The sequence below is a fragment of the Elephas maximus genome, chromosome 14 (genome assembly GCF_024166365.1).
Source record: "Elephas maximus indicus isolate mEleMax1 chromosome 14, mEleMax1 primary haplotype, whole genome shotgun sequence".
Classification (NCBI taxonomy): domain Eukaryota; kingdom Metazoa; phylum Chordata; class Mammalia; order Proboscidea; family Elephantidae; genus Elephas; species Elephas maximus.
Window position 1 is genome coordinate 4,566,471 of NC_064832.1, and position 144,179 is coordinate 4,710,649.

The 144,179-nt window shown below is 37.9% G+C and overlaps 1 protein-coding gene, 1 long non-coding RNA gene and 2 pseudogenes across 5 annotated transcripts; 1 reads left to right on the forward strand and 3 right to left on the reverse strand.

Annotated features, from left to right (window-relative positions):
• Positions 1 to 10,920: 10,920 nt before the first annotated feature.
• LOC126058048 (uncharacterized) lies at positions 10,921 to 82,521 on the forward strand. 4 transcript variants are annotated; one of them, XR_007513066.1, is made up of 6 exons: positions 10,921 to 11,160; positions 13,796 to 13,943; positions 20,964 to 21,138; positions 25,218 to 25,336; positions 37,332 to 37,479; positions 82,381 to 82,521. It is a non-coding gene; the product is annotated as an uncharacterized LOC126058048 (long non-coding RNA). The 4 variants fall into 4 exon arrangements; XR_007513067.1 differs by lacking the exon at positions 37,332 to 37,479 and having other exon boundaries at positions 10,923 to 11,160; XR_007513065.1 differs by lacking the exon at positions 82,381 to 82,521 and having other exon boundaries at positions 10,923 to 11,160; positions 37,332 to 37,819.
• Positions 82,522 to 83,799: 1,278 nt separating this feature from the next.
• Positions 83,800 to 84,732, reverse strand: LOC126058405 (olfactory receptor 2T33-like). Its single transcript, XM_049853482.1, has one exon. It carries the CDS (start codon positions 84,730 to 84,732, stop codon positions 83,800 to 83,802), a length of 933 nt encoding a protein of 310 aa, XP_049709439.1.
• Positions 84,733 to 112,069: 27,337 nt separating this feature from the next.
• LOC126058406 (olfactory receptor 2AK2-like) lies at positions 112,070 to 113,012 on the reverse strand (annotated as a pseudogene).
• Positions 113,013 to 121,638: 8,626 nt separating this feature from the next.
• On the reverse strand, positions 121,639 to 122,562 carry LOC126058408 (olfactory receptor 2AK2-like; annotated as a pseudogene).
• Between the last annotated feature and the right edge of the window lie 21,617 nt (positions 122,563 to 144,179).

A 144,179-nucleotide genomic window follows, 5' to 3' on the forward strand; every position in this document is an offset into this window, starting at 1 on the left:
TTCAAGTTTACATTTTCCTGCTTTCTTGCTCAAATCTGCTGTTGAGCTCCTCTAATGAAATTTTTATTTCAGCTATTCTACTTTTCAGCTCTATAATTTCTACTTGGTTCTTTTGTATAATATTTCTTTATTAATATTTTCTACTTGTTCATACATTCTTCTCTTGGTTTCCTTTTTTTTCTGTCTGTGGTTTCTTTAGCTCTTTCAGGAAATTTAAGACAATTGTTTTAAAATCTTTGTCTAGTAATCCCCATATCTGTGTTTCCTTAGGGGTGCTTTCTGTTCATTTCTCTTCTTTCTTTCTTCTTAACAAATGAACCATCCTTTTCTTTTTCTTTTTATGACTTAAAATAGTGTGTTGAAAACTGGATATCTTAAATATTATAATGTAACTCTGGAAATCAGATTCCCTCCAGGCATTAGGGTTTGCTTTTTTTTTTTTTAATTGTTGAGGGCCAGTCATCCATTTGCTTAGTGATGTTTCCAAACTATTTCTGCAAAGATTGTATGTCTTCTCATGTGTGAACACTGAAGTTCTGTTCTGTTATCTCAGCAGTCAGTTCATGACCTGACAGTGCTTTCTTTAAATGCTTGTAGCCAAAAAGGAAAAGTAACATTATCCCAGTCTTTGCAGATTGGCTCTGAACTGGCGCGTTCTTTCAATGCTAAGCAAGAGGGCCTAAAACTCTGCCTTAGCCTTCACTTCCTGCCCCCATGGAGCCCAAAGATCAGCCAGAGGTGCAAGCCTAAAGCTTTGTCAGGATCTTTATGAGCATGTCTTCATCCTTAGGCAAGAACATTGCACTCCAGATTCCTCAGTATATGTGGTAGCCCTTCAAAGCCCTTAAACCACCAACCATTGTCCTCTCAGCCTCCTTTTTTCCAAGCTTTTGGATGTCTCTGCTGTTTTCTCTGTCCTTCATCCTTTGACCCTGGAGTTAGGACCAATTCTTTGAGCTTCGTACTCCTCAGTTTCCATCACATCATACATTTTTTCTTGTGTGCTGTTGAGTCAATTCTGACTCATAGTGACTATAGGATGGAGTAGAACTTCTCCAAAGGGTTTCTAAGGCTGTAATCTTTATGGAAGGAAACGGTCATATCTTTCTCCTGTGGAGTAGTTGGTGGATCAAATCAAACCGTTTAACAGCTGAGTGCTTAACCACTGCACTACTGGGGCTCCTTTTGACATCATGCATCGTAATAGATTTTTAACACACCCCTCAGAAACATAGAAGTCCATAAATTATCAAGGATACAGAAGATTTAACATGTATAAAAATAATACCAAATTGATATATGTATACGTGCGTGCATTATCCAACCACTAAAGAATGTACATTCATCTCATGCACATAAAAACATAGTGTTTATAAAAATTGACTATATACTGTGTTATAAAGCAAGTCTCAACAAATTTCAAGAGTCTGCAATAATATAGAGGATACTATGTAAGTACACCATAATTAAAATAAAAACCATCTTAGAAAAAGAAAATACAAAATCTCCATGTCCTTGGGTATTTTAAAATAGTATGAATCAAAAAAGACATCATGATGAAAATTAGAATACATTTTGAAGTGAACAATTATGAACATAGTGCACGTAAAAATTTGTGCAATACAGACAATATAATACAGGAAACTTATAGCCTTAAAAATATAATTGGAAAGAACAAATCTTGAAAAATAAGTGAGTTAAACATCCATTCAAAATGTTGGGAAAAAAACAGAAACAAACATAGGAATTTTTGTTTCTATTAATGATTGAATACATGCAACGGACGATCAACAAAGACTAAAGTTGATTCTTAGAAAATGCTAGTAAAATTGACAAACTTTAGGCAAGACTGATGAAGTGAAAAAGAATGAAGGTATAAATAACGAATATCAGGAATTAGAAAGAAAATGACTACAGATCTTGCAGAACATAAAGATAATGTGAGAATGTTATGAACCATATTAGCCAATAAAATTGCAAATTTAGGTAAAGTAGGCAAACGTATCATACCATGTAAGTTAATAACAACGATTCAGGAAGAAACAGGAAGCAAAAGTAATTCCACAACTGTTAATAGAATTGAATTAGAGCTCAAACTATTCTCAAAAAGGAAACTTCATGTCAGATGGCTTTTCCTGCAAATTCTGCCAAATATTCAAGAAATATTTCACAAATTCTTCAATATAAAATGAAATATATACCCAAACTCATTTTATAAAGCTTGTAGAATGAATATTGATACCAAAACCTTACAAGAGCAGCACAAGATGGGAAAATTACAGGCCAATGTCACTGATGAACATAGATGCAAAATATGAAAATAAATAGGCAAAACAAATCCAGCAATACTGTAAAGAAGATTATATTATGACCAAGTTGGGTCTATCCCAAGAATTCAAGGTTAGTTTAACATTCAAAAATGAATCAGTACAATTTGCCATAGGTACAGGAAAAATAAATGTGGTTATATTAATAGGTGTAATAAAATAAGTATTTGATAACCTTCAGCATCCACTCATGTTTTTTAAAAGAACATGTAGCATGCCACGAGACCAGAAGAACCAGAAGGTTCCCGGCTACTGTCGCTGAACATTTTGATCAAAGAGTCCATAGCAAAGCCCTGATCAAAAGGGGGAAAATGCAGAACAGAATTTCAAATTCTCATGAACCCTAGACTTTTTGGAGCCCTTGAGGGTGAATGAACTCCTGAAACTATTGCCGTGAGATAATCTTTAAACGTTACACCAAAAGCATTCCCTTGAATTATCTTAAAACCGAAGTATAAAAAAGAAAAAACCAAACTGTTGCTGTTGAGTTGATTCTGACTCAGAGACCCTGTAGGACAGAATAGCACTGCCGCATAGGGTTTCCAAGGTGCAGGTGGTGGATTCAAACTGCTCTTCTTTTGCTTGGCTACCGTATCACTTAACCGCTGTGCCACGAGGGCTCCAGAACATTAGCTTACTTAACTAATAAAAATGGTCTACCTTGAGCATATGCTCTTTTAAGAACTGTCTACATGGCATCAGATTGACAACAGCTACTGAAAAGATTAGATAGGAACCTTAAGGAGCAGTGGGTTTATGTTAATGATGGAGGAACAACTGAGAAAAGGAGGATAAGAATGGTTGCACAACTGGAATGTAACCGATGTCATTAAATTGTACAGGTAGAAACTGTTGAGTTGGTGTATGTTTTGCTGCATACATTCTCCACCACAAAAAATAAATTTACAGGTAATAATTAACAAAAAATGTCAAGGAGAGCTAAATATTTTGAAAATAAGACAGAGTTGCATGTGAGGGAATGAGTAGGGTGAGCTGTTTTAGATGAATAGTCAGTAAAGGCTTTTTTTTTTTTTTAAAGGCTTATGGGAGCAGGATATTTGAGAAATAACTGACCTATATCCAAGGAGAGAATAGCTGTATGAAGTTCTGGAGGGAGGATATTGCCAATAAAGGAAAGAGTTGTTTCTGAGGCCCTTAAATAACCAAGTGTTTTGGCATGTTTGAGGAAGCTCAGGAAATAAGTCATGGCTAGTGTGGAGTGAACCGAGGGAAGACTGTTAGTATGGTGGGCAAGCCCCGCATCATGGAAGACCACGGGAAGCGTTTGGGAATTTTTCCTAATCGCCATGAGAAGCCACTGAAATGATGCTGTTATGTAGACTGTAAGAGGGAAGATCAGTGGCATGGAGTGCAGTTTTAACCAAGAGATGATGGTGGCTGTAAGGTGGAGGTAGTGAGAAGTGGATAGAGTCAGGATTTATTTTAAGGTAGAGCCAAGAGTCCAGAATATGTGTCAATGGATTGGATGCATGATTTGAATAAAGGAGAGAAATCAAGGATGATTCCTAGGTTTTTGTCCTGAACAACCCAGAGGATAGTGAGAACATTTGCTGAGATAAGGAAGACTGGGAGGTAAATAAGGCACTTGGACCAAGAATTTTATTTGAACCACATTAAGTCTGAGATGCCTAGTAGACATTCAAGGGGAGATGTGAGGTCAGCCATTGGTGAAGGAATAACAGGGCAGAGTATGTAAATGAGGGTATCCTAGGGCTCAGGTGGAATTGACTGCCCTGAATTAGCTCAAATAACCTAGACAGTGAGAAGTGATGAGTGATGTTACTTAAACAGGGCATGGAAATCAATGAAAAAGGTGTGGGAGTGGCAGGAAGGCTAAGGTAGAGAAGTTTCTCTCTTCCTAAACCTGATTGGCTGGATTTGAAGACATCATAAGTTCCTGTATGAGAAATATCCAGCAAATTACCCATTGATTTAATAAATTGATAACAAAGTCCACCTTTCAGCCAAAGATTGAAAAACAAACAAACCAATTGCCATCCAGTGGATTCTGACTCTTAGCAACCCTATAGGATGGAGTAGAACTACCCCACAGGGTTTCTAAGGAGCGGCTGGTGGATTCAAACAGCAGACCTTTTGGTTAGTAGCTGAACTCTTAACCACTGCGCCACCAGGGCTCAGACCAAGAATAACACACGTGAGGAACTTACTCCTTAGTTCAATCAAGTATGTAGAAATTCAAATTTGTAATTTTGGAGATTTCTCCTCTTTTTTTTCAAAATGGGGGGCATTGAGATGGAGGATTTTCCCATGCCCACCATCCTAAGGGATTTAATTAACCCATAGTTGAGACATTGTAAACATCTCAAGAAATTATTACCTTTGAGAAACTTGAGGGTGAGTAGGCATATCACCTGATTCCTCTTAAATTCCTTTTAAAAACCTGACTTAAAGACTCACCTGCCTTTTTGAATAAGTGCCAGCTTGAATAGGCAGGGTTCAGGGAATTGCCAAGCAAAGGTATGGTTTCTCCAGAGGCCTCCAAGGGGTGTAAAAGAAGAGGGGAGCCAGACCCCGTGCTTGGGACATACCCTTGGTAGGAAACATTTGAGTGTGTGTGTGGTGGGGGAGCACTGGGTGTGGGAGAGTGGGGTGGGTGGGTAATAGGGAAATGCCTGTTTTGTTTTGTTTGAAGAAACAGTTTTTTACAATTTATTATTATTACAATAAACAGTTCAGTGGAGACATGTTCCTTATCTGCAGGGGCTAGTGGAAGTGCTGATAGCTGAGAATGTAGCCTGCTCCCCAAGTGCCAGTTGGCATTTTGGAGAGAAAACTTGATGTTTGGAGCACTGACTGGCCCTGCCTTTTCTAAATAATTAAGGGTGGTGGGGTGGTGGTAAGAGAAAGAGGATGGTCTATGAATGCTGACCCTGGAAAATTAACTCCCGAGTGTGTGGGTTGTGGATAGCAGGAAAAGAACATCACCCACAAATGACAGCAGTGCCTTTATTTATTTATTTATGCTTCTTTTTAGTTCTGAGTTGTTTTTAAGCCACAAATTAATGGGGCCACCATGAGTTTTCAGAGAATGAGTTTTACAAAAATCTAAGTGTTTTAAATATTGCAAGGATTTACTTATATATGCTGTATATGAGAAAAGTCCTTCCAGTTATAGGGAGGGGAAAGAAAGTATATTCAGGAATTAAATTTTCACAGTTCTCTGAATTCTTATATTTCTCCTGTTGTCCGTTTTTCTTTTTTTGTCCTTCATCCACCCCTTCCACCTTGACCCACTGTCTTCATCATCTAGTGCTGCCATAACAGAAATACCATGAGTGGATGGCTTTAACCGAGAGAAATTTAATACCTCACATTAAAGTAGGCTAATAGTCCAAATTCAAGGCATCAGCTCTAGGGGAGAGCTTTCTCTCTCTTTCGGCTCTGGAAGAAGGTCCTTGTCTTTAGCCTTCCCATGGTCAAGGAGCTTCTCAGGTGCAGGGACCCTGGGTCCAGAGGGCATGCTCTGCTCCTGGTGCTGCTTTCTTGATAGTCTGAGGCCCCCAACTCTCCGCTTGCTTCCCTTTCCTTTCATGTCTGGAGAGATAAAAGGTGGTGCAGGCCACACCACAGGGAAAGGTGACCTGAGTGAGGGTGGTGTTACAATCCCACCCTAATCCTCTTAAAGTAAAATTACAATCACAAAATGGAGGTCAACTACACAATAGTGGGAATCATGGCCTAACCAAGTTGAAACACACGTTTTTTAGGGTCATAATTCAATCCATGACACCCACCAAACCAAACTTGTCACCATCAAGTTGATTCCAACTCGTAGAGACCCTAGTTGATTTGAACTCAGAGAGACCCTATAGCATAGAGTAGAACTACCCCATAGAGTTTCCAAGGACTAGTTGGTGGATTCGAACTGCTGACCTTTTGATTAGCAGCTGAGCTCTTAACCACTATGCCACCAGGCCTCCTCTTGATCCACAGTCCACCCTAATTCACCACTGTGTTAGAAAAAGGTTTTGCTATTCTTAAATAAGAACTTTTACTATACTTTGTGTTAGTGGTTGCTTTTGGTATGTCTTTAAGCACTGAACAGTTAACTCATACCCATTAAAAACCCATTGCCACTGAGTCTATTCCAACTCGTAGCGGCCCTATAGGGCAGAGCAGAACTGTGCCATAGACTTTCCAAGGAGTGCCTGGTGGATTTGAACTGATAACCTTTTGGTTAGCAGCCATAGCTTTTAAACAGTACACCACCAGTGTGGGAGGGGTTTAATTGATAACATGATGTCTGGGCTCCAAGGGAGATGGAATGGATGTGCAGGAGAAGGGCATGCAGAGTCAGCCTGTATAGTCCCCAGAACTCTGTTCAAGATCATAACATACCTCAGTAATCACTTGAATCTAAACATACAACTTTAACAGTTGATGTAAATGACTTCACACATGAATTTTGGAACTCAACTCTTTCTCAATGGAAGTTTCTTCAACTAAGCTGTTTGTTTGTATTCCCTTAATAATTATGAAAGCTAACATTTATTGTGTTCATTCTGTGTGTAAGGCCTTTTCCTAAGTGCCTTGTGTGTTTTATTTAACCTGCGTAACAACCTTTTGAATAAGATCCATTTTAGAAATGGGAAACTGAGGCAGTGAGAGGTAAAGTAACGTGCCCAGATCACCCAGCTGATAAACTGAGTTAGGATTTAAACCCAGGCAGTTTGTTTCAGAATTTGCTTATGTAATCACTGTACATGACAGCAGTGAGCCCTAGTGGCTCTGTGGTTAAAGCACTTGGCTGCTAACTGAAAGGTCAGTGGTTCGAACCCACCAGCCTCTCTGCAGGAGACAGATGTGGCAGTCTGCTTCAGTGAAGACTTACAGCCTTGGAAACCCTATGGGGCAGTTTTACTCTGTCCTTTGGGGTCACTATGAGTTAGAATCGACTTGATGACAGTGGGTTTTGGCACATGATACTAAATGTACAGTGTATTCTATATGCCGTGTATATGTTCAGAAACTAATTTTCTGAACATTTATGCCATATATAGATTACCAATCCAGTTGCCATTGAGTAGATTTTCACTCATGACGACCCCATGAGTTTTCAGAGTAGGACTGCCCTCCATACGTTTTTCAATAGCTGTGACCATTTGGAGCTGGATTGCCAGGCCTTTCTTCCAAGGCAACTCTGAGTGGATTTAAACTGCCAACCTTTCAGTTAGTAGCTGAGCACTTAACTCTTTGTGCCACCTAATACATATATATACTAGGAGGCTTTCCTCCTTATTTGTACTTTAATGTTTTTTAGACTCTTTGAATACTTGTTCCTGGCAGTGAACTAGATGCTAAAGAACAGAATAGGCACATGTAACCCTCTCTCACCTTCTCCCTCCCCTCTTTCACAGAGATGAAATGAAAAGGAATTAATGAGGACAGATTATTGGATTAGGGCCCATACTCAGGGCTATAACAGCATGAGGAGTTTCTCCTGTCACTTCAGTTCTTGTTCAGGAATTGGTACCTGCTTTTTGTGAATCACAAAGACCAGTGCTTTATATCAAGCCATTTAGATTTGGGGTATGGAGCAGTGACTTAAAAAAATTAAATTTTATGTTCAGAGATTTTTTCTAATAATTATTTACATTTATTTTAATTGTATATTCTAAAGCTGCTACAAAAAGGCATGAAATAATTGTTTAAATTTTAATTCATATGGGTCAAATTGTATGTTAAACTACCTATTGTCACCTTCAGGGTCGTTGTTATGTTTGAGCCAATTGTTGTGGCCACTTGTTACCAAGTATGACCTGCTTCTCCAGGGACTGATCTCTCCTGACAACATGTCCAAAACATGTGAGATGAAGCCTTGCCATTCTTGCTTCTCAGGAATATTCTGGCTGTACTTCTTTCAAGACAGATTTGTTCATTCTTTTGGCAGTCCGTGGTATATTCAATATTCTTTGCCAACCCCTTAATTCAATGCCTTCAGTTTTTCTTTAGTCTTCCTTATTCATTGCCCACCTTTCATGCGTGTATGAGGCGACTGAAAACACCATGGCTTGAGTCAGGCGCACATTAGTTTTCAAGGTGACATCTGTGCTTTTGAACACTTTAAAGAGGTCTCTTGCAGCAGATTTGTCCAGTGCAGTGTGTCGTTTGATTTCTTGACTGCTGCTTCCGTGGGTGTTTATTGCGGATCAAAGTAAAATGAGGCCCTTAATGACGTCAACATTTTCTCTGTTTATCATGATGTTGCTTATTGGTCCAGTTGTTAGGCTGTTGGTCTGTAGTCTTTGATCTTCATCAGTAAATGCTTTAAGGCCTCTTCACTCTCAGCAAGCAAGATTGTATCATCTGCATATCTGAGGTTATTAATGAGTCTTCCTCCAATCCTGATGCCTTATTCTTCTCATACAGTCCAGCTTCTCGGATTATTTGCTCAGCATACAGATTGAATACATATGGTGAAAGGATACAACGCTGATGTACACCTTTCTTGACTTTAAACCATGCTATTTTCCTTGCTCCGTTTAGATGACTGCCTCTTGTTCTATGTATAGGTTTCTCATGAGAACAGTTAAGTGTCCTGCAATTCTCATTCTTCCCCATGTTATGCATAATTTGTTATGAGCTAGAGTAGGTCTCAGAAATAATGTGCCATTTCTTCCAGTTGGTCGTGCACAGCTGGTAGTGCACCCTAGGTGGTAGCAGCTAAGGCCTGTCTCAGAAACACTCCCCTCCTCACTTAGCATGAGTCTTCACACTGCTCCATCTTCTTTCCCATATGTGTCTCCTGCCCTCCTCGGTAAAAAAAATCAGTGGCCGGGGAAAATGATAGTAGTCCACTGATGAGATTTATTCTTTTATTATACTTTATTTTATCATTTGTTTTTATAACATAGTTCCGTTAAAATCAAGGGTAATAAAAATGTTTGTATGATGGAAGTGGATAATCCCACCCACTGTGTCCATCTAAAGTTTCATGAGAAAACAGTGCCCACAACAGAGGGCTCCCACTCCTCTGGCTCACTGTATTTTCTCCTTGTTTATTTGCTCTTCCCTCTTTCCTGATGGATGCATGGGACCACTGAGCTACAGGACTCCACAATTCTCCTTTTCATACCAGTGTTACTATAATCTTGGGTTCATGGGCTGCTTTGCCACAGATTTACTCATTCTGTTTCTGTTAATTATTTCATTACTTAAAAATCTCTCATGAATTTTTCCAGAAGTACATTCTATTCCTCAAAAACTTGGAAGCAATGGGAAAGTATGCAATAAATAACAAGAAAACATACGTAATGCATAGAATAAATTATTAACGTTCCGATATGTCTGTTATCTTACTTATATTGGCATGTACGTGTATTAGAGTCTCTGGTTGGTGCAAAATGGTTAATATCTTGAGCTGCTGACAGAAAGTTGGAGTTCAGGTCCACCCAGAATTGCTATGAAAGAGAGGTCTGGCAGTCTACTTCCGAAAACTCAGCCACTGAAACCCCTATGGAGTACTGTTCTACTCTGGCACACTGGTGTCATCATGAATCAGAACTGACTCAATGGTAACTGGTTTTATGTGTGTATTAGCACACACATTTATGTATATTAACACGGATATTATATCCTGATATTTTCATTCAACATTAGTCTTTGCTCATAAAATTTTTTTTTAATGAGGGCATTAAATTCATAATATTCTGTGTGCATGTAGTATATGTTTTTTTAACGATTTGACCATAGTTGCAATAATAAATGTGCATGTTTCTAGTAACTTCAACCTATACTTAAACATCTTTTTAACATACATCTCTACCATTAAATCTGTTTGTTTAATTATTGTTTAACACTCTTTACGCCTAAGAGATGGTCTCAGAAGCAGCCCTGATCAATTTTTCTCCCTCTTACTCATGAAGCCCCTTAATGTATTCCAAGGTATCAACTACGAAGGATTTTACGTACTTATTGTTTGTTTATTTTTCATTCAGTCAGTATATTCCATGGGCCAGAAATAGTCCATGTTATGCAGATACAGTGGTGAAAGGTACACACTGTCCCTGTCCTCATGAAGGGGACAACCCAGTGCAGGTGGGAGGAGCACTGGGGAAATGCAGCTGAGAGCAAGGACAGACAACCCTCCAGGAACCACACTGGACTTCAGAGAGGCTTGTTGGCTGCTGTTCACCTGGCAGGCTTCTAGATACCAGAGTACCCTTGGGCTTGGTGCCTGCTCCTCTCTCTACTGACACCCTCCCTCTAGGATGCCTCAGGGAGTTTACTGCTGTCTATTTGTAGCTAAGGACGTGAGGTTTATACCTCCATCCATTCAAACTCCTCCTGGGTCCAGACTCATATATTCAAATGTCAGCTTAACTCTCGGTATTGACCTCTTTATGTATTATAATGATACATTCCTCATATGGCCATCATGAAAGCAAACATGAAAAAAAAAAGCACGGGAGTGCCTGGCACCAGTGTAGGTACTCAATGAACATTAGCTGTTGGTATTATTCTTGACATCCCCATGTGGGGTGAAGTTTTATTACCTGACATCTCCATGTGAATATCTAACAGCTACACCATGTTATCTAGGCTATGAAACAATGCTTGGTTCCAACCACCATTCTGTTCTTATCGATGAATTCCTCAAGGCTTCAGTGATGGGAGTGTGTGTTTTTCCACACAATGAACGTGATTAGGAATGGTTGTCTAGGTCCTACACAATAAATTGCTCCAGCATTCCTTTGGGTGACCATTGAGACAAGTTTCAGCCAACGAATGTAGCAAAGAATTGGAACCACTCTCAGCTGTTCATGCGAGTACTCTCAATCCAGAATATCTGGTAAGTCGACTGTTAGGGATTGAATTGTGTCCCTCCAAAATGTATGTGGAAATCCTAACCCGTGTAGCTGTAAATCTGACCTTGTTTGGAAATAGGGGGCCTCCTTTAATTATGTGAATGAGGTCATACCAATGTAGGGTGGGTCCTAAGCCTAACTCTTCTTAGTTATAAAAGGAGCAGAATACACACAGGCACAAACAGGGGAAGAGGAAGACAGACAAAGAAGACAGATGCATCCACAAGGCCAGGAACACAAATGATTGCTGGTGTCTACTAGAAGCTGAGGTAGACAAGGAAGGACCTCCCACTACAGCCATGCCCTGAATTCGAACTACTGCCTGCTAAACTGTGAGAAAATAAATTTCTGTTCTTTAAAGCCATCCAGTTGTGTTATTTTTTGTTATGGAGGGACTAGGTAACTAACACACATACCCGTTCTTATAAGTTCAGCCCAGTGCAGAATAATTTTCTTCCCTCCTTGGTCTAGACCACCTGAACCTGCTCTTTCCCTATCAGTGTCCTTTGCTTTCACCTAAGAGCTATGACAGAGTCAGCTTGATGCTGATGCATTGAAATTTCAATTTATTTTTTATTTATGATTATTAATTCCAGTATTTTCTACAGTTTTCAATGGAGACAGTCCTATAATTTATGAATAGCATTTATACTTTTTCTCTTTTTGTACTAGCTTATACTTCCAGTGTTCAATGTTTAATAAAAGTAATGATAGAAGCACCCTTATTTTATTGTTTATTAATTTTAAAGAGAATGTCCCACACGTCACCATGAACTATCATGCTAGTTGTAGTTTTCCACGTTCGGGAACTCCTTTTCTGTTCCATATTTGCTCCTAGTCCTTATCTCTTGGTGTGATTGGATTTTATCAACCTGCTTTGCCCCCATCTCTTGAGGTGAGCATATGTCTTCTCTTCTTTCACCTATGCATGTGGTGAATGAAATTACTAAATCTTTAACGTTCACTCAAATTTGTATGCCTACAATAAACCGCCTTGATCATGGCATGTTACGTGGTTTATCCTTTGCTGGATTTCCTTTGCTGGCATCTTATGTAGGGTTTTGCATCTCAGTTACTGAGTGTGCTTGTCCTCTAACTCTTCTTCTACCTTCCTTCTCTAATTTGTTATCATTTTTAAACTAGCCTTAAGGATCAAGTTAGGGGAGTATCTTATGGTTTTCTAATCTCTGTTGACTATGTACAAGATTAAAATGACTGTTTCTCGCATGTTTGCTGGAACCTGACTGGAAACGATCTAGGTCTGCCGTTTTCTTTGTAGGGAGATCTTGAACTACTGACCCATTTTATTTAGTGGTTAAAGGCATCTTCTGGTGCTAATTTACTAAGAAAAAATTCTGATGCATGTTCTAGGTTGCTCGAATCTCATCTTCAAATATTGATTATCAGGGCTTGTAGCCTCATGCAAGGCAATTCATCAATCCCAGATTTCCCCAAAGTCAGGCTCTGCAACTCTTCCCGGTACCAAATTCCCTCATTTAAGACTTATTTGCAAAGAGACAACAGTATGCTATCTACGCAGTTGTTTATCCGCAACCTTCTTGAGTCCATAATGTGAGGATACAGTCTTCTAATACTTTTTTTGTAATTGTTCTCTTTCTTATTTTTTTTTTCCTTTTTTCACTGCCAATACCCCCGCCCCCCGCCAGTCTAGTAGTTTTAAAGTTGTGCGTTTCAGGTTCAAGTCTGTAATCCAACTGAGCTTCTGTGTGTGCTGCATGTGTGCATCAAAAGAACACGCTTCTAGGAGCAGAAAGCAGGCAGTGCGACTGTTGGGTGGTTGGCGGGGGAGGAGGAGGGGAGCTGCTGCTCAGAGAGGGCGCCCGAGGGAGGCACGAGATGCCGGGCTGCCCACCACAAGCCCACAGGCTCCAAGGAGGAGGAACCTGCGTGCGCCATGAGCCTTTTGAGACAGGCCCAAGCCCACCCAGCCGGGTGCTAACCTCGCATCCGCCAGGCTTGCAGGTTCCACCAGGACTAGCGGAAGCCTAAGGCCAAGGAGGGCAAGGTCTAGGGTCTGGACCTGAGAACTGGTTCTGCCACTTGTGATCGCAGCGCTTATGCTGGAAAGGAGGGCAGGAAGCATATCGCAACGTGTGTCTGGACGATGACCCAGAACGGGGGAGTTGTGGTCACCCACGGACTCTGGGTCTGCATATGGAGGCCCCCAGGGTGCAATTCCAGGAGCAGAAGGCAAAGCCACAGAGGCCAAAGTGCACCTCGCCGATGCTTCCCAGGGGCATTTTCCCAAATATGGGGAGCAGTCCCTCCTCTGGGCTAGGGACTTTGTTTCCTCCATTGTCATCACTGACTGTGAGCAGACTCTAGTCTATGCAGACTAATGAGGAGTTATCAAAATGAGCTCCAAACTCCGGATTTGAGTTAAGGATCATAAATTAACACAGAGAAATACCACTTTAGCAGTAAGTGACTGTTTGAAGCCCAAGTTGCCTTAAAACACGGAATTTCAGTCTTTCAGCTCCTCTGCTAATCTAGTGACTAAGAACAGGATCTCACTGGAGCTCAGAGATGTGGGGCACTGGGAATACTCTGGGTCTGTCTGCTCACGGCTGATTGCCTGATCCCAGTTTTATTATACAGCTTAAATACAGACCAGAAGAGGAGTTTGGGGCTTGACACCTGACATCTTAACACCAGTTCCTGTTTCTTGAGGAAGGAAGAGGTAAAATAAATCAGCGTTTACTGTGTCCTTCTCCATCCCCGGAAGTCTTCATAAAGACCCTCTCAGGTAAGGATTGACAGGGAGTGGCTTGGTTTACTATTTGACTTTGTCCTTCAGTCACTTTGTTTATGTCCTGCATGTAAACTATTGTGCATTGAGAAGCATTCTAATTCTTATGCAGAATGACTAGACCTCCTGCAGAATGACTATATTGTGCCTCCCTTGGGCACACCTGTCTGCGCAGCACCCCCCACCCCCAACTGCCCAACCGCCTCTCTCCTGGCATTCTGCTTCTAGAAGCATGTTCTTTTGATGCAGAGATGCAGCACACACAGAATCCCAGCTGGATTACAGACTTGAACCTGAAGACCTTATGCAGAATGACTATTTATGAACCAAGCTGAGTACTAAAGCAGGTACTTACCCCTCAGAGAAGGCCCTGGGGGAGGTTGATACATGCATTCCCCAGTGCTCCTGCTGCTCTAGAAGTGCCTGAAATGCCTCTCTGGGAAAGGCCTTCAGATTAGGCTCATGGCCCACGTGGGAATTCAGGCCTATTTTTCTGTTAGAACATCTCATTTCGCTCTGAAAATTTTATTATCCAGTTTATTCACCAGACATGAGTACAGACATCTCATATTTTCAAAATAATCCCATTCTCTAATACTAATTTGCCACCAAGAGTGTATTCCAAAGTGTTTGCAATAGGCTAGAAAGTCTTTCCAAAGAGGGGAGTCCTGCACCATGTTGTGCAGTGACATCAGGGTTGGCATAATATGTTTACCCAGATACCTACCACTTTTTAAAAATTTTTTATTGTGCTTTATTTGAAACTTTACAGAGCAAATTACTTTCTTGTTCAGCCATTTATACACAATTGTTTTGTGACATTGGTGGCAATATTCATGATGTGTCAATATTCTCTTCTATGCTCCAGTTCCCCGTTTCCATCCGCCATGATTCCTGTTCCATCCTGCCCTCTTTTCTGTGCTTTTGGGCAAGTTTTGCACTTTTGGTCTCATACACACGATTGAACTAAGAAACACTTTCTTCACGTGTGTTATTGTTTGTTTTATAGACCTGTCTAATCTTTGGCTGAACGGCAAACTTCAGAAGGTACTTTCGACTTTGTTGCTTTCCATAATTCCTGAAATTCCAAGTCTACCACCTGAAGAACTTCCTTAGTGTTTCATTTAGAACAAGTCTGGTGGCGATGAATTCTCTTAAGCGTCCTTCACCTGAGAATGTCAATATTTTTCCTTTACTTATGAAGGAAATAACAGCCTATAGAACACTGGGTTAATGTTTCTTTTCTTTCAGTGTTGAAAAAATGTTGTTTCCACAGCCTTTTGGCCTCCATGGCTTCTGATGATGAATACAGAGTCATTCCAATTGTTTCTCCTGTGTGAAATGAGTTGTTTTCTCTCTAGCTTCTTTGAAGATATTTTCTTGGTCCTTGTTATTCCACAATTGACAGTGAGGCATTTGGGCGTAAAATTATGTGAGTTTAACTTGTTGGAGTTTGCATAGCTTCTTGAATCTGTAAGTTTATGTCTTTCAACAAATTTGGAAAGTGTTGAGCCAGTATTTCTTCAGATACTTTTTTCTACACCACATATTTTCTCTACACCTTATGGAATTCCAGTAAATAAATGTTAGATATTTTTGGATTTTTTTGAGGCTCTATTAATTTTTTTTTCAATATTTGTCCTCTGTTTTCAGATTGGATATTTTCAATTGAACTATTTTCATCTCATTGATCCTTTTGTCTGTCAACAGCATTCCGCTGATCAAGTGAATTTTTTATCTCTATTTTTCCTGTCTGAAATTTTCATTTGTGAATGGTTTCTATGTATTTTTCTATTTTTCTAAGGTGTGCCTGTTACTTCTTTGAGCGTGGTTAAAGTAGCTTTTTAAAGTTTTTGTCTATGATTCCAAGACTATGTCTTACTTCAATCTTACAGAAAATGTTGATGTTGTTTGTTTTAGCAATCACTTGACCCAGTTATGTTCAGGCTGCAGGTTCTTTCCCAACTTCTGGATGCTGTGGCTCAGATGTCAGTTCAGATTTTGAAGACTTTGCGATGATATTTGGATGTAAGCTATGGGAGTGTCACTCAGTCTGGGACCTTGTTGGTGTTCTAACCCATAATGCAGTTCTCAAAGGATTGATCTACTTCTTGGGGTCAGAGCAAAGCATATGCAACTATGGGAGTGGAGGGGGGTATGAAAAACAACTTTATGGTATCCCTCTCTTGAGCCACCTGGTCTCTGTCTCTCTGAGGCTCTCTGATGTCTGAGCAGCTACCTTCCTGGTCCACTGGCAAGAATGTTGGGGCTTTAATCTCTTCATTCTGCCGTGCAATTAAGTGACTGGGTCTGCCTATGAGGCCAAATAACGGTAAGATGGAGAAAATGTAACAGAGATTCCTCTATATTATTTGGTCCTTATATACTTAGGTCAGAGAGAAGGCACACTGTTTCTGGTGATACTTCCAAACAGGTATGGAGAAAAAGGCATTAACAGGTCGATAGCTGCATACTAGGTGTTACGGATTAAACTCTGTCTTCCCAAAATGTATATATCAGCTTGACTAGGCCATGCTTCCCAGTATTGTGCGATTATCCACCATTTTGTCAGCTGGTGTGATTTTCCAATGTATTGTAAATCCTACCTCTATGATGTTAATGAGCGAAGATTTGATGCAGTTATGTTAAGGAGGCAGGGCTCAATCTACAAGATTAAGTTGTGTTTTAAGTCAGTCTCTTTTGAGATATAAAAGAGAAAAGAGCAGAGAGACAGGGGGACCTCAGTACCACCAAGAAAGAAGTGTCAGGAGCAGTGCATCCTTTGGACCTAGGATCCCTGTGCTGAGAACCTTCTTGTCCAGGGGAAGATTGGTAACAAAGACCTTCCCCTAGGAGTGACAGAGAGAAAAAGTCTTCCCCTGGAATTGGCACCCTGAATTTGGACTTATAGAGCCTCCTGGACTGTGAGGGAATAATTTTCTTTGTTTAAGTCATCCGTTTGTGGTATTTCTGTTACAGGAGCACTAGATATCTAAGACACTAGGTACCAGGAGATGTACATTTCCCAGCTCTTTCACTCCCAGGGCCACTATGACTAAGTAGCCATTGCCATAAATCCATGTGAGCAGACTATTCTGATTACTGCTTTGACTCTACTGTCTGTTATGGTAACCACACCCACCTTGTCTTTGTTGATTGAGTGCCACCACTTGGCTGCTACCACCGCGGAGTCCAGTCAACTGCATTGTAGTTAGGTGTCTTAATTCAGTTAGGGCAGTTCTCACTGTGGACTCTTACTTACATAAAATAGCAACCACAGAAGACTTCAATAATGCTGGGGCTTGCTGCACGAATTTGTACCTCACTGCTATGGTACAAAGAGAGCCCTCTGGGCACTCCGTGTGTGGGTCTGTGGGTCCAGCCTAATAAATCCATTCTAACCTGCCAGTTTCCCTGAGCCTTTGGTTACCTTCTCCTACAGTATACAATGGCAGATCTGCCATTTCCACTTGATTTATTGTAGGCCACCACTTAATCCATGCTTCAGTAAACCAACCAAATAAACTATGAGATCCTTTTCTAACCTCTCAAGCTGAAACACTGAATGAAGAATCTATGCTTCCTGGGTCTATATCAATAAACTCAGACTAATCCACCTTTATGTTGCTTGCACCATTATCCCACACCCATAATAGCCATTCCCACACATATTCACCAGGTTTCTGTATGTATGTATGTATTAGAAAAATCAAGCAGTTCTTTTGGAGTTTAGCATACCTTCTCCTGGGTCACACTTCATAGTTCACCTTTTGGGGCTTGTTGGGACTGAAGTCTAGGTATAGGTCTAGAAGCAAAAATGGGCAGTGGCAGTGGGATGTTCAGCCGTGTCTTATAAGACATCTGCCTAAGGTGATGCCCCAGGCAATGCCCCAGATACCACCCCAGGAGATAACTCAAACAAGACACTTCAGGCACAGCTGAGGGTAATCTCATTAGATGGAGGTGGAAGGGATAATTGTTTTACTGGGAAGGGTGCCTTAGCCGGCAAAGTTAGAGAATCTCTTCAGGTGGGAGTAAGAGGTCTGGTTCTGTTAGGAAGAGCGATTCAACAGAAATTGGAGGTTCATTGTCCCCCGCTTCCTGACTGTCTGCCCATATGTCCTCATCCCGAGTTTCAGGATCCCATTTCTTCCCAATCAGTGCCCTCACTCTAACTTCAGACACCATTTGAGGCTGGATATTCAACTGGCGCTTTAATTCAGTCACTCTTATGATAAGAATCTGAGTTTATTTTTGGCAGCATTAGCCTTGTTACTATAAGAAATATGGTTTTCTTTCTGGGCACAAGTGGCAGCTTTCAGATCTTGTATGTGGTGCTTCAGCTTTGAGCCCATTTCTTTCATTCACCAGTCTGACTAGCAAAAGCAGGACTAACCAAGCAGCTTCCTTATTATTCTTATTCTGACAAAATTATAGAAAAGTATCAAATATGTAATCAGGCAGAGCCTTGTCTCTCACAAATATTTGATCCAGTGGTAGTAGTATTTTGCGTATTTCTATTGTCACCTCCCACCATGGATTAGCAATAGCCTGTTTACTACTGGAGACAGTCATCAGTGCCTTTAACACTAGCCAGACTTGAGAATCAATTCAGAAAACTCATCCTTAAGATTTGGTTCCTCTAGAACCACAGTAGGTACCAAATGTCTTAGCCTGGGATCTCTAGAGATGCAAAACTAGTGAAGAGAATATATATATATATATGTATGGAAAACCTAGTCGCATAATGGTTAATAGCTATAGCTGCTAACCAAAAGGTTAGCAGTTCGAATCCACCAGGCGCTCCTTGGGAACTCTGTGGGGCAGTTCTCCTTTGTCCTGTAGGGTCACTATGAGTTGGAACCGACTCGATGGCAATGGGTATATATATATACACACACACACATACACACATACATATATATATGCATACATATGTTAGTTGTGGCTGTTAGATGCCATCGATCCTGTGTAAAACAGAATGAAACACCACCTGATCCTGAACCATCCGCACAATCATTGCTATGTTTGAGCCCATTCTTGCAGCCATTGTGTCAGTTCATGTTGTTGAGCGCCTTCCTCTTTTTTTCTGACCCTCAGCTTTTCCAAGCATGATGAGCCTCTCCTGGGACAGGTCCCTCCTGAAAATATGTCCAAGGCATGTGAGACGAAGTCTCGCCATCCTTGCTTCTAAGGTGCATTCTTGGTGTACTTCTTCCAAGATGGTTTTGTTTATTCTTCTGGCAGTCCATGGTATATTCAGTATTCTTTGCCAACACCATATTTTAAATGAATCAGTTCTTCGGTTTTCCGTATTCATTGTCTAACTTGCTCAAGCATGTGAGGTGATAGAAAATATCATGGCTTTGCTCAGGCACACCTTAGTCCTCAAAGTGACATCTTTCTTTCTCAACACTTCAAGGAGGTCTTTTGCAACAGATTTGCCCAATGCAATACATTGTTTGAATTCTTGACTGCTGCTTCTGTGGGCATTGATTATGGATTCAAGTTAAATGAAATGCTTGATGACTTCAGTATTTTCTCTGTTTATCATGGTGTTGCTTACTGGTCCAGTTGTGAGAATTTTTGTTTTCTTTATGTTGAGGTGTAATCCATACTGAAGGCTGTAGTGGTTGCTCTTCATCAGTAACTGCTTCAAGTCCTCTTTACTTTCAGCAAGCAAGGTCGTATCAGCTGCATATCATAGGTTGTTAGTGAATCTTTCTCCAAAACTAATGCCATGTTCTTGTTCTTCGAGACCAGCTTCTCAGAATGTTTGCTCAGCATACAGATTGAGTAAGTATGGTGAAAGGATACCACCATGACACATAACTTTCTGATTTTAAACCACACGGTATCCCCTTGCCCTACTCAAATGACTGCCTCTTGGTCTACGTAGATATTCCGCATGAATACAGTTAAGTGTTCTGGAATTCCCATTCTTTGCTAAGCTATCCATAATTTGTCATGAGCCACACAGTTGAGTGTGCTTGTATAGGAAACAAAAATAGGTAAACATCTTACTGATATTCTCTACTTTCAGCCAAGATCCATCAGACATCAGAAATGATATCCCACATTCCATATCTTCCTCTGAATCCAGCTTGAATTTTTGGTAGTTGCCTGTCTGTGTACTGCTGCAACTGTTTTTAAATTATATTCAGCAAAATTTTTCTTGCGTGGGATGTTAATGACATTGCTCGGTAATTTCCGCATTGCGTTGGACCACCTCTCTTTGAAATGGGTACACATATAGATCTCTTTCAGTCATTTGGTCAGGTAGCTGTCTTCCAAATATATTGGAATAGTCAAGTGAGCGCCTCCAGCACTGCGTCCCTGTGTTGAAACATCTCATTTGGTACTCCATCAGTTCCTGGAGCCGTGTTTTTTGCCAGTGCCTTCAGTGCAGCTTGGAGTTCTTCCTTCAGTACCATCAGCTCTTGATCCAATGCTACCTCCTGAAATGGTTGAACGTCGACCAATTCTTTTTGGTGTATTGAGTCTGTGTATTCCTTCCGTCTTCTTTTGATGTTTCCTGTGTTGTTCGATATTTTGCCCATAGAATCCTTCCTTCAGTATTGCACCTAGAGGCTTGAATATTTCCTTCAGTTCTTTCAGCTTGACAAATGCCAGGTGTTTTCTTCCCTTTTGGTTTTCTAACTCCAGATCTGTTCACATTATTATTATCATACTTTGTCTTCTCCAGCTTCCCTTTCAGGTATTCTGTTGAGCTCTTTTACTTTATTTTTCCTTCCATTCTCTTTAGCTACTGTACATTCAAGAGCAAGATTCAGAGTCTCTTGTGACATCCTCTTTGGTCTTTGCTTTCTTTCCTGTCTTTCTAATGACTTTTTGTTTTTTTCATATATGATGTCCTTGCTATCATCCCACAACTAATCTGGTCTTCGATCATTAGTGTGCAGTGCATCAAATCTATTCTTGAGATGGTCTCTAAATTCAGGTTTGATATACTCAAGGGCATACTTTGACTCATGGACTTGTTTTAATTTTCTTCAGCTTCTACTTGAACGTGAATATGAGCAACTGATCATCTGTTCTGAAGTCAGCCCCTGGCCTGATTCTGACTCATGGTATTGACCTTCTCCATCATCACCTTCCACAAATTTGATTCCTATCTATTCTGCCTGGAATGGTTCACGAGTATAGTCACCATTTATGTTCCTGACGAAAGGTATGTGCAATGAATAAGTCATTGGTCTTGCCAAATTCTATCATGTAAGCTTCATTGTCATTTCTATCATCAATACGTTATTTTCCAACTGCTGATTTGTCTGCTTTGTTTTCAACTTCGCATTCTAATTACGTAATTATCAGTACATCTTGATTGATGAATGCATCACGTTTGATCAGTTTCAAACTGCGGAACTTGGTAAAAACCTTCAACTTCTTCATCTTTCACATTCATAATTTGTGTGTAAATTTGAATAATAGTCTTATTAACTGGTCTTCCTGGTAGGCCTGTGAATATTATCCTATTGTTCGTAGTGTTCTACTTCAGAAAAGATCTTGAAATGTTCTTTTTATCGATGAATATGATGCCGTTCTCTTCAGTATCTCAATCCTGGCATAGTAGAACATATCATTGTCTAGTTTAAAATGTCCAAAACCAAGCTATTTCAGCTCACTAATGCCTTGGATTACTGACCTTTATGCATTCCATTTCATTTTTGATGACTTCCAATTTCCCTAGATTCATACTTCCTTCATTCCACGTTCTGATTATTAAAGGATATTTGCATCAGTTTCTTCTCATTATGAGTTGTGCCCCATCAGGAAACGTCATTAAAGTGGGATCTACTTTGAGAAGGTAGCTCTTCCCCACTCGTATTTCGAGTGCCTTCCAACCTAAGGGGTTATCCTCTGTCATTCAATCAGACAGTGTTCCAGTACTATTTGTAAGATTTCACTGGCCAGTTGTTTTTAGAAATAGGTCACTAGGTCCTTTTTCCTAGTCTGTCTAAATCCAGAGCTCCACTCAAACCAGTCTACCATGGGTGAACCTGGTGGTATTTGAAATACCGGTGGCATAGCTTCTAACATCACAGCAACATGCATGCCACCACAGTACAACAAACTGACAGAAGAGTGGTGGGAGTTAAAAATAGGAAGAACCAAAAAGAGTGCTTCTTCCATGTCTGCTGATTTAGAGGAACCATGAAAAATTGTCAAGTGAAGAGTGATTCAGAGAAAAACATGGGTAGAAAAAAAAAAAAAGAGTGTGACCTAATTTCCATAAAAACAAACAAATGAATGTACTTACATGTGTCCCGGCAAAAAGAAGTGTGTAAAAGGGTACATATGTATCTTTGGACACTGGACACTTTGGGGGAGCAGGTACAATATACTTATGTGGGGATGGCTCTTATTATAACTTCTGTATACAAATCTCTGTTGTTAAATGTGTTATAAGAATGTAAAACCTTTTAAAGTTTAATAACATCATACGTGTATGTGTGTGTATTTGAAACTTTTTTTTTTTTGACTATTTTATATATGTGTTTTTTCGTTATCTAGTGTGGCTATAGCAGAGATTCCACAAGTGGATGCCTTTAACAAACAGAAACTTATTCTCTCACAGTTTAAGAAGCAAGAAGTTTGAAGTCAGGGCACCAGCTCTAGGAGAAAGCTTTCTCTCTTTGTGGCTCTGGGGGAAAGTCCTTGTCATCCATCTTCCCCTGGCCTAGGAAATTCTCAGCACCTGGACGCTGGGTCAAAAGGACATGCTCCACTCCATGCACTTCTTCCTTGGTGGTATGAGGTCCCTCTCATTTCTGCTCACTTTTCTCTTTGTATCTCAAAAGAGACTGACTCAAGACTCACCCTTATCCTGTAGATTGTGTCCTCCCTCATTAACCTAACTGCCTCTAATCCCCCCTCATTAACATCACAGAGGTTAGAATTTACAACACATAAGTAATCATATCAGATCACAAAATGCAGGACAACCACACAATACTGGGAATCATGGCCTGGCCAGGTTGACACACATTTTGGGGGACAGTATTCAATCCATAACAACAGAGAAAACACTGTCTTCAATGCCAGATTCAGAGACTTTTATCCATCTATGAAGGGCAAACACAGAAATTGAACAAAATTCAGACCAGCGAATTATTGCTTGCTCTTGTAACTAATGACTTCTTCTGGTCTCTATGCCTCGAAATGGCCAAAAAGAATTCTGTGAGGATTAATTCAGTTATTGCTAAAACATCTACTGAATTTGCATGTCTACAGGTAAGGAAGAATGCTTGACACCCTGTGTGATTCATTAAGTAACACAGGGACCCTTAGACTATTGTTCTCCTTCTCTGATATGCCACTATCACCTTCTCCCCTTGTTGCTCTCCTGAAAAACCCACACTTGTATATTCTAGGCTTTATTTCAGGATTGAATTTGCAGGAAGTTAAAGATATATCTTTGAAAGATAAAGAAGACTTTGGCCACATTGTCTTTAGACAGTCGAACTTCCCAGCCAACCTCTGTGCAGGATGGGAATTCACAATCCCTCCTACTCAGTACCTCTGAGCAGGACGGGATTTCTGTTTCATTATCAGGAGACTGTGGAATTCACCCCTCTTCAGAAAACTTACTTTCCTTTGCCTCAAACTGTCCCTCTCAGGATCTGTCACGGTCACTCTGAGAAATTCACATGGGCAGCCTGTATGGAAGTGCCCATCCTAGAGGCCCTGCCCTCCCTTCCTTGCTCCATAGGGCTTCCTCTGACACTTGGGGTCGCATCTCCCAGGGAGTACACACCTCTGGCACTTCCAGGGATTCCCAGGCCCTGGGATACTGTGGATGGGACTTGGAACTCAATCTGTTTCTTCCCATCCTCACCTTTGGTTATCTGTGTTCTGTCTTCACCAGATTTAGGAGGCCTTGTCTTCTCTTTGCTCGTTTCATCTCAGTCAGGCTTTTCTATTCCAACTCTCTGATCTCAGAACAGATCAGGTTAGACCACAGAAAAGAGAAAGACCAAGCAAACATCACTGATCTGTGCAGAAGCTGCTGGGAAGGGATTCGATTCTCATTGGTTTAGGGTTTTATGCCCACTGCTCACCGGCAGGCAGGTTCCCCCCAGAGTCTGGCTTCTGTCTAGTACCTTGTACTACAAAGAACTCAGTGACCAGCCCACCTTCACAATCACACCTCCCTTAGAGCTATCTTTGCAGAGGCTCTTTGTCAGACTTCCATGTCCCACTGAAATCCTATTTCTCTTTCCTTACAAACATTATGCTCATTCTCAGGGCCCTGAGACCTCATCTGCAGATGAGTCTTGTCCTCTTCTCTCCTTGGCGGGGGAAGCTTTTGAGTGGACCTCATGTCTTCAGACAGCTATCCTGGGGCTTCTTCCACCCTGGTGCCGTAGGGCTGCATCTCTCTTTGTACTAGAAGGGGCGTGGAAGGGACACAAGGCTAAAAGAGGATGGATTTTCCAGGTGAGGTGGGTTTAAGAAGCTTGAATGAACTTCTTCCCTGAAGGGTGCATATTTTGCAGTCCAGACATCCTGCTTCTCTCAGTCTAAGAGTCCTAGCATGTCTTCAGGTGCTTTCTCCTTTGACCTTGAGGCCATGCCTGCAATCTCTGCAGCCAGGTCTCCCACATGTGTAGCAGCACCAGTAGGTGTGGTAGATTCTTCAGCCCCTGTCTCCTCCTCCAGATGCTCCTGGAGGTGCCTGGCTCTTCTTGCCAGGACTCCAGGATGCTGACCAGGGACTCAGTGTTGGTTAAAGGATGTCGGCCAGTGACCACGTGTCCTCATTTCCTTTGAAGGCTTAGGCTAGTTGCCTGGGCAGAAGACAGCCAAGGTCAGTCTGAGCCTAGACACCTAGTGACCGACCTGTGACACTGCAGCGAGTGATAGATGTTAATTTCCATACTCAGGTATCCGCAGGTGGCCGACTCAGAGTGGTCAGAGGTGAAGTGTAACTAGAGATCACACACTCATGAGGGCACGGGCCAAAGGTCAGGGAAGATAGCTGAGGTCGTGGAGCTCTAGCGGAGCCAGTCTAGGGCACAGGCCTCCCTCCTGTATGTGGCAAAGAGGCGATCCATGTGCCGCCTTCTGCAGACTCTGGACTGCTGGGGCCCTGGATGCCCGGATTGCGGCCTTGTGTTTGGAGAAGTGACGTGCATGCAGTGTGCCACTGGGGGCTGTGGCCCAGCAGAAGCAAAATCTTGAAAATGGGGGCTTCAGTTGACTTTGCCTGTTCTCTCCCTTGGCTGAGTGCCATCCTGTGTTTCCTAGGAGGAGAAGGCATTCGTGGAGAGAGGCAGATTCCATGTGTGCAGGCAAAGTGTGTGCTGACGTGATGAGACCCTGGAGACCAGGGTGGACTCTTCAGACCCAGGATAGACCTCTGGCAGGTATGTGTCAATGTTTTCTGCCCATGGCACTCACCCGGGTATTTGCATACAATGTCATCAGCGGAATTAGTAGTCTCCGGAGAGGCTGCCACATGTCAACAAGCTTCGCCTGGCCAGAGTCCAGCCGTGGTGTAGCTCCGCAATCAGTCACTACTGTCTAGACCTTCCAGATAGACTAGCAGATCTTCTCTGCCCATGGGCAACCAGTAGAGCCAGAGGCCTTCCCCCTTTGCTCTTTCGTCTCTAGGCACTCTGTCAGGCACTCCAAGGTGTGAAGTGACAAGGGGGAGAAGGAAGAGATTTCAGAGAATGAACACATACAGAGAGAGAGGCAAGAGATGGTGAGTGGGGATGTCTTGCGTACTGATATCCTAAGGAAAGTGGGAAAACTGGACCCTGGCCTGCTCTGCCAATGCCGTGAAGCAGTCCGCACCAGGGGCTCCCTTGTGCCTGCGTAGCCTTTCCCAGGGTGTGCTCAAATCCTGTGGCCACTAGGTGTCCTAGGTCACAATGGAGGACCCTGTGTCATCTGCCTGGTGGACTGGATCTCTGCCATTGGCTAAGTCTTGTCACCAGGCCCATCATAAGCTCTGCCCACTCTTCCGGTGGGGAGACTCTCTCCATGGTGATGGCAAAGAAACCTTAGTCCCGCCCACCTGGCCTTGACTTCACCTACCTGGCCTGCTGACCCTCACCCAGACCTCTGTGTGGATGAAAATGAATGTCCACCAGTGGCCCGGTGTCAGCGTCTGGTATAAAGGATTCGGGACCTTTCCTGAGGCAGAAGGCAGCCTACGTCTGCGGGTACCTGGAAGTCTAGTGACTTGTGATGCTGCTGCCAGTGAGAAATGGTGACTCCCACACTCACATATCCCCTGGTGGCAGAATGATAGTGATGGGTGGAGAAACATGGCTCCGGAGCACACGTTCAGTGGGGCACCGGCCAAATGCCAGGGCCAGGAGTGGACGTCGTGGAGCTGCATGGCGTGCCAGTGAAGGGCCCAAGGATTTCTCCAATGAGGCAAAATGCAGATCAAGCCAAAGAACACAAAGATAAAGCAGCTGAAGAAATTAAAAAGGTTACTCAAGAACATAGTTAAAAATTTAATAAGCTGCAAGAAACCATAGAGAGACTGCAATCAGAGATTCAGAAGATTAACAATAAAATTACAGAGTCAGAAAACTCAATAGAAAGTAATAAGAGCACAATTGAGGAATTGGAAGGCAGAATTACTGAGATTGAAGATCAAACTCTTGGGACTAATATATTTGAAGAGAAAGCAGATAAAAGAATTTTAAATGAAGAAATCCAAAGAATCATGTGGGACTTTATCAAGAGAAATAAGTATGAGTGATTTCAGTACCAGAACAGGGAGGGCTAACAGAAAATACACAGGGAACTGTTGAAGATTTGTTGGCAGAAAACTTCCATGATATCATGAAAGATGCTCATCGAATTCCACATAAGGTAGATCTCAAAAGAAAGTGACCGAGACACATAATAATCAAACTTGCCAAAATCAAATATAAAGAGAATTTTAAGAGAGGCTAGGGATAAAGGAAGTCACCAACAAAGGAGAGTAAATAATAAAAAACTTGGACTACTCAGCAGAAATCATGCAGGCAAGAAGGCAAAGGGATGACTTACACAAAATATTGAAGGAAAAGAATTGCCAGCCAGGAATCAAACCATAACCCTGGCCATCTGGCCTTCGGGCCCTCTGGCCTTAGCCCTCTAACTCTAGCCCCTAAGCCCTGAGCCCCAAAGCCCCTAAGACCCTAAGCCCTTAGGTCCTAACCCCCAAGGCCCTAAACTCTAACCCTAACCCAAACCCTAACCCCTATTCCCTAAACTCTACAACCTAAACACCTACACCCCAAAACACTACACATCAAAACCCTACACACTAAACCCTATACTCTAAGCCTCAAACCCTAAACCCAAACCTCAAATCCCAAACCCCAAACCTAACCGTAAACCCTAAACCCTAACACCTAACCCTAACCCCTAACCACCCTAACCCTAATGACCCTAACCCTAACCCTCGAACCCTAACCCTCTAACGCTAACATGAAACCCTAATCCGAAACCCTAACCCTCTAACTCTAACCTCTAACCCTAACCCTCTAACCCTAGCCCTAATCCTAACCCCAACCTCCAAACCTAACCCCAAACCCTAAACCTCAAATCCCTAGCCCTAAACCTAAGAATGAGCCTAAGCCTAACCCTATCACTTAACTCTAAACCCTAAACCATAACACTTAAAACCCTAACACCCTTAGCCCTAACACATTTAACCCTAACACCCTAAACGCCAAAACCCTAAACACTAACACCCTTAACCCCAACCCCTAACCCCTAAACCCTAAACTTAAACACTAAACCGTCTAACCCTCTAACCCTAATACCCTAAACCCTAACCCCAGCCCCCAGCCTTAACGCTCACTCTAAGCCTTAAACCTTAAGCCCTAAACCCTATGCTCTAAGCCCTAAGCCCTAAACTCTAAATCCTAAAACCCTAAACTCTAAGCCCTAAGCCTAACCCTCTAATCCTAAACCCTAAAACCTTACCCCAAACCCATCCCAAACCCCTAAACCTTAAGCCCTAGCCCTAACCCCTAACCCTAATCCTCTAACCCTAACCCTCTAACCCTAACTCTCTAACCCTAACCACAACACCAACCCAAACCTCTGAACCCCAAAACCCTAACCCCCTAACCCCAAGCTTCTGAACCCTAAGCCTAAACCCTCTAACCCTAAACCCTAACCTTCACCCCCTCACCTTCTCACTCTCTCACTCTATAATCTTCTCAACCTCTAACCCCCTCACCCTCTAACCCCTCACCCTCTAACTCCCTCAATCTCTAACCCCCAACCCTCTAGACCCCAACCCTCTAACACCCACCCTCTAACCCCAAACCACATATCCCAAACAGACCCAACACCAACCCCAACCCTAAACCTAAACCCTAACCCCTAAAACCTAACCCAAACCCTAACGACTAAACCCCAAAACCCTAACCCCCAAACTGCAACCCCTAACACCTAACCTGTAACTCCAACCTCTAACCTCAAACCCTAAACCTAACCCTAACACCTAACCCCAACCAAAAAACCCTAACCCTAAACTCTAACCCCAAACCCTAACGACCCTAACTCTTAACAACCCTAACCCTAACATCCCTAACCCCGAACCCTAACCCTTTTTGTTAGCAGCCATAGCACTTAACCACTAGCCACCAGGGTTTCCATGAGCAGTCACAGGAATAGACACATGCACACCCGTGTTCACTGCAACATTATTCACAGTTGCAAAAAGATGGAAACAACCTAAGTGCTCGTCCACAGAGGAATGGGTAAACAAACTACGGTACATACACACAGTGGAACACTACATGACAATAAAGACCAATGATGAATCTCCGAAACATCTCACACCATGGATGAATCTGGGGCGCATCACACTAAGTCAATCACAAAACGACATATACAGTAAGAGACCACTATCATAAAAACTCATGAAAACATTTACGCACAGAAACAATCCTTGATGTTCACCAGGGAGACGAAGAGCGGGTAGAGAAAAGGCAACTAAACAATAACCAAAAAAACCAAACCCACTGCTGTCGAGTCAATTCCAGCTCATAGCGACCCTACAGGACAGATTAGAACTGCCCCATAGAGTTTCCAAGGAGTGCTTGGTGGATTCGAACTGCAGACCTTTGGTTAGCACCGGTGGCTCTTAACCACTACGCCACCAGGGTTTCCAACCAAACAACAGATCGGTGGTAACTCTGGCGAAGGAAAGACAGTACACAAGACTGGGGAATCAACCTCAGCCTCACTCTAACCCTAACCCTAAACCACTTGTGCCCGAGCCTAGTAACCCCAGCCCTAACCCCAACCCCCAACCACCTAAAACCTATACCCCTAAACCTAACTCCCAAACCTCTAACCCCCAAACCTGGACCCCTAACACCAAACCCTAACCCCTAACCCTAATCCTCTAACCCTTCTGCATCTCTGGGCCTCTCGACTCTCCGTCTATTTTCTTCCTCCAAATCCTACTAACACTCAGTGGAATTTTGAAGTTTGAGCTGTGCTTTGCTTCTTGGTGTCTCCACCGGTCCCATCAAGGCACTGCATCATTTGCTCTGCTTCACTATTCAGTTCCAAAACCATGGCTTAGAATCGCCTGACACTGAACTTCAGCGATTCGGTGCAAGGCCGCGAGAGGGCGCGCGCACCGCCGGTTCTGTTCTGCCCACCAGGCCCTCCGAGCATGGGAACCTCCTGGACCTAAGCCGGGACGACCTGGGTACCGCTCCAGTGGCGGCAGCAGAAGCTTTTCTTCCCGAGGGACCCAACGCCCCAGGGCGCTCTCTCAATACTCCCATTAATGCTATGATTATCCTAACACACTCCTTCTGTGCGACCTAGTGGGTCCTCGACCAGGCCCAGCCTTCACGACCCGCACCCCCCTGCCGTGGTCACGTACAGGAACCTGCAGGGCCGCGCCCTCCCCGCCCAAGCTCTGCCCCTCCATACCCTGATGCCCTGCAGGCCTCTACTAGGTTGCCGCCCAGGGGAGAGTTGTCGCCCCGCACGGGTCGGGGGACACAAGGGAACATTCGGAAACTACCCCCAGGCACGAAGCCGACTGCCCGATTGCCGGTATTGAGACCATGTGAGCAGGGCTGCCCCGCCAACTGGAGCCTGCAGGACATCACTCATGTTTGTCAGCTTCTCACCGCCCTCTGGGCTCCGGGTCCCAGAGCAGCCAATCCCCCGGGGGGGGGGGGGGGGGGCGGTCCGTCCGCAGGTGCTGGAAGATCGGGTTGGTGCCCATGGCCGGAGCGCTTAAAACCCTTAGAAACCCTCATAAACCGTCAGCTCCAGACTTTCAAATGTCAGCCTGAGAGACACCTAATCTCCAACCTAAAAAAAAAAAACAAAACACACCCGTTGCCATCGAGTCAATTCTGACTCATAGCGACCCTATAGGACAGAGTAGAACTGCCCCACAGTTTCCAAGGAGCGCCTGGTGGATTCAAACGGCCAACCTTTTGGCTAGCAGCCTTAGCACGTAACCACTACGCCACCAGGGTAACCCACTAAACCTACTGCCACCAGGGTAGAGGCTCCAAATCCCGCCAGTGTGAGGAACCCTCAAATCCCCTCAGCACCAGAGACCGCGTCCACAGCGACCGCTACACAGCGCCGCACAAACGTTTAAGTTAACAAACAACATGGTTGCTCAGGACCCCTTCCTGCTACCCCCACCTCCGCCACGCAGAGGGGGAGCGGGACCCAGCATCCACACTGTTAACAGACACTGAATCGCTGCATCCACAAGGAGTAGGATCCCCGCGCTGCTCCACAGATTCCCAGGACCCCTTCCTTTCCCGGTGGGGCCGCGCCGATGCCCCAGCCCCGAGAGTAGACCGGCTGGGCGCGGGCGCGGGCGCGGGCGCGGGCGCGGGCGCGGGCGCGGGCGCGGGCGCGGGCGCGGGCGCGGGCGCGGGCGCGGGCGCGGGCGCGGGCGCGGGCGCGGGCGCGGGCGCGGGCGCGGGCGCGGGCGCGGGCGCGGGCGCGGGCGCGGGCGCGGGCGCGGGCGCGGGCGCGGGCGCGGGCGCGGGCGCGGGCGCGGGCGCGGGCGCGGGGTGCCTCAGCCTCCCAGGCACAGCGCCCAAAACAGTAAGGGGCAGCAGGGCCTTGGGCGGGGGATCCCTCTCTCCCCTGTCCGTGGCACCCTACGGAGTCTGGTGGGGGTGGGAGGAGGAATGGGGGCAAGTGCCCCGCCCTCAGTCTGGAATCTCACTGCCCCGGGCGAACTCTGGGCCTTGGTTTCCCCCCTGGCACAGGGAGCAGGTGGGGGGCGGGGTGGGCAGGCCCCCATCCCCCAGCTTGGCCCGCAAACCCGCCCTGGGCAGAGTAGGGACCTGGGCGCAGCCCTGGACACGGCCTTTCTCCCCAAGCCCTTCAAGCCCCCAGGCCCGAGGGCACTCCGCAGCTGGATCCCGCGGCTGGACCCCCCCCCCCCCCCCCCGCCGCAAATCCATTGGGTTGCAAATTTCGCAGACCAGCTGCGTCTCCCGGGCCAGAGGCTCCCTCTCGCAGCCCCTAGAGTGGCTGCGTCCGCCGGCCCCCAGGCAGCGTCCGCCCCTGGGGATCACTCGGGATGGGGTACGCTGGAGGGGGCAACGCAAGCTGCTAACCCAACGTCAGGACGCTCCAACCTCTGGAGGCCACGGGGTGCTGGGACTGGGACCCGCCCTCCTGGCGCCTTCCCTCCACACCTTCGAGGGGCCGGGCTTGTTCAGTCTGGGAGCAGGTCCCTCCAGCCAGGTGTCGGAGTTTCATACCTTTCAGAGAACACGGCAGGGAAAGCAGCATGAACAGCATCCTCTCTAAGGCGCGCCATCCGGCCCGGGCCCCTCACCACCCATCCCAGCGCTTCCGGGAGTAACTGGCCGGAGGGCGTGGAACATGGCTGCTGGCCCACCCAGCGTCCCGGGTAGGGGGCCGGCGTGGGGGGGTTGGGCCTCCAGAGGGGAGGGTGGGGTCTAGAAGCAAGGACAGCGCCTAGGTGTGCGGGGTGAGGAGACAGGAGACTTCAGGAGAGGGCCCTCTCGCGTGCAGAGTTAAGTATTGGAGGTGCAACGGTTAAGTGCTTGGCTAACTGAAAGGTGGGCCGTTGGAACCCACCAGCTCAAGGGTTGAAAAGATCTGGAGATGGGCTCCCGTAAAGATTCTAACCAAACAAAATCCAAACCAGTTGCTGTTGAATCAATTCCGACTCATAGTGACCCTATAGGGCAGAGGTTTCTAAGACTATAAGTCTTTACAGAAGCAGACTGCCATGTCTTTCTGCAAAGAACCAACTGGTAGATTCGAACTGTCCACCCTTTGGTTAGCGGCCAAGCTCTTAACCACGGGGCCACCAGGGCTGTGCCATAAAGACTGCAACCTAGGAAACCTTGTGAGGCAGTTCTAAGTTGTCATACAGGGTTGATATGAGTCAGAATCTCTTGATGGCACACAACCATGATTGTACTAAGAAAAATTCCTCAAAGCATCTGTCTACATTACCCCTGAAGCAGGCATGCATGCACGCTATCAAAGCAGTGCGGCCAAAGACAGGAAATTGGAATAGAGACATTATAGAGTGGACAGTGAAAAGTGATTTCTGAGGGACATGCAGCTCAAGCAGAGGAGGTAGCATACAACTAAATGCCCTTCTCCTTCTATTGTTCAATGGTCTTGAGAAAGAATGTGTCCCAGGAATTAACTGTAGCCCAGGAGAACTCGAAGACAGCAAATACAGAGGACCGGTCAGGATGCTTCTGCAGTGGTCAGGGTGAGGAGTGATGGTGGTAGTGCAGGTGGGAACAGTGGGCAGGCTTGAGGTGGAATTTGGAGCTTGAGCTGCCAAGAATTGCTGGTGGATCAGATGTATGGGATGAGGGGAATGGAGAATCAAAGGTGACTTCTAGAATTCAGGCTACCATGAGCGCATGGTCACCAGAGCCATTCTCTACCATGTGGAAAACCATGGAGGAACAAACTTGAGAAAATGAGCAAAAGATTTTTTCTGGACATGTTAGATTTGGATGTCTGAGGTCATCCAAGTGTGGAGAACAGTTCCCAGCTGTGGATACCACTCAGAGGTAGAGTAGTTTTCTGGGTTCTAAGAATTTGGAGATCATCAGCCTATAGCTGATTTGAAAGCCACTGGTGGTGCGATGATTATGCATTTGGGTGCTACCAAAAGGTCTGCAGTTTGAATCTACCAGTCGCTCCTTGGAAACCCTGTGGGGAAGCTCTACTCTGTCCTGTAGGGTCCCTATGAGTCAGAATCCACTCGATAGCGACTTTGTTTTGTTTTGTTTTAATACTAAGCTCAGAAAAGTTGTGTGTCAGGGTTGTATTTTTTCACAATACTTATTCAAGCAGTTCGAATCTACCAGCCACTCCTTGGAAACCCTATGGGTCAATTCTACTCTGTCCTTTAGGGTCACTATGAGATAGAATCAACTCAACAGCAATGAACTTAGTCTTAGGGGAGCCCTTTGTCTGTCAAAGCTGAGAGTTTTGCTTCATACTTTTTAATACTGCCATGTCTCATGTTACGTGCCTACCCTTACAGGAGGCTAACTTCACTTGTTCTTGGTGAAGGGCTCTGTATTCATTTTCTAGGGCTGCCATAGTAAATTACCAAAAACTCAGTGTCTTTAAAAAAACATATAATCCATACAGTCCAAGAAGCTGTATTATATGAAGAAGAAGGGGCATTAGGATTGGAGGAAGACTCATTAACAGCCTAGACATGCAGATGACACAACCTTGCTTACTGAAAGTGAAGAGGACTTGAAGCACTTACTGATGAGGATCAAAGACTTCAGCCTTCAGTATGGATTACACTTCAACATAAAGAAAACAAAAATCCTCACAACTGGAGCAATAAAAAAATCACAGTAAACAGACAAAATACTGAAGTCGTCAAGGATTTCATTTTACTTGGATCCACAATCAACACCCATGGAAGCAGCCATCAAGAAATCAAACGACATATTTTATTGGGCAAATCTGCTACAAAAGACCTCTTTAAAGTGTTAAAAATCGAAGATGTCACTTTGAGGACTAAGGTGTGCCTGAACCAAGCCATGATATTTTCAGTCGCCTCATGTGCAGCTAAAGCTGGACAATGAATAAGGAAGACAAAAGAACTGAAACTTGAATTATGTTGTTGGTGAAGAATAATGAATATACCATGGACTGCTAGAAGAATGAACACACCTGTCTTGGAAGAAGTACAGCCAGAATGCTCCTTAGAAAGGTGGGTGGCAAGACTTGGTCTCACGTACTCTGGACATATTATCAGGAGGAATCAGTCCCTGGAAAAAGACATCGTGCTTGGTAAAGTAGAGGGTCAGTGAAAAAGACAAAGATCCTCAATGAGACAGATTGGGACGGTGGCCGCAACAGTGGGCTCAAACATTGCAATGAGAAAGGCCCAGGGCTGGGCACTGTTTCGTTCTGTTGTACATAGGGTCGCTATGAGTTGGAACTGCCCAACAGCACCTAACAACAACATCATAAACTCACTAGATCTCCTGGGGATAGAATGTCATATTCACTGTAGAGTAGATTGTTTGTTTGTTTGTTTTCCATATTTACTAATGCTATGATTTACATTTGATAACTTCCACATTCTGTTGGATCGCTTTTCTTTGGAATGGATAGAAACGTGCATCTCTTGCAGCCTGTTGGCCAGGTAGCTAGCTTCCAAATTTCTTTGCATAGTGGAGTGGGCATGAACAGTGCTGCATCTGTTTGTTGAAACAACTCAGTGGGTATTCTCTCAGCTCCTGGAGCCTTGTTTTTCGCCAGTGCCTTCAGTGTAGCTTGGACTTCTTGCTTCACTCCTACCAGTTCTTCATCATGTGCCACCTCATGAAACGACTGAAAGTTGACCATTTCTTTTGGTACTGTGACTCTGTGTATTCTTTCCATCTTTTGTGTGGGTGCTTTAAGTGAAACTTTACAAATCAAGTCAGTCTCTCATACAAAAATTTGTATACAGCTTGCTATGTACTCCTAGTTCCTCTCCCACTGAGACAGCACACTCCTTCTCTCAGCCCTGTATTCCCTGTGTCCATTCAGCCACTTTCTGTCCCCCTCTGCCTTCTCATCTCCCCTCCAAACGGGAGCTGCCCACATAGTCTCATGTGTCCACTTGAGACAAGAAGGTCACTCCTCACCACTATCATTTTCTATCCTATAATCCAGTCCAATCCCTGTCTGAAGAGTTGGCTTTGGGAATGGTTCCAGTCTTGGGCCAACAGAAGGTCTGGGGACCGTGACCTCCAGGGTTCCTCTAGTCTCAGTCAGATAATTAAGTCTGATTTTTTTATGGGACTTTGAGGTCTGCATCTCACTGCTCTCGTGCTCCGTCAGGGATGCTCTGTTTCGTTCCCTGTCGGGGCAGTCTTCAGTTGTAGACGGACACCATCTAGTTCTTCCAGTCTCAGGCTGATGTAGTCTTGGATTTACGTGGCCATTTCTGTCTTTTGGACTCATAATTACCTTGTATCTTTGGTGTTCTTCATTCTCCTTTGCTCCAGGTGGGTTGAGACCAATTGATGCATCTTAGATGGCTGCTTGATAGTGTTTTTAAGACTGCAGACGCCACTTCACCAAAGTGGAATGCAGAATGTTTTCTTAATAGATTTTATTATGCCAATTGACCTAGATGTCCCCTGAAAACATGGTCCCCCAACTGCTGCCCCTGCTACTCTGGCCTTTGGAGCTTTTGGTTTATTCAGGAAACTGCTTTTGGTTTATTCAGGAAACTGCTTTTGGTTTAGTCCAGTTATGCTGACCTCTCCTTTATTGTATGTTGTCTTTCCCTTCACCTAAAATAGTTCTTGTCTACTATATAATTTGCGAATATCCTTCTCCCTCCCTTTCTCCCCACCCTCATAACCATCAAAGAATATTTTCTTCTCTGTTTAAACTCTTTCTTGAGTTCTTATAATAGTGGTCTCATACAATATTCGTCCTTTTGCAACTGACTAATTTCACTCAGCATAATGCCCTCCAGATTCCTCCAAGCTATGAAATATTTCACGGATTCATCATTGTTCTTGATCTATGTGAAGTATTCCATCGTGTGAATGTACCAAAATTTATTTATCCATTCATCTGTTGATGGGCACCTTGGTTACTTCCATCTTTCTGCTATTGTAAACAGTGCTGCAATGAACATGGTTGTGCATATATCTGTTCATATAAAGGCTCTTATTTCTCTAAGATATATTCCAAGGAGTGGGATTGCCATATTCTATGGTAGTTCTATTGCTAGCTTTTTAAGGAAGTGCCAGATTGATTTCCAAAGTGGCTGCACCATTTTAAATTCCCACCAGCAGTGAATAAGTGTTCCAGTCTCTCCACAACCTCTCCAACATTTATTATTTTGTGATTTGGGATTAATGGCAGCCTTGTTGGAGTGAGATGGTATCTCATTGTAGTTTTGATTTACATTTCTCTAATGGCTAATGATTGTGAGCATTTCCTCATGTATCTGTTACCTGCCTGAATGTCTTCTTCGTTGAAGCATCTGTTCCTATCCTTTGCCCATTTTTAAAATGGATTATTTGTCTTTTTGTTATTGAGTTTTTGCAATATCATGTAGATTTTAGAGATCAGATGCTGATCAGAAATGTTATAGCTCAAAACTGTTTCCCAGTCTGTAGGCAATCAGTTTACTCTCCTGGTGAAGACTTTGGATGAGCATAAGTGTTTGATTTTTAGGAGTTATCTAATTTCTCTTTGGGTACTTGTACATTGTTAGTAATGTTTTTTGTTACAATCCCACCCTAATCCTCTTTAACATAAAATTACAATCACAAAATGGAGGACAGCTACAGAACACTGGGAATCATGGCCTCACCAACTTGATACACACATTTTGGGGGGTACATAATACAATCCATGACATCCACCTTTTAGTATATTTTGGGACTGGCTGTTTCAGTCAGAAATAGGTTGAATAAAAGTGCTTCCTTACCAGCAGTTTCCCAACAGTGTTGGTGACGGATCCCCAGTTGGATACACATAATCACACTGACTGCATTTGCGGTGCCTCAGCAAGTCGCACTTGCCTTCATAACACTGATCTCTAGAACAAAACACAGCTCTGTAAGCAAGTCAGTTAAAAATAAAGGCATTGGATATTGAACATCACTAAAGACATAAGTGCATATTGGTTCTGTGCTGGTTGCCAGAATCTAATTCTCTTAATTAATTCATATTTTTTGTAGATATTTTTCTTGCTCCATATACCCAGAGTTCTGTGTACATATAATGAACATTCTACACGTAGTTTTCTCACAAATATTACCCAATGTCATTCATTTTTTTGACCATTCACTCAATGTTCAAGAATAAATTGAAGTATAGGAAATATTCTTACGGTTATTTAACTCTAAGGATGAAGAAATTGCATAGTGGGTCTTGGCTCACTTTAGAAATTCTCTACCTGATGCAGTTCCACACAGCAACATGGACCTTCATCTCAGCACAGGAAGAAAGACAGCTTTGTCTCAATATTTGCCACTGCTCTTCACCTTCTATTAAGGTAAAAATTCTTCAGCCTGCCAAGAGCATTGTTGAAGAATTGGCTCCAAATCTCTCCTTGAAAAGTACAGTGAAAAATCTTATAAAAATGTTAAATTTTATTATTAGGCAAACCACTATTTTGTCAAATCATTGTCTCTATATAAATTTTTCACCACTATGTGGCTTAAGGCAACAATCAGGTGTGTAATAATGTGTATATCATTACATTTCAAATTATAAAGTGATGTTCCAATGGTTTAAAGAGTTGGAGGGACTATTGTGGCTAGAGAATATTGAATCAAAAAATATTTTGACATGAAAGTTTCAACAACAAATATGTTCCATAACTGTAGGTGTACTTGTAGGTAAATAATGTAATAATTCGGATGGTTAAAAAAGACAAAAACAAATAAAAACACATTAAACGGCAGAATAAGTCAATAGATGTCTATTATCATGACAGATACAAACAGAAAACAAAGAATAAAAAATAAGTGCAGCAGAGGTTACCAGCGTTATGTAAAAGAGAGGAGCATCTTGACACCGAAATAAAATAGCTAGATGCTTCAAAATGTGCATCCAGCAGCTTTTCCCTTTAGCAGGTGTTGCAATTTCTGATTTATTGGAATTAAACTAGTTGTCCATGTCATTCACGTATTATTTTAATGCAATAAATCATTTTACAAGTCTCATGCTGTAGAAAAAATGCTTAAATCATTACATAAACATAGCTTTGCTCACAACTCTTCCCATTCTGAATGCATTACTTTCCCTTTACAACTTCCTAAATAGCTTTGAAAATCTTCGCAAAGCTGTAAACCCAAGTTCTAGTCCCACCACCATTTTATGTGATACTGATCACTGTGTGTCCCTGTGAAGTCTTTTTTTTTTTACATCGTCACTATTGTCGACTCAACATGTTTACTGCCTTATTGCGCTCTTTACCTGTTGTTGAAGCCTTGTTATTTACTTTTAAATGTCTTTCTTATTTTTCTACCTTAACAGTTAAAACAGTGTTTCATTTTATTTGCTGTTGTTGTTTTCTTTTATTATATTTCTTCTTGTCCACTCAGAGTTCAGGCATGATTAAACATATGGGTAATTACATTTTTGTGGAGACAGAATGGGATTTAGAATCAAGTTTCAATTACCCGGGTTTTACTTCCTTCATTGACTAGCTGTATATCGGCAATACTTACTGACTATAAAACTTAATTTCAACATTTGTAAAACAGGTTACAATCTATGCTTTTTTTAGATATATACATTTTTTAAAATTTCAAAATATAAATTCACCAAAAATGATGTTAACATTTAGATTTTTCTTGTGATAAACAAACTAAACCAAACCTGTTGTCATCAAGTTGATTCCAACTCATACCGACTCTATAGGACAGAGGAGAGCTGCCCCATAAGGGTTTCCAAGGAGTGGCTGGTGGATTTGAACTGTCGGCCTTTTGGTTAGCAGCCAGGTTGGAATCCGCTACATCACCAGGACTCCTTTCTTGTAATAAGTCAGATAAATTGATAAGCTTATATTCCGGCTATGTATTTAGTGCATGAAATATGTCAAAGAGAATTATGTAATGTTTAAAATTTTAGAATGTAAATTGATCAAAAATTATAATAAATTCCAAATAAGTAAGATAAAATGATTACCTCCAAATCTCAGTAGGGGTTTAAATGCCTTTGAGACCAGTTGGTGCTCCTGTTTTCACCCATTCTCAATGGCACAAACTCAGCATCAGTCTCTGAATAGTGATTATGATGCTAACCCTGTAGACGGTCAGGAGTGGTTAGGCTACTATTTTCACATGTTTTGCTGGCTAATAGATTTAAATTATCTTTACTGTCTAATATTTTTTATCTTTTACTTTTGGAGAACGAAGTCAATTGTTCATGTCGTATTATGTATGGTACAGCCCAGAGTGTTTGTAGTGTTCAATACTTTAAATTTCTCACCACTTTCATCATTACTTTTTTGTATAGGAAACTCAGGAATCAAATATTTTATACTGTCCAGCAATGCTTACTTTGTAAGTATAAAGTGGAAGCCATTATAACGTTAAGGGAAATATCACTGATACAATGTTGGCTTTTTAATTAGGCAGATTTGTCTTTGTAATCCCACTCTGCCCTTTATTGGCTGATGACTTTAAGTATGCTTCTTTACTTTCCGTAGCCTTGATTTACTCACCCACAAAATGGGACGATGACCTTCATCTGGAAAGAATATACATATATACATATATATACATATATACAGACGTATGAAGCTTACTTCTGACAATACTAACAAATATTGCTATTTCTTTTTTTTTTTTTTTTTGCCTTCTTTACTCCAAGCTTCTAGACGGTTTACTCAGTTACATTTCCTTCCTTCCTTTCTTCTTTCTTTCTATGCTACCTCTTTTTGTTTCCCTTTCAGTTTCATTGTGAATTCATAAACGCTAGGTTGAATTTCAGTGTTTATATGCTATTGGGGGTATGCATATAAGTAAGCAAATTTAGCTTCCTGAAATTGAAATGTAGATAATTCCTGCACTGTCTGCCTCACATGACGTGCGAAAGTTATTTAAAATAGTAAGAAAATATAAATATGTTACTTATTATCTATTGAATCCATACATCAGGCTAGATAATTTAACTGTCATGTTGAAGTGATAAATTTATAAATATGTTAATATTTTGTTTTTAGTGTAAGAAGAGTAAGTTAGAAACCTAATATGAAGAGCAGGTCAGGATTTCAAAAGGATTGGTTCTCAGAAGAGTAGGACTAGAACAGTAATAAACAAAAGGTAAAATATGTTCATAGCAGGAACATACAGAAGGTTGCTTCTACAATGGTGTTTAAAATAGAATAATGCATATTTGATTAGACAATTATTTATGGGAATAAAAAGATTAAGGAAATTTATCCTTACCTGCAAAATCCTAGAACCGAAAAACCAAACCAAAGCCAGTGCCGTCGAGTCGACTCCACTCCTACTCATGGCGACCCTATAGGACAGAGTAGAACTGCCCCATAGAGTTTCCAAGGAGAGCCTGGAGGATTCAAACTGTTGACCATTTGGTTAGCAGCTGTAGCACTTAACCACTATGCCACCAGGGTTTCCACAAAATCTTAGAAGCAGCAACATATTCATCATATTTCATCCAGAACATTCCTGATGTCCTGCAGTCATGCATTTAAAGTCATTTTTGCAGAAACATTCATATTTCTAGCTACTTACCTTCCTGGTGGTTACATCATTGGCTCATAAAGACGAGAAAAAGAACCAAATGCAATTTGGCTGTCTTGACTGGGTCCCAAAGAAGACTATTAAGTTAAACAAATGAATAGAAACATCTTAAATAAGCAATATCTTCTATGTGCAACTGCTTGTGTGTGGCACCAGGAAAATAAACACTAATCAAGGTAATTTTAATTCCCAGTGAAATGAAACCTCATATGGAAACATGGGGATTTTACTCTCCCTTGATAATTACATCATCTAGAATCATCTCATGTGAGATTTTTATCATAAAGGAAGGGTTCATGGAAAGGAGATGCCTGACTGGAGCCAGCTGTGGATTATTCTTAATTGCCTCTCCACTCTCACATTCCCAAAAGGAAGGAGGATATCAGGGCTTAATATGACTCAAGTAAAGCATGAGAAAATGGAATATGTTTACAAATGTAGACACAACTATCTGCAAAATAATTCGATATTTATTAAAACATTTTGTGAGAAATGAAGTGGCTCTGATCAGACTTAAATAAATGGGTCGACTAATTTTTTTTTGTTGTTAATATTTGAATGTACCATGCAACTAGGTTGATGGAAGTTGTATATAAAAGTTATCCAAATCACTCAGTAGGATCATTTCAAAGAATCTGAAAAAAGTTAGGAAAATAAATTTGAAATACTGTGGCCCTATGAGTCAACCAGAATTACAGAGCGTTCAGTAAATTGGAGTAAAAAAGAACTGAAGGTATCATTTTCAAATCGATTGTTGTTAGGTGCCATCAAGTCTGTTCTGACTCATAGCCAACCTATGTATCACAGAACAAAACACTGCCTGGTCCTGTGCCATTCTTACAATCATTACTATGCTTGAGCCTATTGTCGCACCCACTGTGTCAATCTATCTCTTTGAGGGTCTTCCTTTTTTTCCGCTGATCCTGTACTTTACCAAGCGTGATGCCTTCTCCAGAAACTGATCTTTCCTGAAGACTTGTCCAAAGTATGTAAGACACAGTCTCGCCATCCTAGCTTCTAAGGAGCATTCTGGTTGTACTTCTTCCAAGACAGATTTGTTCCTTCTCTTGGCAGTGCATTCAATATTCTTTGCCAACGCCACAATTCAAAGGCATCAATTCTTCTTTGGTCTTCCTTATTCATTATCCAGCTTTCACATGCATATAAGGCGATTGAAAACACAATGGCTTGGGTCAGGTACATCTTAGTCTTCAAGGTGACATATTTGCTTTTCAACACTTTAAAGAAGTCCTTTGCAGCAGATTTACCCAATGCAATGTGTCTTTTGATTTGTTTAATTTTTTAAATTTTGTTGTGCTTTAAGTGAAAGTTTACAAATCAAGTCAGTCTCTCACACAAAAACTTATATACACCTTGTTACATACTCCCAATTGCTCTTCCCCTAATGAGACAGCCTACTCTCTCCCTCCACTCTCTCTTTTCATGTCCATTCCTCCAGCTTCTAACCCTCTCTACCCTCTCCTCTTCCCTCCAGACAGGAGATGCCAACATAGTCTCAAGTGTCCACCTGATCCAAGAAGCTCACTCCTCACCAGCATCCCTCTCCAACCTATTGTCCAGTCCAATCCCTGTCTGAAGAGTTGGTTCCTGTCCTAGGCCAACAGAAGGTCTGGGGGCCATGACCACCAGGGTCCTTCTAGTCTCAGTCAGACCATTAAGTCTGGTCTTTTTACGAGAATTTGGAGTCTGCATCCCACTGCTCTCCTGCTCCCTCAGGGGTTCTCTGTGTTCCCTGTCAGGGTAGTCATCAGTTGTAGCTGGGCACCATCTAGTTCTTCTGGTCTCAGGCTGATGTAGTCTCTGGATTATGTGGCCCTTTCTGTCTCTTGGGCTCGTAATGACCTTGCGTCCTTGGTGTTCTACATTCTCCTTTGATCCAGGTGGACTGAGACCAATTGATGCATCTTAGATGGCCGCTTGCTAAGGCCGAAGACCCCAGATGCCAATCTCCAAAGTGGGATGCAGAATGTTTTCTTAATAGATTTTATTGTGCCAGTTGACTTAGATGTCCCCTGAAACCATGGTCCCCAAACCCCTGCCCCTGCTACTCTGGCTTTCGAAGCGTTCAGTTTATTCAGGAAACTTCTTTGCTTTTGGTTTAGTCCAGTTGTGCTGACCTCCAGTTGTGTATTGTGTGTTGTCTTTCCCATCACCTAAAGTAGTTCTTATCTACTATCTAATTAGTGAATATCCCTCTCCTTCCCTCCCTCCCTCCCATCTCTCTTAACCATCAAAGAATATTTTCTTCTGTTTAAACTATTTCTCAGTTCTCATAGTAGTTTTTTTTTTTTTATAGTAGTGGTCTTATACAATACTTATTCTTTTGTAACTAATTTCACTCAGCATAATGCCTTCAAGGTTCCTCCATGTTATGAAATGTTTCACAGATTTATCACTGTTCTTTATCAATGTGTAGTATTCTGTCGTGTGAATATACCAAAGTTTATTTATTCATTCATCCGTTGATGGGCACCATGGTTGCTTCCATCTTTTTGCTATTTTAAACAGTGCTGCAATGAACATAAGGGTGCATATATCTGTTCCTGTAAAAGTTCTTATTTCTCTAGGATATATTCCAAGGAGTGGGATTGCTGGATCTTATGGTAATTCTATTTGTAGCTTTTTAAGGAAGCGCCAGATTGATTTCCAAAGTGGTTGTACCATTTTACATTCCCACCAACCGTGTATAAGTGTTCCAATCTCTCCACGACTTCCCCAACATTTCTTGTTTTGTGTTTTTTGGATTAATGCCAGCCTTGTTGGAGTGAGATGAAATGTCATTGTAGTTTTGATCTGCATTTCTCTAATGGCTAATGACCATGAACATTTCCTCATGTATCTGTTAGCTACCTGAATGTCTTCTTTAGTGAAGTGTCTGTTCATATATTTTACCAATTTTTTAATTGGGTTATTTGTCTTTTTGTAGTTGAATTTTTGCAGTATCATGTAGATTTTAGGGATCAGGCACTGATTGGAAATGTTATACCTAAAAACTTTTCCTCAGTCTGGGTAATCTTTTAACTCTTTTGGTGAAGTCTTTGGATGAGCATAGGTTTTTGATTTTTAGGAGCTCCCAGTTATCTAACTTTTCTTCTGCATTGTTAATAATGTTTTATATACTGTTTATGCCATGTATTAGGGCTCCAAACAGTGTCCCTATTTTTTCTTCCATGATCTTTATCATTTTAGATTTTATATTTAGGTCTTTGATCCATTTTGAGTTTGTTCTTGTGCATGGAGTGAGGTATGGGTCTTGTTTCATTTTTTTGCAGATGGATATCCAGTTATGCCAGCATCATTTGTTAAAAAAACTGTCTTTTCCCCATTTAACTGTTTTGGGGCCTTAGTCAAATATCAACTGCTCATATGTGGATGGATTTATGTCTGGATTCTCAAATCTGTTCCATTGGTCTATGTATCTGTTGTTGTAGGAGTACCAGGCTGTTTTGACTACTGTGGCAGTGTAATATGTTCTAAAATAAGGTAGAGTGAGGCCTCCCACTTTATTCTTCTTTTCCAGTAATGCTTTACTTATCTGGGGCCTCTTTCCCTTCCCTATGAAGATGGTGATTTTTTCTCCATCTCATTAAAAAATGTCATTGGACTCATTAGACATGGATTGGACTGGACAATGGATTGGAGAGAGAGATGATGAGGAGTGAGCTACTTGTATCAGGTGGACACTTGAGGCTATGTTGGCATCTCCTGTTTGGAGGGAAGATGGGAGGGTTAGAAGCTTACAAAATGGTCACGAAAAGAGAGACTAGAAGGAGGGAGCGGGCTGTCTCATTGTGTAGTAAGGTGTATATAAGTCTATATGTGAGAGACTGACTTGATTTGTAAACTTTCACTTAAAGCACAATACAAATTATTTTTAAAAAGTTGGAATTTGGCTTGGAATTGCATTAAATCTATTGATCGCTTTTGGTAGAATAGACATTTTTATAATGTTAAGTCTTCCTATCCATGAGCAACATATGTTTTTCCACATAGGTAGGTCTCTTTTGGTTTCTTGTAGTAGCGTCTTCTAGTTTTCTATGTTTAGGTATTTTACATCTCTGGTAAGATGTATTCCTAAGTATTTTATCTTCTTCGGGGTTATTGTAAGTGGTATTGATTTGGGGATTTCCTTTTCGATGTTCTTTTCGTTGGTGTAGAGGAATCCAACTGATTTTTGTATGTTTATCTTGTATCCCGATACTCTGCTGAACTCTTTTATTAGTTTCAGTAGTTTTCTGGAGGATTCCTTAGGGTTTTCTGTGTATAAGATCATGTCATCTGCAAATAGAGATACTTTTATTTTTCCTTGCCAATCTCGATGTCTTTATGTCTTTATCTAGCCTAATTGCTATGGGTAGGACCTCCAGCACAGTGTTCAATAAGAGTGGTGATAAAGGGCATCCTTGTCTGGTTCCCTATCTCAAGGGGAATACTTTCAGGCTCTCTCCATTTAGGATGATGTTGGCTATCGGTTTTGTATCAAAGCCCTTTATTATGTTGAGGAATTTTCCTTCTATTCCTATTTTGCTGAGAGTTTTTATCATGAATGGTGTCGAACTTTGTCAAATGCCTTTTCTGCATCAACTGATGAAATCATGTGATTCTTGTCTTTTGTTTTATTTATATGATAGATTACATTAATGGTTTTTCCAATGTTGAACCATTCCTGCATATGTGGTATGAATCCCATTTGGTCATGGTGAATTATTTTTTTGATATGTTGTTGAACTCTATTGGCTAGAGTTTTGTTGAGGATTTTGGCATCTAAGTTCATGAGGGATATAGGTCTGTAATTTTTGTGTGTGTGTGATGTCTTTATGTGATTTTGGTATCAGGGATATGGTGGCTTCACAGAATGAGTTTGGGAGTATTCTGTCCTTTTCTGTTCTCTGAAATACCTTTAGTAGTAGTGGTGTTAACCCTTCTCTGAAAGTTTGGTAGAACTCTTCAGTGAAACTGTCCGGGCCAGAGCTTTTTTTTTGGGGGGGGGGAGAGTTTTTTGATTACCTTTTTCACCTCGTCTTTTGTTATGGGTCTATTTAGTTGTTCTACCTCTGTTTGTGTCAGTTTAAGTAGGTAATGTGTTTCTAGGAATTCATCCATTTCTTCTAGGTTTTCAAATTGTTAGAGTACCATTTTTGAGAGTGATATGATAATTTATATGATCGATTACATTAATGGTTTTTCCAATGTTGAACCATTCCTGCATACGTTGGGTGTGTTGTGATATGGCCCATCTCATTTCTTATTCGGGTTATTTGGTTCCTCTCCTGTTTTTCTTTTGTCAGTTTGGCCAGTGGTTTATCAATTTTGTTCATTTTTTTCAAAAAAACTAGCTTTTGATCTTGTTAATTCTTTCAATTGTTTTTATGTTTTCTATTTCATTTAGTTCTGCTCTAATTTTTATTATTTGTTTTCTTCTAGTGCCTGTGAGTTTCTTTTGTTGCTCTCTTTCTATTTCTTCAAGTTGTAGAGATAATTCTTTCATTTTGGCCATTTTTTCTTTTTGTATGTGTGCATTTATTGATATAAATTGGCCTCTGAGCACCGCTTTTTCTGTGTCCCAAAGGTTCTGTTAGGAAGTGTTTTCATTCTTATTGGATTCTATCAATTTCTTTATTCCATCCTTATTTTTTTTTTTTTAATGTCTTCTATAATCCAGTCTTTTTGGAGCAGGGTATTGTTCAGTTTCCAAGTGTTTGATTTCTTTTTCCTGCTTTTCCTGTTATTGATTTCCATTTTTATGGCCTCTGGTCAGACAAAATGCTTTGTAATATTTCAATGTTTTGGATTCTGCTAAGGCTTGCTTTATGGCCTAATATGTGGTCTATTCTAGAGAATGTTCCATGTGCACTAGAAAAGAAAGTATAGTTGGTTGCTGTTGGGTGGAGTGTTCTGTATATGTCTATGAGGTCATGTTAGTTGATTGTGGCATTTAGATCTTCCGTGTCTTTATTGAGCTTCTTTCTGGATATCCTGTCCTTCAGCGAAAGTGGTGTGTTGAAATCTCCTAGTATTATTATGGAGCTATCTATCTCACTTTTCAATGCTGATAGAGTTTGTTTTATGTATCTTGCAGCCCTGTCATTGGGTGTGTAAATATTTAATATGGTTATAGCTTCTTGGTGTATTGTCCCTGTAATCATTATATAGTGTCCTTCCTTATCCTTTCTGATGTATTTAACTTTAAAGTCTATTTTGTCAGAAATTAATATTGCTACTCCTGCTTTTTTTGATTGTTGTTTGCTTGATTTTTTTTTTTTCCATCCTTTGAGTTTTAGTTTGTGTTTCTAATTCTAATGTATGTTTCTTGTAGGCAGCATATAGACGGATCTTGTTTTTTAATCCATTCTGCCACTCTCTGTCTCTTTATTGGTGCATTTAGTCCATTTACATTCAGAGTAATTATGGATAGGTGTGCATTTAGTGCTATCATTTTGATGTCTTTTTTTGTGTGTTGACAGTTTCTTTTTCCCACTTGATTTTATGTGCTGAGTAGATTTTCTTTATATATTGTCTTTTCTCCATATTTGTTGTTGTTGATTTTGTTTCTGCTGAGTCTGTATTTTTCCCTTGTATTTTATTTTGATGAGTAGGGTAGTTTGTCTCCTTTGTGGTTACCTTATTGTTTACCCCTATTTTTCCAAATTTAAATGTAACTTCTATTTCTTTGTATTGCCATATTTTCCTCTCCATATAGAAGGTGTATGATAACATTTCTTACTCCTTCTTTATTATTCTAATGTTGTCTTCTTTTATATGATAACATTGCTGTTACCCTGTTTTGAGCTTTTTTTTTTTTTTTTTAATAATTTTGCTTTGTTTTTTTTGGATTTCCCCATCTGGGTTGACTTCTGGTTGCTCTGCCCAGTGTTCTAGTCTTTGGTTCATACTGATATTTTCGATTTTCTAGCCAAAGAACTCCCTTTAGTATTTCTTGTAGTTTTGCTTTGGTTTTTATAAATTCTCTAAACTTCTGTTTATCTGGAAATGTCTTAATTTCACCTTTATATTTGAGAGACATTTTTGCTGGATATATGATTCTTGGCTGGCAATTTTTTCCTTCAACTTTTTATATGTCATCCCATTGCCTTCTTGCCTGTGTGGTTTCTGCCTAGTAGTCCAAGCTTATTCTTATTGGCTCTCCTTTCTAGGTGACTTTTCCTTTATCCCTAGCTGCTCTTAAAATTCTTTCTTTATCTTTGGTTTTGGCAAGTTCAAGTATAATCTGTCTTGGAGACTTTCTTTTGACATCGGCCTCATGTTCAGTTAGATGAGTATCTTGGATAGATATCTTCTCATCTTTCATGACATCAGGGAAGTTTTCTGCTAAAAAATCTTCAACAATTTTCTCTGTATTTAGTGTCATCCCTCCCTGTTCTGATACTCCAATTACTCGTAGGTTATTTCCCTTGATACAGTCTACCATGATTCTTAAGCTTTCTTCATTTTTTAAAAATTCTTTTATCTGATTTTTCTTCAAACATATGAGTGCCAAGTGCTTATCTTCAAGTTCAGAAATTATGCCTTCCATATGCTCAAATCTGCTTCTCTGGCTTTCTATTGGAGTTGTTTATTTCTTTAATTTTATTGTTAATTTTCTGAATTTCTGATTGCTGTCTGTCTATGGATTTTTTCAGCTTATGAAATTTTTCATTATGTTCCTGAATAATCTTTTTAATTTCTTCAATTGCTTTATCTGTATGTTCCTTGGCTTGTTCTGCGCATTGCCTTATTTCCTTCTTGATGTCTTGAAAGGTTCTGCATATTAATGTTTTGTTTTCTGCCTCTGGTAATTCCAGGAATGCACTTTCATCTAGAAGATCCCTTGATTCTTTGTTTTGAGAGTTTGTTGAGGTGATTATGGTCTGTTTCTTTATGTGACTTGAAATTGACTGTTTTCTTTGAGCCATCTCTAAGTTATTGTATTAGTTTATTTTATGTTTGCTTACTGTGTCATAGCTTCTTGCTTTGTTTTGTTTTGATATGCCCAGATGGGTTGCTTGAGTGAGCTAACTTGATTATTTTCACTTTTGGAGCTCTGATGTCCTCTCACCAGATGGTTAGAGCTGTTATCAGGTAGATCAGTCTAGGAGTGCATTCAGTTTTCTTGTATGAATTCAGCTCAGGTGTCTAGGTAGCTGATCATCAAGTGTGTGGTGCAGGCTGTGTCCCACACCCTTAGAGGGGCAGGGGTGATTGGTGCAGGTACCTGTATCTGGTTGTAGCAGGTGGTCATACTCTGAACAAGGCAGGGGGCTGAGAATCATCCCCCAAGTGTCTCTGAGGAAAGTGTGCCCCTATTCCCTAGAGTGTACAGTTGGGTGGGTTCTTTAGATGGACCATGAGCACCCAATATTTTTGGTTGTAAGGACTGAGAAGTACCAGTTATCCTCGGACCCCTTTTGTGGGTGGCTGGGTGACCTGAGTGGAGCCATCTGTCCTTAGGCCCCTGATATGGGTAGGTGAGGATGCTGTTTAATAGGCAAAGTAATGTCAAACATCAAACACCCACCTTTCCACCGCACAGCTGAAATAGTTGGTGTTTGCCAACAGGGGCCTATTCTCCTGAAATAGGCCCAGACAGGTCCATGCAGAGGGGAAAGGTTGTCAAAGTCCATGGACCGCTTATGTCTGATCAGGAGCTGCTTCTGTCCTGAGCTTCCCTGGTTAATGGAGCTGGTAAATTAAGTTTTTCCCCAGTTACAAATTTACTTCTTCTCAAAGCCCGTGAGGATAGGTCTAGGCTCTCAACAGGACCTATCTCAGGCCCAGGGAAGTCAGCCACTGAAGCCATCTTGGGAGTAGGGGGGTCGGGGGGCAGAGTGGGGGGTGCAGTGAAATATATGAAGGTAATTAGCTTTTGCTGAGAGCGCCATTCTTCTCTGGTTCCGGAGGTCTGAGTAGGCTGTATAGCTGGCTGCTTCTCCCTGAGGAAACTGCGGCCGAACGCTAGTACCAACCCACCACTGCAGCTCCTGGGAATGGTGCCTGAGGGTTCCCCATGATTCAGGTCTGGTAACTCCTCTCCACTTCTGAACCATCTCTTCCTCCTCCTGCCCCTCAGTTCTTTTCCTAAGCTTGCCTTTGATACTCAGGGCTCCTAGCTTGTCATAAATATACTTGTTTCACTTGTTTTTTTCAGGTGTTTGTTGTAAAGAGAGCTCGCTGGAAGCGCCTGTCTATTCTGCCACTTTGGCTCTGCCTCTGGAAATAACATCTTTTGATTTCTTGATTGCTGCTGCTATGGGTATTGATTGTGGATCCAAGTAAAATGAAATCCTTGACAACTTCAATCTTTTTTCTGTTTATCATGGTTTGGCTTATTGGTCCAGTAGTGAGGATTTTTGGTTTTTTATGTTGAAGTGTAATCCATAACGAAGGCTGTAGTCTTTGATTTTCCTCAGTAAATGCTTCAAATCCTCTTCACTTTCAGCAAGCAAAGTTGTGTCATCTGCATAATGCAGGCTGTAATGAGTCTTCCTCCAATTCTGATACCTCATTCTTCTTCATATAGTACAGTTCCTCAGATTATTTGCTCAGCATAGAGATTGAATAGGTATGGTGAAAGGACACAACCCTGACACTCACCTTTCTTGTCTGTAAACCACTCAGTCTCCCCATATTCTGTCTGAACAATTGCCTCTTGATCCATGTACAGGTTCCTGATAACACAATTATGTGTTCTGGAATTCCCATTCTTCACAATGTTATCCGTAATTTGTTATGATCCACACAGTCAAATGCCTTTGCATAGCCAGTAAAACACAAGTAAACATCCTTCTGGTATTCTCTGCTTTCAGCCAGGATCCATCTGACATCAGCAATGATATCCCTGGTTCCACTCCCTCTTCTGAATCTGGCATGAATTTCATGCAGTTCCCTGTTGTTATACTGATATTCAAATCTATTAATGTCCCGTTTATCTTACCATTAATAAGGACCAGTTATAAAAATATATAAATGGTCACCTAACGGTATTAAAAATATGATATTCAAGTCAGCTATTATAGAGACATCTTTGGTTTAGGGTCTGTCAAAACCAATATGCCTATTGTTCATAGGAGACATCCATGATATCTCACTGGTTTCTAGTCATGCTTGTAGAGCAAGTCAAAATTTCACCCACGCTCCTGTCAGTATTAATTATATAAAATACATATGGGTTGGGACGGGTGTATATCATCGCCATTATTATCAGCAACAGCACTTTTTTTTGCATTATCACTAAATCAGTTAAAATTTGTGTTAACTGGGTTAAAAAAAAAACCTGAGTTCAAACTTGTATAATAATTACAGGTGCATGAACCCCTTCTAGAATAAATAAACAATTGACTTAATTAGACAACATCTGGTTTAATTCATGCTCCAGACATAATCACGACAAATGGGATTACAGTTATTGGTGAAATGGTTAGATTATATCCTTGGAACTGGGCTTGAACTCTATCCTAGTTGATTGACAATCCACAAGCTTCATTGACTTAAAATGTGGGGATATTTCTCATTTATAATACCTCTTGGATGTGAGTCAAGTGCAAATCTGCTCTGTATTATCATCTTTCCTATTTCATTTGTGGTTAGCAGCTCTTATGTTAGCCACTATCATGGCAAATGCATAGGAATATGGATGGAACCAGATAAATGGCACTTAATTCTTCTGCTTGAATGTGGAATCCTTCACTTCACTCATATTCCATTTGCCGAGCAAGTCATATGGCAAATCCTGACGTGAAAGAGATGAGAAATACCCTACTACTCAGGATGCACCAAGGATAACGCTCTGCCTTGTTTCTAGGTATAGTGAATTAATCATATATTTCATATACCGTTAGGCCTGTATTTGGCTTCCATATCATGTTCTTATATTAGCCGTGGAATCGACTAGAAGGCACTGGGTTGGGATATTAGTCAGAATTTACTACAATAATGCATGAAAGACAACCACAGAATCTTACTGACATGTAATAAAAAGTATTTCATGTAACTCTACAGTTCAGCTAGGTTTTGAGTTCAGGTTGTTTCCATGCATCTATTTTCTTGGACAAGTTGAAGGGGTAGCAGACACTTGAGGCATGTTCATCTCATGGTAGAACTTCAAGCTTTCAGAGGAGAAGTCTCTTACAGACTAGGCTGGAAAACACCACACTCACACTCATATCCACATTCCATTATCCAAGTACCATGGCCAAGACTAGTGTCAGTGGGTCAGGAAATATACTCCTCCCATGGAGACAGTGTAGATCTATGTGTGGGGGGGCAAGCAGGGGAATAATGTCAATATTTGGTGACTAATAATCTAATCTACACAAGTTGCATTCACTCATCCAAGAAATACTTTCTGGACACAAATATTTTTTTCGGATACCAAGCAGGATGTCAAAGTATATGCATTCTAGTTGTTGTTAGCTGCCATCAAGTTGGTTCTGAGTTATGGTGACTTTATGCATAATAAAATGAAAGATTGCCATGTCCTGTAACATCTTCATGATCTTTGGTATTTTGAGTCCATTGTTGCAGCTATTGGGTTAATCCGTCTCACTGAGGGTTTCCCCCATTTTGGTTGGCTCTCTACTTTACCAAACATGGTACCTTTTTCTAGCAATTGGTTTTTCCTGATGACATGTCCAAAGCAAGCAATTTGAAGTCTCACCGTCTGTTATGGATTGAATTGTGTCCCCCCCAAAATATCTGTCAACTTGCCTAGGTCATGATTACCTTGTGTGATTCTATGATTGCCTATCATTTTACGATCTGATGTGGTTTCGCTAAGTGTTGTACACCCTATCACTATGATGTAATAAGATGGATTAGCAGAAGTTATGTTGATGAAATGTATAAGATCAGGTAGTGTCTTAAGTGAATCTCTTTTGAGATACAAAAGAGAGAAGTGAGAAGAGAGACATGGGGGCCTCATACCACCAAGAAAGGAGTGCTGGAGAAGAGCATGTCCTTTGGGTCTGAGATTCCTGCACTGAGATGCTCCCAGACCAAGGGAAGGTTGATGACAAGGACATTCCTCCAGAGCAGACAGAGAGAGAAAGCCTTCCCCTGGAGCTCACGACCTGAATTTGGACTTGTAGCCTACTAGACAGTGACAGAATAAATTTTTCTTTGTTAAAGCCATCCTCCTGTGGTATTTCTGATATAGCAGCATTAGATGACTAAGACACCATCCTAATTTCTAAGGTACATTTTGGTTGTATTTCTTCTAAGACTGAATGAGTAAACATTCATTCTATTGGGAGTCTATGGTATATTCAACATTCTTCATCAATACTGGAGTTTGCATGCATCGATTCTTTTTCTAGTAGTAGATAGACAGAAATAGATACACATAATTACATATATATAGTTAGATGGTGCCTTGCTATCTGAAGAAAAATTTAAAAAGTAGGGTAAAAGGACAAGATAGTAACTGGTTCAGGGATGAAGTCTCTCTATCATTTCTAGAAGCAGACTGCTCAAAGCAAATGAACTGGCCAAAGCCCTGAAATAAGAGATGAGTTATTATCCAAAGAAGAAACCTCAGCAAAATATAGCTGTAATACAATGAAAGAGCCCAGTGATGTAATAGGAATTGAGGAGCATACAATAATGGAGGCCAGGTGGAGTTGGGCCTTGAGTTTAATTTTAAAAGCTTTCCATTCAACTCAGGTTTTTGTAAAATTGAATAGAACCTTAATAAAATCTAACATACTTTAAATGGATTATTCCATGTGCTTTATGGTACAAAAATGGGCACAGTAAGACCGTTTAGGTAGATATTACAAAAGTACAGGTGAGTAAGTATGATGACTTGAACCATCAAGTATGGAAAATAGCAAAAGTAGCAAAATCCTGAAGACAATGAGGAAATGCTGAATAATGCATTCTTTGAGAGAACAGTGGAGTCAGGGATGCTACTAAAGCTTTGGTTGAATAAAGGCATCATTTAACGATAGGGTGAAGATTGAGCAGGAAAATATCCTGGAGAGCGTAATCAACCTTTAAACTTCAAATATGTCAATTTTGAATACTTAATATATATATATATTTTTTAATATATATCCTCATGGAGATATTAACTTGGAAGTTGATATTCAACCATGGATTTCAGGGAAGAGATTCTATTTGGAAACATAAATTTGGTTGTAGAAATTAAACAATGACATAAACTAAAAAAAAAAAAAAAACTAGATTTAGTCAAATGAGAAGTCTGTTTATTTAAATAAGGAGACAGCACTGTTCATTTATTACAAAATGTCAGGTATCTGGTAGGGGCTGTTACTTATTTTTTAGTACTACTCTGGCTACTATTGGGCCTTTACGTACCTACATAAGTTTTAGAATTAGTCTGTCATTTTCTTTACAAATTTTGTTGTGATTTTTATTAGATTTGCATAGAATATATAAACAGTATTGGTGGAATTTAGTCTTCTTAACCATTAGCTTTCTATATCTCAAGAATTATTGGGATCTACCTTCATGTCAATATTATAATTTTATCCGTGAAATCCTTGAGTGGATATGTGTGTTCATGAGTGTAGGAGTGTGTGCATGCATGTGTGCGTTCATATACATGCGTGTAAGTCTGTTCACAGATATACATTAACAAAATATAATCAATAAAATACCAAAAAAACACTGAATAGAAAATAGCTAAACTAGAAAGCTACTGAACCATTAAAATCCAAAGCAAATCGCTGTCATATAATTTTTATGTTACTTTTATCAAAATATCAAGAAACTTGCAATTCTTATACTTTGTAGTATATTTCAGACACAGGGCATAGTGAGGGTAAGGAGTTTCCAGGGGCAATCTCTAAGTTCAGCCTTTCCCTATCCCAAATTTCAAGATGAATAGATGTTGATGAGTCAGCAGAAATGTCTTCCCCCTCTTGTCTGGCTTTCATATATGTAGCGCCTAAAAGCATTCTGTACCTTGTCTGCTGCACCCTTGGACTTGGACCCTGGTGCATGTGCCCTCCTCTGCCCCCCTTTTGCTATGCTTCTGTTTAGATAATGGAGAATATAAAATAGAACAAAACCATGTGATTAATAATAATCATACAAATTCTAGTTGCATGACCAAGAACAAGTTACTTAACCTCTCTGAGCCTCAACTTTGTCATCTGTACAATGGCAGTAATAACAGTAACAGATTCAGTAGAAGTAATAGGTTTTGATGTTGTGAGGATTAACTAGTTGCCATCCAACTGATTTCATCTCATGGCAAACCCATACTCTGTAGGGCTTTCAATTGCTGTGAACTTTTGGAGGTAGATCACTAGGTCTTTCTTCTGAGGTGCCTCTGGGCAGATTGAAACCACAAATATTTTGATTAACAGCAAAGAGCTTAATAATTTGTGCAACTAGGGACTCCCTGTGAAAGTTAAGTGACTTATTATAAACAAAATGTGTAGAACACTGCTTGGTATATTGTAGTTGCTACTTAATTGTTATCAGAAATTGTTATCAATATATCATGAATATTTATGGCATTATTACTGAAACATTTGATAACAAAGAGAAGAAAAATATAAAGTTGGACAAGTCTCACATATCCATATTATTTAATACCATAAATAAAATCCCAGAAAATGAATGCTATCAGTAGATAAAAAAAAAATACTGTATTTTAAACATATATTTGTAATTACAAAACTCCTAAGATGGCCCTAAAATAGGACCAGTACAATAATCCATTCATTAAAAAATGTTAAGTAGAGGCGGCGCCAAGATGGTGGACTAGGTGGACGCTACTGCGGATCCCTCTTGCAACAAAGACTCGGAAAAACCAGTGAATCGATCATATACATAACAATCTACGAACCCTGAACAACAAATACAGATTTAGAGATGGAGAACGAACAAATACGGAGAGGCAGCGATTGTTTTCAGAGCCTGGAGCCAGCTTACCAGTCAGCAGATTTTCTGGAAAAACTAGTTTCCCAGTGATGGTCCGGAGATAGCAGTCCATATCAAACCACATAAAGAAGCAGACCATGACAGCTTCTCCAACCCCCCAAACAAAAGAATCAAAATCTTTCCCAAATGAAGATACAATCCTGGAATTATCAGATACAGAATATAAAAAACTAATTTACAGACTGCTTCAAGACATCACAAACGAAATAAGGCAAACTGCAGAAAAAGCCAAGGAACACACTGATAAAACTGTTGAAGAACTCAAAAAGATTATTCAAGAACATACTGGAAAAATTAATAATAAGTTGCAAGAATCCATAGAGAGACAGCATGTAGAAATCCAAAAGATTAACAATAAAATTACAGAATTAGACAACGCACTAGGAAGTCAGAGGAGCAGACTCGAGCAATTAGAAGGCAGACTGGGACATCTGGAGGACCAGGGAATCAACACCAACATAGCTGGAAAAAAATCAGATAAAAGAATTAAAAAAAATGAAGAAACCCTAAGAATCATGTGGGACTCTATCAAGAAGGATAACTTGCGAGTGATTGGAGTCCCAGAACAGGGAGGGAGGACAGAAAACACAGAGAAAATAGTTGAAGAACTCCTGACATAAAACTTCCCTGACATCATGAAAGACGAAAGGATATCTATCCAAGATGCTCATCGAACCCCATTTAAGATTGATCCAAAAAGAAAAACACCAAGACATATTATCATCAAACTCGCCAAAACCAAAGATAAACAGAAAATTTTAAAAGCAGCCAGGGAGAAAAGAAAGGTTTCCTTCAAGGGAGAATCAGTAAGAATAAGTTCAGACTACTCAGCAGAAACCATGCAAGGAAGAAGGGAATGGGACGACATATACAGAGCACTGAAGGAGAAAAACTGCCAGCCAAGGATCATATATCCAGCAAAACTCTCTCTGAAATATGAAGGCGAAATTAAGATATTTACAGATAAACACAAGTTTAGAGAATTTGCAAAAACCAAACCAAAGCTACAAGAAATACTAAAGGATATTGTTTGGTCAGAAAACCAATAATATCAGATACCAGCACAATACAAGGTCACAAAACAGAATGTCCTGATATCAACTCAAATAGGGAAATCACAAAAACAAACAAATTAAGATTAATTAAAAAAAATAACAATACACATAACAGGGAATCATGGAAGTCAATAGGTAAAAGATCACAATAATCAAAAAGAGTGACTAAATACAGGAGGCATTGAACTGCCAGATGGAGAGTGATACAAGGCGATATAGAATGATACAAGTTAGGTTTTTACTTAGAAAAATAGGGGTAAATAATAAGGTAACCACAAAAAGGTATAACAAAGCCATAACTCAAGATCAAAGCCAAGAAAAACGTAACGACTCAACCAACATAAAGTCAAACACTATGAAAATGAGGATCTCAGAATTTACTAAGAAAAACGTCTCAGCACAAAAAAGTATGTGGAAAAATGAAATTGCCAACAACACACATGAAAAGGCATCAAAATGACAACACTAAAAACTTATTTATCTATAATTACGCTGAATGTAAATGGACTAAATGCACCAATAAAGAGACAGAGAGTCACGGACTGGATAAAGAAACACGATCCATCTATATGCTGCCTACAAGAGACACACCTTAGACTTAGAGACACAAACAACTAAAACTCAAAGGATGGAAAAAAATATATCAAGCAAACAATAAGCAAAAAAGAAGAGGAGTAGCAATATTAATTTCTCACAAAATAGACTTTAGACTTAAATCCACCACAAAGGATAAAGAAGGACACTATATAATGATAAAAGGGACAATTGATCAGGAAGACATAACCATATTAAATATTTATGCACCCAATGACAGGGCTGCAAGATACATAAGTCAAATTTTAACAGAATTGAAAAGTGAGATCGACACCTCCACAATTATAGTAGGAGACTTCAACACACCACTTTTGGAGAAGGACAGGACATCCAGTAAGAAGCTCAATAGAGACACGGAAGACCTACTTACAACAATCAACTAACTTGACCTCATTGACTTATACAGAACTCTCCACCCAACTGCTGCAAAGTATACTTTTTTTTCTAGCACACATGGAACATTCTCTAGAATAGACCACGTATTAGGTCATAAAACAAACCTTTGCAGAGTCCAAAACATCGAAATATTACAAAGCATCTTCTCAGACCACAAGGCAATAAAACTAGAAATCAATAACAGAAAAACTAGGGAAAAGAAATCAAATACTTGGAAAATGAACAATACCCTCCTGAAAAAAGACTGGGTTATAGAAGACATCAAGGAGGGAATAAGGAAATTCATAGAATGCAACGAGAATGAAAATACTTCCTATCAAAATCTCTGGAACACAGCAAAAGCAGTTCTCAGAGGCCAATTTATATCGATAAATGCACACATACAAAAAGAAGAAAGCCAAAATCAGAGAACTGTCCCTACAACTTGAACAAATAGAAAGTGAGCAACAAAAGAATCCATCAGGCACCAGAAGAAAACAAATAATAAAAATTAGAGCTGAACTAAATGAATTAGAGAACAGAAAAACAATTGAAAGAATTAACAAAGCCAAAAGCTGGTTCTTTGAAAAAATTAACAAAATTGATAAACCATTGGCTAGACTGACTAAAGAAATACAGGAAAGGAAACAAATAACCCGAATAAGAAACGAGAAGGACCACATCACAACAGAACCAAATGAAATTAAAAGAATCATTTCAGATTATTATGAAAAATTGTACTCTAACAAATTTGAAAACCTAGAAGAAATGAATTCCTGGAAAAACACTACCTACCTAAACTAACACATTCAGAAGTAGAACAACTAAATAGACCCATAACAAAAAAAGAGATTGAAACGGTAATCAAAAAACTCCCAACAAAAAAAAGCCCTGGCCCGGACGGCTTCACTGCAGAGTTCTACCAAACTTTCAGAGAAGAGTTAACACCACTACTTCTGAAGGTATTCCAAAGCATAGAAAATGACGGAATACTACCCAACTCATTCTATGAAGCCACCATCTCCCTGATACCAAAACCAGGTAAAGACATTAGAAAAAAAGAAAATTATAGACCTATATCCCTCATGAACATAGATGCAAAAATCCTCAACAAAATTCTAGCCAATAGAATCCAACAACACATCAAAAAAATAATTCACCCTGATCAAGTGGGATTTATACCAGGTATGCAAGGCTGGTTTAATATCAGAAAAACCATTAATGTAATCCATCACATAAATAAAACAAAAGACAAAAACCACATGATCTTATCAATTGATGCAGAAAAGGCATTTGACAAAGTCCAACACCCATTTATGATAAAAACTCTTACCAAAATAGGAATTGAAGGAAAATTCCTCAACATTATAAAGGGCATCTATGCAAAGCCAACAGCCAATATCACTCTAAATGGAGAGAACCTGAAAGCATTTCCCTTGAGAACGGGAACCAGACAAGGATGCCCTTTATCACCGCTCTTATTCAACATCGTGCTGGAAGTCCTAGCCAGGGCAATTAGGCTAGACAAAGAAATAAAAGGTATCTGGATTGGCAAGGAGGAAGTAAAGTTATCACTATTTGCAGATGACATGATTATATACACAGAAAACCCTAAGGAAACCTCCAGAAAACTACTGAAACTAATAGAAGAGTTTGGCAGAGTCTCAGGTTATAAAATAAACATACAAAAATCACTTGGATTCCTTTACGTCAACAAAAAGAACACCGAAGAGGAGATACCCAAATCAATACCACTCACAGTAGCCCCCAAGAAGATAAGATACTTAGGAATAAATCTTACCAAGGATGTAAAAGACCTATACAAAGAAAACTACAAAGCTCTACTACAAGAAATTCAAAAGGACATACTTAAGTGGAAAAACATACCTTGCTCATGGATAGGAAGACTTAACGTAGTAAAAATGTCTATTCTACCAAAAGCCATCTATACATTTAATGCACTTCCAATCCAAATTCCAATGTCGTATTTTAAGGGGATAGAGAAACAAATCACCAATTTCTTATGGAAGGGAAAGAAGCCCCGGATAAGCAAAGCACTACTGAAAAAGAAGAAGAAAGTGGGAGGCCTCACTCTACCTGATTTCAGAACCTATTATACAGCCACAGTAGTCAAAACAGCCTGGTACTGGTACAACAACAGGCACATAGACCAATGGAACAGAATTGAGAATCCAGACATAGATCCATCCACGTATGAGCAGCTGATATTTGACAAAGGACCAGTGTCAATTAACTGGGAAAAAGATAGCCTTTTTAACTAATGGTGCTGGCATAACTGGATATCCATTTGCAAAAAAATGAAACAGGACCCATACCTTACACCATGCACAAAAACTAACTCCAAGTGGATCAAAGACCTAAACATGAAGACTAAAACGATAAAGATCATGGAAGAAAAAATTGGGACAACCCTAGGAGCCCTAATACAAGGTATAAACAGAATACAAAACATTACCAAAAATGATGAAGAGAAACCCGATAACTGAGAGCTCCTAAAAATCAAACACCTATGCTCATCTAAAGACTTCATCAAAAGAGTAAAAAGACCACCTACAGACTGGGAAAGAATTTTCGGCTATGACATCTCCGACCAGCACCTGATCTCTAAAATCTACATGATTCTGTCAAAACTCAACCACAAAAAGAGAAACAACCCAATGAAAAAGTGGGCAAAGGATATGAACACACATTTCACTAAAGAAGATATTCAGGCAGCCAACAAATACATGAGAAAATGCTCACGATCATTAGCCATTAGAGAAATGCAAATTAAAACTACGATGAGATTCCATCTCACACCAGCAAGGCTGGCATTAATCCAAAAAACACAAAATAATAAATGTTGGAGAGGCTGCGGAGAGATTGGAACTCTTATACACTGCTGGTGGGAATGTAAAATGGTACAACCACTTTGGAAATCTATCTGGCGTTATCTTAAACAGTTAGAAATAGAACTACCATACAACCCAGAAATCTCACTCCTCGGAATATACTCTAGAGATACAAGAGCCTTCACACAAACAGATATATGCACACCCATGTTTATTGCAGCTCTGTTTACAATAGCAAAAAGTTGGAAGCAACCAAGGTGTCCATCAGCGGATGAATGGGTAAATAAATTGTGGTATATTCACACAATGGAATACTACGCATCGATAAAGAACAGTGACGAATCTGTGAAACGTTTCATAACATGGAGGAACGTGGAAGGCATTATGCTGAGTGAAATTAGTCAGAGGCAAAAGGACAAATATTGTATAAGACCACTATTATAAGATCTTGAGAAATAGTAAACCTGAGAAGAACACATACTTTTGTGGTTACGAGGGGGGGAGGGAGGGAGGGTGGGAGAGGGTTTTTTATTTATTAATCAGTAGATAAGAACTGCTTTAGGTGAAGGGAAAGACAACACTCAATACATGGAAGGTCAGCTCAATTGGACTGGACCAAAAGCAAAGAAGTTTCCGGGATAAAATGAATGCTTCAAAGGTCAGTGGAGCAAGGGCGGGGGTCTGGGGAACATGGTTTGCGGGGACTTCTAAGTCAATTGGCAAAATAATTCTATTATGAAATCATTCTGCATCCCACTTTGAAATGTGGTGTCTGGGGTCTTAAATGCTAACAAGCGGCCATCTAAGATGCATTAATTGGTCTCAACCCACCTGGAGCAAAGGAAAATGAAGAACACCAAGGCCACACGACAACTAAAAGCCAAAGAGACAGAAAGGGCCACATGAACCAGAGACCTACATCATCCTGAGACCAGAAGAACTAGTTGGTGCCCGGCCACAATCGATGACTGCCCTGACAGGGAGCACAGCAGAGGACCCCTGAGGGAGCAGGAGATCAGTGGGATACAGACCCCAAATTCTCATAAAAAGACCAAACTTAATGGTCTGACTGAGACTAGAGGAATCCCGGCGGCCATGGTCCCCAGAACTTCTGTTGGCACAGGACAGGAACCATCCCCGAAGACAACTTATCAGACATGAAAGGAACTGGACAGTGAGGGGGAGAGAGATGCTGATGAAGAGTGAGCTAATTATATCAGGTGGACACTTTGAGATTCTGTTGGCAACTCTTGTCTGGAGGCGGGATGGGAGGATAGAGAGAGAGGGAAGCTGGCAAAATTGTCACAAAAGGAGAGACTGAAAGGGCTGACTCAAGAGGGGGAGAGCAAGTGGGAGTAGGGAGTGAGATGTATGTAAACTTATATGTGACAGGCTGATTGGATTTGTAAACGTTCACTTGAAGCTTAATAAAAGTTAATAAAAAATACAAAAAAAAATGTTAAGTAAGTGATTATTGTTTGTCAACTGCCGTTTCAGGTCCCATAGAAACATAAGTAAACCATCAGACAAATTCTCTGCCCATCAGAAACTTACAGTCCAATGTAGAAATACACAAAAAATGCATATACAAATAGAGATACAGTAAAAATCAAAGTGATGCTAATGCTTACAAAATGAGCAAGGCATTGAAGTAGAATGTTAATTTATAGGTTAAATTAGTTGGTGAGCAAAGTCCTTTCTTAACAGTGATATCTCAGCAGAGATCTGAATGAAAGGGGAGAGCCAAACAACAGGAAAATATGCAAAAAAAAAAAAAAAAAATACTAGGAGAGAGAACCAACCCCAGTCCAAAGGCCTGGAGAAAATGAAACAAAACAAGCAGGATGCACAGCAGAAATCAAGGGAGAGAGGGGTGCTCTGTAGTGAGGTGAGAGATATGTCCAAAAGATTATCATGGCAGCCTATAGGACTTGGATTTATTTAAAATCTTTGAAAAGATTTGATCAGAGAGACATGTCACCTGAGTAATGTTTTAAGAACTTCTCTCCGGTTGTTGTCTGATTAGACTCTAGAGGGAAAAATTGAAAGTTGGGAGAGCAGTTAGGAGGCCCTTACAGTGTCTGAGCAAGCTGTAGTGGCAGCCAGGCCCAGGGTGTTGGCAAGGGAGTAATTTAGAAGTGGGCAGATATGGAATCTATTCTGAAGATACAACCAAGAGAAAGTGTTGTGTATAAGATGTTAGAGAAAGAGAGAAGTCATTGATGAGTCCAAATTAGAGAAAAACCCTGACATCACATCAGTGGGGGATAAACATTTTTGGTAAAAAATAATACAAATTCCCATAGAACACTAAATACAAACATACTAATTTTTTTTTTGATAGTCTAGAAGAGGCAGAAAAAAAATCTGTAATATGATAAAATGTGTACATAGTTTAAATGGAAAATAAAACACTGTTAATGTTTTCCATCAATGTTACAATCAAACATTAAGGATCAAATACTCAACATTTTTCTTGGAAATTGTAGACCTGGATATCATGGCAAACAACACTGGAACCAAAAATATCTTACCTTTGAAAAGCTAGCAAAAACGAATGGTATTTACGTATGATATAATCAACCTGAAACACTATTAGACTCAACTGAAAAATCATATGAACTAAAAAGAATGCTCAGAAAGTATAATTGGCACCCCATTAATACAGATAAAGTATAACCCTGAAGAGTTATAAATTTTCTCATAAATAAAAAATGCAACAAAATTTATACATTTCCTAAATCTAAATTATCAATTTAGATTTAGGAAATGTATTTTGTGATATTTATATAAAACATTTTTTACTTGAACTCCACTTAAACCAAATGAAACCCATTGTTATTGAGTTGATTCCAACTTACAGCAACCCTATAAGAGTGATGTAACTGCTCAGTAGGATATTCTTGCTGTACTTCTTCCAAGACAGATTTTTTTCTCCTTTTGGCAGTCCACGGTACATTAAATATTCTTCACTAAAACCGTTATTCAAAGGCACCAACTCTTCTTTGGTCTTCCTTACTCCTTGTCCGGCTTTCACACACATATAAGGCAGTTGAAAACACCATGGCTTGGATCAGGCACTCCGTGGTCCTTAAAGTGACATCTTTGCTTTTTAACACTTTAAGGAAGTCTTTTGCACCAGATTTGCCTAAAGTAACACATCATTTGTTTTCTTGAATGCTGCTTTGATTGTCACTCCAAGTAAAATGAAATCCTTGACAAGTTCAATATTTTCTCCTTTTATCATGACGTTTCTTACTGGCCTGGTTGTGAGCATTTCTGTTTTCTTTATGTTGAGGTGTAATCTATAATGAAGGCTGTGGTTTTTGATCTTTATCACTAAGTACTTCAAGTCCTCTTCACTTTCAGTAAGCATTGTCTTGTCATCTGCATATCACAGGTTGTTAATGAGTCTTCCTCTAATCCTGATGCTAAATTCTTCTATACAGTCTGGCTTCTCAGGTTACTTGGTCAGGGTACAGATTGATTAAGTATGGTGAAAAGATACAAACCTGATGCACATCTTTCTTAACTTTAAACCATGAAGTATCCCCTTGTTCTGTGGGAACGATTGCCTCTTGATCTATGTCCAAGTTTCTTATGAGCAAAATTAAGTGCTCTAAATTCCCATTCTTTGCTATGTTATCCATATTTGGTTATGATCCACACAGTCGAATGTCTTTGCATAGTCAATAAAACACAGGTAAACATCTTTCTGGTATTCTCTGCTTTCAGCCAGGATCCATCTGACATCAGCAATGATATCCCTCATCCCATATCCTCTCCTGAATTCATCTTGAACTTCTGGCAGTTCCCTGTCAATACACTGCTACAGCCACTTTTGAATGATCTTCAGCAAAATTTTGCTTGTATGTGATATTAATGATATTGTTCAAGAATTTCTGCATTTGATTGGACCTCCTTTCTTGGGAATAGGCATATATATTGGCTCTCTTCCAGTTGGTTGGCCAGGTAGCTGTCTTCCAAATTTCTTGGCATAGACAAGTGAGCACTTCCAGTGCTGCATTTGTTTGTTGAAACATCTCAATTGGTACTCTGTCAGTTCCTGGACCGCTGTTTTTTGCCATTCCTTTCAGCATAGCATGGACTTCTTCCTGCAGTACCACTGGATCTTGATCATATGCTACATCCTGAAATGTTGAACATTGACCAATTAGTTTTGGTATAATGACTCTGTGTATTCCTTCCATCTTTCTCTTGATATTTCCTGAGTTGTTCAATATTTTGCCCATAGAATCCTTCAATATTTCGACTTGCAGCTTGAATTTTTCTTCAGTTCTTTTGACTTGAGAAATACTGAGAGTTTTCTTCCCTTTTGATTTTCTAGCTCCAGATCTTTGCACAGTTCATCATAATATTTTATTTTGTCTTTCAAGCTGCCCTTTGAATCTTCTGTTCAGCTCTTCTACTTCTTAATTTCTTCTATTCCCTTTAGCTACCGGATATTTTAGAGCAAGTTTCGAAGTCTCTTTTGACATCCGTTTTGGTCTCTTCTTTCTTTCCTGTCTTTATGATACATATAAACCAAAACCTATTGTCATTGAGTCAATTTTGACAGAGTAGAACTGTCCCATAGGGTTTCCAAAGAGCACCTGGTGGATTCAAACTGCCGACCTTCTGACTGGCAGTCATAGCTCTTAACCACTATGCCACCAGGGTTTCCTATAAAAAATAGCACTCCTCAAATCAACATAAAAGTGTAAAAATGAGCAAAATATATGTCAGGAGAGTCCAGTAGAAGATAAGAAGGCACTACTATATTCATGGAAATTTATCTACTTTCACTAAAAAATAAATTTAAATTAAAATGGCAGTTGGAATTCATCATTTTTCCAAATGGTTTAGCAGATATTGGAAGATTTAAAAATAGTAATAGTGATGGTCCAAGGGAAAGCAGGTGCCCTCAACCATTGTTGCAAATATGGATTGTGAAACTTTGTGATGATATATTTGCAGTTGTTTTCAATATTTATATTTATGCTAGAAATAATCCAAGTTAGGAATTCATAAAATGCAAATAGACAACTTTACATACTTTTCTTCATTACATTTTATAAGAGGATTTTTTGAATCCAAAAAAAAAAAAAGGAAAGAATTCCCATGACTGTGAATTTCCATCAGTCAGGCATGAGAACATAATGTCTACTTTGAAAGCATGAGGAAAACTTATATTCTAACCTAGAAAAATATCTATCAAATATAGCTAGACAAGAATGCATCAGATGCAGGCAGGGCCAAGATAGTGGAGTAGTCAGATGCTTCTGATAGTCCCTCTTACAACAAAGACCTGAAAAAACAAGTAAATTGATTATATATATGACAAGCTAGGAGCCCTGAACATCAAAGGCAAAGTTAAGAAATTGGACTTAGCAACAGAGGGAGGGAGATACGGTTCAGAAGCAGCAAGAAGTTGCCGGACCTAACTCAGTGGGAACCAGCACCCCTCATCCCTGATCTGCTGGTGTGACTGCAGAGGGGCTGGCAGTAGCTTTCTGTACACGGTTTCCCCAGCCACAGAGAGCCAGTGGCACAGAGTCTACTCACGCCTCCAGAATCAGAGAAGAACAGCGCTCTCTGCATAAGTGCTAGCATTTAATTCACTGCACAGATCAAATACCTCCCCTTTCAAAAAAACTCTCCCCCATTTAACTGATCCATCACCCCTCTGTCCCACGCCCCCGAGCTGGCTTCAGTGACAATCGATTTCCCTGGGCCTGAGATAGGTCCTGGCATGCAACCAGAGCCACTGGAGAAGGAGCAAATTAACAAACAGGGAAAAAATAATCTGATGGCTCCTCTAAGCTGGAAACTCAGGGCAGAAGCAGCTCCTGTCCAGGCACAAGTGGTCCATAGACTTTGAATGGCTTTCACCCCTGCATAGAAATGTGTGGCCCATTTCAGGAGCTGGGTTCTTCTTACAGTGCATGGGCGTGTGGCCTAAGGTCTGACTTTAACGGTTTCAGCTGTGCAGTGGCGAGGTGGGTTCTTGATGCTTGACACTGCTCTATTAAGCAGGGTCCTCAACTACCCACATCAGGGGCCTGAGGACTGGTGGCTCCACCTATGCCACCTAGCCACGCATATCAGGGATACAAGGATAAGTGGTGTCTCCCAGTCCTTACAGTTAAAAGTATCTGGTGTCAATGGTATGGCTGCAGAGCCCACCCGCTTGTGCACTCTAGAGAACAGGGACATGTCTTCCTCACAAACACTCAGGGAAAGGTTGTCAGCCCCCTACCTTGCTCAGAGTGTGACCACCTGATGCAACAAGAGACCTGTGCATACACCAATCACCACTGCTCCTCAAAGACAGTAGGTGAGAGCCTACACCACACACTTGGTGACCAACTACCTGGAAATATGAGCTGAATCCTTACAAGAAAACTGAATGGACTTGTAGGCTCATATATCTGATAACAGCTCTAGCCATCTGGTGACAGGACATTAGAGCTTCAAAGGCTCCATTAATCAAGCCAACTAATTTGAGCAGCCTATTAAGTATTTCAAAACAAAACAAAGCAAGAAGCTACGACACAGTATGCAAACATACAGAGACAACAGTCAACATCAAATCACATAAAGAAGCAGACAATGATCATGTCAGCAAGCTTTCAAAGCAAAGAATTGAGGGATCTTCCAGATGAAGATATATTCGTAGAATTACCAGAGATAGAATACAAAATATTAATATATAGAACTCTTCAAGATATCAGGAAAGAAAAAAAATAAAAAAGAGCTCAGGCAAAATGCAGAACAAGCCAAGGAACACACAGATAAAGCAGTTGAGGGAATTAAGAAGGTTATTCAAGAGAATAACGAAAAATTTAATAGGCTTCAAGAATCCTTAGAGACACAGCAGTCAGAAACTCAGAAGATCAACAATAAAATTTCAGAATTAGACAACTCAGTAGAAAGTCAAAGGAGCAGAATTCAGGAAAGTGAAGTCAGAATTAGTGAGACTGAAAACAAAATACTTGGCACCAATATATTCAAAGAAAAATCAGATAAAAGAATTTTAAGAAATGAAGAAACCCTAAGAGTCATGTGGGACTCTATCAAGAGAAATAGCCTACGAGTAATCAGAGTACCAGAACAGGGAGGAAAAAGAGAAAATACAGAGAAAATTGTTGAAAATTTGTTGGCAGAAAACCTCCCTGATCTCATGAAAGATGAGATATCTATCCAAGGTGCTCATCTAACCCCACAGAAGGTAGATCTCAAAAGAAAGATATCAAGACATATTATAGTCAATCTTGCCAAAACCAAAGATAAAGAGAATTTTAAGAGCAGCTAGGGATAAACAAAAAGTCACCTGTGAAGGACAGTCAGTAAGACTAATCTCGGACTACTCAGCAGAAACCATGCAGGCAAGAAGACAATGGGAGGACATATATAAAGACTTAAAGGGAAAATAATTGCTAGCCAAGAATTATGTATCCAGCAAAACTATCTCAAATATGAAGGTGAATTATGGCATTTCCAGATAAACAGAAGTTGAGGGACATTGCCAAAACCAAACCAAAATTACAAGAAATTCTAAAGGAAATCCTCCAGTTGGAAACTCAATAACATCAGATAACAATCCAAGACAAGAACAGAGAACAGGGAAACCAGATATCATCCAAGACAGAGAGATCACAAAACTAAATCAAAGCTAAAATGCTCAGAACAGGGAAACAGACATCAGGAAGTAAAAGATGACAACATTAACTCAAAAAAGAAAGACTAAAAGATGTAGTCATAGATCTTTCATATGGAGTATGAAAATAGGGGTAAATATCAAGGTAATCACAAAGGAAAATAACAATCCTGCACATCAAAATAATAATAAAAAAAGAAAAACATGAAGACAGCAAAAACAAAAGCAACAGCAATGGAAAAGAGGAAAAGACAATACATAAAGAAAAATTACTCAGCACAGAAAATTCAGTGGAAAAAAGAAACTGTCAACAACCCCAAAAAAGGCATCAAAATGACAGCACTAAACTCATACCTAGACATAATTACGCTGAATGTAAATGTACTAAATGCACCAATAAAGAGACAGAAAGTGGCAGAATGGATTAAAAAAATGATCTGCCTATATGTTGCCTACAAGAGACACACCTTAGACATAAAGATACAAACAAACTAAAACTCAAAGGATGGAAAAGAGATACCAAACAAACAACAACCAAAAAAGAAGAGTGGCAATATTAATTTCTAACAAAATAGACTTTAAAGTAAAATCTACCACAACGGATAAGGAAGGACCCTTTTGTGCACCCAATGGCAGGGCTCCAAAATACATAAAATGAACTCTAAAAGCACTGAAAACAGAGATGGGCAGCTCTACAATAATAGTAGGAGGCTCCAACACACCACTTTTGGTGAAGGACAGAATATCCAGAAAGAAGCTAAATAAAGACAGTGAAAATCTAAATGCCACAATCAACCAACCTGATCTCATAGGCACACACAGAACACCCCACCCAACGGCAGACAAGCATATTTTCTTTTCCAATGCACATGGAACGTTCTCCAGAATAGACCACATATTAGGTCATAAGCAAGTCTTAACAGAATCCAAAACATCAAAATATCTCGAAGCACCTTTTCTGACCGTAAAGCCATAAAAGTAGAAACCAATAACATAAAGCAAGTGAAAAAAAAATCAAACACACAGAAACTGAACAACACCTTGCTGAAATACTACTGGGTTATAGAAGAAATTAAGGATGGAATAAAGAAATTCATAGAATCAAATGAGAATGAAAACACTTCCTACCAAGACCTGTGGGACACAGCAAAAGCAGTGCTTAGAGGTCAATTTATAGCAATAAATGCACACATCCAAAAGAAGAAAAGGCCAAAATCAAAGAATTATCCCTACAACTCAAAGAAATAGAAAGAAAGCAGCAAAAGAAGTCCTAGGGTACCAGTAGAAACAAAATAATAAAAATTAGAGCAGAATTAAATGAAATAGAAAAAAGAAAAACAATTGAAAGAGTTAACAAGACCAACAGCTGGTTCTATGAAAAGATCAACAAAATCGATAAACCATTGGCCAAATGAACAAAAGAAAAATAGAAGAGAAAGCAAATAACCCAAATAAGAAATGAGATCGGCAATATTACAACAGACCCAACTGAAATTGAAAGAATCATAACAGAATATTATGAAAAATTGTACTCCAACAAATTTGAAAACCTAGAAGAACTGGATAAATTTCTAGAAACACACTACCTACCTAATCTAACACAAACAGATGTAGAACAACTAAATAAACCTATAACAAAAGAAGAAATTGAAAAGATAATTAAAAATTCCCAATAAATAAAATGCCTGGCCCTGATGACTTCACTGGAGAATTCTACCAAACTTTCAGAGAAGTGTTAACACCACTACTATTAAAGGTATTTCAGAACATACCAAAGGATGGAATACTCCCAATCTCATTCTAAAAAAAAAAGACACCACAAAAAAAGAAAATTACAGACCAATATTCCTCATGAACTTAGACACAAAAACCCTCAGCAAAATTCTAGCCAACAACATATTGAAAAAGTAATTCACCATGACCAAGTAGGATTCATACTAGGTATGCTGAGATGGTTTAACATTTAAAAAACAATCAGTGTAATCCATCATATAAATAAAAGACAAGAACCACATGATCTTATGGATTAATGCAGAAAAGGCATTTGACAAAGTCCAACACCCATTCATGATAAAGAGTCTCAGCAAAATAGGAATAGAAGGAAAATTCCTCCACATAATAAAGGGCATTTATATAAAGCCAACAGCCAACATCACTCTAAATGGAGCGAGTCTGAAATCATTCCCCTTGAGAACGGGAACCAGACAAGGATGCCCTTTATCATCACTTTTATTCAACATTGTTCTGGAGGTCCTAGCCAGAGCTATTAGTCTAGGAAAAAAAAAAAAAAAAAAAGCATCCAAATTGGTAAGGAAGAAATAAACTATCTCTATTTGCAGATGATATGATTTTATACACAGAAAACCCTAAAGAATCCACAAGAAAACTACTGGAACTAATAGAAGATTTCAGCAAAGTATCGGGACACAAGATAAACATACAAAAACCAGTTGGATTCCTCTATATGAGCAAAGAGAAAGTCGAAGAGGAAATCATGAAATGAATACCATTTACAATAGCCCCAAGAAGATTAAATACTTAGGAACAAATCTAACCAGAGACATAAAAGACCTATACAAAGAAAACTATGAGACACTGCTGCAAGAAACCAAAAGAGACCTACATAAGTGAAAAAACATACCTTGTTCTTCAATGGGAAGACTCAAGATTGTGAAAATGTTTATTCTACTCCAAGCAATCTATAGATAAATGCAAGCCTGATCCAAACTCCAATGGCATTTTTTAATGAGATGGAGAAACAAATCACCAAGTTCATATGAAAAGGGAATAGGCCCTAGATAAGTAAAACAGTACTGAAAAATTAGAACAAAGTGGGAGGCCTCACACTACCTGATTTTAGTACATATTACAACACCAGGGTAGTCAAAACAGCCTGGTACTGGCACAACAGCAGGTACATAGATCAATGGAACAGAATTGAGAATTCAGACATAAATTCATCCATGTATGAGCAGCTTGTATTTAACAAAGGCCCAAAGTCCATTAAATGGAGAAAAGACAGTCTCTTTAACAAATGGTGCTGGAATAACTGGATATCCATCTACAAAGAAATGAAACAAGACCCATACCTCTCACACCATGCAGAAAAACTAACTCAAAATGGATCAAAGACCTAAATATAAAATCTAAAATGATAAAGATCATGGAAGAAAAAATAAGAACTCTAGTAGCCCTCAAACATAGCGTAAACAGTATACAAAATATTGCCAGCAATGCACAAACACTGGAAGGTAAAGTCGATAACTGGGAGCTTCTAAAAATGAAACACTTATCCTCATCCAAAGGCCTCACCAAAAGAGTAAAAAGACTACCTATAGACTGGGAAAAAAAATTTGGCTACAACAAATCCGATCAGTGTCTAAATCTTTAAAATCTACAAGATACTGCCAAACTTCAACAACAAAAAGACAAATAAACCAGTTAAAAAATGGGCAAAGGGTATGAACAGGAACTTCACCAAATAAGACGTTCAGGCAGCTAACAGCTACGTTAGGAAACGCTCATGATCAATAGCCTTTAGAGAAATGCAAATCAAAACTACAATCAGATACCATCTTACCACAACGAAGCTGGCTCTAATCTAAAAAACACAAAATAATAAATGTTGGAGAGGTTGTGGAGAGACTGGAACACTTATACATTGCTGGTGGGAATGTAAAATGGCACAACCACTTAGGAAATCGATTTGGCGTTTCCTTAAAAAGATAGGAGTACCATACGATCCAGCAATCCCACTCCTTGGAATATAGTGTAGAGAAATAAGAGCCCTACAAGAATAGATATATGCACACCCATGTTCACTGCAGCACTGTTACAATAGCAAAGAGATGGAAACAATCAAGGTGCCCACCAATGGATAAATGGATAAACAAATTATGGTATATTCACACAATGGAATACGGTGCAACAATAGAGAAAAACAATGAATCCATGAAACATCTCATAACATGTAGGAATCTGGAAGGCATTATGCTGATTGAAATTAGTCAGTTGCAGGAAAAATATTGCATGAGACCACTATTATAAGAACTCAGGAAAAGGTTTAAACACAGAAGAAAACATTCTATGATGATTATGAGAATGGGGAAGGAGGAAGAGGGATATTCACTAATTACGGAGTAGACAAGAATTATTTTAGGTGAAGGGAAGGACAACACCATACAGGGGAAGTCAGCACAACTGGATTAATCCAAAAGCTAAGCAGTTTCCTGAATACAACGAAACACTTTGAGGGACAGAGTAGCAAGGGTGGGGGTCTGGGGACCGTGGTTCAGGGGACATCTAGGTCAACTGACATAACAAATTGTGTTAAGAAAGTATTCCACATCCCACTTTGATGAGTGGTGTCCGGGGTCTTGAAAGTTAGCAAGCGGCCATATAAGATGCATCAATTGATCTCAATCCGCCCGGAGCAAAGGAGAATGAAGAACACCAAAGACTTAAGGAAATAACTAGATGGTGCCCGGTTACCACCAATGACTGCACTGAAAGGGAACACAACAGAGAATCTCTGATGGAGCAGGAGAAAAGTGGAATGCAGATCTCAAATTCTAGTAAAAAAGACCAGGCTAAACGGTCTGACTGAACACTGGAAGGGCTCCAGAGGTCATGGCCCTTGGGCTCTCTGTTAGCCCAAAACTAAAACCATTCCGAAGCCACTTCTGCAGACAAAGCTTAGACTGGACTATAAGACATAAAATGAAACTGGTGAGGATTGTACTTCTTAGCTCAAGTAGACACATTGTGACTGTGTGGGTATGGCCTGTCTGGAGGCGAGATGAGAAGGCAGAGGGGGACAGGAACTGGATGAATGGACACAGGAAATACACAGGGGAGAAAGAAGGAGAGTGCTGTCACATTGTAGGGAGAGCAACTAGGATCACATTAACCATGTCTGTATAAGTTTTTTGTATGAGAAACTTACTCAAATTGTAAACTTTCACTTAAAGCACAATAAAAAGAATACTTAATATTTAAAAAAAGAATTGTTATCCATACACATTTGCTAAATATTTACTTCTGAAAAACTTCCGTATACCATAACTTCCCTATTACCCTCACTCTGTTTATGATTTTTAAACTAAGCTTAAAAATTTCAAATTAGAAGTTTTATATCTTGCTATTATTATTTCACTTAAAGTAAATTTATTGCCAATCATAGCTTTTATAACAAAATATTAATTCTTTTTCCCTTGCAAATAATTCATTTGATTGGACTATATATATATATACATTTTTTCTCAATGAGTCCATTTTTCAATTTCTTGTTTATAATTTCTTTTCTTATCCACTCCAAGCCTGTAAATACAATTTACAGAATGTAGTAGCAAGTTTTGATATAAGACCCTGGATTCACTTTGGGAACCCTGGTAACGTAGCGGTTAAGAGCTACAGCTACAAACCAAAAGGTTAGCAGTTCAAATCCACCAGGTACTCCTTGGAAACCCTATGGAGCAGTTCTACTCTGTCGTGTACGGTTGGTAGGAGTCAGAACCCACTCGATGGCAACGGGTTTTAGGGAACTTACATTATGCTACATAAAAAAAGAAAATATAGCCACCAATTTACATATTATTTAGGTCAACAGGTTATCAAACACTTATCATTTCTTAGTCACTGTGCAGGTCATGGTGCCACGAATAGTGATGTTTATGGTCTCCAGATACCAAAAGAAAAATGAGTAGTGATGGTGAACATTTAGAAATTTATTTCATCTAATAAAAAGTAAATACTTTTTTTCTGATTTTTGATGCTCTACCCACTATCATCTGATGCCTACAGCCACGTTTTCTTAGCATTAGAAATATTTGTTTTTCTGTGAAAGTAATTTACAAGTGAGAGCACCTTTCGTGAGGAAAGGGGTCATGAGCATCCTCTGAGGGAGGCTGAGGAATATACTCAGCATCGCATAATCCAGTATGTTGGCTGATGCCTTATTGTTTTCCTTGGCAATTTTATTGCATACTGACAGAAACAAAACAAATTAAGAGAACAGTTTATTGTGATACACTCAGTGACTATTTTTGAAAGCTGGAAGAATATATTTATTTTTACCTTTCAAATATTTTTGATATGAAAATAAAATGGCAGAAATCTTAATGAAAAGTATAATTTCTGGGATTATTTCCTTGTCTTTGGGACTCCTAATTAATTCTGTAAAACATGAGAAGAACAAAAGAATTTATTTTGTATTCTCCTATGTAATTTCCATCTATCCTGTATCAGTATTTTTGAAGATGGGGTTACTTCAGAGTTTATGTCTTATTTTGTTAGAAAAAATTTTAAAAACTACCAAATTGTTTTAACAATGGTCTTTACCACTTACACAAATCTAATTCCCCTTCAACATTGAAATTTTACCCTCTGTGTACTTAGCTACATTCCCAAATTTCTCACTGGAATGACAAGATTTTGTTAATTTTAGATGAGTGGAATCACAAACATGAATTTTTGTCTAGAATGTGGGCAATTAGTTACAATATTCTAGTTTATGCTGTAGTATAACGAGTTTTTTTTTTTTTTATAACACCAGTGATTTAAAAAAATCTCTGTCATAAAACGACAATAGTGGATTTCTGGATCACGCTGCATGTTATCTTGGGATTTGTCCTCCCTCAGGGACACAGGCTGATGGTGCTTCCCTCATTGTGAAGCAACAGCAATTTATGGAAGATGTAAAACCCAAAACCCAGTGCCGTCGAGTCGATTCTGACTCATAGCGACCCTATAGGACAGAGTAGAACTGCCCCATAGAGTTTCCGAGACGTAAAGAACATGGAATTTCACTCGCTGGCTCTTAATTCTTGCCATGGGTTACACATGTCACTTGCACTGATGTTTCACAGTCCACACCTAACTTCAAAGAAAAGGGAAGTGTAATCTAAATTTGAGCCAGGAAGGATGAAGATCAGATGACTAACCCACATTCCTAATCAAGTAGTTCACCCTTCCGGGTCCCAACTCCTCTCCAAAGGAGACAACCAAATGTCCCATTCAGTCATGGAATAAGCTCAAAGCCCAGGATCTCTTGGTGATAAGCAGTCACCAATAAGGTCCATCTTTTATCTGATGACCTGTGAATTATCTAAATTTCCCAGTTATCCAAATATCCAGCATGTCTTGGTTGGACAGGGACAGGATAACAGAAATAAACACTGGTATTAGGAAAGAATGAGATATCCACAGGAATCATGGGCCCCCAGAAGTTCTGAAATTCCATTAGGCAGACATTTAAAGGCCCACTATATTTCTGATGAGGAATAGTCACTGATAAGGCCACTTTTCTGCCTCCTTGGAGTAGTTTTCTCATTTATTTTTTATAGCATTGCCCCGGGTCTTCTCTCTGAGATATGCTTTTTAAAAGATTCATATTACCTTATCTGCCGTGACGAAAAACCCAACAAAAAACCCACTGCCATTGAGTCGATTCTGACTCATAGTCACCCTAGAACTGCCCCATAAAGTTTCCAAGGAGCGCCTGGTAGACTCGAACTGCCAAGCTTTTGGTTAGCAGCCGTAGCACTTAACCACCACACCACCAGGGTTTCCTATCTACCATGATAATTGTGGAATATGCTCTTATGGTTGCTAAAGAGTGTTTTCAACTAACTTTCTGCCCATGGTGATTGGAGTCTGTGATAAAGAGACTACCATTTGACAAATATTTACTGCCTTCTGCTGATCACGTGAGGAGCACACTTCTTCACTCCATCACGCATTAACCTAGTTATGTGATAAAGTTTGCTCAATAGCATGTGCCTGAAAGTGTCTGTATACCACTTCCAAGCCTAGAGTTTCAGTGATATTATATTTTCACTTTTCTCTATTCATCATCATGAGAAGAAAATGTCTCCAGTAGGTTGTCTCTTTCAAAAACTTATTTAAGTTTTCTAAGCCTAATTTCCTCATCTAAAAACCAGTTATCAGGAGAAAGATCACTAGCTATTTCAAAAGAGAGAACGCAATTCAGATAAGTACTTCAATAGGAGATGAAGGAATCAAGGAACCAAACAAGGGAAGCTGAATCAACCTAGAGACTCCCATCAGTATGTTGCTCCCAACACCCAGGAAACCGTCAAACAGCAGGACAAGATGGCTTCCAGGACCCCATGGGTGGGGCCCTCATGCAGAACCCAGAACCAAGGTGAGGACCAGCAGACAATATTTGAAACCATGGAGAGTGTGGCTATCTCATTGGAAGTGAAATCATGGCGAGCCATGGTTACTTCCAGGAACTATAGTTGAAGTGGGGAAAGAGAGAAGGAGAAATTTGCTGACTTCTGTCCTATAGCCTTTCTAATCTTCTGACAGTCTTACATTGTGATTTCCTACAAGAAATATGCTGGCAAAGGATCTTGGGAAATGTAGTTCTCCTTGGTATAGAGTCAAATAAAGTCAGTGAAAGTATCTGAAAACCAAGGAGCATTATAAAACATGCTGGCTAGTATGAAAAAATAAAAACCAATCATGTTGAGTCAATTACAACTCATAGCAACCCTATAGGGCAAAGTAGAACTGCCTTGTAGGGTTTTCAAGGAGCAGCTGGTGGATTTGAACTGCCAACCTTTTGGTAAGTGTCAGCTTTTAACCACTGCACCACCAGGACTCCAAGCTAATAATCCAAAAAATAGAGCCTGTCTTATATGGTGTGTGTGAGCATCTTCATATCTAGAGATTTTTTTCTTTAAAATCTGCTTTGTTTAATATTTTATAGCTAAACCATCTTTCCTTTTAATTAATATTTGTCTTACGTATCTTTTTGACCTTTTAAATTTCATATATTCTTTGTCTTTATATTTAAATATGCCTCCTTAAAATTTCACTCAAGTAAAATTTTGCTGAAGATAATTAAAAAATGGCTGTGGCAGTACATCAACAGGAAACTTCCAGAAATTCAAACTGATTCAGAAAAGGATGTGGAAACTAATGGGCTGCGCAGCTACCACAGCCTCCACCAGACTGAGTCCAGCACAACTGGATGGTGCCCAGCTACCAACACCGACTGCTCTGACAAGGATCACAGTAGAGGGTCCAGGACAGAACTGGAGAAAAATGCAGAACAAAACTATAACTTACAAAAAAAGACCATACTTACTGGTCTGACAGAGACTGGAGAAACCTCAAGAGTATGGCCCCTAAGCGTCCTTTTAAATCAGTACTGAAGTCACTCCTGAGGTTCACCCTTCAGCCAAAGGTTAGACAGACCCATAAAACAAATCAAGACTAAATGGGCACACCAACCCAGGGGCAAGGATGAGAAGGCTGGAGGGAACAGGAAAGCTGATAATGGGGAACCCAAGGTTGACAAGGTTAGAATGTTGACATGGTGTAGGGTTGGCAACCAATGTCACAAAACAATATGTGTATTTATTGCTTAATGAGATATTAATTTGCTCTGTAAATCTTCATCTAAAGCATAATTTAAAAAAAAGAGAGAAAAATCAAAATATCCACCTGATAGCATTTGGGAATTACTATTATTTCCATCATTGCTATCACATAATAACAAAGACTTGTGCATTGTTAATTATAATTACAACGTTTATTGTGCACTGTCAGGAACAGTGCCAAGTACTTTTCATACATTGTTCATTCCATGCCCGTATTAACCCCACGAAGTAGGTGCTATTATCACATCCAGAGTCCTGTGGATAGTAATGGGTAGGAATGTAAACCTATGTTGAAATTCTTAACCACTGTTACATTAACTTCAGTTCTACTTCTGGCCACGGTGGTTCTGTTTTTGTATATTAATTGATTAAATGTATTGAGGAAGACTGAAACTATAAACCCAGAGAGAAAAATATGAATATGTAAGTATATAGCCATGGAAGGATTTCAAAGGATAATGGAATCAGGGTATTATAATGAAGAAAGATCTGGATCATTAGGATGGCCGACCAAAGAGTAAGAAACACCAACTCTTCAGATGAACTATGTGAGCACTACCCAACTGGCACAATGGTAAGTTCCATCACTTGTCTTGTCAAAGAAGATATGACATAATGAAGCCATATACAGCTGTATTTCTGTATGACTTGATTCTGATCCATTGGGCAGACAACCATGTATAATGACTCTGATCTACAAGAAATATGTGCTCTGTGTATTAGGCTTTGGGTACACAGATATATGTTCCCTTTCTTTGCTTTTTTAAATAAGTTGTGGTTAAATAAATATTAAAATAAAAAAATCCTGATTTAAAAGAAAAAAAATAAAGTGACATGGAAAGAGGGATATAATTGCTGATGTCCAGTGGATCTTGGCTAAAAGCTGAGAATACCAGAAAGATGTTTATTGTTGTTGTTATTAGGTGCAGTGGAGTCGCTTCCAACTCATAGCGATCCTATGTACCACAGAAAGAAGCACTGTCCGGTCCCGTGCCATACTTACACTCGTTGTTATGCTTGAGCCCATTGTTGCAGACACTGTGTCAATCCATCTCATTGAGGGTCTTCCTCTTTTAAGCTGACCCTGTACTTTACCAGGCAAGATGTCCTTCTCCAGGGACTGATCTCTTCTGACAACACGGCCAAAGTATGTAAGATGCAGTATCACCATCCTGGCTTCTAAGGAGCATTCTGGCTGTACTACTTCCAAGACAGATTTGTTTGTTGTTTTGGTATATTAAATATTCTTTGCCAACACCACAATTCAAAGGCATCAGTTCTTCTTCAGTCTTCCTTATTCATTGTCCATCTTTCACATGCATATGAGGCAATTGAAAATACCACTAATGCTTGGAACCTGAAATATACGAAGTATGAATCTAGGAAAAACGGAAATCTTCAAAAATGAAATGGAGCACATAAGCATCGATATCCTAGGTATTAGTGAGCTGAAATGGACTGATATTGGCCATTTTTAATTGGATAACACATAGCCTACTATGCCAGAAATGACAACTTGAAGAGGAATGGTGTTACATTTATGGTCAAAAAGAACAATTCAAGGTCTATCCTGAAGTACAGTGCTGTCAGTGATAGGATAATATCCATAGGCCTATAAGGAAGACCAGTTAAGATGACTATCATTCAAATTTAGGCAGTAACCACTAAGAACAAAGTTGAAGAAATTGAAGATTTTTTCAGCTTCTATAGTCTGAAATTGATTGAACGTACAATCAGGATGCATTGGTAATTACTGGTGATTGGAATGTGAAAGTTGGAAACAAAGAAGAACAATTGGTAGTTGGAAAATATGGCCTTGGTGATAGAAACAATGCCGGAGATTGAATGATAGAGTTTTGTGAGACCAATGACTTCTTCATTAAAAATACCTTTTTTCACCAACATAAACAGCGACTATGCACATGGACCTCACCAGATGGAATACACAGTAACCAAAACGACTACGTCTACGGAAAGAGACAAAGGAAAAGCTCAATATCATCAGTCAGAACAAGGCCAGGGGCTGTCTGTGGAACAGAAAGATTTTTATGTGTTAATTATTGACTATTCAAAGGCATTTGACTGAGTAGATCATAAGAAATTTTGGATAACATTGCAAAGAGTGGGAATTCCAGGACAGTTAATTTTGCTCATGCGGATTCTCTACATAGACCAAGAGGCAGCAACTGGAACACAACAATGGGACACTACTTAGTTTGAAATCAGAAAAGATGTGCGTCAGGATTGTATCCTTTCACCATACTTATTCAATCTGTATGCTGAGCAAATGATCTGAGATGGACTATATGAAGAAGGCAGCATCAGCATTAGAGAAAAACTCATTAACAACCTGCAATATGCAGAACACACAGCCTTGCCTGTTGAAAGTGAAGAGGACTTGAAGCACTTGCTGATGAAGATCAAAGACTACAGCCTTCAGTATGAATTACACCTCAAGATAAAACAAAAATCCTCACAACTGGACCAGTAACCAACCTCATGATAAACTGAGAAAATACTGACGTTGTCAAGGATTTAATTTTACTTTGATCTACAATTAACTCCAATGGAAGCAGCAGTCAAAAAATCAAAGGATGTATTGCATTTGGCAAATTGGCTGCAAAAGCCCTCTTTAAAGTGTTAAAAAGCAAAAATGTCGCTTTGAGGACTAAGGTGCACCTGACCCAAGCTATTGTATTTTCAGTTGCCTCTTATGCATGTGAAAGATGGACAATGAGTAAGGAAGACCAAAGAAGAATCGATGCCTTAGAATCACGGTGCTGGTGGAAAATATTGAATATAAAATGGACTGTCAAAAGAATGATCAAATTTGTCTTGGAAGAAGTACAGCAAGAATGCTCCTTAGAAGCGAGGATGGCAACGTTTTGTCCCATGTAATTTGGACATATTATAAGGAGGAACCAGTCCCTGGAGAAGGACATCATGCTTAGTGAAGTAGAGGGTCAGCAAAAATGATGGATTAACACAGTGGCCGCAATAATGGACTCAAACATAGAAATGATAGTTAGGTTGGGCGAAATGGGGCAGTGTTTCATTACGATGCACATAGGGTCGCTCTGAGTAGGAACCGACATGAAGGAACCTAAGAACAACAATTTAAAATACTAAAAGATTTTCTCCAGTCTAGATTCTTTGCTTGGAACATTTCTATTTACATTTGCTGAAAAACTTGTGTTTTTCAGCTTATTAGTGTTTTTATTTTAAATTAAAAAAATCTTTATATTATTCAATGTAGTGATTTTTAGTTACCTATCTTCTCCGTGTCCCCCCTTCATCTCATTCTTGTCTTCTTTGGATTGATTATTTTTTGCATTTCACAATTTCTTTGTATCATTGAAGGCAATATTCACTTTACTTTTTTATGTTTAGTGATAATCTAGGATAATGTACCATACACTTAATTAATCAAAAACTAATTTTATTACAACTTCATCTACTCAAACAATAAAAGATATTATATATTTTAACTCATATCTTCACAGCTATTGCTGTCTAAGAAACCACCACGAAACTTGGCAGTTTAAAACAATAAGTTATTATCTCCCCAGGATTCTGGGCTGAGTGGGTTGGTTCTCTGCTAGAATGTCCATTTTGAAGTTGCAATCAGATACTGGCTGGAGTCATCTGAAAACCTATTGGGCTGGATGTCCAAGAATACTTCTTCACTCCCATGTCTAGTGCCACAATGCTGCTCCATGGGACCTCTCTCTCCAGCAGACAATTATGGGCTTTTTACGTGACCTACAAGTTCTTGACCGAGTTCTCAGCCACTCTACTTGGTGCCATTCACTGAGAAAGAATTTTCTGCAGATTTCCTGGACCTACTTGAGGAGCTGGGAGGTTAATTTCTAGATAACTCAGACAGGATTGTGTTGTCCCTTACATTCCCTGGTTTGTTCAGAGTTCTTCTGAATCCTCACCTTTAGGGGCCTTGTAGTTTATCTCCTGTTGTCCATGAAACACAGAGCCATGAAAGTTGATACAGCATTGTTTTTTTATTTCCTTTGACTAATATTCTGGTAAAGAAGCTACTTCCTTCTGCCTTATTTTTCTAATTACTGTTTTTATTTGTGTATGTGTGTGTCTGTGGTATATATATGCAGTTCTTTAATGCATGAAAGAAAAACTTAGATCCACATACCTGTAATCTGTTTCCAAGTCTGTCTATCTGTTCAACTAGCTCTGTGTGTTGGTTATGATACCTCATCTGCCGTGTTTCCAGGCACTGAAGTCTCTGTCATGTTATTTTCACATTACTAACTTAAATTTAATCTTGATTATATATATATTTTTAATTTTAGGAATGCTGTTTTTACAGACAGAATAGCTGTATATCAGAGAAGCTAACTTACCCAAGGTACCTGTTCTTAGTTGACTGATCCCAGACGGCAACCCCGGCCTTCTCACAGAAAAATCTAAGTGGTTTTTCCTCAACCACATTGTTTTTGATTTTTCACTTCTAGAACATCTTAAAACTTTAATCAAAGCCAAAGTGGTAAGACTTCTCTGTAATATAAAATAATTCTAAACAGATAATAATATTATTTTCAGAACAATGGTTCCAGATTATATGAAGTAGGGAAAGAGAATTATAACCCCTTTTATTCAAATGTAGTTCATATCTTTATTTTGGGTTTTAGGTAACACATATATTCACCTAAGCACTATTCCAGTGTGTGTATATGTGTGTATGTGTGTGTGTGTGTGTGTGTGTGTATCCACAAAGCACAGCAGTTTAAAATAACAATTATTTATTTTGCAAATGAATTTGCAATTTCAGCAGGTTTCATCAGGGACAGCTCATCTCTACTCCACGCTTCATCAGTGGAAGTGGCTCAACTGGGAGCTGAAAGATACACTTGCATGATGTGCCACCAAGGACTGAAAAAAATGGCTTTGAATTTGGCTGGACTCTCAGCTGGGGGTGTGCATTAGAAGTCTTGGTTTCTCTCTTTGTTACAGCATGGGAATTCTATAATTACTCTTAAGACACTTCTTAAAATAGGGAACGGGGCAGCATACAGTCACTTGCAATTCTGCAATTCTGGTAGAAGTTGTTGCCAGCTCCTTAATTAAGATTCAGTGTGATTCTCTGGGAATTATTCTACATGATTTTTGCCTTTGCTTTCTGAGTCACCCTTGCTCTACCATGAGAAAACTGAGTAATCACCTCAATCAGCTTACTCCTTAGACCAAACTAGTGATATTTCTGTCAGAAAAACATGCTTACAAACATTGTGAGTTTTCCATGAATCTTACTGGAATTTACTCCATTAGACAAAACCCACAACTACCAACCTTGGGCTTCCTGTGACTCTGCTGCACTACAGTGCCCTAAAACATTTTAGTAGTCCTATATATTTTTAACTAAAGAGAATCTACAAGACTCTCAAGATTTATAGAAGGTCTTTTGTCTCTTTGGATGTTTATTTAAGGCACTGTGTCTTAAATCGTCCTGAAGCCTTAATAAATGATTTTAGAGTCACAACTTGTGTTGGATCTTTGGCCTGAGGCCCTTTGTTAATTTGAGACTTCTTCGCTGAAAGTTTTATTTTTGAATCCACTGTGTACTGACTCCTTTGTACACAATATATTTTTTTCTTCAGCTCATCTCTCTGCTCTTACGTTTTAACATAGGTCATGAAAAACCAATTAGCATTTTTATATTCTGTCTGGAAGTTTCTTTAACAAATCTTCCCACGGTAACATTTTGCAAATATTTCTTGATATCTTCTTACGTATTTTATGTTTGATGGTCACATTGGGTCCTTATTTCATGTGAATTTATTTTATCTTTATTATGTGATTTATGATCTATGTTTTATTTTCAAAAGGTATTATCCCTATCAAAATTAATGATTTCCATTATTTATCAAAAAATACAAATTATACACATATCATATGCTATTTATAAACTCAATCACTCATACTTATTGTCAGAGCCCTAATTTCAGAGTAAAAACACCACTGCAAGTTATGACAGGAGGACAAATATAATTTTTAATTAATTTACCATATATAAAAAATAATTAGATAGGAACAATGCAGCCAGATTGGCAAAGTAAGAGCAAAATAACTTGATACAACACAAAAGAAAAATTTAAATGGGATGAACAAAATAACAAAACAATATTTTAGAAACGTAACCTGTAACCAGTTTAGTTGCTGCCATTTTGGCAAATTATGCTCAGTATTGATATCACATAAAATGTTTTTCCAGCCACCTCCTCAAGGCCCCCTTGACTTCTTTGTTTCTCACACTGTATATAAGGGGGTTCAAGACAGGTGTGAAGATGGTATAAAAACCTGAGACCACCTTATCATGGTCCTCTGAACCGTTAGATTTGGGCCTCATGTAGATGAACATGATGGTGCCATAGAAGAGTCCCACAACCACCAGGTGAGAGGAGCAGGTCTTAAAGGCTTTTTTCTGCACTCCAGCTGACTGCATGCGGAGCACTGCAGCCAGGATAAGGCTGTATGAGGCCAAAATGAGAGACAAAGAGATCAAGAGCATCAGAATGCAGCAGACATACATGAAAAACTCAAAAATCGTGGTGTCAGCACAGGCAAGGCATACCAGTGATGGTGCTTCACAAAAAAAGTGATTGATTTCCCGTGAGTGACAGTAAGGGAAGCTCAAGGTGGCACCAGCCTGCATCAGCCCATCGATCCCTCCCAGGAGCCAGGAACCTGATGTCATGAGTAAACAGAGCTTCTGACTCATGAGAATGGGGTAGCGCAGTGGGTGACATATGGCCACATAGCGGTCATAGGACATGGCCGTTAAGAGGAAGCATTCACTCCCTCCCAGAGTGAGAAGCAGGAAGATCTGGATTCCACAGCCAGTGGGAGAGATAGACCTAGTGTCCATCAGGTAGTTGGCTGCCATTTTGGGAACGATGGTGCAGACCAGCATCATGTCCATGAAAGAAAGCTGGCTAAGCAGGAAGTACATGGGCATGTGGAGTTGAGGGTCCACATGAATGAGAATGATCATAAGGGTGTTGCCCATCAGTGAGGTGATGAAGATCATAAGCACCATGGCAAACAGGAATAGGTGGATCTGTGTGTGGTTAGAGAGCCCTAGAAGAATGAAGTTTATTCCTGTGGTGCCGTTTGCATTGACCATGGCTCTACTGGTGCCTGAAAGATGTAAGAATGATGCAGAAGTGAGATTTGTTTACAAGGAAGCTTGTACATGTCTTTATGAAAACTTGATCAAATGACTTGGGAAATCTCAGGCTTGGAGGACTAATTACTACTTTAATCTTTCACTTACAAACAAGATTTTTGCCATAGCATACTACTATCCATCTCTGCTGTTACTATACATTATTTTTTATTCACACAAAATTAGATAACATACATATACAGTGGTACAAATTATACCTCTATTGTTTTTTAATAATTTGTCAGTATGCCACACGTAATTTACTCATGGTGTTACGAAATATTACTTATGCAATCCGAGTTCTTTACACTTTTGGTATTTCTATATTGAAGGAAATTCAGGTTTATGCACTTTAGTAGGTATTGAGGTGATATGCCTATAGTTATTACTTTTGCATGTGTTTTAGATATTTGCTTAATGTATTCTCACATGATTTTCTTCCATATCAAGACAAATTAAAATTTCAAAAGTTTCAAAAAAATTACAACCAATAAAACTAAGTTTGATGGGGAAAAAACAAAAGCAAAAATTCTCTATTCCACACTTACATGCAGCCTGTGCTCTAAATACACTAGGCTTTCAGCCACCACAGATACTACTGTACCCATCACCATATCATTTATATTATCATGACTTGCTTTCCTGATCATGGTGCCTACATCTCGTTAAGTTTAGAACCCCCTCAACATTTAAACTTTTATGTATTATGTTCTTAAACAGTGCTGCTGGTTTTAATTTATATATCCATTCTAAGGGAGCCCTGGTGGCACAGTGGTTAAGCTTTCGGCAGCTAACCAAAAGGTTGGCAGTTCAAACTCACCACCCACTCCTTGGAAACTCAATGGGGCGGGTCTACTCTGTCCTATAGGGTCAGAATTGACTTGACAGCACAGGTGTTTTGGTTTTATCCATTCAAAAAAAGTTAATAATTTCATAAATGAACATAATTCATATTGCATGCAAATTTCATGTAAATTTGGACATCAATAATCTTATGCTTTTAAAAGTAGAAGACAAAAACTAATCCATTAATTATGACTTATCCAAATGATATTCTCATATAATGAACCTGAGGTCCAACATCTCCCACAGGTAAAATATACAGGTACTCATTCACTTTCAGAATAGCTTCTCTTTTCACTAGAATCTATAACTTCCATTTCTTTTACGTCTAAGTATTTTTGGTGGTAGGAATGGATGCACATGTAAATGGATTCACCTATTATACTTAGGTGAGTGGTGTCTTTTGCTCACAAATTCAAATTGTCAGAGAGAGCTGTGAATTCAGGATTACCAACAGTATTATGCTTGGACTTCATTCATAATCTGTGGTGTAGTAAATCCTTTTTTAGTTTTTCTGTAACTTATTTAGAAAACTTTGCAAATTTTGTGAATGGTCTATGATCTTCAGACCTTTAATACATATTAAAATTTTTTGATTCTTAGTATATACCAACAATGACTTTCATATCATTAAAATATGTAGACGTTCCATTTTTCAAAATTGATATAAATATGCTATAATAGTGAGCATATCATTCTTTTATGCTTTGTTCCCTCAAATATATATATTTTGAGTGAAATATATATATATTCAGTTTAATATATTGTTAACTACTGCCAAATTTTATTACATCATATATATGCAATTTATATATATAAATATACATGTATGTATATGCAATGTTTATTTAAGAATACTTAGCTTCTTTCCAATCTTTTGTTAGTATAACCCATATCCTTGTGCATGTGGCGATATTTTCTCAAGTAAATATTTTACTAGAATATTTTGGGTTTAAGATAATTGCATCTCCACCTTTTACACTCCAGTCAACTGTCAATTTGTGTGATAATTCCTCCACATATTTTACTGTTAGATGCGATAATTAACAGCGATCAAATAAGTGTGAAAATAAATTTAAATTGCATGTCATTTAAGTTACATGGCAGAAACTCTTTTAATCTATTCATCGACCTCTTGGATTTCTTCTGCAAATTCTCTGTGAATATCTCTTATTCATGGTTTCTAGATTGTTTGGCTTTTTCTTAATAATTTAAAGAATTTCCCATGTATTTTGTAATTTATGTATTTAATTATATATATAATTTATATATCTTTATAACTTGTTATTTATATGCATTGTGAATATCTTCTCCAGTTGATTTTATATATTTGACATTTTTGTTATTTTGGACTGAAGTTTTGTATTTTACATTACATATATTTGGGATACTTATATGATATTAATAATTTAATATTAATGTTCTGCATTTCATTAATAGGCTACCATTTTAAACAATTTCAATGTTATTTGGATCAAACAACTTGTTATTGGTATATAAGTTGTTTGAATCTATGATCATTGTTGATTTAATATTACATTGTACTGTCTTTGCATGCATGAATATTAAACATATTAAACTCACAAAATGTATTGCTATAGTTCATCTTTTAGTGTGTAGTCTCTGATTTTTTTTTAAAACAAAATAGGGATAATCAGTGTCCTTAAAGGCCACTAAAACATAGGTGTAAAGTAGTCTGTGTCTGTAGATTTTTTTTTTTTTTAAATAATGTATTCACTTTCCTATTAGTTTCAGGTAAGCTGTGTTTTCCTATTACTTTTTAAATTCATATAACTTTCTATTTTTAAGGAAACATTTTCCTTTCCTAATCTATTTTCTTTGTTAGCGTTTCTTACTGCATTGGGTGGATGGACAGGTCTGTGTCTCTGGCTGCCGCTGAACTGGAGGTCATGACATGCAAAGTTCATTCACTTAAGCCTGCCCTGGGTCAGGGCATACTGGGTATAGACATACGAGTTACGAGTTGCTTAAATAACATGAAGACTAGGAGTCAGAACTCTAAAGACCTGTCCATATTTTGTTCACAAATACGTGTGAGATTTGGGGAAGGTCACTTACTTTGCTATGAGCCACTCTCCTTGTTTCTAGACTGGGAAAATTCGCAGACTTTGGTAGACAGCTGTACTGGAGCACCGGTTTCATTTGTTTCCAGCGGGGCTCATTCTCTGCTTTGGCGATTTGATAACCACCTGCTAAGGCCCTGAGCTTAAGGGCAGCTTTCCAATGTTTCTCAGATGCCAAGATTCAATGAATATGATTTTGAAAGTCTTCTGTAGATTTAAATTTAAGATGAAATTATTTTAAACTAAGAGTATTTGAAATATTATCATATCAGGCGTTTTATTTGCTGGACAGTTCATATAATATGAAATAATTGTATATTTCACATTTAGTCGGCATGAATTACGAAGTTCAGAAAAGTTACATGACTGATCTAATAGTAAACATTTAAACTGGTAGCTGCATTCATCTGAAGATTGAACATAAAAGTACATATTTAATGGCCAGGTTTCTGGAGTTTGAATACCTATGCCACTGTTTAGTAGTTGGATAAATTTGAGCAATATGCTTAAACCTCAGTTTCATTATGTGCAAAATGAGATGACATAATAGTATCTACTATAGGATTATTTGATAATTACAAAATAAAATGCATATAAGTACACTGGAGAATGCATGCACAAGAAGATAGCTCTAAAAAGTTATTGATTATTATTATTATATTATTATTGGTCATCTATAGATGTTTCCTACCAAGATATTTTGAAAGTAAAATTAGTATTTTCCCATAACTCACATGTAATGTAATGTTACTTATTTCATATCAAAGAACAAAAATATCATTACGTATCAGTCTTCATTTTTCAGCATAAGTGACATGTTTTCTCTGTTCCTTTAGATTTTTCTGTCTGTCCTCTGTCTACCGTCTATGAATTTATTTTGAACATAGAGGAAACACTCATGACCATGGTAAATTTAATTATTCCAAGGCTATTAGGTTATTTGGTTATTAATTTTTCAATGTGTTCTCATGCCTTTAATATTCAATGTGTTATAAGAATTGTAACAGATATCATGAAACTTGTCACAAATTCAATAATGTCTCAAAATTCAAACAAAAAAATTTAAAATAGCAGGTAAAAAGAGAAAATATTATCTGTATTTCACATCAAAAAGGCAGTTGTTCCCAAGTGAATTCAATTCTTTGTAATTCCACACTACCAAAGTAGAAGAGGGATATGTAGGTCAGATAAACTTCTAGTTGTCTATAATATCTCTGTACAATTTAAAATAGGATAAAAAATTGTTCCCATTTATTTTCTAGTTGTATAAAGTGGGTAATTGCAGAGAGCTCAGAGTACTTTTACATCCATTGTCACATTTTTCTGTCTACCTCAATGTGGAGTTCCCAGAATTAGCAAAGCTTCCCCTTTCCCGAAGGTACACTCTATGTTACATACCCACCTGTCCAATATTCTGGCCTGGCACTAGTATGTTCATTTCTTCAATTCAATCCAAAACAATTCCAAGCCAAAATGACTCTTACTTCACATCTGCATGATATAGATGGAGTAACTCAGACATAACAAGGATTTTTATAACTGTAGCAAACAATGTCCCAAGTCCTATGTTAACCCTGGATGTGCATTTCCTCATGGAATGTCACAACAATTAAATGAGGTAAACTGTTACTGTTTCAGATTTGCAGATGAAGGAATGGAGGGTTAGATTAATTTATTTTTCCCTGGTCTCAAAAGTAGGAAGCATGGGTCCAAAATCCTAGTCATGAAAGTAAACTCCCCACAGTTATTTTGGGCTTGCCAGCCAGTTTTTTGTTCCAATTATTATCTTAATAGTGACAAAACTTTTTGAATAAAGCAAACAACATAAATAAAGAATGGGCTCTCAAACACATCGTTGTTGTTAGATGCCATTAAGTCACCTAACACACGGCTACCCCGGGCAAAATGCTGCCCAGTCCTGCGCCATTCCCATAATCGGTTGTTGATCGGACTATTGCCATCCATCGGGTTCACTTTGGCTGACTTTTCAGAAGTAGATCGCTAGCCTTTTCTTCCTAGTGCATCTCAGTCTGGGAAATCTGCTGGAGCTCATTGGAGCAACTGTGAGTTCTGTGAAGTTAGGCAGCTCTCTTATAAACTGTGCGTCCCAGGTTAAAAAACCCAGGTTAGTGTATTTAAAATGGGTAACTGTCCTACTTTGTAAAAATGAAAAAAGATAGTGCATGTAGAATGTTTAATTAAATTATTTATATTTAGTATGTTATCAATAAAAGATAGCCAACATAAATTTTATCTCTACACAAACTTTTCCCCAAAGAGAAATTCATGAATAGAGAATTTAATAGAATCAGATATATGCATCCATTTACCTTAGAGTCAGAGTGTTAACTAAGACTCAACTTTCCTAAAAAGCTTAGTACAGATTGTCCCCGACTTAAGACATATTTGAGTTACAACGAACTGCCCTATGACTATCCTTTTTTTATCTTTGTACATCTTATTGTTAGTAATATGTACTACATATAACGTTGTAGCACGTAATTTGCGGATGTTATCATTCTCATGCCAATCCCAAAGACAAATAAAGATTGGATTTATAAAGATATTGATAATAGGAGGCAAAAATAATGAATATTTTTTAAAAAACAGATATTCTACTTATATCAGAACTGACATGATAGAGTCTTCAGAATGGAACCCTGTCTTACACTGGGAAATACCTGTAATATTATTTTCATAATTATAATTTGATAAAGATACGTTAGTGCAATATAAGTATGAAAGGATGTTCTTTCTCACTGGAAATTAATACATAGTTTAAACTAAATTTTTATAATTTTTATGCATTCAAACATTATACACTCAATGTTTCTTTATGATATGCATTACTGGTAGGAATGCAATGAAGATTAATCTCAGGGTAAAAGTGCAAATCCTTTATTAGTCAATTTGGCAATTCGGAGTGAGAGCCAGAGAGCTAGTCTTGTCCCTTGAAGCACTGCCATATGTTGTGGATATCATTCTAAAATATGACTAAAAAAGAAGGGATGGGAGGAGACCCTGTAAACACAAAGGGCTTATTTTGCAAGGTTTTCCACAACGTGCATCCTGAACTATTACAGAACTAATAAATTTCCCATGGAACACAATATAACAGCTGGAACACTCTTAGATATCATGCTAATTATATAAACAAATTGTAAAAAATGTATATGGAAGAATATAAAAGGAATAGTTATGATGTTATCAAGTGCAATCCAGGTGCTTTAATTTCCGTGGTTTCCAAATAGTATGATTGTGATATAGTTTTTAAAATTACAGAAATTAAGTGGGCCACAGTGAAAGCATTAGCGCATACCATCCCCGGTTGTAAGCACTCAGTCTAGGAGTCGTAGCACTAACCTGCATCAGAGGAGCCACCGTGCAGGAGGTGTGGAATACTCTAAGCCTCTGGTTCCCAGATCACCGTTCAGATCCCCACCACTGCCTCTGTTGCCGGTATAAAATACAAGGCACCTGGCTAAAGCCTTAGGGATTCCTGAGCTTCAGGCTGCAGAAATGCTCGTGGGAAAGCATTCGGAAGAATACAGATGACCACATGCTCTCCTCATTTATTACCTCCATACAGGATTATTTTAAAATCTCAGGATATTTGATCTCTGAAGAAAATGGTCTGTTTTATCAACCTGCTAAAGTCAGGATGGGATTATTTTGAATCTGATGCTTGCCTTATAATATTATTAGTATTAAATGAGTTGCAATGCATAAAGCACTTAACTCATGCCTGGAAAATACACTTAGTCCATAATCCTGTTAACCTAAACTTTCACAATAACTAATGTGTCAAGAAAGAGCTGGTAATGATGTGGGAATAGAGTGGACTTTTAGACATGTCTTACCCAAAAAAAGGCCATGACCGAATTGAACTTTTCCAGTCTTGAAACTTTCTAGCTATATATTTTGGGCCTGTTATATAACCTCTCTGAGCCTGAGTTTAATCATCTGTAAAAGGGGCATCATAATGCCTCTTCCATAGGATTATTTTTAGGGGCTATTTTTTTTACTGTATAGAATAAGGAGCCCTGGTAGTGCAGTCGTTAAGAGCTCAGCTGCTGACCAAAACGCCAGCAGTTCAAATTCACCAGAAGCTCCTTGAAAACTCCATGGGGCGGTTCTACTCTGTCCTATTGGGTCGCTATGAGTTGGAATAGACTTGATGACAATGGGTTTAGTTTTGGTTTTGGGTATGGAATAAATATAAAGCACCAGATCTATCAAACAAGTATAATTTCATGATCTCCTTTCTTCTCTGCTTTAGCAGGATATGTTGACTTATGAACTGACGTACAGTAATGAGAGTTTTTTTTTAATGTCTTTATCTTCCAACAGAAAACAGTAAAAATCAGTTACCATTGAGTTACCTCTGACTCATGGCAACCCTGTGTGTGTCAGAGTGGAGCTGTGCTCTGTAGAGTTTTTAATGGGTGATTTTTCAGAAGTAGATCACCAGGTCTTTCTTCCAAGGTGCCTTTGCGTGGACTTGAACCTCCATCTTCTCAGTTAGCATCTGAACATGTTAACTGTACCACCCAGGGGCTCTGCTCCAGGAGATTATACAGTATAACTGTTTGCACCACTCAGGAGCTCCAATGTGGGAGGTTATACGATGCTGTGCTACATAATCAAAATATAATAAGCATTAACTGATTGATTTGTTACAGCTCTGCTTATGAACTGGTTAAGGGTTAAGAAAATGGGCTGAATTATTGCAGTGCAATGAATCACTTTTATATGGCTTTTCTAGCCCTGGTCTTGTAACTTCACAAAATGATTGTCTGGGCCAAAATTTTGCAAGGTATTAGTAGATTTACTACAAAACTAGTGGATTGAAAATTCACTTAATGGGATTGTGCCCTTTGTGGTCCAACAAGGAGATTGGTCGCTGTTCCTATTCTGTTAGGCTTATATAAGGGCCAAATCCACAGAGGTTCTGGGGCCCCTCACTACCATCAAAAAGAGCGTAGAGTGGAGTGCATCCTTTGGACCCAGGGTCCCTGCACTTAGAACTCCCTATATCAAGAAGAGAGAGTTGTAATAGTGAAGACAGGGATGGTGGCCTTGCTGGTCCATAGAGAGAGAACTGAGTGTGTTTGTGCAGGGGTGTGCCTCCTACTAAAGTACTGCAACACTTGTACCTGCGGGACAGAGACCTGAGTGTGGCTGGTGTAATTTGCTTCCTTCCCCCTTCGGGCATCGTGGTGGGAACAATACATTCCCTCATGCAGGGTAGGCCTTGGTATCATGGCAGCAAGACAGAGAACCACTCTGGCCTGGGTAGCATGGTAGGAGGCAGCAGCATAGGTCAAGAAGGGCCCAGTGGCAGAGGCTCAGGAGATCCTGTGCAGGGGTCTTTCCATTAGTGAAGCAAGGCCCAGTGAGGCCCAGGGGTAGAACAGAAGCCTCGGAAGCCATGCAGGTGTCCCAGGTAGCATGGTGGTAGCCAGAGGCAGTGGTGACATGAAGACAACATTTGACCAGAAACACAATGTGCCAGTACAGTGATATTAGAAAGAATATGAGTACTTTGGAAAAGAATAAGCAGATCTGCTTTGAGAATTTGTTTTACTGTTTACTGTTTGCTTTCTAGAAATAATAATAGTGGCTTTCACTTTGCCAATATTGTGTAAATGTCTTGATCACAGATGGCTGTAGCACTCATGGAATGGTTGAGGCCAGTGGTTGTACGTGCCTCATTCTTAGTTGTCTGCTAGTTTGAGGCACATCCTGTTTGCATGTGCAATGTGGTTAGATAGACAAACCACACAATTATATTATATAATTATACTAGGATTGTCAAACCAATCTATGAAGGGATATTTGAATTTTATTTTCAAACAGGCATATACCTATGGATATACTCAATAATATGAGAAAAAAGAAAATGGAAGTAGAAATATAAGTCAAATTCTGGTAACCCTGAATAAATTAATTAAAAGAGAAAATAATAATATTAAAATCAATAACAAAAATCAGAACAGTTAATATTTATTGAGTTATTAATTTCTGACAAAACAATAATAGTAGGAGACTTCAACACACCACTTTTGGTGAAGGACAGGACATCCAGAAAGAAGCTCAATAAAGACACGGAAGACCTAAATGCCACAATCAACCAACTTGACCTCATAGACATATACAGAACACTCCGCCCAACAGCAGCCAAGTATACTTTCTTTTCTAGTGCACATGGAACATTCTCTAGAAGACCACATATTAGGGCATAAAGCAAGCCTTAGCAGAATCCAAAACATTCAAATATTACAAAGCATCTTCTCTGACCATAGGGGCATAAAGGTGGAAATCAATAACAGGAAAAGCAGGGAAAAGAAATCAGACACTTGGAAACTGAACAAAACAAAAGACTGGATTCTAGAAGGCATTAAGGATGGAATAAAGAAATTCCAATAAGAATGAAAACACTTCCTGTAAAAACGCTGGGATACAGTGAAAGCAATGCTCAGAGGTCAATTTATATCAATAAATGCACACATACAAAAAGAAGAAAGGGCCAAAATCAAAGAATTATCCCCACAACTTGAACAAATAGAAAGAGAGCAACAAAAGAAACTCACAGGCGCCAGAAAAAAGAACAAATACTAAAAATTAGAGCTGAACTAAAAGAAATAGAAAAAAAAATGAAAAGAATGAACAAGACCAAAAGCTGGTTTTTTTGAAAAAATTAACAAAATTGATAAACCACTAGCCAAACTGACAAAAGAAAAACAGGAGAGGAACCAAATAACCTGAATAAGAAATGAGATGGGCGATATTACAACAGACCCAACTAAAATTAAAAGAATCATATCAGATTTCTGTGAAAAATTGTACTCTGACAAATGTGAAAACCTAGAAGAAATGGGTGAATTCCTAGAAACACACTGCCTACCTAAACTAACACAAAAAGAGGTAGAAGAGCTAAATAGACCCATAACAAAAGAAGAGATGGAAAAGGCAATCAAACCCCCCCACCCCAAAAAAGCCCTGGTCCAGACAGCTTCACTGCAGAGTTCTACCAAACATTCAGAGAAGAGTTAACACCACTACTACTAAAGGTACTTCAGAGCATAGAAAAGGACAGAATACTACCAAACTCATTCTATGAAGCCACCATATCCCTGATACCAAAACCACGTAAAGACACCACAGGAAAAGAAAATTACAGACCTATATCCCTCATGAACTTAGATGCAAAAATCCTCAACAAAATTCTCGCCAACAGAATTCAACAACATATCAAAAAATAATTCACCATGACCAAGTGGGATTCATACCAGGTATGCAGGAATAGTTCAACATTAGAAAAACAATTAATGTAATCTATGACATAAATAAAACAAAAGACAAGAATCCTATGATTTTATCAATTGATGCAGAAAAGGCATTTGACAAAGTCCAACACCTATTCATGATAAAAACTTGAGCAAAACAGGAATAGAAGGAAAATTTCTCAGCATAATAAAGGGCATTTATATAAAGCCAACAGCAAACATCACCCTAAATGGAGAGAGCCTGAAAGCATTCCCACTGAGACTGGGAACCAGACAAGGATGCCCGTTATCATCGCTCTTACTCAACATTGTGTTGGAGGTCCTAGCCAGAGAAATTAGGCTAGATAAGGAAATAAAGGGCATCCAGATTGTCAAGGAAGGAGTAAAAGTATCTCCATTTGCAGGTGACATGATCTTATACACAGAAAACCCTAAGGAATCCTTCAGAAAACTACTGAAACTAATAGAAGAGTTCAGCAGAGTATCAGGATACGAGATAAGCATACAAAAATCAGTTGGATTCCTCTACACCAACAAAAAGAACATTGAAGAGGAAATCACCAAATCAATGCCATTTACCGTAGCCCCCAAGAAGATAAAATAATTAGGAATAAATCTTACCAGAGATGTAAAAGACTTATACAAAGAAAACTGCAAAACACTTCTGCAAGAAACCAAAGGAGACTTACATAAGTGGAGAAACATACCTTGCTCATCGATAGGAAGACTTAACATTATAAAAATGTCTATTCTGCCAAAAGGGATCTATACATTTAATGCAATTCCAATCCAAATCCCAACGGCATTCTTTGATGAGATGGAGAAACAAATCACCAACTTCATATGGAAGGGAAAGAAGCCCCGGATAAATAAGGTATTACTGAAAAAGAAGAACAAAGTGGGAGGCCTTACTTTCCCTGATTTTACAACCTATTATACCACCACGGTAGTCAAAACAGCCTGGCACTGGTACAACAACAGATACATGGACCAATGGAACAGAATTGAGAATCCAGATATAAATCCATCCACATATGAGCAGTTGATTTTTGACAAAGGCCCCAAAACAGTTAAGTGGGGGAGAAGACAGTCTTTTTAACAAATGGTGCTGGCATAACTGGATATCCATCTGCAAAAAATGAAACAAGACCCATACCTCACTCCATGCAAAAAAAGTGAGCTCAAAATGTATCAAACACCTAAATATAAAATCTAAAAATGTAAAGATCATGGAAGAAAAAATAGGGACACTGTTCGGAGCCCTAATACATGGCATAAATAGTATAGAAAACATTATTAAAAATGCAAAACAAAAACTAGATAACTGGGAGCTCCTAAAAATCAAAAACCTATGCTCATCCAAAGACTTCACCAAAAGAGTAAAAAGGCTTACAGACTGGGAAAAAGTTTTCAACTATGACATTTCCGATCAGCGCCTGATCTCTAAAGTCTACATGATACTGCAAAAACTCAACTGCAAAAAGACAAATAACCCAATTAAAAAATGGGCAAAAGATATGAATAGACACTTCACTAAAGAAGACATTCAGGTAGCTAACAGATACATGAAGAAATGTTCACGATTATTAGCCATTAAAGAAATGCAGATCAAAACTACAATGAGATTTCATCTCATTCCACCAAGGCTGGCGTTAATCCAAAAAACACAAAATAGTAAATGTTGGAGAGGCTGTGGAGAGATTGCAACACTTCTACACTGCTGGTGGGAATGTAAAATGGTACAAGCACTTTGGAAATCAATTTGGGTCTTCCTTAAACATCTAGAAATAGAACTACCATAGGATCCAGCAATCCCACTCCTTGGAATATATCCTAGAGAAATAAGAGCCTTTACACAAACAGATATATGCACACCCATGTTTATGCAGCACTGTTTACAATAGCAAAAAGCTGGAAGCAATCGAGATGCCCATCAACAGATGAATGGATAAATAAATTATGGTATATTCACACAATGGAATACTATGCATCGTTAAAGAACAGCAAGGAATCTGTGAAACATTTCATAACATGGAGGAACCTGGAAGGCATTATGCTGAGTGAAATTAGTCAGTTGCAAAAGGACAAATATTGTATAAGACCACTATTATAAGAACTTGAGAAATAGTTAACTGAGAAGAAAACATTCTTTTGTCATTACGGGAGGGAGGGAGGGAGGGCAGGAGAGGGGTTTAGATAGTAGATAAGAACTATTTTAGGTGAAGGGGAAGACAGCACACAATACAGGGGAGGTCAGCACAGTTGGACTAAACCAAAAGCAAAGAAGCTTCCTGAATAAACTGAATGCTTCGAAGGCCAGCGTAGCAGGGGCAGGGGTCTGGGGACCATGGTTTCAGGGGACATCTAAGTCAGTTGGCACAATAAAATCTATTAAGAAAACATTCTGCATCCCACTTCGAAGAGTGGCATCTGGGGTCTTAAACGCTAACAAGCAGCCATGTAAGATGCATCAATTGGTCTCGACCCACCTGGATCAAAGGAGAATGAAGAAGACCAAGGACACAAGGTGATTACGAGCCCAAGAGACAGAGAGGGCTACATGAACCAGTGACTACATCATCCTGAGACCAGAAGAACTAGATGGTGCTCGGCTACAACCCATGACTACCCTGACAGGGAACACAACAGAGAACCCCTGAGGGAGCAGGAGAGCAGTGGGATGCAGACCCCAAATTCTCATAGAAAGAACCAGACTTAATGGTCTGACTGAGATTAGAAGGACCCTGGTGGTCATGGCCCCCAGACCTTCTGTTGGCCCAGGACAGGAACCTTTCCTGAAACCAACTCTTCAGACATGGATTGGACTGGAAAATAGGTTGGAGAGGGACGCTGGTGAGGAGCGTGAGTCTTGGATCTGGTGGACACTTGAGACTATGTTGGCATCTCCTGCCTGGAGGGGAGATGAAAGGGTGGAGGGGGTTAGAAGCTGGTGAAATGGACATGAAAAGAGAGAGTGGAGGGAGAGAGCGGACTGTCTCATTAGGGGGATAGCAATTGGGAGTATGCAGCAAGGTGTATATAAGTTTTTTTGTGAGAGACCTATTTGATTTGTAAACTTTCACTTAGAGCACAATAAAAATTATTTTAAAAATATTTATTGAGAAATTACTGAGTGAGCTACATCGTTCCTAACAGTCTATTTGCATGATTTCATCGAAGCAGATTCATGAAGATGTTATTTTTAGCTCCCACTGACTTTTGATGAAACTGGATCTTAGTAAAGTTAAGTTACTGCCCAAGGTTAAAACCTTAATAAGATTAGACTAGGAAAATGGTCTGGTGGTCTACTTCCAATAATTAGCCAATGGAAAACTTATGGATCACAACAGAACATTGTCTGACTCACTTCCTTTGGACAAACCATTAGGAGGGATCAATCTAATGCAGGACCTCATGCTTGGGGAAATACCGGGCCAGAGAGGGTAAGGGAGACCTTTGTTGAGGCAGACTGGCGCAATAGCCACTATAGTCATTGCAAATTTGTACTTGTTTAATGAATTATTTTAATACATTTTTTACTGCAGTAGAGATATTTTTAATTTTATTGAAGTTTGTAAATAGATACAGTTAAACAAAAAGTCATAGTACAGTGAGATGAATTAACTCAAAGGGAAGAGACCTGAGTACAAATATCCTAGAAGAAGAAACAGAATATTTTTTGACATCTGGGAGCTGACCTGGCACTATCAATTAGGTTTTTGTATTGCCAGGATCTGGCCTTGATGTCTGCCTGTTGAACAGACATGGTTTTACAAAATATCAATACGGAAGACAGGAAAAAGATTCTCCAAAGGTGTCGTGTCCTTGTCTCAATCCCTGGAATCTGTGAATATGTTAAGTTACATGGCAAAGGAGAATTAAAATTGTACATGGAATTAAAATTGTTAATCAGCTGACCTTAAGAAAGAGTATCCTAAATTATCCAGGTGGTTTCATTGTAATCCCAAGGGCCTTAAAAGTGGGAAAGGGAAGAGGAAGAGAGAATCAGAGATAGCAGTGTGAGAAGGACTCAGCTCAAAATTGCTGGCTTTGAAAAAAGAGGAAGTGGATTGTCATGGATTGAATTGTGTTCCCCAAAAATGTCTGTCAGCTTAGCTGGGCCATGAGTCCCAGTATTGTGTGATTGTCCATCATTTTATGTGATTTCCCTGTGTTGTAAATCCTATCACTATGATGAAATGAGATGGATTAGTGGCAGATATACTGATGAGATATACAAGTTTGGATAGTGTCTTAAGCCAATCTCTTTGAGATATAAAAGAGAGAAATGAGCAGAGAGATAGGGGGGCCTTATACCACCAAGAAAGCAGTGCTGGGAGCAGAGGGTGTCCTTTGCACCTGACATTCCTGTGCTGAGATGCTCCCAGACCAAGGGAAGACTGATGCATCACAAGGACCTTCCTTCAGAACTAACAGAGAGCAAAAACCTTCCCCTGGAGCTGGCACCCTTAATTTGGACTTCTAGCCTACTGGACTGTGAGAGAATAAGCTTCTCTTTGTTGAAGCCATCCACTTGTGGTATTTCTGTTATAGCAGACTGGAAGACCAAGACATGGATCATGAGTGAAGGAATGTGGTTAGCCTCTAAAAGGTGGAAAGGCATGGAAACAGCTCTCTTACAGAGCCTCCAGAGGAAAGAGAACCTTATGAACACCTAGATTTTAGCCCAGTGGGAACAATCTCAGAATTCTTACTTTCAGAACTCTAAGATAATAAATTTTGTTAAATGAGTGGTAATTTGATACAGCAGAAATAGGAAACTAAGAGGTGTGGCCAAGATGGTGGGATAGTCAGACTCTTCCTGTTGTCCCTCTTACAACAAAGACCTGAAAAAACAAGTGAATTGATTCTATATAACAATCTAGAAGCCCTGATCATAAAAGACAAAGCTGAAGAGTTGGATTGAGTGGCAGGGAGAAGGAGGGATAATTCAAAAACAGCAAAGAAGTGCCAGTTGTTAGGTTGCCAGTGCCCTGCTGACTAGGTCATCCTGTGCCTGCAGGCTGAGGTGAGCAGTAGTGTTTGGGATGCACCTCACCATGCTGGGTGAAGCTGGGCAGCAGCGAGTCTGCACACACCTCTGGAGCTAGGTGGAAGCAGCGCTGGACCTGCAAACGTTAAGTGCAAACATCTAACCTAGCACTGGGAGGCAAAATAAATTCTACTCCCAGAGTTTCACAGTGGAGAACTGGTTACTTCCCCTCACCCACACCCCACCCTGCTCTGCTCTGAAACCAGTCTGGCAGTATTCAACAACTGTCACTCTCCCTAAGCCAGGAACTCGGGGTGAATCAGGAGGCCCTGCCCCTTCACTGAGCCACTGGCATAAGGGGTCCGCACACTTGCAGAATCCTTTACTCCTGCCTAGACCTGTGTGCACTGGGTCAGTGGGTTTAGACCTGTGTGGGCTGATTCAACACCACATGCCATCATTATCATAACAGCAGGGCATACACCTGAAGCCCATTTTCAACTTCAGCAGCCAAGGGGGAGCTGCAGACTTATGACATTTGACATGGCCCTGCCTCTTAAGCACAGAACCTCAGCCATCTACCCCAGAGGCCTGAGGGCTGGTGGTAACATTCACTTCATCTAAACAAAAAAAAAAAAAAAAACCAAACCCAGTGCCGTCGAGTTGATTCCGACTCATAAGTGACCCTATAGGACAGAGTAGAACTGCCCCATAAAGTTTCCAAGGAGCGCCTAGTAGATTCAAAATGCTGACCCTTTGGTTAGCAGCTGTAGCACTTAACCATTACACCACCAGGGTTTCCTCACTCCGTCTAGCCACTCGTGTAATAGGGGTCTGAGAATAAACGGTGTCTCCCATTCCCTACAGTCAAAAGGACTGTGTGCCCAAGGACCGGCTGCAATACCCCTCACCACATGCTCTAGGGAAAAAGGAACACACCCTCACCAAGGCATCCAGGGGCAGCCATCAGCCCCCTGCCTTGTTCCACACGTACCCCCTACAGCAGCCGGATACCTGCTCCTGCTTCAAACACCAATCTGCAGCCCTGACAGTCTGGGACGGTAGGTGAGAGTCTGCACCACACATTTGGTGACTGAAAACCTGGACACCTGTGCCACACCAGAACATATGGAGAGGAAGTTAAAGGCAATATTAAGAAATAAAATGTTGGTTTAAATTTAGAAAAATAAAGGTAAATTTTAAGGTAACCACAAAGGACGCTAACAAACCTACCTATCAAAATAAGAAAAACATGAGGACTTAGCAAAAACAAAATAAACAATAATGAAAAAATATGAAAAGAGAATACATAAGAAAAACCACTCAACAGCACAGAAAATTAAGTGGAACAAAGAAACTGCCAGCACCACCAAAAAAACAAGCAACAACAACAACAAAATGACAGCACTGAACTCGTACCAATCAGTAATTACACTGAATGTAAATGGACTAAATGTGCTAATAAAGAGATGAACAGTGGCAAAATTGATTAAAAAAACGCAATCTGTCTATATGCTGCCTATAACAGACACGACTTAGACTCAAAGACACAAACAAACTAAAACTAAAACAATGAAAAAAAAATATCAAGTAAACAACCACAAAAAAAGAGCAGGAGAGACAATATTAATCTCTGACAAAACATATTTAAAGCAAAATTCACCGCAAAGGATAAGAAAGGACACAGCTTAACCTCTAAAGGGTCAATACACCAGGAGGACATACCTATAATAAATACATAAGCACCTAATGAGACGGCTCCAAGCCACACAAAACAAACCCTAATAGTATTGGAAAGAGAAATAGATAATCCACCATAATAGTAGACTTCAACACAGCACTTTCAATGAAGAACAGAACATGTAGAAAGAAAATACAGATACAGAAGATCATAGACATATACAGAAATCTATCCAGCAGCAGCCAAGTATACATTCTTTTCCAACTCACATGGAACATCCTTCAGAATAAACTGCATATTGGGCTGCAAAGCAAACCTTAACAGAATTCAAAACACTGAAATTTTACACGGCATCTTTTCTGATTATAATGACATAAAATTAGAAATCAATAACAGAAACATCAAGGAAAGAAAATCAAATGCATGGAAACAGAACACCACCTTGCTTAAAAACTACTGGATTATGGAAGAAATCAAGGATGGAAAAAATAAATTCATAGAATTAAATGAGAATGAAAACATGTCTCACCAGAACCTTTGGGAAACAGCAAAAGCAGTGCTTAGAGGTCAGTTTATAACAATAAATGCACACATTCAAAAAGAAGAAAGTGCCAAAATCAAAACATTACCCCTACAACTTGAACAAATAGAGAGAAACAAAAGAAGCCCTCAGGCACTAGAAGAAAGGAAATAATAAAGGTTAGAGCAGAAATGAATGAGATAGAGAACAGGAAAACAATTGAAAGAGCAGACAATACTAAAAGACGGTTCTTTGAAAAGATCAGCAGAAACAATAAACCATTGGTCAAATTGACAAAAGAAAAAACAGGAGAGGAAGCAAATAACCTAAATAAGAAATGGAATGGGTGATATCACAACAGACCCAATGGAAATAAAAAGGATTATAACAGAGTACTATGAAAAATTGTACTCTAACAAATTTGAAAATCTAGAAGAAATGGACAAGTTTCTAGGAACACACTACTTACCTAAACTAACACAAATTGAGGTAGAAAAATTAAATAAACCCACAACAAAAGAAGAGATTGAAGAGATAATTAAAAAAATAAAAACCACCACCAACAAAAAAGCCCTGGCCCAGATGGCTTCACTGGAGAATTCTACCAAACTTTCAGGGAAGAGTTAACACCATTACTACCAAAGACATTTCAGGCATAGAAAAGAATGGAATACTCGCAAACTCATTCTATGAAGCCAGCATAACCATGATAGAAAAGTCAGGTAAAGATCCACAAAAAAAAGAAAATTACAGACCAATATCCCTCATGAATAAAAAAAAAAATTTTTTTTTTTTTTATAGACCCAAAAATCCTCAACAAAATTCTAGCCAATAGAATTCAACAACATATCAAAAAATAATTCACCATGACCACGTGGGATTCATACCAGGTATGCAGGGATGGTTCAACATTAGAAAAACAATCAATGTAACCCATCACATAAATAAAACAAAAGACAAGAACCACATGATCTTATCAACTGATGCAGAAAAGGTATTTAAAAAAGTCCAAAACCCATTCTTGATAAAAACTCTCAGCGAAATAGGAATAGAAGGAAAATTCCTGGACATAATAAAGGCCATTTATACAAAGCCAACAACTACCATCATCCTAAATGGAGAGTCTTAAAGCATTCCCCTTGAGAAGGGGAACCAGACATGGATGCCCTTTATCACCACTCATATTCAACATTGTACTGGAGGCCCTAGTCAGATCAATAAGGCAAGAAAAAGAAATAAAGTGCATCCAAATTGGTAAGGAAGAAGTAAAAGTATCCCTATTTGCAGATGATATGGTTTTATACATGGAAAACCCCCCAAAATCCACAAGAAAACTACTACAACTAAAATAGAAGATTTTGCAAAATATCAGGATATAAGATAAACATACATAAGTCAGTCAGATTCCTCTGCACCAAAAGAGAGAACTTCCAAGAGGAAATCACCAAATCAATACCATTATAATAGCCCCCAAGAAGATAAAGTATTTAGGAATAAATTTAAACAGAGATGTAAAAAACCTACACAAAGAAAACTACAAGACACTATTATGAGAAATCAAAAGAGACCTAAATAAGTGGAAAAACATACCATGCTGATAGATAGGAAGACTCAACATTATCAAAATATCAATTCTTCCCAAAGTGATCTAGAGATACAATGCAATCTCAATCCAAATTCCAGTGACAACTTTTAGCATGTGGGAGAAACAAATCACAAACTTCATACGGAAAAGGAAGAAGCCCCAAATAAGTAAAGAATTAATGAAGAAGAAGAACAAAGTGGGAGGCCTCACACTACCTGATGTTAGAACCTATTATACCACCATGATAGTCAAAAAGGCCTGGTACTGGTACATCAGACACATAGACCAATATAACAAAATTGAGAACCCAGACGTAAATCCATCCACCTATGAGCAGCTGATAGTTGACAAAGGCCCGAAGTCCATTAAATGGGGGAAAAGACAGTCTTTTTAACAAGTGGTGCTGGCATAACTGGATATCTGTCTGCAAAAAAATGAAACAGGACCCATACCTCACATCATGCCCAGAAACTAACTCAAAATGATCAAAGACCTAAATATAAAACCTAAAATGATAAAGATCACGGAAGAAAAAATAGGGACAATGCTAGGAGGCCTGATACACGACATAAACAGAATACAAAACCATAACTAACAATGCAGAAACATCAGAAGAGAAACTAGATAACTGGGGTCTGCTAAAAATCAGTTATGCTCATCAAAAGAGTAAAAACAGAACCTACAGATTGGGAAGAAATTTTTAACTATGACATATCTGGTAAGGGTCTAATCATTAAAATCTACAAAATACAGCAACACCTCAACTACAAAAAGACAAATAAAAAAAAATTAAAAATGGGCAAAGTATATGAACAGACACTGCACCAAAAAAGATATTCAGGTGGCTAATGTACTTTTTTTTTTTTTTTAATGTACACACGAGGAAATGCTCATGATCATTAGCCACCAGAGAAATGCAAATTAAAACTACAAAGAGATGCTTTATCACCCCAATAACACTGGCACTAATCCAAAAAAAGGACACCCTGGTGGTGTAGTGGTTAAATGCTGTTAACCAAAAGGTCGGCAGTTGGAATCCACCAGGCGCTCCTTGGAAACTCCACAAGGCAGTTCTACTCTGTCCTATAGGGTCTCTACGAGTCAGAAATGACTCGATGGCGATGGGTTTGGTTAATCCATAAAACACAGAATAAAAATGTTGGAGAGGTTGTGGAGAGATTGGACTCTCATGCACTGCTGGTGAGAATGTAAAATGATACAATCACTTTGGAAAACAATCTGGTGCTTCCTTAAAAAGCTAGAAGTAGAAATACCATAAGATCCAGCAATCCCACTCATAGGAATATACCCAAGAGAAGTAAGAGCAGTCGCAGGAATAGACACATGCATACCATGTTCATGGGAGCACCATTCACAACAGCACAAAGATGTAAACAACCTAAATGCTCACCAGCAGACGAATGGGAAACAAATTACGGTGCAGACACACAGTGCAGCCTACTGACGGAGCCCGGTTCTACTCCGACACCCAACGGGTCACTGTGAGTTGCGTTTGATCCTACTGCAACTGGTGGGGTTTTTGTTTGATATGAAGATAAGCTGTAGCTATGTTGTTGTTGATGTCTTGCGCCGAATGTTGTTGTTGAGAGCAGTTGCTATTTAGTTGGCTTCTACTCAAAGTAACCTAATATATAAGAGAAAGAAATTTTCCCTGGTCCCGTGCCATCCTAATGATTGTTGGTATGTTTGAGTCCATTGTTGTTATTGCGTCAATCCATCTTTTTGAGGGTTTCCTTTATTTTTGTGATCTTCTACTTCACCTCACAGGACTTCTTTTCCTAGTGATCGGTCTTTGCAGATAATGTGTCCAAAGTAAGTAAGATGAAGTCTTGCCATCCTCATTCCTAAGGAACATTTCATTATTTTATTGTAAGACTGATTTTTTTGTTCTTTTGTTAATCCATGGTACATTCAATATTCTTCACCAACACCACACTTTCACGCATTAGTACTTCTTCTGCCTTCTTTTTTCATTGTCCAGTTTTCACATTCACAGAGGCGAACAAAAAGACCACAGTGTTGAATAGAAGTAGGGAAAAGAGATATCCTTGCCGTGTTCCTGATTTTATGGCAAAATCTTTCAGTCTTTCACCATTGAGTGTAATGTTAATTGTTGGCTTTTCACAACTGTCCTTTATCATTTTAAGGAAGTATACTGAGGTGAAGGAAATTCAGAACTATATGACAGTATTGCACAACAGGCTATTTAATGGGGCCAACACATTGAAAGTCACATGCAAGGGGGTGGTCCCTGTAGCAGAAGGTCTTCCAGAGGCTAGAGCCACAGGTAGCATCAGAAGGAGAAGAGAGCAAGAAAGCTCCCAGGGGTGAGAAGCGATATCCTCCTGCAGCCAGGTGATAAGTCTCTGGGTCAGAGAGCTCTAAAAGCAGCAGAATCTTAGGGTCTTTATAACTACAGGAATTTATCTTTTTTTTTTTTTGTAGGACTAGCAGAAGTTGAGTCCAGTTTTGCAGGGTATGTAAAACAGGCAGGTCCTAAGTGGCTAAAAATCTGCTTATTTGGGCTATTTTTAAATCAGTTGGACATGTACAAGTTTGAGTTTCATGCCAGTTTTTTTTTTTTTTTTCCATATAATACGCCTCAGCTTACTTGAAGAAGTAAATAACTTGGGGCTAATACACAGAGGCCATTTTTGACTCTATCACAATAGGAAGTTCCCTTTTATTCCTGATTTTTGAGTGTTTTTTTGTTAAACGCTTTTTTCTGCATCAGTTGATAGATCATCCCCCTCTCCCTACATTCTATTAATGTGTTGCATTACACTGATTGACTTTTATATATGCTGCACTTGTGGGACAAAGCACACAGGGTTATGGCATATGGTCCTTTTAATATGCTGCTGGATTGGAGTTTTACTATTTTGTTGAGGATTTCCATAGATATTTCTATGCAATATTTTTTTCTGATGGCTTTGTCTGGCTAAATATCAGGATGCTGATAGCATCATGGATTGAGTTACAAATTATTCCTTCCTTTTAGTTTTTGGAAAAGTTTGAGAAAGTTTGATGTTAATTTCTATTTGATGCCTTCTTTATAATTTCTTTGCCATTATTGATATTCTCTATTTGTTGAGACATTATTCTCCTGATTTCCTTTAGGTCTTTGACCACGTTTAACACAGTAGATTTAAATGATTTGCCTAGCAATTCTATGTCATTGGTTCTTCAGGGACTGCTTTCACCGATTTTTTTTTTTTTTCCTGTGAATTGGTTGTACTTCCTGTTTCTTGGCGTGCCTAGTATTTTTACCAAACACTGGGCTTTGTGAATTTTATGTGTTAACTCTGAAAAGCAGATTCTCCAGCCTACCTAGTGCTTGCTGTTATTGTTGAGGGCTGCGGTCATCTGTTTAGTGACATTTCCAAACTATTTATTTGTTTGTATGTATTTATTATTTTGCATAGACTGTTTTCTTTGCCATGTGTGGTCACTGAAGTCTATCTTCAGTTATTTTAGTGGTCAACCAGTGACCTGATAGAGACCTTTTTTGGGGTCAAAAAGAGAAGAAAAAGAAAACTAAAAACCCTTTCCTGGTCATTGAAGATTGACTCTGAATTAGGTACTCTTTCAATGCTTAGCCAGGCCACCTAAAATTGGGCCTTAGTCTACAACTCCGTTTGTGCAGAGCCCAAAGATCTGCCAGAGGCTCAAACCTAGGGTCCTCTCAGATCTTGTTTGAGCATGCATTCAACCTGGGTGTGTACATTGGATCTCTGATCCTTCAGTACATTCAGTATCTCTACAAACAGTTTATTCTCCCATGCATCTGCCTCGTCAGCCTCTTCTTTTCCAGGCTATCAGGTTTGTCTGCTTCTTTCCCTGTTCTCCATTCCTTACCTAAGCTGGTTATGGCATTATATGTCTTTAAGGCTTTTGACAGACAGATACCACCTGGTAGCCACTCATGTCTGAGAGGAGTAAAGCCAAGGCCTATCTCAGAGCAGGTATCTCTGGAACTACCAGATTGGTCAAAATAAACAACAACAACATTTTTAGAAAAAAGATCTGTCTTGTCCACACCCTGGCACCAGCAAGCCACACCAGGAATGTGGGCTGCTGTCTTCATGGCAGCTGCCAAGTGGAGAATGGGGGATAGTAGGTGAATAAACAAAAATGCCACAATTTTTCATCAAAATTCAACAGCATCTTTTCTCATGAAGCACTTAATGTTTATTCTGTCAGGTTTTTTTCCCACTTATTCATTGCTTCAGGGAAACCCTGGTGGCCTAGTGGTTAAGTGCTACGGCTGCTAACCAAAGGGTCGGCAGTTTGAAGCCTCCAGGCGCTCCTTGGAAACTCTATGGGGCAGTTCTACTCTGTTCTATAGGGTCGCTATGAGTCGCAATCGACTTGACGGGAGTGGGTTTGGTTTTCTGGTTTTCTCTTATTTCAGTATTTGCTTGGTTGCTGTAAATATTTTAAAACTTTCTAAATTTCTAAAAAAGTTGATTCTAACACTTTTTGCTTTGTCCTTGTTTCTGTGCAGGAACTGGCCCTCCACAGAAGCTATCTGAGGCTATCAAGTTGGTCATTTTCACTGACATTATCCACATCTCATTTTTTTAAAATATACACGGATATACAATTGATCCAACAACTTTCACTGAAATGTGTATCCTTTTATCACTCCCCATACAAACACCTGACATATGTGACTCATCATTGTACACATATGTGTGCATCTGAATTATGTATTCTCTTCCATTGGTCTATAATTATATCAATACAAATTTTTGATATCACATAGAATAATGCATCTCATTTTATTGTTTTTAAAATTCCCTTTGAGCTATCACTGTTTTTTGCATCATTTTATATAAATTCTATAGCCAACTTGTAAATTAAACACACACACATGCACACACTGATGGGATTCTAATGGGGATTATATTGAATTTATGTAATAATTGAAATGATTTATTTTTTTCATTGTTCAGTATAATTCATGGATAATGCACTTAAATATAATTGTTTCATTACAAGTAAGTATGGGTAGCAGCTAGGGGAAGGCATGAGGAATCTTCTCAAGTGCTAATAATATGTTACTACTTTCATATAGGTTTGTTCAATTTGCGATAATCTATCTGATTAGTTGTGAATGTACTGTATATGGATTTCTTTATTCTGTATAACTTACACAAATCATCCTTCAAATTGCTATTTACTTAAAAAAAGTTTGTTAGCTATAGCTATTGAAGTTTAGGCATCGTGTTTAGTCAGGTTTAGGCTCTATTGGAACTCAAAAGCATGAAAATGGTCAATAATACTACAAAAATTAATTACAATAATAAAAGATCAAGGATGTATAAAACTCTAAGGCCAAGATCAAGAAGCTGGGGTGGAGATTACCTGAAACTTGAAGCTAGCAACTGGACATGCAACCATATACTTCACTGACTGACGTGGTCTGCAGATGTGAACTTTCATGCAATCTGTGTGAAAAATATTTAAATATGTTAAAATTCATTAAATTTGAATGTACATTTATTAAAATATGGATTTATTATTTTCATTTTTGATAGTAAGTATAAATTAGAATTTCAAACTTTATGTAAAACACAAATGGTTTACACACTTAAGTAATTTCACCACCAATTCCATTCATAGATATATACAAAATACAAACTCTTGTTTATGGGAAACAGGAGACAAATGCAACAATGTTTATAAGTGCATTGTACATAATAGTAGACAACTAGAAATAAAACAAGCATCTATCAGCAACAACACCAACAACAAAAAGTGGATAAATGTGTAGTATAGTCTTAAAATAGAATGCCATTCAATAATAAAATAGAATGGGCTGTCATTTCATTCAACCTGGAGCGTTACTAGTGTCAACTGAAAAAACAATTTTCAAAAAGATTATCTACAACTTAAGGCCCCTTATTAAGTTCTACAGCATCTAAAAATATTTTCTAATACCCTATGAATTCTATATTATAATTATAGCAAGAGAATTAAAAAACCAAAAATTCAGAATGATGGTGGAGGTATAGAAGGATATGAGGAGTCCCTGGATGGTGCGAACAGTTAACATAGTCACTGCTAACTGAAACCTTGGTGGTTCGAGTCTACCCAGAGGTATAGGAGGATATGAAGAGTCCCTGGATGGTGCGAACAGTTAACATAGTCACTGCTAACTGAAAGCTTGGTGGTTCGAGTCTACCCAGAGGCACCTCGGGAGAATGGATTGGTGATCCACATTAGAAAAATAAGCCGTTGAAAACCCTACCAAGAACAGTTCTACTCTGACACACATGGGGTCGCCAAGAGTTGGAGGAGCACTAAAGATAAATTTACTATTTTAGTTGTTGGGTTGGGTGGTGAACTTACAGGTATACATTATATTATAAACAAACTGACCGAAGTAAGGCATTCATAGATCAATAAACACATTTTGTCTTGAACCAAAAATGAGTGTTCCTAAAGGCCATTACATATAATTATTATTAAAATTATTGACAATGGATCCAAAAAAATCTTGTCAGTGAATCTCTAAAATATTTCACAGAAATATACACTTTCTTCCAATACCATTGTTCATGCACTGATGGAACACTGGTTGTATTTTGCTCTCATGGTTTATATCCCACTTTATATTTAGCACCAAGTACTTTAGCAACCCACTGCATTATTTATTATCAACACTCAGACTCTAAGAAGTTTTCATATATTACTGATTGGAAAATAAATGATTAAATCCAATTTGGATAATGCTTAAAAAAAAAATTTTTTTTATTAGAGGTAAACATGTGCCTAATTTATGACCAAGCAATTTCAATTTAGGTATAGGTACAAGAGAATTGAGTTCACGTGTTCTCAAAAAACACTTGTACAGGAAGCTTTATGGTAGTTTTATTCATTATAGTCAAACATTTCTGACATCAGAATGGAAATAATTATTCTAAGCCATATGATGGAATTCAGCTTTGTAATAAAAATGATGGAGACACTCAAAAATATGGTTAAACCTTTTAAACATGTTTAGGAAAAGAAGCCAGACATCAAAGAGAACTTATTTTCTGATTTAAAAGTTTCGACTCAATGGTGTTGAGAAATAAGAGCTTCTATTTAACGGTGATAGAAGCCAGAATAATGATCGTAATTGTGGGCCTAAGGCATTAACATGAAAGTAGCATAAGAGATGACGAATGATGAAATGCTCCACCTGTGGTTTCCCTCAAGCTGTAATGATGACAGTTCCACACTTCCAGTTGTTAATTTCAAGTTTTAGCCCAGTTCTGAAAGCTTCTTATTTCATAGTATTTCCCATCCCATGTGTCCACAAAACTCAAATGTCTGCTTTCTCCCAGTCTCCTGAATCCGCCCAGTCTTTGCCTCTCCACTAATATCACCTTGGTCCAAGGTAATATCTTGTCACAGCTGGACTACTGCAATGGCTTTCTCCTGCCCACATCAGTTCTCTACCACAACTCTGCAAAGGTAGCCCATTGTTTTAGGTTCAAAGCCACAATCCTCAAATCGATCTAATTTACACTGTAAGACCTGGCTCCAAAACATATACCTATTTTCTGTGTCTCACCAATTTACTCCTTGATCTTTTGTGACTATGCTGGGCATGTCCCCACCTCAGGGAATTCTCACTTGTTCTTTGCTCTTCCCAGAACATTCATCCACAGATATCCACTTGTCTCTTGTCCTTGACTCCTTTTAGTTTTTGACAAATGTTGCATTCTTGGTTCTCCCTTCTCTGTTTGACTTAACATTGCAAATATCCTTTGTTTTCCCGATTCCAATTTTCCACTTAGTTCTTCTTCGTGGTGATTAATACTTTTTGGTAAAAAACATACAGAGTTAAAGCATTAAAGCCCTTGTTCAATGAATGAATAAATAAATAAGTGGTTGTATGCATTTTGCTCTATATTATAGTTTGGTCATCATATGTATTTTCCTGATATTATGTATTATATGGTAAATTATATTTCATGTGCATTTTATTTCAGAATATTAAAAAAGGTACTAAAAATTTGTTATGACATGGGAGCATTGTGTTGACAGGGATTAAATCTATTGCTTTAGAAGATAAAGTTGATAATGGCAACCATTCTCTTGCTTTTACACAGCAAATCCACCGAGTTCCAATAACAATGCTTTAGTTATTTCTGAAAAGTGGAGAAACCAAGGCATTGTTACATTTATTTATTTTGTAAACATTTCTTTGAGCTTACATATCTCTAGACAGTAGGCTAATCAAATCATGTTGGTCAGTCTCAAACTATAAAGGGTTCTTAAAGTCATATTTTCTGTACAAATATCCATTTTCCCAGCACTCTTCTCATGGCCCCCATGACCTCCTTATTCCTCAGACTGTAGATAAATGGGTTCAGAAGAGGTGTAACGATACTGCAAAACACCGCCACCACTTTATCTTCCTCAGGGTAATGCAAGGAATGTGGCTTGTATAGGTGGAGAGAGCAGTCCCATAGAATAGGCTTGCCACAATCAGATGAGAGGAACACATGGAGATGGCTTTTGTCTGCCCTTTACCTGAACTCATCTGGTACACCGCAATAAGCACTCGGGCATAAGAAGCCAAAATGGCTATGAATGGTAGTAGCAAATGATAAGGCCACTAAAGAGGACAGTATACTCATACTGGGAGGTGTCCTGACACACCAAAGGCAATAGAGATGGAACTTCACAGAAAAAGTGATTAACGATCCGAGATCTGCAGAATGGAAGTTGAAATACATACAGTGTATGTATTAAAGCATTGATAGAACTACTGGCCCATGCACATGTGACCATGGACAAACAGATCGTCTTGCTCATGAGCACAGGATAATGTAAAGGGTGACAGATTGCTATGTATCTATCATAAGACATGAAACCAAGAAGAAGAGCTTCAGTTCCACCGAGAGTCAAAAACAGAAAGGTTTGAATCTCACAACCTAAAAAAGTAATGGTCTTACTATTTGACAGGAAGTTTGCTGCCATCTTGGGTATCGTGGTGGAGATGTACACCATGTCAATGAAGGAGAGCTGACTGAGGAGGAAGTACATGGGAGTGTGGAGCAGAGTGTCCAATCGCATGAGGTGGATCAGTATGATATTTCCCATCAAAGCCACTGAGAAGATGACAGTAATGGCAACAAAGAGTATCTTGTTCATTTGGCCATATTGGAAAAGGCCAAGAAGTATAAACTCTGCTCCAAAAGTTCGATTTTCTGTCTTCATGGCTTAAATCAAAACAAAGCAGACCATATCTGAAAATTCCATGTAACAACACTGACCTTTGAGAGAAAACAAAATGATTATTAAATGCAGTAGAATTCCCTGTAATCAGCTTAGGTGACTGTCTCTCCCTGTTTTTATACAGGAAACCCTGGTAGTGTAGTAGTTAAGTGCAACGACTGCTAACCAAAAGGTCAGCAGTTTGAATCCACCAGGCACTCCTTGGAAACTCTATGGGGCAGTTTTTCTCTGTGCATTGGTCAGAATCAATTCAACAGCAATGAGTTTGGTTTTGGGTTTTTATGCACTGAATCTGTGTCTATTGAGCAATGGGCGCTTTGAAAAAATAAAATAAAAATAACGTTTCTTTAAAATTGATCACAGAATAAAAATATAATATGGGGATAAAACATTTAGATGATTTGCCAACATGAGTTATGACTTCCCTTGTAAATATCTTCATGATGATAGACTAGAGACATGTTCACGTGTTGTGAAAAAATCTTTCACTCAATTCCTTCATATATATAGTTTAGAATTGCACTGTTGGTTAAACATGGTATAATATTCTTTAAAAAAAATTTCTTGACTCCATTTTTCAATTTTGAATTTGTATTGGCTACACTTTATACATTGTAAGAAAAAAAAATTTTTTTAATTATATTAACATTTGTGGGTCAGGAATATTTTAGCTCTTCTAAATGAATTGGTGGTTATATAGATAACATCTGTAAGTGTAAATGGGAATTCACTGACAAAGCCCCCCCCCCCAAAAAAAAGATCGATCGATCTACCTACCTACCTACCTACCTATCATCTACCTACCTATCTACCTACCTACCTATCTATCATCTATCTATCTATCTATCTATCTATCTATCTATCTATCTATCTATCTATCTATCTATCCACCAGACCTAAGGGATGGTTGGAGAATGAATCATTAAAATAGAAGTTAACAATTATTCATCTAAATTTAACTCAAGAAGCATGTCAAGAATGGCATTTTTAATTTTACTTAGTCCTGTTATATTAATTGGGGAAATTTACATTTAAGCTGCACTTGAAAGAAGTGGCAATTAGTAAAAGTTTATCACTTGCTGCTCAATCAGGATATGAAATCAAAAGACTACTGATGGCTTTTTTAAAATTCAGAAGTTTTGGATAATTCTTATTGCAGAACAACGTTAAGAAATAGAAAATATTTTCAATTAAAAACTAGCCAACTTTAATATAAAACCCCTTGTTGTTGAGTTGATTCCGATTCACAGAGACCCTATAGGACAGAGTAGAATTGCCCCATAGGGTTTCCAAGGAGTGGCTGGTAGACTCGAACTGCCAACCCTTTGGTTAGCAGCAAAGCACAAAATTAACTGACAATAACAATTGTTGATTATACACATGCAAGTACTAATACAATTCTGGCATATAAAATTCAATGACTCATCATCAGTTAAATTTACCATTAACTTGACTATACTTGGTCCAAGATGCAGTCACATGAGCAAACCAAAATGTAAGTCTTCGTTCAGTAAATGCCTGTCCTCAGAAGCGGAAATGTAAACTAACCAGTTAGGACTTGCCTGCTGGGCTTAACCTAGTTCAGAATGTCCCATTAATCCCTTCTCCATCACCAGAAATCTGTTGAAAATGAAACTTCTACAAGATTAATTTGTATATGAGCTCATAGACTATATCTGCTATTCATGAATTGGGAAGCTATTGTCTGAAACTTCCTATTCATGAATTGCAAATAAAGCTTATAAGTTCGTATGCAAATTTAATCTAGTAGAAATTTTATTTTTTATTTTATAGTCAGCCAAGTTTGTATAAACTAAGGCATACTTTTTTTTTTTGAATTAACAATATCACGTCAGGAATTTTCATTGTATAAAAAATTTGTAGAAGTATAGTAAACTTAATATATTTTACAGAAGCAATTTGGAATGATGAGTACACGATAAAAACAGATAAGGGAACTAAAAAATATCAGCTTGGTGAGATAATGTGCATGTATTCAAAATCAGTTATGAAAACTACACAGCTACACATTATATATAGAAATATAAATGCACATGCATGTATGCATATATATTTCACTTGAAATAAAACAATTTACAAAGTATTTTAATTCAATTGCAAAGATTCTCACCACGAATTTGTATCGCCTGAAATAGTTTACAACCTTTCACCATTCCAATAATATTGTTGAATATGACTATGCCTTGAGCATAATACAAAGTGGCAAGGCAAAAATAAGAAAGAAACATTTTTTTCTACCCCAATCAAGACTACTAGTGATGCAGGGCCATGCTGCCCAGTAGGGGTTGCACTGGACCTTTAAACCCTACCCTTTTCTCGCTTTACAAAGACACGTCTCTTACCTTGCTCTTTTGTGATTGCTGTCCTAAGAAAATTTAAAATCAATATATGGCCAAATTAATCTCAGATAACATATATGGATATTCAATTTTTGCAGAGATCATCCAAATGTAATGTGGATAATCTAGCCAGCCCAGAAATTGCCCAAATCAAAGGAAATGGGCATGCAAGAAAAATACTATTCACTCTACATAATTTTTTAAATAAAACACATTCCTTTAAATAGTGTCCCTGAGATTAGTTGTATATTGATCTTTTTGACATGAATTGTAGCAAAGTATTCAAGGTATTATAATATTTTAGGTTAAATTCAGAGTAATAAATGGCCCAAAAGAGTTATTTGAAATCTGAATGGTTGTTACTATGAACAAGACTGCTTTAACTCTAGCAGGCCATGTTTTTAAAACTGAAAAATCAGCCACCGTGTTGAAAACCATATTCTTTTTCATTAGAAACCCACTGCCATCGAGTTGATTCCGACTCATAGCGACCCGATCGGACAGAGCAGAACTGCCCCATAGAGTTTCCAAGGAGCGCCTGGCAGATTTGAATTGCCGACCTCTTGGTTAGCAGCTGTAGCACTTAACCACTACGCCACCAGGGTTTCCAGTTAGACATATAGATTATTTTACATATATAAAAAATAGTTTAAAATTTTATTTTAATTGAGATATATCATCTTTCATATAGAGATCTGTTTCATTCTCCCAGAAGACTTTTTTTAAAAAAAAAAAAATCATTAAACAGGGAGTTGGGAAATGGATCTGCAAAATTACATAAAAGATTTTCCTGTCACCTCACTTGGGCACAGTATTAGAGAGGCACAGCAAGTCTGTCTTTCAAAAATTTTTAAGTTAAATTATATTATTTGTTTGTCATATATATTAAAAAGTCACAGACAAAACTGCATATATTAGGAAAATCAAGCTACTTGACACTTCTACAGGATGACAGAAAAATAAATTCGCAAAGAAATCCAAAGCTGTGAAATCTCTAATTTGAAACACATTTTAGGAAGTGTTACCATTCTATGAACTTGCAGGATTGCTTTTTTTTTTTTGCCTCAGCAAATAAGTCTTCAATCATTTACCATGAAAAAAGTTAGTAGAAAAAAGAATCAAATGTTCAAACTCATTTTCTCGTCCTTATATAAGACTTTAAACCTCTCGGTGGACACAGGCTGGCTGCCTAATCGAGGTGGAATTCTTATTTTGTTTCTCAGAGACCTTCTGGGAAAACTAGACCTCTAGTCCATGATTAAGCACATTGCACAAATTACAAGTGATATTTTATTAGTCCTGGTGTCTGCATTCCTGGGGGGAGGGAGGGAAATGAACAAAGGGTCAAGCCTCAAAATATATTTCTTCAAGTGAAAAAAAAAAATCAAATAATTGATATTAGCTGATTGCTTTAAAAATTTTTTTTAAAAGTTAACTATTTTACCTTTAAAATATGTACGTAGATTTTGACTCCACATAGTAATCAGCTAATGTACAGTTTGATTTTTTTTCTATACAAAATATGCATGAAATACTGAGGATATTATTAATGTGCTAAATTTTGCAATAATTTTATTCCCAAAATAGGAAGGTTGGCTTGGCCATGGAAGTAAGGGACTCCGATTTCTGAAAGTCCACAGATCAAATACAGATGCTGTAATCCCTAAGGGTTAAAGTGCCCACGTGTAGAGTAGAATTTAGAGTTTGGCATGGTGCTCAATAACGTTGTTCTATTTCGATGAGATGTACTTAATCTGTAAAAATTGAAGTGAGTTGAAATTTTAACCAGTCAATTCCCTTACCTGATTCTGTGGGATGACATGAAATAGCTGCTGTGCTCAAGAATGGGAAAAGAAAAATTGCAATGACTTAAGAAGAAACTCGATGTGGGCTAGATTTTGGGAAAAAAATACACAGGTTTATTCTCTCATGTACAGACAGGGATGTAAGTCACATCGTAAGATCTTATCTTCATTTTTCTCCAATTATGATATATATGTTATTTTATAATTCATAAATTATAATTTATAATAATTATTCCTTAATTTGAAATATTTTGTCTCATTATTCTCTAAATCACCTTCCAGAGAAAACTCCAGGGGCCAACAATCACTGAATCAGTTTTAGGATGAAACACAGGTGTTTAGGAACCCTAATCTCAGATTTTTACTGAACGATTGAGTCCTATGAATAGTCAACATTTGCCTCACATTCAGTCACTTGTGGAAGGATTTCTAGAATGTCGAAGTGACATTTGTAAGTTTTGAATACTGTGAAACTTGTACAGTTTCTGGCATTTTCTTTAAGAACGAGAGAGCAAAAATACAAATATAAAATTGATATGACTGTGGAAGAGGCCTGCACAGGTGAGAGGATCTGCAGTTCAAGTTTCTTAAGTTTCAATGAAAATCTACCTCTGAAGTTAGGTTTGATACCTTTAAGTGGTGCTTGTTGTTATTGTTTTATTATCACTTGATATTGTGTGAGAAAAATATTTAAGTGTATTATACACAGAGAGTTGTCAGCTACTTTGAGAGAACATGAAAACCTAGAACTCTTCCTGTGGCATAAAAAGAGAGATATCTCTCAGGGGCCAAACAACTTACAATGTTGTCCAGCATGCTGTAAGCCCTCAATAAATATTAGCTTTAATGATGATTATTAATGATGATGCTGTTTTTACGGCCTTTTTGGATTATTATTTTACACAAACTAAGATAGATTCAAGGATGGAAGCATCTCCTCCACTGCTTTGCTCAAATGTGGACACAAATCCTTCTAAAAGCTTTCCCCATCCCAGTGTGACATGGTTCTACTAAAGTTTCAAGAGAAAAATAAACAAAACTAGAACAAACTATCTACAGGGAGAATTACTTAAAATAAGCCCTGTACATACAGTCACTCTCTCTGATAAGGTTCAAAGACCTAAAGTTTGGTATTGAAGAAATCTGAAGTATAAGAGAGTAATCAGTAAATAAATAGAGAGAGATAAATGAATGAATGAATAACCAAATAAGTAGAGATATCAAGTTTGGTTCTCCAGAATAGAGAGAGAGAAATGAATGAATGAATAACCAAGTAAGCAGAGATATCAAGTTTGGTTCTCCAGAGCTCTAGTCAAAACCTGATTTTTGTGTGTTCATCTGACATCCTGCAATTTTGTTGGATTTGTATATTAAATCTAATAGTTTATTTTTGTTTTTGTTGGTTTGTTGTGTGTGTGTGTATTCTTTGTTGTTGTTGTTAGGTGATGTCAACTTTGTTCTGACTCATAGCGACTCCTATGTACACCAGAAGGAAACACTCCTCCGTCCTGTGCCATCCTCACAATCATTGTTATGCTTGAGCCCAGAGTATTTCTTAGGATATTCTGTATATAAGATCATGTCATTTGAACAGGAACAAATTTACTTCTTTTCAAATTTGAATGCCATTTCCTATTTTTTTTTTTTCCTAACTTTTCTGGCTAGTATTTATGTAATAATATGGAATAAGAGTTGTGAAGTCAAGCATCCTTGTTTTGTTCCTGATGTTACGGAAAAACTTTTACTTTTTCACCAATGTGTGTGATGTCAGCCGTGGGCATTTCATAACTGTCCTTAATCAGATACAAGCAGTTTCCTTACATTTCTAGTTTGTTGGGAGATTTTATTCTGAAAGGGTACTGGAGTGTGTCAAATGATTTTTCTGCATCAATTAATGTAATCATTTTGTTCATTCTCTTAATTAATTGATATTTATGTTTAACCACTTCTGCATTTATGGGATAAGTTTCACTGGGTCGTGGTGTATAGTCCTTCCAATATGCTGCCCTATTTGGTTTGCTAGTATTTTGTTGCAATTTGCTGCTGAATTTGGTTTGTTAGTATTTTATAGACGATTTGCATCCATATTCATAAGGTACATTGTGATTTATTTTATTTTTTTTTTTTGCTTTGGTATCAGGGTGATAATGTCATTCTAGAATGAGTTGCCTTCTATTTTTTGGAAGAGTTTGAGAAAGATTATTGTTAATTTCTATCTGGTGTCCTTTTATAATTTCTATCCTATTGGCAGTCTCTATTTGTTAAGACATTATTTTACTGGTTACCTTTAGTCCTTTGTACGTGATATCCATTAGCACCTTGAACATATTTAATACAGTTCATTTATATTATTTCTCTAGTAATTCCAATATCTGAGTTGACTCAGGGATTGTTTCAAATTTATTTATTTTTTCCTGTGAATGAGCCATGTGCTCCTGTTTATTTGCATGCCTAATATTTTGTTGTTGCTGTTGTGGAAAACCAAACATTGTGAATTACAAACCATAATTATTAAAATTATTGACAATGGATTAAAAACAATCTTGTCAGTGATTATCTTAAATACTTCACATAAAATGTATACTTTCTTCCAATACCATTATTCATGCACTGTTTGAGCACTGGTTGGATTTTATTGTCATGGCTTATATCCAATATTATATTTAGTGCCAGGTAGTTTAGCAAGTCACTGCATTATTTATTATCAACAATTAGACTCTAAGAATTTCTCTTGTATTGCTGAATGGAATACAAATGATTAAACCCACATTGCAATAACACATTCATAGCTGTACATGTACTTAAAATATGACCAAGCGATTTCAATCTTTGATGTATATACAAGATAATTCAGTTAATATGTTCTCAAAAAGCATTTGTACAGGAAGTTTTATGGCAGTTTTATTCATGATAGCCAAACATTTCCTGCATCAGAACGGAAACAATTGCTCAGGAACCATACAATGGAATGCAGCTTTGTAATATAAACGATGGACTTACAGAGACACACAAAAATGTGGTTAAATCTTTTAAATATGTTGACTGAAAGAAGCCAGATATCAAAGTGAACTTTTTTTTTCCCTGATTCCAAAGTTTCTACCCAATGGTGATGAGAAATAAGAGCTTCTCTATTTAATGGTGATAGAAGTCAGAATAATGACTGCATTTGTGGGGCCAAGAGGTCAACGTGAAAGTAGCACAAGAGGTGCTGAATGATGAAAACGTTCCACCTGTGGCTTCCCCCAAACTATAATGATAACAACTCCATACTTCCAATTATTTAGTCCAAGTCTTAGCCCAATTCTGAAGCGTTTCATATCCCAATGTGTCCACAAAACTCAAATATCTGCTTTCTCCCAGTCTCCTGAATCTGGCCAGCTTTTGCTCCTCCACTAATATCACTTCAATCCAAGGCCATATTTTGTCACACCTGGGCTACTGCAATGGCCTCCTTGTGTTCACATCAATTCTATACTCACAACTCAGCAATGGTTGCCCAGCATTTTGGGTTAAAATCCAGAATCCTCATACTGATCTAATTTATACTACATGTTCTGGCCCCATTACATCTACCTATTGCCTAAGTCTCACCAATTTACTCCTTGATCTTTTGTGACTATGCAGGGCATGTTCCCATCACGGAAGTTCTCACTTGCTCTTTGCTTTTCCCAGAACACTTTTCCTCAGATGTCCACTTGATTCTCTTCCTTAACTCCTTTTAGTCTGACAAATTGTCACATTCTTGTTTCTCCCTTCTCTATTTTACTTATAATTGCAAACATCTTTTAGTTTCCCTATTCCAATTTTCCACTTAGTTTTTCTTCATGGCAATTAATACTTTTTGATATACTGTACAATTTATGCATTAATTTTATATATTGTCTTTCTCCTCACAATGAAATGTAAACTTTAAGAGAGAAGACATTTATCTCAGTTTTATATTGCTCAACCCCATATCACCAGTGCCTATAATTGCGTCACATACAAAGTTAAAGCATTAAAACTTTTGTTCAATGAATGAAAGAATGAGTGGATATATGAAATCTGCTCTATACTACAGTTTGGTCATCATATATATTCTCTAGGTATTACGCATTTTGCAATAAATTATATTTTCTATGCATTTTATTTCAGCAAATTAAAGAAGAAAAATATTTGCTATGACATAGGAGTATTGTGTTTATAGGTACTAAATCTACTGCTTTAGAACATAAACAACGTAGATAATGGCAACCATTCTCTTGCTTATACATTGTAAATCAATCCAGTTCCAATAGTAGTGATTTAGTTATTTCTGAAGAGAGGAGAAATGAAGTCATTTGTCTATTTATTTTGTAAACATTTCTTTGAGCTTACATCTCTCTAGACAGTAGGCTAATCAAATCATGTTGTTCAGTCTCAAACTATAAAGGGTTCCTAAAGTCATATTTTCTGTACAAATGTCTATTTTCCCAAAACACTTTTCCTAGCCCCCATGACCTCCTTATTCCTCAGACTGTAGATAAATGGGTTCAGAAGAGGTGTAATAATACTGTAAAATACCACCACCACTTTATCTTCCTCAGGGTAATGCAAGGTGTGTGGTCTTGTATAGGTGGAGAGAGCAGTCCCATACAATAGGCTTGCCACAATCAGATGAGAGGAACACGTGGAGATGGCTTTTGTCTGCCCTCTACCTGAGCTCATCTGGTACACCACAATAAGCACCCGGGCATAGGAAGCCAGAATGGCCATGAATGGTAGTAGCAGAATGATAAGGACACTAAAGAGGACGGTATACTTATACTAGGAGGTGTCCTGACACACCAAAGGCATTAGAGATGGAACTTCACAGAAAAAGTGGTTAATGATCTGAGATGTACAGAATGGAAGTTGAAATACATACAGTGTTTGTATTAAAGCATTGATAGAACTACTGGCCCATGCACATGTGACCATGGACAAACAGATCATCTTGCTCATGAGCACAGGATAATGTAAAGGGTGACAGATCGCTACATACCTATCATAAGACATGAAACCAAGAAGAAGAGCTTCAGTTCCACCAAGGGTCAAAACCACAAAGGTTTGAATCTTACAACCTAAAAAAGTAATGGTCTTACTATTTGACAGGAAGTTTGCTGCCATCTTGGGTACCGTGGTGGAGATGTACATCATGTCAATGAAGGAGAGCTGACTGAGGAGGAAGTACATGGGAGTGTGGAGTGGAGTGTCCAATCGGATGAGGTGGATCAGTATGATATTCCCCATCAAAGTCACTGAGAAGAGGCCCACAATGGTAACAAAGAGGACAGTGTTCATTTGGCCATATTGGAAAAAGCCAAGAAGTATAAATTCTGTTCCAAAAGTTTGATTTTCTGTCTTCATGGCTTAAATAAAAATAAAGCGGACAATATCTGAAAATTCAGTGTAAACAACATTGAATGTCCTTCAAAAGAAAACAAAATGATTATTAAATGCAGTAGAATTTCCTTGAATCACTTTAGGTGACTATTTCTGCCCTTGTTTCTATGCATTGAATCTGTGTCTGTTGAGCAATGGCCAATTTGAAAAAAAAAATATTATCTGGAAATAAAAATTTAGATGATTTGCCAACATGAGTTTTTTCTCCCCTTTTAAATATCTTCAAGATGAGAGATTGGAGATGTGCTCACTTGGTATGAAAAAAAAAAATCTTTCACTCCATTCATTTAAATAATTAAACATGACAGTGATGTTCAAATATGGTATAATATTCTTACAAAAAGAATTTCTTTCTCCATTTCTCAATTTTGAAATTATATTGGCTATAGGTTGTAATAAATGTTATATTACCATTTGTATGTCAGGAATACTACAACTCTTGTAAATGAATTGGTGATTATTTCTATAATATCTGTAATTGTATGTGGAAATTTGTTGTCCAGGCAAAAAACAAATATGCAAGACCTTTAAGAAGGGTTGGAGAAAGAAACATTAAAATGTTACGTTAGCAATTATTAATCTAAGTTTAACTCAAGGAACATGTCAAGAATGGCATTTTGAATTTGACTTGGTCCTTTTATATTAATAGGGGAAATTTACATTTAAACTGCACTTGGATGAAATGTCAGTTAGTAAAATGTTATTACTTGCTCCTCAGTTGAGATATGGAGTCAAAAGGTATTGATGCCCCATTAAAATTTGAAAGTTTTAGGTAATTGTTATTACAAATATTGCTCAACAAAGTTGAGAAATTAAAATTATTTTCAGTAAAAACTAGTCAGCTTTAATATAAAGTGTGACAAATATGAAAAGTAATTGACAATACCAACTGTTGATTATACATACATGCAAATATAAATACAATTCTAGCATATAGAACTCAATGATCTATCATAAAGTTTTATTTATTGTTGACCTGACTATACTTGGTTCAAGGTGCAGTCACTTATGCTAAGCCCCACATCAGCAAACCAAACCTAAGTCTAGTTCCTACAAATGCCTGACCTTCCCAGAAGCCAAAATGTGAGTTAACCAATTAAGACTTGCCTGCTGTGCTTAACCTAGTTCAAAACGTTCCATTAATCCCATCCCCATCACCAGAACTGTTAAAAACAAAATTTTTACAAAATTAAATTTGTATAAGAACTCATAACCTGTAGTTGCTATTCATGAATTAGAAAGCTCTTGTCTGAAACTTCCCATTCATAAATTGCAAGTTAAACTTATGGGTTCATATACAAACCTAATCTTGTAGAAATTTTGTTTTTAACATTATCTATAGTCAGCCAAGTTGGTATAAACTAAGGCACATTTGACTATAAGTAGTCATATCATTAAGTTATATAGGAAAGATACTACACACATTTCCTATATTCTAAAAAGCTTTGATCCTATTGGACCGTCTTTCTTCATTATAGGCCTTTCTCAAAGAACAGTGCTTTTCTCTAAAACTGCAAACACAGTGATATAAAATAATGATGGATGTTTGTATAATTCAGAAAAAAACGAAGACTTATTCTAACATTATGATTTTTTTGAATGTTCTAATCCATGAAATAGAATATGACAAATAAAAATAACACAAAAAAGAAAAAAAAATTTCTATTTAAAAGCTTTACTGTTTTTGAAAACCTAATAAATGAAAAACGATTAACTTGATAAAAGTGTTCGATAAATTGTATAAATTATAATTTATAGTTAGTGACATTCTAATACATTATATTTTTAATATTCTTAAAAATTTTCACCTTAGTAATAACAATACTCAATGATAATAAAATATTATTTAAATATGGTTATCCAAAAAACTGGCTTATGTTTTAAAAATATCAAATGCAAACACATGTAACTGAAAGGACAAAATAAATGTCATTGCAAGCTAGTTCACTGTAAACCAATTTATGTAAATAGAATCTAAATTTTAAGATAGGTTATATATTTCAGACCATGATGCAATTTTTTAATAAAAATCTGAAAGAAAATGATTGAGTTAGAAATAAAAATTAAAAAAAAAATGTTGATCAGAGAATGAAGAGGAGGAAATACAACACATAAAATTTTATGGATATAAATGTGATGAAATAGGGTGATAATTGGGCGTGATAGAAAAACAGGAAAGTAAGAATACAATAGCTGTAGAAGTTATCAGGAGTCTTGATTCTGGTGTAGTGATTTTAGCACTGAGCTGCTAACTGAAAGGCAGCCGGTAGCTGGAACCCACCAGCTGCTGAACAGGAGGAGAAAGATGTGCCAGTCTGCTCCTGTAAAGATTTACAGCCTTGGAAACCCTACGAGGCAGTTCTACTCTGTCCTATAAGGTCACTATGAGTTGCAATTGACTCCATGGCAGTGGCTTTATAGAAGTTATATAATTATTATATGACTATGTATCATCAATAAATTATATACTCTGCCCATTGCCTTGGAGTCAATTCCATTTCATAGTGACCCCCGGGCAGAGCGGAACTGCCGCATAGGATTTCTAAAGCTACAATCAGTACAGAAGGAGCCCTGTTTGTGCTGTGGTTATGTGATTGGCTGATAACAGAAGAGGTGGTGGTTTGATCCTACTAGGTGCTTTGAGGGAGCAAGATGTGGCAGTCTGCTCCTGTAAAGATTTACTGCCTTCGAAACCTACTTTGTCCTATACGGTCACTATGAGTTGGAATCTACTGGATGACAGTGGGTTAATCTTTATAGAAACAGGCTGCCACATCTTTCTTCCTTGAAGTTCCTGGTAGGTTCCAACCCCTGACCTTTGGGTTAAAGCCCAATGCTTAACCACTGTACAGCCAGGTCTCCTTCAATAAAATATGTAGAGAAGTCTGTTCTTTTTGTGAATTTGATCGTCTGTTCTACATTTTCTCCCACTCTGTCCAGGACTTTCTGTTGTAATCCCAGTCAGAGCAGAACCCTGGAGACTATGGCCCCTGGAGATCCTTCTAACTCAGAACTGAAGCCACCCCTGAAGTTTACCTTTCAGCCAAAGGTAAGACAGGCCTATAAAACGAACAGTATATGACATCAAATGGGCTACACCTGCCAAAAAACAGAGAGGAGAAGGCAGGAAGGGACAGGAAAACTGGACAAATGGAATGTGGGAATGTGGCGTGGAAAGGGGGAGAGTGCTGACACAATAGGGATTGCTGCCAATGCCATGAAAAAAATCGTGTATAAATTTTTGAATGACAAAGTAATATAAACATATATATGGAAGGAAAAATTTATTTAAAAAAAAGAAAATGGGAACACTGGCAACAATTTCCAATCTATTGGAATGCCCGTTTCATCAGGTGGGGGTCGTTATTTTGATTTTGTAGTTTTTACCCCAAAAAATTTCATGTAAAGAATTAGAAATCTAAACAAGAACCCAAATTAAATTCTTAGAATAAATAAAAAATTTTAATATCACAAATAAAATCCAATATACCAAAAATTAATAATAAAAATGAAAAGAGCTGACTAAGCAGAAAAAAAACATACAAATAAGTGATACATCAAAAATGAAATAGAAGGCTTAAAATAAAGAAATAATCCCAAAATATTAAAACCTAGTTAAACAAAACAACTTTATTAAATTATTAGGCCAAAAATGTTGTGAGCAACGTTATCAGATATGCAGTAGCATAGTTTTGGTAAAACACGGTAGATCTTTTCAAAACTTGCTAATCATTTCTCACGACCTTTGATCATTTTCATACCTGTCGCAGTCGTTGAGTTAGGGCTGCTTACCAAAAGGTTTGCAGCTCGATTCCACCAGCGGCTCCTTGGAAACCATACTGGGCAGTTCTACTCTGTCCTACAGGGTGGCTTTGAGTCAGAACAGACTTGATGGAAACCGCTTTTTTTTTTAACTAACAGTTTCATATTAGGAATTTTTCTTGTGTAATTTATAGAAATACACTAAACATACAGGAGAAATTTGAAATGAAGGGCACATGATGAAAATGGAGAAAGGAACTACAAACATCAACTTGTTGAAATAATGTGCATGGATTCAAAATCGGTTATGAAAACTAGACAGTTACACATTATATACACACATATAAAAAAACTAAAAAGAGTAGTTTATACATATGCATATAAGCATATATATTTCACTAAAAATAAAACAATTTACAAAATATTTTAGTACCACTGCATAAGTTTCTTAACAGGTGTTTGTATTGCTTGAAATACTGTACATAGTTTACAACCTTTCACCTTTCTAATAATATTCCTGAACATGACTATGTCCTAAGCATAATGTAAAGTGGTAAGGCAAAAATAAGAAAGAAATGTTTTTTCTACCCCAATCAAGACTATGAGTGATAGCTGCAGGGCCTTGCTGCCCAGTAGGGGTTGCATTGGACCTTCAAACCCTAACCCTTATCTCACCTTCCCAAGAAATGTCTCTCACCTTGCTCCTTTGTGATTGCCGCCCCAAGAAAATTTCAATTCAATGTATGGTCAAATCAATCTCACATAACTTACCTTGATACTCATTTTTGCAGAAATCATTCAAATGTAATCTGAATAATTTGGGCAGCCCAGATATCATGCAAATCAAGGAAATGAGTGTGCAAAAAAAACAATACAATCCACTCTACATAATTTATCAAATAAAACAAATTCCTTTAAATAGTGTCCCTGAGATTAGTTGTATATTGATCTTTTTGATATGAATTGTAGTAAAGTCTCCAAGGTATTGTAATATTTTAGGTTAAATTCAGAGTAATTAGTGGCCTAAAACAGCTATTTGAAATTTGAATTGTTGTTGTTATGAAGGAGACTGCTCACATCCAGCAGGTCATGTTTTTAAAACTGAAGAATAAGCTACTGCATTGAAAAGCACATTCTTCTTCATTAGATGTGTAGACATCCACATTCTTTTCCAGATATAAAGTAATTAATTTTAAAACTTATTTCAGTTGAGATATATAGTGTCTCATATAGAGATATGTTTCATTTTCCCAGGAAATTTTACTTGAAATAAAACATTAGGTAAGAAGCTGAGGAAGGGGTCTGCAAAATTAAACAGATTTCCCTGTCACCCCACTTGGGGATAGTGTTACATACTCACAGCAAGTCCGTCTTTCACAAAGTTTTAAGTTAAATTATATTGTTTGTTGGTTATATATATCAAAGAGTCACAGAGACAAACTGCACATATTATGAATAATTAAGCTACTTTATTTGGCACCTCTACGGGGTGGCAGAGAAATAGATTTGAAAAGGAATCCAAAACTGTAGAAACCTCTAATCTGAAACACACTTCAGGAACCGTTACCACACTATGAGTATGCAAGATTGCCTTTGTGTTTTTTTTTTTTTTTGCTTCAGACAATAAGCCTTCAATCATTTACCATGAAAAATTTTAATAAAAAAAGAAATGTTCAAACTCATTTTCTCATCCTTATATGAGGCTTTCAACCTCTTGATAGAAATGGGCTGACTGCCTAATCATGGTGGAATTCATGTTTTGTTTCTCAGAGGCCTTCTGGGGGAACTAGGTCTCTAGCCCACAATTAAGCACATTGTAGAAATTGTAGGTGATATTTTATGAGGCCTAGTATCTACACTCTGGGGAGAAAAAAAAAAAGAACAAAGGGTCAAGGCTCAAAATATATTTGTTCAAGTGACAAACAAATCAAATAACGAATCTTAACTGAATGTTAAAAAAAGAAAAACCAGTTAACTCTATTTTACCTTTAAAATATGCGTGTAGATTTAGACTCCACGTAATTAGTAATCAACTAATATTTACTTTGATTTTTTTCTGTACAAAATATGCACGCAATACTGAGAATTTATACTGCAATAATTTTATTCTCAAAATAAACAAGTTGGCTTGACCATAGAAGTAAGAGACTCAGCTTTCTGGAAGTCCACAGATCCAATATAAATGTTTCAGCCCCTAAGGTTTAAATGTCTCCAAGTTCATAGACAGGAATTTAGATTTTGGCATGATGCCCACTTAAATTTGTTTTATTTGAATGAGATACATTTAATCTGGAAAAATTAAAGTGAAGTGGGATTTTAACCAGCCAATTCTCTTACCTAATTCCATGGGATGACATAAGACAGCTGCTGTGCTCAAGTAGGAAAAAGAAGTGTGCAATAACTTAAGAAGAAAGGTGATGTAGGTCAGAGTTTAGAGAGAAAATACATAGGTTAACTCTATCACACACAGAGATATAAGTCACATCAGTAAGTTCTTATCTTCATTTTTCCTCAATTATAATTTATAACATAATTACTTCTTAATTTGAAATATTTTATCTCATTATTCTCTAAAACACCTTACAAAGAAACTCCAGTCATCAATCATTGAGTCAGTCATAGGATAAAACATAAGCATTCTGGAAACCAAATCTCAGAGTTTAACTGAAGAACTGAGTCCTATGAACGGTCAACACTTGCCTCACTTTTGTTCACTGGTGGAAATATACCTAGAATATCAAGGTGACATTTGTAAATTTTGAATAATGTGAAACTTGTGCAGTTTTTGGCACTTGATTTTAGAACCAGAAGACAAAAATGCAAATATAAAATCAATATAATCTTGGAAGGGGCCTGGACAGGTAAGAAGGTATTTGCTCTCTTGGTTCAGGTATTAACTTTTAAGTGTTACTGGTAATAGCATCTACCACTAATATTGTTTATTAAAAAGTAAATTAGTTAACACATGCAAACAACTTACAACATTGTCCAGCATGCTGCGAACACTCAACAAACAGCTTTAATGATGATTATTATTGATGCTGCTGTTTTTACTGCTTTTTTGATTATTATTTTACATAAACTAAGATTCAGGGATGGAAGCATCACCTGCATTGCTTTGATCAAACACAGACACAAATCCTTTTAACAGCTTTCTACACCCCCATGTTACATGGTTCTACTAAAAACTCAACAAACAAAAATAGAACAAACTCTCTGCACTGAGAATTACTTAAATAAACTTTATAAATACAGTCACTCTCTCTGCTCAGGTTCAAAGACTCTCCCAACGACATGATCACTGTTGAGGGCTGACCTCCTTCCAGCCAGGGGCAGCCTTCCTACCTAATAGCCAACACAGGGCAAATGAATGTTTTTGCCACCACCTGAGAAGCACTGAGTCTATACACATGGGTGCTTGGGCCCAAATAGTGAACCAAGAGAGAATCATTAAATCTCTTTTCCTCCAAATTTAAGCTCTTTAAATTCATACAAATAAGAAAAAAAAAGACCATCCAATTTTTTTGGATCAAGCTTAATGAGAAGTAATTTAAAGTAGATTTAAAGCAAAGGTGTTATGAAGAAAACTAATCAAGTGAATCAATTTTTCCCATAGGCATAATTAAGAAGTCATTGACATCTTTTTTTCCCTTAAAATCCAGGTCAATTTGAAGTTTGGTGTTGAAGAAATGTGAAGCTCAAAAGGGTAATAAGTAAACAAATAGAGAGAGAGAAATAAATGAATGAACGGATGGATGAACGGACGGATGGATGGATGGACGGACGGACGGATGGACAGGCATACAGAAAGACAGACATATGAATGAATGAATAGATGAATAAGTAGACAAAGAGATAGCTATATCAACAAATCAATAAATAGATGGATAAATAGATAAATAATAACAAGTTTGGCTTTCCAGAACTGTATTTTGGTGTGTTGATCTGATATCCTGCCATTCTGTTGAATTTGTATATTAAATCTAATAGTTTCTTTTTGTTTTTTATTTGTATTGTATATTTGTGGGTGTGTGTATGTGAGAGAGAGAGAAAGAGAGAGAATTCCTTAGGATATTCTATGTATAAGATCTTGTCATCTTGAATATGAAAATTTTTACTTCTTTCCAAATTCAAATGCCTTTAAAAAAAATTTTAGCCTAACTTTTCTGTCTAGTATTTCCAGAAAAATGTAGAATAAGAGTTCTGAAATCAGGCATCCTTGTCTTGTTCCTGATGTTAGGGAAAACTTGTAGTCTTTCACCAATGCGTGTGATGTTAGCTGTGGGTATTTCATAAGTGTCCTTAATCAGATACACGTAGTTGCCTTACATTTCTAGTTTGTTGAATGATTTTATTATGAAAGGGTCTTGGATTTTGTCAAATGATGTTTCTGCATTCATTAATCAAATCATTTTTCCTTCATTTTCTTAATTAATTGATATTTATGCTTAACAACTCTTGCATTTGTGGGATAAGTTCCACTGGGACGTGGTTTATAGTCTTTTCAATATGCTGCTATGTTTGGTTTGCTAGTATTTTGCTGCTGGATTTGGTTTGTTAGTACTCTGTTGAAGATTTGCATTCATATTCATAAGGGATATTGTGGGTTTTTTTGGCTTTGGTATCAGGGTGATTATGTCATCATAGAATCAATTACAAAGTGTTCCCTACTATTTTCTTTTGCAAGAGTTTGAGAAAGATTAATGTTAACTTGTATTCAGTACTTCGTTATAATTTCTATCTCCTTATTGTTGTTTTTGCTAGGTGCGCTCAAGTCATTTCTGACTCATAGCCACCCTATGCACAACAAAAGGAAACACTGCCTGATCCTGTGCCATCCTCACGATCATTGCTATACGTGAGCCCATTGTTGCAGCCACCATGTCAGTCCATCTTGTTGAGGGCCTTCCTCTTTTTCACTGACCCTATTCTTTCCCAAGGATGATGTCCTTCTCCAGAGACTGATCCTTCCTGACAACATGCCCAAAGTATATGAGATGAAGTCTCACCATCCTTGCTTCTAAGGAGCATTCTGGCTGCACTTCTTCCAAGGCAGATTTGTTCCTTATTTTGGCACATCATGATATATTCAATATTCTTCAGCAATAGATGCCAATTTTTCTTCAGTCTTCCTTACTCATCATCCAGCTTTCATTGCTTGGGTCAGGGGCACCTTAGTCTTCAAGGTGACGTCCTTGCTTTTTAACACTTTAAGGAGGTCTTTTGTAGCAGATTTGCCCACTGCTGCTTCCATGGATGCTGATTGCTGAAACAAGTAAAATGAAGTCCTTATTGTTTTGGGTTTTATATTTAGGTCTTTGATCCATTTTGAGTTAGTTTTTGTTTATGATGTGAAGTATGGGTCCTGATTCATTTTTTCTACAGACGGACATTCAGTTTTGCCAGTGCCATTTGTTAGAGACTGTCTTTTCCCAATTTAACAAAATTTGGCCCTTCGTCAAAAATCAGCTGCCCATAGCTGGACGGATTTACATCTGTGTTCTAAATTCTCTTCCATCAGTCTGTGTGTTTGTCATCGTACAAGTACCAGTCTGTTTTGATTGCCATGCCTGTATAGTAGGTTCTAAGATTCAGTAGTGCGAGGCCTTCTTTCTACCTTGTTCTTCTTTAGTAGCACTTAACTTATCCAAGGCCTCTTTCCTTTTCACATTGGGTTGGTGATTAGTGTTTCCATCTCATTAAAGAATGCTGTTGCAATTTGGATCGGTCTTGCATTATATTTGTAGATCACTTCAGGTAGTATTGACATTTTTATGGTGTTGACTCTTCCTATCCATGAGCATTTTTTTTTTCTTCCAATTATATAGGTCTCTTGGTTTCTTGCAGTAGCATTTTGTAGTTTTCTTTGTATAGGTCTTTTATATCCCTGGTTAGATTTATTCCCAAGTATTTTATCATTTGGGGGGCTATTATAAATGGCATTCTTTTTGTGATTTACTTTTTGAAGTTCTCTTTGTTGATGTAGAGGAATCCAACTGATTTTTTATATGTTGATGTTGTACCCTGCTACTTTGCTGAATCCTTCTATTAGTTCCAGTAGTTTTTTTTGTGGAATCCTTGGAGTTTTCTATGTATAGGTTCATTTCATCTGCGTATAGGGAAAATTTTGCTTCTTCCTTCCAATTTGGATGTCCTTTCTTTCTTTCTTTTTCCATATTTCTTTAGTTAAGACTTTCAGTGCAATGACATTTTGGTTAGCAGCCGAGCACTTAACCAATGCACCACCAGGCCTCCTCTATGTCGTTACCTTGAAATTTACCATTATCTTCCTAAGTTTAAAACAGTCTTTTATTTACTGATATCGCTTTGGCTTCCTCTCCATATGAAAGTTCTATAACTACACCATTCATTCCCTCTTTTTTGTTTTGATGTCATCGTTTACATATTGATGTCTTTGGTTCCCCGTTTTTAGCTTTGTTTTGTTTTTTAAATTCTTTATTTGGGTTGGTATCTGGGTGGTCTGTCCTGCGTCCAAATATCAGATTATTGTTTAATGTTTTTGGTTCTCTATTCGAAGGACTCTCTTTAATATTTCTCATAAGTTTGGTCTGGTTTTTACAAATTCCCTTAATTTCTGCTTATCTGGAAATATTCTAATGCTGCCATTGTATATGAGAGACAGTTTTACTGAATATAGAATTGCCGACTGGGTTTTTTTTGTTTTTGTTTTTGTTTTTTTACTTTCGACCTTTTATATAGGTCTTCCCACTGTCTTCTTGCCTACGTAGTTTTAGCTACATAGTTGGAGATTAGTTTTATTGGTTCCCCTTTTTAGATAGGTGACTTTATTTTTCCTTAGCTGATCTCAGGATTCTTTGTTTGTCTTTGGTCCTTTTTTTTTTGCAAGTTTGTTTATAAGTCTTGGTGACTTTCTTTGGGCTCTATCCTGTATGGGGTTCATTGCGCTTCTTGGATGAGTATCTTCTTATCTTTCATGATGATAGATAGCGAAGTTTTCTGCCAGGATTACTTTGACAATTGTCTCTGTGTTTTGCATTGCACCCAGCCCCATCCACTGGATCTCTTATCATATGCAAGTTTTTCCTCTTGATAGTGTCCCACATAATTATTAGGATTTCTTCATTCTTTTTTCTGATTTTTCCTCAAACAAATTGATATCAAGGGATTTTTCTTTAATTTCACTAATCTGTCTTCCATTGCTTCAATTCTGGTCCTATATCCTTCTTTTGAGTTGTCTGTTTCTGAAATTTTATTCTTAATCTTTTGGCTTTCTAGTTGATGTTTTTGTATGGTTTCTAGTTGTTTCGTTTTTATATTGTTTTCCTGAATTCTTTATCGCTTTTATGAGTTGTAACCAACTTGACAACAATGGGTTTTTTGTTTGTTTGTTGCTTTCTTTCATTTTGTCAGTGCCTTCCTTGATTTTGTCTATATTTTTCTTGGTTTTGCCTGTGTTTTCACAGGCTGTTTCTTATCCCCAGCAGTTTTTTTGTTCTTTATTTCAGTCACTTGCTGACTCCATCTTGTTCTGCTTCTTTTTGTGATTTGATATTGTCTGTTGTTTCCGAAGCATCAAGAAATTATTATATCTATTTATTTACTGTGTGTTTGTTGAACCCTGAAATTTTGTTTTGTTTCGATATATCCAAGTAGGCTGGGCCTGTGTTTTGCTCTGGTCTCTAATTTTGCCATTTTGATGCTCTCACTACCTTTCTCAGGGTTGGTGGAGGAATGACTGCATGTGTGAGTGTGGGTCTCTTGTGGGGCTGTTGAGGATATAGGTGGTGTTTCTGTTGAGGTGGTGTGTTTGTCTGTCCAGCTGGACCCTGGCTGTGGGTGCAGTGGGTGATCTTCCTAGTTTTGGGGTTGGGTGCTGTGTGTGTGCTCTGCTGATTGCAGGGTGGTTGGGTTTGGGGTATCTGGGTTGTTGGTCCCCAGATGAGTTGTCTGGAAACTCTCATCAATGGTTCCAGGTGAGCAGGGTTATGTGGGGATGTTTAGAATTAGAATATAGAGTACAGAAGAATATACAATATACATTATAGAAGAATATACACAGTAGAAGACTATACAATACAGAATATAGATTATACAAGAGCACGTAATACAGAATTTAGAACATAGAATGTAGAATAAAGACTATAGAATACAGATTATAAAATATAGAAAATTATGGAATGTAGAATGTAAAATATAGAATACACTATATTCTATTTTCAAAGTTCTTTTATATTCTGTATTCTATCTTCAGTGTTCTATGTTCCATATTCTATATTTCAAATTCTCTATTTTCTATAATCTATGTTCTTCTATATTCTATTTTGTATATTCTATATTTCATACTTTGCATTCTATATTCGATGTTCTACATTCTATATTTTTCTACATACAATATTCTTCTATATTCTATATTTCATATTCCATATTCTATATTGTATATTTTAAATTCTTCCATATTCTATGCTCTATATTCTGTATTCTACATTCTAAATTCTTTATTCTATGTTCTTCCATATTCTTCTATATTCTATATACTATATTTTTCTGTATTCTATATTCCATAGTCTACATTCTTCCTTCTATATTCTACATTTTTCTATATTCTGTATTCTTCATAGTGTATATTTTGTTTTACATTCTATATTCTTATTCCATTATCTTCTATATTCTATAATCTATATTCTTCTATATTCTGTGTTCTTTATGCTTTATTTATATTCTATATTTTGTATTCTACATACTATATTCTTACTATATTCTATATTTTCTATATTCTATATTCCATCCTCTGTGTTCTATATTCAATGTTCTTTTTCTATATAATTTTCTGTATTCTATATTCTATATTCTTCTATAGTCTGTATCATATATTGTTCTATATTGTATATTGTGGATTTTGCATTCTACATTCTATATTCCATAATCTTCTATATTGTATAATGTATATTCTCTATATTATGTATTTTTTATTCTATATTTTATATTCTGTACTCTACATTCTATTTTCTAAATTCTATATTTTCTATATTCCATTGATTGTATTCTATATTCTTTTTCTATAGTCTATATTTTTTAATAATTTTCTGTATTCTATATTCCATATTGCATATTCTGTATACTCTATTCTACATTCTATATTCTCTTATATTCTATCTTCTATATTCTATATTTAATTCTACATTCTATATTCCAGAGTCTTCAATATTCTATAATCTATATTCTTCTATATTCTATGTTCTTTATTCTATATTTTATATTCTACTTTGTACATACTGTTCTATATTTATCTCTATTTTATATTTTTCTATATTCTCTATTCCATACCCTGTATTCTATATCACATATTCTATATTCTGTGTTCTATATTCTATGTTCTATATTCAATATTTTTATATACTATATTCTTCTGTATTCTATATTATATATTCCATATTCTACATTCTGCATTCTATATTCTATAGTCTTCTCTGTTCTGTATGCTATACTCTTCTACATTCTTATTCTACATTCTATATTCTTCTTTTATAATCTATATTCTTCTATCTGCTATATTCTGTATTGTACATTCTGAATTGTATATTAAATATTCTAGTCTACATTCTAAATTTTGTAATATTCTTTATTCTTCTCTATACTCTATTCCACATTCTATGTTCTCTATTCTACATTCCATTTTCTTCTATATTCGACATTTTCTATTCTAAATTTTTCTGAATTCTATATTCTTCTATATTCTGTATTTTTTAGTGTTTATTCTACCTTCTAATCTCTATATTCTATATTCTTCTGTAATCTAATATTCTCTTGTATTCTCTATTCCATATTCTCTATTCTACATTCTATATTCTTCTATAGTCTGTAATCTATATTCTTCTACTTTATTCTATATTCTTCAATAGTATATATCTGATACCTTATATTCCATATTTGTCCATAGTCTATTTTCTTCTATGTTCTATCTTCTATTTTCTGTAGTCTGTCATCTATATTCTGTATTCTTCTATATTCTGCATTCTATATCCTGTATCTTCTATATTCTAAATTTTTGCTCTATATTTTCCTATATTCTGTATTTTCAGTTTTCTATATTCTTCTATAATTATACTCTACATTCTATTGTCCATATTCCATATTCTTCTATACTCTATATTCTTTTTTCTTTTATATTCTGCATTGTATTTTCTATGTCCTATGTTCTTCTATATATTACATTCCTCTATATTCTATGTTCTACATTCTAAATTCTTCTATATTCTATATTCTGTACTTTATATTCTACATTCTAAATTCTATATTCTATGTTCTATATTCTTTTATATTCTCTTTCCGTATTTTTACATATTCTAGGTTCTATATTCCATACTCTGTATTCTATATTGTATATTCAAAGTTCTATGTTCTATATTCTTTATTTTTATATATACTATATTTTTCTGTGTGGTATATTCTATGTTCCATATTCTGTATTCTACATTCTGTATTCTTTTAAATTCTGTATTCTTTTATATTTTACATTCTACATTCCATAATTCTCTGTATTCTACAATCTGTATTCTATATTCTATAGTCTTTATTCTATATTTTATATTCTGTAGTCTACATTCTATATTCTAAATTCTGTATTCTATGTTCTTCAGTAATCTATATTCTTCCTTGTATAGTTTCCTACTGTGTACATTCTTCTATAATGTATATTCTGTATTCTATATCCTAATTCTTCTGTATTCTCTATTCCATATTCTGTATTCTTCAATATTCTGTATTCTACATTCTACTATATTCTTTTTCTTGTATTTTCCATACCCTTGTACATTCTATATTCTATATTTCGTATTCTATGTTCTCCTATATTCTATATTTTACATTGTACATTCTATATTCCATTATTTTCTGTACTGTATGATTTATTTTTTTATTATATACTTTTGTGTATTCTTCACTGTATACTTTGCATTGTATAATCTGTATTCTACATTGTACATTTTATTCTTCTGCATTCTATGTTCTAAATTTATATTCTATTTTCTTCTATATCCTGTATTCTGTATGCTATATTCTTCTATAATGTATATTCTATATTCTTCTTTATTCCAAATCCTCTATACACTATATTGTTCTGTTTACAACGTTCTTTTATATTCTGTATTGTATCTTCCGTGTTCTATGTTCCATATTCTATATTTTAAATTCTCTATATTCTATAATCTATGTTCTTCTATATTCTATATTTTTGTATATTCTATATTCCATACTCTGTATTCTATATTTGATGTTCTATATTCTACTTTTTTCCACATACACCATTCTTCTAGATTCTATATTTCATATTCTATATTCTACATTGTATATTTTAAATTCTTCCATATTCTATGCTCTGTATTCTATATTCTACATTCTAAATTCTATATTCTTCCATATACTTCCAGTCTATATTTTTCTATATACTATATTTTTCTGTACTCTATTGCATATTCTATATTCTTCCTTCTATATTCTATATTCTACTATATTCTGTATTCTTCTAGTGTAGTCTGTATTTTAAATTCTATATTCTATATTCCGTTATCTTCTATAATCTATATTCTTCTATAATCTGTGTTCTTTACCCTTTATTTTATATTCTATATTTTGTATTCTACATTCTATATTCTATATTTTTCTATATTACATATTCCATACTCTGTGTTCTATATTCAATGTTCTTTTTCTATAATCTATATTTTTCTATACAATTTTCTGTATTCTATATTCATTCTTTATATTCTTCTATAGTCTGTATCATATATTTTTCTATATTGTAAATTCTGTATTTTACATTCTACATTCTATATTCCATAATCTTCTATACTGTATAATGTATATTCTCTATATTATGTATTTTGTTCTATATTTTATATTCTATATCCTGTATTCTAAATTCTTTATTTCTCTATATTCCATTGTCTGTATTCTATACTCAATGTTGTTTTCTATATTCTATATTTTTTATAATTTTCTGTATTCTATATTCCATATTGCATATTCTGTAAACTATATTCTACATTCTATATTTTCTTTTATTCCATCTTCTATATTCTATATTTAATTCTATATTCCAGAATATTCTATAATCTATATTCTTCTGTATTCTATGTTCTTTATTCTACTTTGTACATACTCTATTCTACATTCTTTAAGTCTATTTAATATTTTTCTTTATTCTCTATTCCATACTCTGTATTCTATATTCCATATTCGATGTTCTATATTTTTTATATCCTATATTCTTCTGTATTCTACATTCTGCATTTTATTCTTCTATGTTCTGTATTCTATACTCTTCTACATTCTTATTCTGCATTCTATATTCTTCTGTTGTAATCTATATTCTTCTACCTGCTATATTCCATATTGTACATTCTAAATTCTATATTCAATATTCTAGTCTACATTCTATATTCTGAATTTTTCAATATTCTTTATTCTTCTCTATTCCCTATCCCATATTCTATGTTCTCCATTCTCCATTCCATTTTCTTCTATATTCTATGTTCTGCATTTTATATTCTAAATTTTTTCTGAATTCTATATTCTATATTTTTTATGTATATTCTACCTTCTAATCTCTATATTCTATATTCTTCTGTAATCGATTCTCTTATATTCTCTATTCTACATTCTATATTCTTCTATATTTTGTCATCTGTATTTTTCTACTTTATTCTCTATTCTTCAATACTGTATATCCTATACCCTATATTCCGTTTGTCAATATTCTATTTTCTTCTACACTCTCTTCTATATTCTGTAGTCTGTCATCTATATCCTTTATTCTTCTATATTCTGCATTCTATATCCTATATCTTCTAAATTTATGCTCTATGTTTTCCTATATTCTGTATTCTATATTTTTCAATATTCTACATTCTTCTATAATTATATTCTACTTTCTCCTATCTTCCATATTCCTTATTCTTCTATACTCTATATTCTTCTGTATTCTTTTTTTCTTTTATATTCTGTATTGTATCTTCTATGTTCTTCTATATACTATATTTCTCTATATTCTATAGTCCATATTCTATATTCTACGTTCTAAATTCTATATTTTATATTCTGTACTGTACATTCTAAATTCTATATTCTTTTATATTCTATTTCTATATTCTTCCATAATCTAGGTTCTATATTCCATTCTCTGTATTTTATATTGTATATTTAAAGTTCTATGTTCTATATTCTTTATCTTTCTATATTCTGTTTTTCTATATGGTATATCTTATGTTCCATATTCTATATCCTATATTCTACATTCTGTATTCTGCTATAGTATGCATTCTATATTCTTCTATATTTTACATTCTACATTTCATAATTTTCTATATTCTATAATCCGTAATCAATACTCTTCATTTTATATTTTATATTCTGTATTCTACATTCTTTTCTTTTATTCTACATTCTATTTTCTATATTCCAAATTCTGTATTCTATGTTCTTCTATAATCTATATTCTGTATCGTATAGTCCTGTAGGGTAGCCCGCATGCACGAGCAGGCCCGAATAGCGGAGCCCCGCAGGTAAGGCGAAGCCTGAAAGGAGAGCTCCGCAGGCATGAATAGGCCCGAACAGAGAGTCCCGCAGGCATGAATAGGCCCGAACAGAGAGTCCCGCAGGGAAGAACAGGCCCAAACGGAGAGTTCTGCAAGCAAGTACAGGCCCAAACTGAGAGTCCGGCAGGCAAAAATATCCCTTAATAGAGGAGCCCCACAGGCAAGAATAGGCCCAAATAGCGGAGCCCCGCACGCAGGAAAAGGCCGGAATAACGGAGCTCCACAGGCACGAAGAGGCCCGAATAGAGGAGCCCCGCAGACAAGAGGAAGCCTGAAAGGAGAGTCCCGCAGGCAAGAATAGTCCTGAACTGGGACTCACGCAGGCAAGAATAGGCCTGAACAGAGTCACGCAGGCAAGAATACGCCCGAATTGGACCCCGGCTGGCAAGAAAAGGCCCTTACACAGTCCCGTGGGCAAGAATAGGCCCGAATAGAGGAGCCCCGCAGGTAAGAGTAGGCCCGAACAGAATCCCCCAGGAAAGAATAGACCCTAACAGAGAAGCCTGGAGTTGAGAATAGGCCCAAAAGGAGAGTCCTGCAGGCGAGAACAGGCCCAAAAGGAGAGTCCGGCAGCCGAGAAAGGGCCCGAACGGAGAGTCCCGAAGGCGACAACAGGCCCATACCGAGAGTCCCGCAGACGAGAATATGCCCGAAGGGAGATTCCCACAGGCCAGAACAGAGGAGCCCTGTAGGCAAGAATAGGCCTGAACAGGGTCCCGCAGGCAAAAATAGACCTGAACGGAGAGTCCCGCAGGAAAGAATAGGCCCAAATGGAGAGTGCTACAGGCAAGAATAGGCCAGAACGGAGATTCCTGTAGCCAAGAATAGGCCCGAGCAGAGTCCCGAAGGCAAGAATAGGACCGCACAGAGGAGTCCCGCAGGCAAGAACATGCCCGAATAGAGGAGCCCCACACGCACGAACAGGCCGGAATAGCGGAGCCTGGCACGTACGAACACGCCGAATAGCGGAACCGGCCACACAAGAACACTCACGAATGCCGGAGCTCCGCAGGCACGAGCAGGCCCCAAGAGCGGAGCTCCGCACTGATGAACGGCCCCAATAGCAGAAGCCCGCACGTGCGGACACGCCGAATAGCGGAGCCCCGCACGCACGAACAGGCCCGAATAACGGGGGCCCGCAGGCTCAAACAGGCCCGAATAACGGAGGCCCGCAGGCTCAAACAGGCCTGAATAACGGAGCTCCGTAGGCACGAGCAGGCCCAACTAGAAGAGCCCCGCAGGCAAGAGGAGGAACGAAAGGATGCTCCCGCAGGCAAGATTAGGCCCGAACGGAGGTTCCACAGGCAAGAACAGGCCCAAACGAATGATCCCACAGGCAAGAATAGGACCGAACAGAGTGTCCCACAGGCACGAATGGGCCCGAACGGAAGGTTCCGCAGGCGAGAATAGGCCCAGACGGAGAGTCCCGCAGGCCAGGATAGGCCCGAATAGAGGAGCCCCGCAGGTAAGAAGAGGCCCTAACGGAGAGGCCTGCAGGCGAGAACAGGCCGGAACAGAGAGTCCCACAGGCAAGAACAGGCCAGAATAGAGGAGCCCTGTAGGCAAGAATAGGCCCCGACGGAGAGTCCCGCAGGCAAGAATAGACCTGAACGGAGAGTCCTGCAGAAAAGAATATAGAATGTTGAGTACAGTATAGAGAATATGGAATATAGAATACACAAAAATATAGTATATGTAAATATATAGAAAATAGAAGATTGAATATAGAAAAATATAGAATATAGAAAAATTGCAAATGTTTAATATTTTTTTTTTTTTAGTGTATAGAATGTAGAATATAGAAGATTTTAAAATGTAGACTATACAATATGGAATATAGAATACAGAAGAATATAGTATAGAGAAAAATATAGAATATAGAACATCGAATATAGAATAGAGAGTATGGTATATAGGATATAGGAAAATATAGAATATAGAAAAACATAGAATTTAGAATGTGGAATATAGAATATAGAAGAATTTAGAATATAGAATATGAAATATAGAAGGAATAGTACATAGAAGAAAACTGAACATAGAACACAGAACACAGAAGATATAGAATGTAAAAGAGTATAGAAAATAGTAGAATATAGAATATACAAGAATATGGAATACAGAAGAATATAAACAAGAATATGGATTATAGAATATACATTACAGAAGAATATAGAATACAGAATATAGAAGAATATTGAATATAAATTTAGAATATAGAAGAATATAGAATATAGAAGGCTATAGAAAATACAAGAAAAATATAGTAGAACATAGAATACACAATATGGAAGAATAGAGAATATAGAAGAATAGAATATAGAATACAGAAGAATATAGAATATACATTATAGAAGAATATACACAGTAGAAAACTATGCAGTACAGAATATAGATTATACAAGAACATGTAATACAGAATTTAGAATATAGAAAGTAGAATGTAGAATACAGAAAATACAATATAAAATATAGAATAAAGAATAGAATACAGATTATAGAATATAGAAAATTATGGAATGTAGAATGTAAAATATAGAATACACTATATTCTTCTATTTTCCAAGTTCTTTTGTATTCTGTATTCTATTTTCAGTGTTCCATATTCTATATTTTAAATTCTCTATATTCTATAATCTATGTTCTTCTATATTCTATATTTTTGTATATTCTATATCCCATACTCTGTATTCTATATTCTACATTTTTCTACATACAATATTCTTCTATATTCCATATTCTATATTCTACGTTGTATATTTTAAATTCTTCCATATTCTATGTTCTGTATTCTACATTCTAAATTCTTTATGTTCTTCCATATTCTATATTTTTCTATATACTATAATTTTCTATATTCTACATTCCATATTCTACATTCTTCCTTCTGTATTCTATATTATTCTATATTCTGAATTCTATATTCTTCTATTTTGTAGATTCTGTATTTTACATTCTATATTCCATTATTTCTATATTCTATAATCTATATTCTATATTCTGTGCTGTTTATGCTTTACTTCATATTCTATATTTTGTAGTCTACATTGTATGTTTTTCTATATTCTATATTCCATACTCTGTGTTCTATATTCAATGTTCTTTTTCTATATTCTATATTTTTCTGTATAATTTTCTGTATTCTATATTCTACATTCTATATTCTTCTATAGTCTGTACCATATATTGTTCTATATTGTATATTCTGTATTTTACATTCTACATTCTATATTCCATAATCTTCTATATTCTATAATGTATATCTCTATATTATGTATTTTTTATTCTATATTTTATATTCTGTATTCTACATTCTATAATTTTCTATATTCCATTGTCTGTATTCTATATTCAATGTTTTTTCCTATAGTCTATATTTTTTTATAATTTTCAGTATTCTATATTCCATATTGCATATTCTGTAAACTATATTCTACATTCTGTATTCTCTTATATTCCATCTTCTATATTCTATATTCCAGAATCTTCTATATTCTGTAATGTATATTCTTCTAAATTCTATGTTCTTTATTCTGTATTTTATATTCTGTATTGTACTTTGTACATACTCTATTCTATATTCTATATTTATCTCTATTCTATACTTTTCTATATATTCCATATTCTATATTCCAAATTCTTCTATATCCCATATTCCACATTCTAAATTCTATGTTCTTCTATATTCTATATTTTCCTATATTCCATACTCTCTATTCTATATTTGATGTTCTATGTTGTATATTCTATATTTTTCTCTATACTATATTCTTCTGTATTCTATATTCCATATTGTATATTCTACATTCTATATTCTAAAATCTTCTGTATTCTACATTCTGTATTCTATATTCTATATTTTTCTATATTCTATGTTCTATATTCAATGTTCCATTTTCTATATTTTTACACATACTATATTTTTATGTATTCTATATTCCATATTCTTGATACTATATTCAACATTCTATGTTCTTCTATATTCCATATTCCATATTCTCCTACATTCTGTATTTTACATTCTACATTCTGTATTCCATAATCTTCTGTATTGTATAATTTATAATCTTCTATATTCTATAATCTATATTTTCCTATACTTTGCATTCTGTAATCTGTATTCCACGTTGTACATTTTATATTCCTCTGTATTCTATATTCTAAACATATGTTCTATGTTCTTCTATATTCTGTTACCTATGCTATATTCTTCTATAATGTATATTCTATATCCTTATTTATTCC

What these genes read in the sequence shown, in the direction of transcription:
- LOC126058405 (XM_049853482.1), bottom strand. Translation starts at nt 84,732, where the DNA reads ATGGTCAATGCAAACGGCACCACAGGAATAAACTTCATTCTTCTAGGG.